Source organism: Hyperolius riggenbachi, chromosome 2 (genome assembly GCF_040937935.1).
Source record: "Hyperolius riggenbachi isolate aHypRig1 chromosome 2, aHypRig1.pri, whole genome shotgun sequence".
NCBI classification, from domain to species: domain Eukaryota; kingdom Metazoa; phylum Chordata; class Amphibia; order Anura; family Hyperoliidae; genus Hyperolius; species Hyperolius riggenbachi.
The window spans coordinates 311741128-311885306 of NC_090647.1; the positions used below are offsets into that span (position 1 = coordinate 311741128).

General features: G+C 44.5%; 1 protein-coding gene across 1 annotated transcript; it reads left to right on the plus strand.

The window, feature by feature from the left end:
• The first annotated feature begins 12665 nt into the window (after positions 1-12665).
• C2H1orf216 (chromosome 2 C1orf216 homolog) lies at positions 12666-68175 on the plus strand. Its single transcript, XM_068265451.1, has 2 exons — positions 12666-12743; positions 64410-68175. The coding sequence occupies exon 2, from the start codon at positions 64439-64441 to the stop codon at positions 65270-65272; it is 834 nt and encodes a 277-aa protein (XP_068121552.1). The 5' UTR covers positions 12666-12743; positions 64410-64438; the 3' UTR covers positions 65273-68175.
• Positions 68176-144179: the final 76004 nt, after the last annotated feature.

A 144179-nucleotide genomic window follows, 5' to 3' on the forward strand; every position in this document is an offset into this window, starting at 1 on the left:
TAGTGTGGCTGAGCGAGGTACACAGAGTGGCAGTAAACAGAATGCTGAGCGAGCGGTGTACTACTATTCCCAGCAGCGACACAATGACTGGGGGGACCCTGGCTAGCGTGGCTGGAGCGCGAACTACCCTGCCTGCCTACCCAAAGCTAAACCCACAGACAAATGGCGGAAATATGACGTGGTTCGGGTATTTATTTACCCGAACCACGTGACAGTTCGGCCAATCAGAGCGCGTTCGGGTCCGAACCACGTGACCCGTTCGGCCAATCACAGCGCTAGCCGAACGTTCGGCCGTGAATTTCGGACTTTGGCCGGCCAGAACGCGTTGTGACTTACTGCGGCCGGCCAAGTCACGAAGTTTCTCGCACCGCTCCCCCGCTAGCTGCTCTCCTCTCCCCTCCGCCAGCCAGGAAGCCCCGCTCACCGTTCCTCCCCCGCTGCAGTTATAGACCTCAGATCAGGGCGACCGGACCGGGGAAGCAGAGAGAGGCAGAGCAGCTCACACGCGACCCGCAGGACGCATACACTTCAATGCAGAAGTGACATCATTGAACACTTCCGCATTGAAGTGTACGGGTCTGGGCGAGTCGCGTGTGAGCTGCTCTGCTTCTCTCCGCCTCTCTGGTCGCCCTGATCGGAGGTCTGAATAGCGCCTCCAGAAAAGCTCCCCCAGCCCAGCAAAGCACCCCCAGCCATGCAAAGCCGCCCCTCACCATGCATATCACCCAGCAAAGACCCCCCAGCCATGCAAAGCGGCCCCCCACCCACCATGCAAAGTGCACAGCAAAGCACCCCCAGCCTAAAAGGCAACCAGCAAAGCCCACCCCCAGCCATGCAAAGCCGCCCCCCCCCCACCCACCATGCAAAGCACCCAGAAAAGACCCCCAGCCATACAAAGCCGCCCCCCACCATGCATATCACCCAGCAAAGACCCCCCAGCCATGCAAAGCGGCCCCCCACCCACCATGCAAAGTGCACAGCAAAGCACCCAGCAAAGCCCCCCCCAGCCATGCAAACCCCCCCCCTCCCCAGACCATGCAAAGTGCACAGAAAAGCACCCCCAGCCATGCAACGCACCCTGCAAAGACCCCCCCCCCCCAGCCATGCAAAGCCTCCCCCCCCCAACACCACGCAAAGTGCACAGCAAAGACCCCCCCCAGCCATGCAAAGTCCCCCCCCGACCATGCAAACTGCACACCAAAGCACCCACAGCCGTGCACAGCCCCCCTCATCTGTAACTAATCACCACTGTAATTTGATCTCTCCTTGTGTCACCTGACTGCCACAGCAGAGCAGCTAATTTAAAAGCACAGGATGTTAACAATATGTCTGCTCCCAAGAAAGCAGGATGTAGACACACTGCGGATTTATTGCAGGATTTGCATCGGCTGTAACTAAGAAATACTTTTCTTTAAAAAGATTATTATGCTGTTGTGTGTATTTTATAGCAGAGAGGAAGTTCCCAGTGCCATTCATGGTGCTGGACAGGACCAGGGATGTTCTGGGATTTGTGCGTTTTGGGCTTTGGCCGACTGACCTTGGCCGTTTCTAGAACTGGCCGGCCAATGTCAGAAATTCCCAGCATTTTGGACTTTGGACGACGTCAAATCGGCCAGTTCTAGAAACGGCCGGCCAATTCTAGAATTGGCCGATTTCTGGTTTTGGCCGTAACATATACATCAATCAGGGAGTGTAATTAGAGTACTGCTTCACACTGACACACCAAACTCACTGTGTAACGCACCGCAAACAGCTGCTTGGCTGTTGTGACGACCATGCTGGACTGGTGCGCACCATGGCTAGAGTGCAGGCGATAGCGGTTTTCAAGCCTATATGGTCGCCAGGCTGAGGTAGCTCAATGACAGAACAACAGTAACTGTCCAGCTGATCGAATTTGGTCTGTCCACAATGAAGCAACAACCTTATTATCTTTGGTGTGCCACACCCCAAGACACTCATATAGCCGTTGGTCATTGCTTCAATGTGATACGCAAGCCCCTTCACCGCGGCAAGGTAACGATCACGAAGGGGAATTGACACATGTACATGCCTTTTGTTTTGTTGTTGCAGCCAGAAAAATAAGGCAGGCATGTACACGCACCAGAAAAATTATTATAGCGGCCGCTGCTAGCAGTGGCCTTAAAAATTCAGGAATCCGTCTGGAGTCCTGGACCGTGTTGGTGGTGGCGGAGAAGGCAGTCAAGCGGCCTGCAGGCAGAGATGCTGTGTGGGAAGCAACTTAGTCATGGGGCAGGCAGTCACACGGCGTGCAGGCAGAGATGCTGTGTGCAGGGACTGACTTAGTCTTTGGGCGGGCAGTAGCCCCCCAGGATCCATGCCTCATTCATTTTGATAAAGGTGAGGTACTGAACACTTTTTTGACTTAGGCGACTTCTCTTCTCAGTGACAATATGCCTCCAGCTGCGCTGAAGGTCCTTTCTGACAGGACACTTGAGGCAGGGCAAGACAGAAGTTGGATGGCAAATTGGGACAGCCCTGGCCACAGGTCAAGCCTGCGCACCCAGTAGTCCAAGGGTTCATCGCTGCTCACAGTGTCTACATCCACACTTAAAGTGACTCCGAGCTCAGAGTAAAAATAAAATTTGAACTTACCCGGGGCCTTCTCCATCCCAGCCCTGGTCGGGACGTCCCACGCCGGCCTCCTGGCTCTTCTCCCGGCGGCTGTCCGACAGGCCGGTCCCCCGGGCGACACTGGCGAGTGTCGGGCCTTCTCCTTCCGTATACGTCACGAATGACGTCACACGCCGGCCGCCGCACGTCATGACGGCGGTCGGCGTGACAGCACGGCGCATGCGCGGTTTAATCGCACATGCGCCATGCTGTCACGCCAGCCGCCATCATGACGCGCATCGGCCGGCGTGTGACGTCATTCGTGACGTATACGGAAGGAGTAGGCCCGACACTCGCCAGTGTCGCCCGGGGGACCGGCCTGTCCGCGCTATGCGGACAGCCGCCAGGAGAAGAGCCGGCGTGGGACGTCCCGACCAGGGCTGGGATGGAGAAAGCCCCGGGTAAGTTCAAATTTTATTTTTACTCTGAGCTCGGAGTCCCTTTAAGGCCGGTCCAGGTGTTGGTGGAGGGTGGATCCGGAAGCGCTAAGAATGTCCGCATGTCCGAAATCACCATGAGATCGCTGGAGCGTCCTGTCCTTGCCTGCATGGACATGGGAGAAGGATTACTGGCAGTGGTACCTTTATTGCGTTGCTGTGACATCACCCTTAAACACATTCTAAAGCATAGTTGCCAGCTTGTTCTGCAAGTGCTGCATCCTTTCTACCTTCTGGTGATTTGGAAACATCTCCGCCACTTTGTGCTTATACCGAGGGTCTAGTAGCGTGGCCACCCAGTACAGCTCATTCCCCTTGAGTTTTTTTATACGGGGGTCCCTCAACAGGTTGGACAGCATGAAAGGTGCCCTCTGCACAAAGTTGGATGCAGACATACTATCCATCTCCTCTTGCTCTTCCTCAGTGATGTCAGCTAAGTTCTCCTCCTCCCCCCAACCACGAACAATACCACGGGAAAGTTGAGCAGCACAAGCCCCCTGCGACACCTGCTGCGGTTGTTCTTCCGCCTCCTCCTCCTCCTCCAAAACAACACCTTCCTTCCTCATCATCTGACTCCTCTTCCCCAAACGACTCTTCCTCCTCCTCCTCCTCCCCCCTCTGTGCTGCCGCAGGTGTTGAGGAGTCATCTGCTTCTGCTGAGAATTGATCCCACAACTCTTCCTCCGGTTCCTGTTCCTGTTCACGCTCCTCCACAGCTTGATCCACCACTCTACGCACGGCACACTCCAGGAAGAAGGCATATGGGATCAAGTCGCTGATGTCTCCTTCACTGCGACTCACCAGGTTTGTCACCTCCTCAAACGGCCGCATGAGCCTGGAGGCATTTCGCATGAGTGTCCAGTACTTTGGCCAGAACATCCCCATCTCCCCAGACTGTGTCCTGTGATACTGTTTGACGGCTTTCTCCTGTTGTAGCAGGCGATCGAACATCAGGAGGGTTGAATTCCAGCGAGTCGGGCTATCGCAAATCAAGCGTCTCACCGGCAAGTTGTTTCTCTGCTGAATATCGGCAAAGTGTGCCATGGCCATGTAAGACCACCTGAAATGCCCACACACCTTCCTGGACTGCTTTAGGACATCCTGTAAGCCTGGGTACTTTGACACAAATCTCTGAATTACGAACTTGAGCACATGTGCCATGCAGGGTACATGTGCCAACTTTCCCAAATTCAAAGCTGAAATGAGATTGCTGCCGTTGTCACACACCACGTTGCCAATCTCCAGTTGGTGCGAGGTCAGCTACTGATCCATCTGTTTGTTAAGAGCAGCCAGGAGAGCTGCTCCAGTGTGACTCTTCGCTTTGAGGCAAGACATGTCTAAGATGGCGTGACACTGTCGTACCTGGCATGCAGCATAGGCCCTGGGGAGCTGGGGCTGTGTAGCTGGAGAGAAGATCGCAGCACCAGTAGAGTTGCGCTGCCACTTAGCCAAGGAGGAGGAAGAGGACGATAGCGAAGAGGATGTAGCAGGAGGAAAGGAGGTGGCAGCAGGCCTGCCTGCAAGCCGTGGAGGTGTCACTAGGTCCGCTGCACAGCCACGTACTCCCTGCTTGCCAGCGGTCACCAGGTTGACCCAATGGGCTGGGTAAGTAATGTACCTGCCCTGACCGTGCATGGCAGACCAGGCATCCATGGTCAGATGGACCATTGACCTAATGCTGTGTGCCAGAGATGACACCACTTGCTTCTCAACTTCATGGTACAGTTTGGGTATCGCCTTTTTGGAGAAATAATTGCGGCCTGGTATCTTCCACTGCGGTGTCCCAATGGCCACAAATTTTCAGAAGGCCTCAGAGTTTACCAGCTGGTATGGTAACAGCTGGCGGGATAACAGTTCTGCCAAGCCAGCTGTCAGACGCCGGGCAAGGGGGGTGACTGGCAGACATTGGCTTCTTCCGCTCAAAGATTGCCCTCACAGACACCTGGCTGCTGCTGTGGGCAGAGGAGGAGGAACAGCTCAAGGTGAGAGGTGGAGTGGAGGAGGTTGGCTGTGATTGTGAAGGTGCAAGGGAGAAAGCGGCTGAAGAAGATGATGCGCCTGAAGGAGGAAGAGGAGAAGGAGGGTGGCTTTGCTTTTGTGTGCTGCTTTTGCTCAGGTGGTCTTCCCATTACAGTTTGTGCCTTTTTAGCATGTGCTTTCGTAAGGCAGTTGTCCCTACGTGGGTGTTGGCCTTTCCACGGCTCAGTTTTTGGTGGCAGAGAGTACAGATGGCATTGCTCTGATCTTTGGCATACACACTAAAAAATGTCCACACCGCTGAGCCACCCTGGGGTGTGGGCACTATGGTGGCGTCAGCAGCTGACACTGAAGGGCATGTTGGCTGGCTGTACATAGGTAGCGATACATGGCGCCGGACACTGCCACCAGCTGTTTCTGACTACGAGCTCCTCCTGCTTCTTTCAGCAACTCCTCTCCTCCTACTCCTCTCTGACTCCCCCTCTGAACTGTCCCCTTGGTCATCATGTCTCTTAGGGTCCCACGTGGCATCCATGGCAGCATCATCATCATAATCATCCTCCAAAGCTTTGCTTGTATCAGACACCTCCAAAACTGCACCAACAGCAGGTACTTCATCTTCCTCCTCCTCACACCTTACATCCATAGTGTCGCCTAACTCAGACATATGAGGTGGTGTAACTTGCTTAGCGCCTTCAGCTTGTTGTAACAATAATGGCTGTGAATCAGTGATTTCCCCACCAAATAACTCCTGCAAAGTGTCAAATGTAGCGGATGTGGTACTTGGAGTAGCGCTGGTGGCTGCAGAAGATAAGGTGTTCTGTGTTAAATAGTCAACCACGTCCTGACAATCTTGGGAGTTGATGGGAAGTGCCTTCTGCTGAGCACTGTACTTTGGACGAGGGCCGCACGAAATCACGCCAGCACGACCTCGAACAGACCTGCCGGGTGGCCTGCCTCTGGTTCTGCCTCTGCATCTACCTGTTTTGTCCATATCGGGGGGGGAGGGTATGAAGTGAAAGGCATGCACTTACTTGACTAATACAATGTGCAGTCACACAGGTGCAATGAAAGGTAGCAGTGACTGGTATTACAAAACAATGTGCAGCTGTCACACAGGTGCAGTTAACAGGTATGCACGGACTGGTATACTAAACAGCGTGCGGTCACACAGGTGCAGTGAACAGGTAGCAGTGACTGGTATTACAATACAATGTGCAGCTGTCACACAGGTGCAATGAACAGGTATGCAGGGACTGGTATTACAATACAATGTGCAGCTGTCACACAGGTGCAGTTAACAGGTATGCACGGACTGGTATACTAAACAGCGTGCTGTCACACAGGTGCAGTGAACAGGTAGTAGTGACTGGTATTACAATACAATGTGCAGCTGTCACACAGGTGCAGTTAACAGGTATGCACGGATTGGTATACTAAACAGCGTGCGGTCACACAGGTGCAGTGAACAGGTATGCAGGGATTGGTATTACAAATGTACAGCTGTCACACACAGGTACCGTGGACAGGTGCAATGACTGGTGGTATATTACACTGCTTGCGCTCACATAGGTAGGTAGGTAGGTGCACTGAACAGTGAACAGGTGCAGTGATTGGGATTACAAATGTGCAGCTGCCTGTCACACACACACAGGCAGGTACCCTGAACAGGTGCAATGACTGGTGGAATTAACAATGCGTGCGCTCACGTACATATAGGTAGGTAGGTGCACTGAATAGTGAACAGGTGCAGTGATTGGGATTACAAATGTGCAGCTGCCTGTCTCACACACACACACACACACACACAGGCAGGTACCCTGAACAGGTGCAATGACTGGTGGTATTAACAATGCGTGCGCTCACGTAGGTATAGGTAGGTATTATTATTATTTATTAGATTTATATAGCGCCAACATATTATGCAGCGCTGTACAATAAATAGGGTTACAGACAATGATAACAGGGGTGACAAAACAATACAGGTAATAGACAATAGATACAACAATGCAGGTAATAGCAAAAAGATACACAACACAATGCAGACAGTAGTACAATGCTAGATCATAAACTGGAGGTAGGTGCACTGAACAGTGAACAGGTGCAGTGATTAGGATTACAAATGTGCAGCTGCCTGTCACACACACACAGCCAGGTACCCTGAACAGGTGCAATGACTGGTGGAATTAACAATGCGTGCGCTCACGTACATATAGGTGGGTAGGTGCACTGAATAGTGAACAGGTGCAGTGATTCGAATTACAAATGTGCAGCTGCCTGTCACACACACACAGGCAAGTACCCTGAACAGGTGCAATGACTGGTGGAATTAACAATGCATGCGCTCCCGTAGGCATAGGTAGGTAGATGCACTGAACAGTGAGCAGGTGCAGTGATTGAGATTACAAATGTGCAGCTGCCTGCCACACACACACAGGCAGGTACCCTGAACAGGTGCAATGACTGGTGGTATTAACGATGCGTGCGCTCACGTACATATAGGTTGGTGCACTGAACAGTGAACAGGTGCAGTGATTGGGATTACAAATGTGAAGCTGCCTGTCACACACACAGGTAGTCACTGAATGTGCTGGGCCTGGCAGTTTCACAGGAGGAATTACCAAGGCTGACTATGCAACACAAGTGTCTGTGGGACACACAAAAAAAAAAATAGATCACAAGAGCAAGATTAGCTCTCAAAAGAGCTGTTGAGGGGTGCTTTTTTAGCAATAAGAATTAGCAAGGTACAAGCTGGCGAACGGGAACCGGCGAACTTCCGTGGTTCGCGATCGCGGAGAACTGCAAACTTTTTCGGAAGTTCGACGGTGAACAGTTAAGGTCATCTCTAATAGTAATATAATAGATCACAAGGTAACAGCATTGTGAAAAAAAATCTGTTGAATACCACTGTAAAAAAGAAATTCATAGCAGAAATTACCATTATTATTATTATTTATTGTATTTATAAAGCGCCAACATATTACGCACCGCTGGACATTAACTTAGGTTACGGACAATATTTAGGGGTGACAAACAGCAATATGACAATACAGGAATACAAGAAAACCAGATCACACAGCACAGTATGAGTACAAGGTAATGCTTAGTCAGTCACTGGAGGGGAGCATGGAGATTAGGAAAGTTAGGTTCACTCAAATGCATAGCATGGGTGCACAGTAATGGAGGTGCATGATCAGGTAGGACACAAAAGGAGGAGGACCCTGCCCAAAGGCTTACAATCTTGAGGGAGAGGTAGGGACACGAGAGGTAGGGGACCAGAGTTCAGCTGTAGGTTTAGAGCAATTGTGAGGGGTGGTAGAACAGAGTGAAAAGGTTAGTTTTGAGGGCCTGCTTGAAGGTGTTGAAGGAGGGGGCTGCACTAATGGGTGGAGGTAGGGAGTTCCATAGTGTTGGAGCGGCTCTTGAGAAGTCTTGGAGGCGTGCATGGGACTGGGTGATGCGGGGGACGGTCAGGCAAAGTTCATTGGAGGAGCGGAGTGAGCGGCTTGGTGTGTATCTCTGAGTAAGATCAGAAATGTAGGTTGGACAGGTTTTGTGGACGGATTTGTAGGTCAGACACAATATCTTGAATCTGATTCTGGACTGGATAGGAAGCCAGTGGAGGGATTCATGGAGGGGAGCCACCCTGGTGGAGCGATGGGAGGAATGGATAATTCTGGCTGCCGCATTCATGATGGACTGCAGTGGGTCTATTCGGGTCATAGGGAATAAAAACATCAACTGCTACCTAGCTAAGTACAGTCGTCTTAGTATGAAGCTATGTGCAGACAGCCAATATTTGTTCTAAACAATCATTGGTTGGCGCTCCAAGTCCGTGCTTGCAGCTTCATTACGCTGTACTATAGACCTGAAGAACCTGGCAGGTCCTACAAAACGTGTCGTCCATTCTGGTGCCAATTAAAATAAAATACATTTCTATACCTTCAGCCTGAGGAAAGACTGTTTTGTTATCCACTCAAAATTAATTGCATTCAACCTTTGGGGCGCCTCCTCCCAGTTTGTGATTGCTAACCATTCAGAATGAAAGTTTTAGAAATGATTGGTGTACAAACCTGCTGCTTAGCTACAGCAGTGCATCCCACCCTGTTTTGAGAAGAGAGGAAGGGGGAAGATGAGAAACAGAAGACATAGCAGTAGGAACAATGCATTCATACATTGCTCGTCAGACATGGAAACATATGGTAATCCATTACATGACAGCCTATACTGGCAACTCAATCATCAATAGTAGCATAACTTGTGGACCTTATGGGGAACTAAACTACTGCTTCAAAAGAAAGAAGACTGCCCACAGGCCTGGAATCCCCCCTCAAAATACATCCTCTAAGCACTATCATCCTTTAATCGGTAAGGACCAATCAGTCAATTGTTGAATCAGTACTACTGGTTCAGAGGAATGACACAGGGAATATGTATTAAACACATGAAGAAAAGGAGGTGCAAAAAGGCATGGAAAGCCAATAAACCAGCTGAAAACTGTCAGTATTTAGAAGATACTCCTGCCCCCATCACTAAGAAATAATGGCTAAGTTAATCACCTGACTTGAATCCAATTGAAAATCTATGGAAATAACCAAGGGTAGGAACACAGTAGGCAGAATGACATGCGTTTTCCATAGCACATAGTGGAAAAAACATATGTGATTCTGCCTAGTGTGTTCCTACCCTGAAGATTAGCGTTCATAGAAGAGGCCCATGAAACCTTCAAGATTTGAAGATCATTTGTGTGGAATAATGGACTAAAACTGAATGAGGGAAATGGGGGAATGATTAATGGGAGAGAAGGAAGCAAGAAGTACATATGAGTTCATAGAAGAGGCCCATGAAACCTTCAAGATTTGAAGATCATTTGTGTGGAATAATGGACTAAAACTGAATGAGGGAAATGGGGGAATGATTAATGGGAGAGAAGGAAGCAAGAAGTACATATGAGTAGGTGAATCGGAGAGGGTGCACATATAGGGACATAAATGAGAGAGGAAGCTGCTGGAAGCATGTATACTTAGAGAAATGGGAGAGGGGGCAGCAGGAAGCAAATATACAGAGATAAATGTAAGAGGAGGCAGCAAGCAGCACATATAAGGGGTGAATGGAGGAAGTAGCAGGAAACACATATGAGTAGGTGAATGGGAGAGGAAGCAGTAGGAAAAGAATATGAGGGGTGAATGGGAAAGGAAGCAGCAGGAAGCACATATAAAAAGGTGAATGGAAGAGGAAGCAGCAGGGAGTACATAAAAGATATTAATGGGAGAAGTGGAAGCACAGAGCACATACAAGGGCATGAAAGCTGATATAAGGAGGTGAATGGGAGAGGTGGCAGCAGGAAGCACATATAAAGATGTGAATGGAGGAGGCAGCAGGAAGCACATATAAGGTGGTGATTGGAGGAGGCAGCAGAAAAGCTAATATAAGGTGGAGATTGGAGGAGGCAGCAGAAAATCTGATATGAGGTGAATGGGATAGGAGGCAGCAGGAAGAACATATAAATATGTAAATGGAGGAGGCAGCAAGAAGAACATATAAAGATGTCAATGGAGGAGGCAGCAGGAAGAACATATAAAGATGTGAATGGGGGAGGCAGCAGGAAGAACATAGAAGAAAGTTAATTTGCAGAGGAGGCAGCGGAAAGCACACATGAGGTGGTGAATGGAGGAGGCAGCAGTAATCAGATATAAGCAGTTGAATGGGAGAGGAGGCAGCAGGAAACACATACAGTAGAAGGAGGTGAATGTGCAGAGGAGGCAGCTGAAAGTACACATGAGGTGGTGAATGGAGGAGGCAGCAAGAATCAGATATAAGGAGGTGAATGGGAGTGGATGCAGAAAGAAGCACATGAGGAGTTGAATGGGAGAGGAGGCAGCAGGAAGCACATACCTGCTGTGAGGGCTGGTGCACACCGAGCGGCTTTTTGGGCGTTTTCAGATCCGCTTGCGGCTGCGGATCTGCTTGGTCAATGTATCTCAATGGGGTGGTGCACACCAGAGCGGGAGGCGTTTTGCAGAAACGAAAAATGCCTGGGTGAGGCATTTTTTGGATTTCAGATGCGTTTCTGCCTCAATGTTAAGTATAGGAAAAACGCAAACCGCTCTGAAAAACGGCACTTCAGAGCGGTTTTGCCGGCGTTTTTGTTACAGAAGCTGTTCAGTAACAGCTTTACTGTAACAATATATGAAATCTACTATACTGAAAACCGCAGCAGCAATCCGCAAAACGCTAGCAAAACGCCTCATAAAAATAAAAAAAAAGCGTTTCAAAATCTGCTAGCGTTTTGCGGATCTGCTTGCAGTTTTTGGTGTGCACCAGCCCTGAGGGCTGGTGCACACCAAAACCCGCTAGCAGATCCGCAAAATGCTAGCAGATTTTAAAACGCTTTTTCTTCTTTTTCTGTAGCGTTTCAGCTAGCGTTTTGCGGTTTTGTCTAGCGGTTTTGGTGTAGTAGATTTCCTGTATTGTTACAGTAAAGCTGTTACTGAACAGCTACTGTAACAAAAACCGCCTGGCAAACCGCTCTGAAGTGCCGTTTTTCAGAGCGGTTTGCGTTTTTCCTATACTTAACATTGAGGCAGAAACGCATCCGCAATCCAAAAAATGCCTCACCCAGGCATTTTTCGTTTCTGCAAAACGCCTCCCGCTCTGGTGTGCACCACCCCATTGAGATACATTGACCAAGCAGATCCGCAGCCGCAAGCGGATCTGAAAACGCCCAAAAAGCCGCTCGGTGTGCACCAGCCCTGAATGTGCAGAGGAGGCAGCAGAAAGCACACATGAGGTGGTGAATGGAGGAGGCAGCAGTAATCAGATATAAGGAGGTGAATGGGAGAGGAGGAAGAAAGAAGCATATATGAGGAGTTGAATGGGAGAGGAGGCAGCAGGAAGCACACATAAGGAGGTTAATGAGAAGGTAGCCAGCAGGAACCACTAACAAGGAGTTGAATGGGAGAAGAGGCAGAAGAGTTGGTCAAACACACGTTGTACAAGATATTAGGGAGAAAGCAGCACATATTTTATTGAGAGTGTGAGGTTCTCTTATCAGCTAGTAGTGCCGTGTTATCATATTTAAAGCACATCATCATGTCAGGATCTGCAGTACAGAGGAAAGTGTCAACATGACCAAGTGGGGTTTGTATGCATAGCTTATATTTTAAGCAATGTCCACAAGTCCAGGTTTTCCAAAGGCCTTCAGGTATGCAATCTGTTATGCCAGTAATCTATGCTCATTCTACCATGTGTGGAGAAGTAGCAGATGCGTTTTAAGGATTAAATGGATATAAATTAAAAGTGGATATATACTGTACCACATAGAACCTCTCAGTTTCTCCACCTCAAACATAATTTAATAAAGTAACGTTTATTGCAGTGTAAAGTATTGTATAATAGTAGTATGTATACTAAGCTGAATTAAAGATGATACAGTCAATGAAGCATAACCCGAAGCACTGTCTGTCCTTGTGGCTGCAGAGAGCTGTTTTATCAAGGAAATTACCACTATTATGAAAGTGATTGCCTTCTGGCTTCCAGTGAAATATACAGGAGCTACATTGAGCTTATACTGCTACAGCAGAAAGGAAGTGTGTAACAATTGACGTTTTCCTGCTTCTGCTGAGGAAAGCTTTTCCCTTCCTGCATCAGGAGGATCAGCCTGGAGACTGAGCCGAGGTGGACTGTCAGCTAGTGTCGGTAGGTCTGTTCCTCTCTGCTGCTGGTGGGTCACACAATACATTTTCCAGGATTTTGATGCTGCTTATAACATATGATTTCTGGTTATCGTTTATTGCAACAGGAAGGTATACACTGGTAAGGGGTGGATAAACTAGATCAAGGCAGCCGCTGCAATTATGCGTCAGGAGGATTATATACTAATAACTGAGGGTCACCAGGATGACTGATAAACCTGTTCTCATTTCATACATCAGATCTCGCTTGTAACCCATAGCTGCTTGTTACGTGAGAAGAGTAGGTTTGATATAAAAAAAATGGAAAGCTAGTTCCCCAGCAGTAGGTTATCTGCCTTTCGGATTATAGGTTTGAACATCCTGTAGGATTATTGATTCTGCTCATTCTGCCAGGGCAGTATTCGGTGCAATCAGCATGTAACCGCTCGCAGTATTGTGGTGACAATTTGATTTTTTTTTCTTATTTTCTAAATCGTGTTGGAAGTAAATAAACTGTAGCCAGTGAAGATGCTAAAGGGCTCTTGTCATTTCATAAGAGGGGCAGTGTTTATGGCTCGGGCTGGGTATAAAGGCATCCCAGCAATTTCTCTTCACAAACATGTCTTTCAGTAGAAGCCTAATGTGACGTGCACTGATGGCTGGCTGATAGGAGGACGAGGAACATCAGCGTGGTTGGTGTTGGCACAGGGTAGTGTTACAGCCAGGCAGCAGCAGCAGCACTGCAGGAAGCTGGATGTCTGGCAGTCGCTGTCCTTTCAGCACCACGCAATGACTACGGGAAGGCAACTCCCCTTCTGTCTGTTCTGCACAGCCAGGCTGGAGAGCAGCACCAGTACAACCATCATTAGATAGTGACATAAGCAGGAGCAGCGTTACGGCTCATGGTATCCTCTACTAAATGTGATCACAAATCAGCACCACAGTACATCTATACTGCTATCGATTTATTTTCTCTTGAATAAATGTTAAAAGCAAAATAGTTATTCTTGTGTTATGACATATTTGCTATCAAAAGGTATTTTGAAATACTCAGCTTTACATGAGCATGAAAGAAACCTCATAATGTACTAGTTCAGCTCAGTGAGTGAATATTCAAATGATTACAATTACAATTATGCCCCTAAAAACATGTATACATCCAAACTGCTGGTATGCCTTTAGCCTATTCATTTTAAATAGCCATATACTGTAATTATTATTATGATTTATAAAGCGCCAACATATTCTGTGGCGCTGGACAAAGTAAGAAACAAACATGGGGTACATAATACAGGCAATGCTATACACCAAATATAGACACTGGAACAAAATACAGAACTGGGAGACATAGTAATTACAGTGACAAATGTAATAAGGTGAATAAATTGTATAATGGATTCCAAGACACAAAATTATTAACAATTTCCTAAACACAAAAGGGTGAGGGAGCCCTGCCCTTGCGAGTTTACAATCTAAAGGAATGGGGTGAATGAGGTGTGGTAGTAAACAATATGCATACCCAGGGCTGTGTAGTCGGTACAAAAATCCACCGACTCCGACTCCTCAGGTTAGGATTCCACCGACTCCGACTCCTCAACTCTGAGTCCTCTAATTTGCATATTACAATTTTGTTGATTGAACGTATGGAACATGAAATGCATCTCTTAACTGCCAATGCTTAGGAATTTTAAGATACAACTAAAGTGAGAGGGATATGCAGGCTGCCATATTTATTCAGTTTTAAAGAGTAACTGTCAGGCTGCAAAAGCTAATTTAAACCTCTATTCTCCTGTGTTAAACAGTTTAGAAGGAAGCCAAAAAGGCAATACTGAAGTAAAAAATCTCTCTTACTTTTGATGTGTGCTGAATAGCAAGGCTGTTAGACCCAAGCTCTTAAGAGGCCGAGAGGCCGCATACCATACTGCAAAGCATTCTGGGGCTGCTTTTTCCCACCTTTGGTCCTCCCCTCTGCTGCTAGTGAGAAGTTACAGGCTCATGTTACAACAGCGTGTAATGCAGTCCAGCTCACAGCACTGAAAAATCACAGGGCAGAGTATACTGCATGAGTCCGCTATTGTTCCTAGCCACATGGCTAATTAATATTCACTGCACAGTAGTGTTGTCTTTTTTCTGAGTTGAATCATCAGGAAGCAGGGAGGACATGACGACAGATTTGGCTTCATAGGAGACAGACAAACATGGAACCTGCCATGAGCTGTCAGGAGCATCATTCTCTGCAAATACTATATAAAAATTCTGTGAAATCCAAACGTGGATAGTGAAATGCATATGTAATGTAAGTACAGCCAATCTTTAACTACTGATATATGTGTTTTTTTTTCTCTGAGACCTTATACCTAACAGCTCCTCTTTAAACAATACTAGTTACCTGGCTAGCCGGCTGATCTTCTGCCTCTAATACTTTTAGTCATAGACTAAAACTAGTTCTTGAAGAGGAACTGTCGCAAAAATCTTAAAATTTAAAACACATACAAATAAGAAGTACATTTCTCCCAGAATAAAATGAGCCCTAAATAATTTTTCTCCTATGTTGCTGTCACTTACAGTAGGTAGTAGAAATCTGACATTACCGACAGGTTTTGGGCTAGTCCATCTCCTCATGGGGGATTCTCAGCATGGCCTTTATTCTTTATAAAGACATTCCCTGAAAATGATTAATATTATTATTATTTATTGTATTTATAAAGCGCCAACATATTACGCAGCGCTGTTAATACAAAGATGCTGGCCAGCCTCCTTGCTCGCTGCACACTATTTTGGCAGTTGGATGGGGCAACTGCCATTCAATAAGTGTTTTTAAAAATAAAGCAACCCTGAGAACCCCCCTATGAGAAGATGGGCTAGTCCAAAATCTGTCGGTAATGTCAGATTTCTACTACTTACTGTAAGTGACAGGAACATAGGAGAAAAGTCATTTATGGCTCATTTTGCTCTGGGAGAAATGTACTTCTTATCTGTATGTGTTTTAAATTTTAAGATACTTGTAGAAGGTACAGACAGGAACAAAGAACATCTATCAGGCCCTAGGCAATGTAACTGTGGGTACACGTAAAAGTGATGTGCAGGTACTCTGCAGGGGAATGAGGGGATTCTTCTTCTATTCTACATTCTTCATGCACAATCTGAACATGGATCAGGTCCTAGGCAATATAACTGTAAGAGTAAGAGTGATGTGCAGGTACTCTGCAGGAGAATGAGGCTGTTATTCTTCCTCTATTACACATTCTTCATGTACAATCTGAACCAGGTTTATAGGTGATAAACAACACCTCCGTGTTCAATGTGCACAACATTCTCAGTGGATACCCTGCAGCTCTGTGGGGAGTGCATACAGTGGGATGCGACCGTTTGGGCAACCTTGTTAATGGTCATGATTTTCCTGTATAAATCGTTGGTTGTTGCGATAAACAATGTCAGTTAAATATATCATATAGGAGACACACACAGTGTTATTTGAGAAGTGAAATTAAGTTTATTTGATTTACAGAAAGCTACAGACTAACCAGCAAGCTCATGGTGAACCAGAACTCATTGGAGTGTGTGAGGAGCTACAATGGTCCTAAAAGCCCCCTTACTAAAATACTAAGGAAAACAAAAGTTTGCTTTCTTAAAACAGAAAGAATTTGCGATAATTCAGGTTGGAGTGAGCTTGAGATGTCTCCCAGGGCATCACTGCTGAATATATGCAAATTAACCATTGTCACCCTTAGAAGCTAAACATCACTCCAGAACCGCTGGAATGCAATGATGTGTCAGCTTGTTAATTTGTACAGAGCCATAATAATCCAACATGCATATGATTTACAGAAAGTGCAATAATTGTTTAAACAAATTAGGCAGGTGCATACATTTGGGCACCACAAAAAAGAAATGAAATAAATATTTAGCAGATCCTTCTTTTGCAGAAATTACAGCCCCTAAACACTTTCTGTAGGTTCTAAAGAGAGTCTGGATTCTGGTTGAAGGTATTTTGGACCATTCCTCTTTACAAAACATCTCTAGTTCATTCAAATTTGATGGCTTCCGAGCAAGGATAGCTCTCTTTAACTCACACCACAGATTTTCAATTATATTCAGGTCTGGGGAATGAGATGGACATTCCAGAACGTTGTACTTGTTCCTCTGCATGAATGCCTTAGTGGATTTTGAGCAGTGTGTTTAGGGTCGTTGTCTTGTTGAAAGATCCAGCCACGGCGCAGCTTCAGCTTTGTCACTGATTCCTGGACATTGGTCTCCAGAATCTGCTGATACTGAGTGGAATTCATGCCTCCCTCAACTTTGACAAGATTCCCAGTCCCTGCACTGGCCACACATCCCCACAGCATGATGGAACCACCACCATATTTTACTGTAGGTAGCAGGTGTTTTTCTTGGAATGATTTGTTTTTTTTTCCTCCATGCATAATGCCCCTTGTTATGCCCAAATCACTCACTGTTAGTTTCATCAGTCCACAGCACCTTATCCAAAAATGAAGCTGGCTTGTCCAAATGTGCTTTAGCATACCTCAAGCGGCTCTGTTTGTGCTCTGCATCACTCTCACATACAGCATCTCCTTGTGTAAAGTGCACCGAATGGTTGAACAATGCACAGTGACTCCATCTGCAGCAAGATGATGTTGTAGGTCTTTGGTGCTGGTCTGTGGGTTGCCTCTGACTGTTCTCCCCATTTGTCCCTTCTGTTTATCCGAGATTTTTCTTGGTCTGCCACTTAGAGCCTTAACTTGAACTGAGCCTGTAGTCTTCCATTTCCTCAATATGTTCCTAAATGTGGAAACATACTTCTGAAATCTCTGAGACAGCTTTTTGTATCCTTCCCCTAAACCATGATACTGAACAATCTTTGTCTTCAGGTCATTTGAGAGTTGTTTTGAGACCCCCATATTGCTACTCTTCAGAGAAAATTAAAAGAGGAGGGAAACTTACAATTGACCCCCTTAAATACTCTTCTCATAATTGGATTCACTTGTGTATGTAGGTCAGGGGTCACTGAGCTTTCTAAGCCAATTTCAGTTCAAATAATTAGTTCTATAGGTTTTGGAATCAATAAAATGACAACAGTGCCCAAATGTATGCACCTGCCTAATTTTATTCAAACAATTATTGCGCACTTTCTGTAAATCCAATAAACTTCATTTCACTTCTCAAATATCACTGTGTGTGTCTCCTATATGATATATTTAACCGACATTTTTTATAGTAACAACCAACGATTTACAGGAAAATCATGACGATTAACAAGGTTGCCCAAACTTTCGCATCCCACTGTATGTAGAGTATAGTGCTACTGTGTAACAAAGTAAACCTGAGACAGATGAAATTAAAGTTTTATACATACATGGGGCTTCCTCCAGCCCCCTTCAGGCTAATCAGTCCCTCGCTGTCCTCCTCCGCCACCCAGATCTTCTACTATGGGTCCAGGTATTTGTTGCTCATGCACACACTCTGCGAGCGTACTACACCTGCACAGCACTATTGCGCAGGTGAAGAATGCTCCTGGCTGTGGGAGCGGCACGCTGCCGGACTGCGCTGACTGGCTGAATTACCGGAACTCATAGCAGAAGATCCAGGTGGCTGGAGGAAGCCCCAGGTATGTATAAAACTTTTATTTTCTTCCGTTTCATGTACCCTTTAATTTGTTGTCACCAAATCAAATTTTAACAACATATCAAATTATTTGATTTCATGAGCAAAGGGAGTGCATACATTTGCATCAACCAGCATCAACGCAGAAATATTTGCATCTCATTGACCATCTCTATTATGGACACGGCTACACATTAGGCTTTATACTTACAGCATAGATGTTATTTAGATGTTATTTAGTATATGTATAAAAGATTCCTGTGTACACATCATAATAATAATCTGAACATTTGTATAGCGCTTTTCTCCTTTCGGACTCAAATCGCTCATATATACAATCACAATCAGATATGTATATCTGAACTTTAAAAATATGGGGACTGCTTTATTGAAGCAGCACAAGTAACTATTTTTTGATTGGTTTATTTCATTTTTGTGGACTGAGCACAGCTATTACTGTATATATAAATGATTTATGATGACTATTATCTGAGAAATAGAACATTTTATCATATTTTCTATTTTAATTACAGCTTAAGTTCATTAGGAGTCGCGAGTCGGTGCATTTTTTCCCGACTCCGACTACCCAGAAATTTCTCTGACTCCTCGACTCCGACTCCATAGACCTGTGCATTCCTAGAGGCAGTATATTTTTAGGTTATCTAGTAAGGAGCATAACTTGACCAGAGGTTGGAGGGGGAATGGCCTAAATTAGAGTATATGCTTGTTGTAAAAAGTGAGTTATGATCCAGCTTGCAGGTAGCTGTTTCTTTGTAGTTTGCTATCCTCAGTTGGAAGCATGGATAAATATGGCAGTGGCACTATGGGTAAGAGTTTTACTGAGTACCCATTTGGGCATTAAAGTGTACCTGAGACAGGCGCAGACCACTCCCATCTATGAGAGTGTGACAGGGGTGCGCGAGGACAAATGAATGACTTTGTCAAAGTACCAGGCCATCCAGCATAGGACCAGAATGGCCTGGGGAGACAGCGAGCGACCAAACAGCCTGAAAGGGCTCGGATAAACCAAGGGCAAGTAGAAATCCTGAAACACTGTTTGTTTCAGGTTTCCTTTAAGTAATACTATGTATTTGGGCAGCTTACCAGAGGTAGAGGATCTGCTTTCTTCTAGCCAGAGAGCAGCAGTATTAGAATGTTTCAGTAAGCATTGTGTTGCCAGAGGTACCATATCACCCACTCCAGTGTGTTTCAAGAGGGGCAAAAAAAGACAATGTAGGAAGTGGCTGGTGCTCCCCTCTTTGACTTTATTCAAGGTGCCTTTTGTGAGTGCACATGTTGGAGATATCAAAGGCTGGCCGTGCATTTAAGTTTAGGGAGTGGTGTTAGTCATAGCAATGTTAATAGTAACACAAAAAGACTGAAACACAGTTTCCAAAAGAGTAAAAACAACTATTTCTTAAAAATTTCTTTGGTGTTCTGCTCCCGATCACAGTAGGTGCAGTGGTTGCAGCGACCTGTTTCTTGGACAACAAAATTTCTCGCAGTCCATTATTAATTGGTTCAATGGAACCTGAACCACATCAGTTGGGAATCAGTGTAAAACAAAAAAGAAAGCATACAGCATAGCTCCATATTAAACATACTTTTATCATGGAAGAAAATCAATGCCCTGACAGCCACCTGCACGATTTACTCTCTATCTTGCAGCACTGCTGCATGAACACTAAGCTGTCATGTATAATTAAAGAAAAAAATAACTCCACACTGTTCTGGACAATGGACCTCAATTCACTAAGCTTTATCAAACACTTTACCTCATGGGTAAAATCTAATTTTGAATTCACTAAGGTGTTATACAGTGGTTTGCAAAAGTATTCGGCCCCCTTGAAGTTTTCCACATTTTGTCACATTACTGCCACAAACATGAATCAATTTTATTGGAATTCCACGTGAAAGACCAATACAAAGTGGTGTACACGTGTGAAGTGGAACGAAAATCATACATGATTCCAAACATTTTTTACAAATCAATAACTGCAAAGTGGGTTGTGCGTAATTATTAAGCCCCCTATGGTCTGAGTGCAGTCAGTTGCCCATAGACATTGCCTGATGAGTGCTAATGACTAAATAGAGTGCACCTGTGTGTAATCTAATGTCAGTTCAAATACAGCTGCTCTGTGACGGCCTCGGGGGTTGTCTAAGAGAATCTTGGGAGCAACAACACCATGAAGTCCAAAGAACACACTAGAGAGGTCAAGGATACAGTTGTAGAGAAATTTAAAGCAGGCTTAGGCTACAAAAAGATTTCCAAACCCTTGAACATCCCACGGAGCACTGTTCAAGTGATCATTCAGAAATGGAAGGAGTATGGCACAACTGTAAACCTACCAAGACAAGGCCGTCCACCTAAACTCACAGGCCGAACAAGGAGAGCGCTGATCAGAAATGCAGTCAAGAGGCCCATGGTGACTCTGGATGAGTTGCAGAGATCTATAGCTCAGGTGGGGGAATCTGTCCATAGGACAACTATTAGTTGTGCACTGCACAAAGTTGGCCTTTATGGAAGAGTGGCAAAAAGAAAGCCATTGTTAACAGAAAAGCATAATAAGTCCGTTTTGCAGTTTGCCACAAGCCATGTGGGGGACACAGCAACCATGCGGAAGAAGGTGCTCTGGTCAGATGAGACAAAAATTGAACCTTTTGGCCAAAATGCAAAACGGAATGTGTGGCGGAAAACTAACACTGCACATCACTCAGAACACACCATCACCACTGTCAAATGTGGTGGTGGCAGCTTCTCTTCAGCAGGCACAGGGAAGCTGGTCAGAGATGATGGGAAGATGGATGGAGCCAAGAAAACCTCTTGAAGTCTGCAAAAGACTTGAGACTGGGGCGGAGGTTCACCTTCCAGCAGGACAACGACCCTAAACATAAAGCCAGGGCAACAATGGAATGGTTTAAAACAAAACATATCCATGTGTTAACCACCCTGGCGTTCTATTAAGATCGCCAGGGCGGCTGTGGGAGGGGTTTTTTTTAATAAAAAAAAAACTATTACATGCAGCCAACTGAACTGAAAGTTGGCTGCATGAAAGCCCACTAGAGGGCGCTCCCGATGCGTACTTCTGATCGCCTCCGGCGATTAAAAGTAACAAGAAAGGCCGCGATGAGCGGCCTGTCTTGTATCGCTTTCCTCGTCGCCATGGCGACGAGCGGAGTGACGTCATGGACGTCAGCTGACGTCAGCCGCCTCTGATCCAGCCCTTAGCGCTGGCCGGAACTGTTTGGTCCGGCTGCGCTGGGCTCGGGCGGCTGGGGGGACCCTCTGCGGCGGCGATCAGGTAGCACACGCGGCTGGCAAAGTGCCGGCTGCATGTGCAACTTTTTACTTGAAGAAAATCGGCCCAGCAGGGCCTAAGCGGCACCCTCCGGCGGTAATGGACGAGCTGAGCTCGTCCATACCGCTAAGGAGGTTAATGGCCCAGTCAAAGTCCAGATCTAAATCTAATCGAGAATCTGTGGCAAGATCTGAAAACTGCTGTTCACAAACGCTGTCCATCTAATCTGACTGAGCTGGAGCTGTTTTGCAAAGAAGAATGGGCAAGGATTTCAGTCTCTAGATGTGTAAAGCTGGTAGAGACATACCCAAAAAGACTGGCAGCTGTAATTGCAGCAAAAGGTGGGTCTACAAAGTATTGACTCAGGGGCCTGAATAATTACGCACACCCCACTTTGCAGTTATTGATTTGTAAAAAATGTTTGGAATCATGTATGATTTTCGATCCACTTCTCACGTGTACAGCACTTTGTATTGGTCTTTCACGTGGAATTCCAATAACATTGATTTATGTTTGTGGCAGTAATGTGACAAAATGTGGAAAACTTCAAGGGGGGGCAAATACTTTTGCAAACAACTGTATATTTATTGAATGTTTTATTGATAAAACATTCGATGAATCTATAACACTTTAATGAATTCAAAATGAGATTTTACCCATGAGGTAAATTATCAAACGTTCGATAAAGTGTTTGATAAGGCTTAGTGAATTGAGGCCAATGTCGGCTTTATTCAGCATTGCTACATACAGACAGCATCAGAGATACACACAAGCTGACAGCTGTTTTGCACATGCAATGGGATGTTTGTCATAATACACCATTTTTTTTTAAAGTTCCAAATGGAGAAGGCACTCAAGCCGGTTTTATAATTAAAGGAGCCAGTCCTCTTACCTAGAAGGGAACAAAACCATTTATTCTTTCATTATGCATGGCAGTTTTCTTCATCCAGTACCTGCACTTGCCCAGTAGCAGAGATTGCTGGAAGTGTGTATTGACTGGCATTGGCATGGATTGCTGCAGTGCTCAAGGAAAGAGCAGAGTGAGTGTTGGTCAGACCCACTGGCATGAAATATTGAGGTTTTTTTATGTATCCATGAAGCCCACAGCTTTATAGTTTATTTATATATTCTCCTCCTTGTGATTTGGAGTCACCAGTGTCATTTGACAGCATACCACCTACAAGTCAGCAGGCTTGGAGGGGGTAGAAGGGACATATGTACTGTTATAAACTGTTCTTATCACCTTGCTTCGACACCATCGTCTCACAGACTGTGAGATCACTTGACTCTCCACACCGCAAACAGGAAATAGACTTTCTCAGGCTTCTCCAATGTTTCCGTTATTTATTCAAGTCACAGAAAGACAGATAGATACAGTCATCATATCCTAGCTATGCCGATCTTCATGTTGCATTACAAGCTCTTGATTAGACTCCCTACCGAAGTCTATCAGGTACCTTCTTCCTACCTACGTTACACTAAACTACCTATGTACATAGCATACATTATATCAGCTTACATAAAGGAAGAACATGCTTAGAGAAATAATTGGGTTCCAGTCAGTATTGCGAGCTAGTGAGGAAGGAAGAAGCAGAAGTGAGTTCCCCATCGCTCGCTCCAGATTTAATACCGACTAGGAAAGAGTTAAATATGACATCATCTTCGCCACCCCCTAGATAAATCTATTGGTGGACCCACTTGTGGTGTCATCATACACACCTACTCGATTAATAATCAATGAGACATTTGACATACATGCAGGAATGTGAATATTTACAAAACATGACTGATGTTTATTGTTCCAGGCCCAGGTCAGGGAGACCTGCGGCCTTGTTCAGAACAGCTTCTTGGTATGTTCTAGTTCTGCTGACAGAACTGCAGATTTTCTCTCTTCAGAGAAAATCCCCTTAAAGGGCAGGTCTGCTCATCAAGCCTTTTTGACTAACTCAGTCCAAATAACTGAGGCCTACTTAAATTATAACAATCCTCCCTAAAACGGCTTGACCCGCAGATCCCAGCGTCTGAACCTCCCAGTACCTGGTTTCTTTCGTTTATGTTTAACTTTTCGATGTTCGTGCTCACACAACTTCTCTGCTCTCGGTGGTTACCCCTCGAAGAGAGAGAGCAAGACCTCTTGGTCTTCCTGTAACCAGGCTCTCTGGGGAAGCCCTACTTCTAAGTCCCTCAATACCACATGCTCAGCATTTGCGTCACTTGCGTATCACTCACAAACTTGCATGACCACAGAAAAGTGAAACTCGTTTGTTTGTTACTCGATGGAGCAGGGCCAGGTGCCTTCTAAAAGAGCGCCTTTATACAATCAGCTCCATCACAGGTACTACTAAACCTATACCCGTAACCCTGTATATCCCTTAATTTAAACTATTGGTTCCGGAGAATGTTTATGAGGCACCAATCTCTGGACCAGGTTAATTTATTTTACGTAATTTTAACCCGCAACCTCACCTGGATAATGATGCCTAAAGTTGTCATGCCCATCCAGACGACCACTGGGTGTAGAAAGAACTTTGGAACTGCAGATGCCCCGTCCGAGTGTCCCTGGAACATCACCGGAACCTTTGTCCACCAGGGCAGACTGGAACTCACCTGCTCATTTTTGTGTTCTACCTCGTTAAGATCACCTGTATCATGGTGAAATCTTACCTCTAACTTAGTGTACTGTTTGTTTAACCTTTGTAACAAAATGTGGTCGTCTTGGATCAAAACCTGTTCCCCTTTGTCCCATGTCGTGTTCTCTTTCAGGACGGGAACTACCCGTGAAGCTTTGACCTTCAGAGTTCTCTTAACAATTTGAGAAACAACGTCATCAAACCTGGATGACAGGATCCATATGGGATCTCCACTCACACAATATGTTCCCCTTGGAAACTCCCCCTTATCGGAACAATTATGAGAATATACCTTGAATGTATCACTAGACCTTATGTTAAAAAACCAAACCTTTCCTTCAGCCACCGGAACTATCGGTTGGGCTTCAGGGTGGATCTTTTGAATGGTAGCCTCGCCTTCTGCGTTATTGAGCCTGCAGGCTTCTTCCCTAAATTTGACTTGCCCCGGCCAACGCAGGTACTTCTGCAAGAATTGCCCGCATGAGGACAACTCTACTTGTTTCACCTCCCTGTCTAGCACCAAAAAAGGTTGACCTCTCAGGTCCTGGTGTAAGACACGGGTTGAGGTGGGAACTAAGGAAGTAGCGGTGCCTAAAGGAATGTTGCACCGTTTCCATTTGCTCACCCAAACATCTCGAAGCTGCCATGCAAAAGATCCTTCTCCAGAAAAATTAATATACCTCCCCTTGTCCAATCTCTCGCTGACAAAATATGTCCCCAGCTGTCCTGATTGGACCACTTCCCCCCTTATGTCCTGAGGCACACTATGTACCTGAGGTCGGGAAGACTGTACTCTCTGCAATCGTTCGATTAAGAGTACCTCTTCACTTACCCAACTCTCATGAGGATAAGTTGTTGCATATGGACTGTGTAATATCGTCCCCTGTTGTGACCCGTGTGGTGTGAATGGGGTTCCCTGTGTGGGCTTTCCCTCCCCCGGGACCGCTCTCCCCACCCTCTTTGTCACCTGGAAATGTGGCTTGATCTCGATTTTTACTTCTTGTTTCAAGAACCACCCACCCTCGGCTTTCCAGCCTTTACGTGTGTAAAGTTGTTTCAGAGGCACTCTCTGTTGGCAGCTCCAGAGTGTGATGTTGTCCCCTGCGTCTCTCTGGTAAGAGAATTGACGCCTCCTGCTTGTTCCTCTCCAATCTGGAACCATCTCACTCTGCATAACCAAGACAAGGTACCCCTGAATCACACACTCCACCTTTTGCATGTACCCATTGTACTGCAATGTACCTTTTAACAAACCTTTGGATCGGTGCATTGATTCTGGGAGTGTGGCATTCAATAGCAGATTTACACTGCCATTAAATTCCCACTGCCCGCACACTTGACCCTTCAGACCTTTCACCCACCTTGTGCCATGAAATTTGCTTTCTCCTGGCACAAGTGCTCTTTTCCTCCGTCCCTGCATGGTCCATCTGTGCCAAGCGGAGGGAGGTGTGAAAGGATCAGTACCTTTGTCACCAAACATTAACATGCTTGGGCCTTGCATTCTCATTAACCCCTTATTATACATGAGAATGTCCTCTCTTCGTTCTCCTAGGACGAAATGGCAACCTAGGATCACCATCAGCACGGTACTCCTCATTATAAAAGCACCACCTTGGGAAAGAAAAACATTAGCAATTTGCACTATGCTTTGCTCAGACAGTTCTTTTAGACGTTTTCCGATCTCAGGAACCTCGGTTTTTAGTCTCTTTCCCATTTCAGGAATCTCGTGTTTTAGTCTCTTTCCACTCTCAGGAATCTCGTGTTTTAGTCTCTTTCCAATCTCAGGAATCTCGCTGTTCTCCAAGCTTAGATTGGCATCTGGAACCTTTCGCGTATCCGACTGACATCTCCAGCTTTGCTGCCAGCACGGCATCTGTCTCAAATCCATATTGCCAAACACCTGAAATCGAAATACAAACAAATCAATTCTTATTAATGATTTGGGATTCGCCCTGCGGCTTGTACTCTTTACACTTTAAATTGATCAATATATATCGTAATTGATCTCGTTGCTTTATGGTTCTCATGAACTCTGTTTACTCTTATTGGTAGATTGGAGTTAAACTTCACCCCCCTACCTCAGTACTATCCTCAGTACTTACCTGTTTAAAATATGCTCCCGCGGACTTCACCTTTGGAAGCTCGCTTCCCCTTTGTAAGCTCTCACCCCATTGCAGCTCACTCCACATCCCCCCCTATCTGTCCATGCGCGGCCGTCGCATGCACAGATTACGGATGCCACACCTGTTGCTGCTTTGCAGGTGAGCCTGCAATGCACTTACTCATTTTCGCATTTACTTATCTAGAACTTCATTGCGATACCAGCTCTGCTAGAAGTTCTGTGTGTTGTACCCTCTGATCCATGTTTGCCGTGCCACTACCCCCAGACTTCACAAAAAAAAACGGCTGCCTCCCTGTAGGAAGGAGCACTTTACACTTAAACTACACAGGGTGCAGGGCTAAGCATACCAGCGTCACATGCCTGTATGCAGATCCCTGAATGCCCACATGGAAGGTAGTCACATGGCAAACAGCGTACTGATACACTGTCACTCTGTAAACGGCAATTTTATCATCTGTATAATTGCCCCATGAACTGTCGTCAGTCCTTGTTCTTTGTGCTACAATTGATAGGAGCTGGAAAAAACATATTTGACCAATCAGTGGACGAAAAAAAACGCACACAAAAACAGCTCCAGCCCAGCATAGACCTCTCAGTCCAGCTCTGGCCCTGTTCACGACAAAACCGGAAAAAACGTTACCGCTCTGCAGAAGCGGCGACGGAAACCCGAATTGGTCAACTCCCTTTTTTCCAACTCCGGCACCCCCCTGATGCACTGTCCCCCCCTATACTCTATTGGGAACTCATGCTGCACCACCCATTAAGGTGCCCCACTTACAGGAATAATCCCATAAGCAACCCAGTACAGACCCTTTCCTGATCTGCACTGCTACGTGTGTCCCTGCACCTAGCTGGGAAACACTTCCTATTCTGGCATTCCTGTCCATGGACCCAGGGAAAAGCTCTGGGGAAATACTTTGAGAACCGAGACACACAGGAGAATGTCTCTGTATTTCTACCCCCCTTCCTTTCAGCTGCTCTGCCCGGAGCCGCGAGCACAGCCTGACGTGACGTGGATCCCCCAGCCCCTCCTCCCCCCCTGCCATGACGTGTGGGGGCCATGACTCTCGGGGGCGGGCTCTCTCCACTGCCGCCATTTTGAGTCCTGGACTGCCAGCTAAGATGGCTGCTCCCATAGCAGCCTCTTGTTCCTATAGACCTCAGGAGAGAAAACAAAACTCAGACAGAACAAACATTTGTTATTCATAGTTACACACAGCATCTATCCACAGTGCACAAAAATCAGCCTCAGCATTCCTTCACGTCTCAGCTGTAATCCGAACTGCAATCAGACATACGGATCCCCAGAGACGTAGGAATCTTTCTCACTCTATCACAGACATAACTAAGAACCGCCCGCCCGAGCGAGCTATACGACTCCAAACCACTGTAACTGTTTTAACTGTTAACATCCCAGCTCGAACTTCAACACAATACAGACATTGAAAAAACATGTTAGCAGCAGCACCGACTGGAAATGCGAGAAACGTGCAGAACATCTCACAAACAGAAAGACACTCGCTTTCCTCCTCTCTCCCTCTATCCCCTCTCTCCACAACTCATCTGCAGCTTATCTCAGCCATAACTCAGAACTATTACAGCGCTATTACTGAGACGAACAACAGACGAGCTGGCTGAACAACATAACAGATGCAGATATTTACAAGCATGTTAGCAACTCTGACTGGAAACGCGCGGAGGAAAGACAAACAAAAACCTCACCCATTATCTCAGCTGTCCCTCTGCGAACTTCCACAGCTACCCAGAGACAAAGGCTGTCCACCCAGCTCCCCGAGAAAAACGTACTTCTAAGTTTTACAACTGTTCTCTCCTGTCTACTCTGCTACCTCTCCCCCCTGTCCACCACTAACACTGTTGGTTTCCCTCTGCCGCGGGGGACCCCCCCCCCCCTTATCTATCATCCTGCCCAGTCTCTGGACAGGGAGAGAAAAACAAAACAAAACCCAGAGAGAGATAACGCCATATAACAACGTAAAACATACTTGCCTGAGCAGAAGACTTTGTAAGCCTGCGAATTCGACCAGCTTTTGGCAACTTTCCACGACACTGAGTGGATCTCTGGAACTACTGAGCGTCAGCTCTGTGTACCCACACTGGCTCAGCGGATCAATCTCCAGCGGCAGCTGCCAGCCGGCCTCGGAGCTTCCAGACACCTGCGATCCGGTTTAGGCTAGGACTGATGTGCACTTTCAGTCTAAGTTTAACATCCACGAGTGTCGCCGCTGGTTCTCTCGAATTGCAGCCCGTGTGTGCTCGGCTCCCACACACTCACACCAGCTTATCAGTCTCAGCTTGATAAGCTTTACAGTCCGTGTCCGTCTATTCCGCTTGTTTTGCTGTGGAATATCTTGAAACCATTTTCCTTCGGCCCCGGCCCCGTCTGCCTGTATTGCTAGGCAGGGAAGGATTTCAGGCACCACTGTTATAAACTGTTCTTATCACCTTGCTTCGACACCATCGTCTCACAGACTGTGAGATCACTTGACTCTCCACACCGCAAACAGGAAATAGACTTTCTCAGGCTTCTCCAATGTTTCCGTTATTTATTCAAGTCACAGAAAGACAGATAGATACAGTCATCATATCCTAGCTATGCCGATCTTCATGTTGCATTACAAGCTCTTGATTAGACTCCCTACCGAAGTCTATCAGGTACCTTCTTCCTACCTACGTTACACTAAACTACCTATGTACATAGCATACATTATATCAGCTTACATAAAGGAAGAACATGCTTAGAGAAATAATTGGGTTCCAGTCAGTATTGCGAGCTAGTGAGGAAGGAAGAAGCAGAAGTGAGTTCCCCATCGCTCGCTCCAGATTTAATACCGACTAGGAAAGAGTTAAATATGACATCATCTTCGCCACCCCCTAGATAAATCTATTGGTGGACCCACTTGTGGTGTCATCATACACACCTACTCGATTAATAATCAATGAGACATTTGACATACATGCAGGAATGTGAATATTTACAAAACATGACTGATGTTTATTGTTCCAGGCCCAGGTCAGGGAGACCTGCGGCCTTGTTCAGAACAGCTTCTTGGTATGTTCTAGTTCTGCTGACAGAACTGCAGATTTTCTCTCTTCAGAGAAAATCCCCTTAAAGGGCAGGTCTGCTCATCAAGCCTTTTTGACTAACTCAGTCCAAATAACTGAGGCCTACTTAAAGCGGTTTAACACCCAGCATTACAACTTTGCTTTAAAAGATTGCTTACAGCTTACAAACTATTATGCCAGATTTTTTTTTAAGCAGAAATTCACTGAATGGGTTAAACATGACATTTTAGTGTTGGATTTAACTAGGAATCCGCATCCGTTCTTATCTGTAGTTACAAAATGTATCTTTATTTGTAATACAAATAGACCTTTGAAAAGCCTGCCGGGGAAGCCCTCTTTGTTCTCTCAGAGCAGTGTTTGTTTGTTACATTGTAGATAGATACATTTGTAACTAAACAAGCAAGCACGAGGAGCATTTCTAGCTAAATGCAGCACTAAAATGTCAAGTTTAATCCATTCAGTGAATTTCTGCTAAAAAAAAAATCTGGCATAATAGTTTATAAGCTGTAAGCAATCTTTTAAAGCAAAGTTGAAATGCTGGGTGTTAGACCACTTTAAATTATAACAATCCCCCCTAAAACGGCTTGACCCGCAGATCCCAGCGTCTGAACCTCCCAGTACCTGGTTTCTTTCGTTTATGTTTCACTTTTCGATGTTCGTGCTCACACAACTTCTCTGCTCTCGGTGGTTACCCCTCGAAGAGAGAGAGCAAGACCTCTTGGTCTTCCTGTAACCAGGCTCTCTGGGGAAGCCCTACTTCTAAGTCCCTCAATACCACATGCTCAGCATTTGCGTCACTTGCGTATCACTCACAAACTTGCATGACCACAGAAAAGTGAAACTCGTTTGTTTGTTACTCGATGGAGCAGGGCCAGGTGCCTTCTAAAAGAGCGCCTTTATACAATCAGCTCCATCACAGGTACTACTAAACCTATACCCGTAACCCTGTATATCCCTTAATTTAAACTATTGGTTCCGGAGAATGTTTATGAGGCACCAATCTCTGGACCAGGTTAATTTATTTTACGTAATTTTAACCCGCAACCTCACCTGGATAATGATGCCTAAAGTTGTCATGCCCATCCAGACGACCACTGGGTGTAGAAAGAACTTTGGAACTGCAGATGCCCCGTCCGAGTGTCCCTGGAACATCACCGGAACCTTTGTCCACCAGGGCAGACTGGAACTCACCTGCTCATTTTTGTGTTCTACCTCGTTAAGATCACCTGTATCATGGTGAAATCTTACCTCTAACTTAGTGTACTGTTTGTTTAACCTTTGTAACAAAATGTGGTCGTCTTGGATCAAAACCTGTTCCCCTTTGTCCCATGTCGTGTTCTCTTTCAGGACGGGAACTACCCGTGAAGCTTTGACCTTCAGAGTTCTCTTAACAATTTGAGAAACAACGTCATCAAACCTGGATGACAGGATCCATATGGGATCTCCACTCACACAATATGTTCCCCTTGGAAACTCCCCCTTATCGGAACAATTATGAGAATATACCTTGAATGTATCACTAGACCTTATGTTAAAAAACCAAACCTTTCCTTCAGCCACCGGAACTATCGGTTGGGCTTCAGGGTGGATCTTTTGAATGGTAGCCTCGCCTTCTGCGTTATTGAGCCTGCAGGCTTCTTCCCTAAATTTGACTTGCCCCGGCCAACGCAGGTACTTCTGCAAGAATTGCCCGCATGAGGACAACTCTACTTGTTTCACCTCCCTGTCTAGCACCAAAAAAGGTTGACCTCTCAGGTCCTGGTGTAAGACACGGGTTGAGGTGGGAACTAAGGAAGTAGCGGTGCCTAAAGGAATGTTGCACCGTTTCCATTTGCTCACCCAAACATCTCGAAGCTGCCATGCAAAAGATCCTTCTCCAGAAAAATTAATATACCTCCCCTTGTCCAATCTCTCGCTGACAAAATATGTCCCCAGCTGTCCTGATTGGACCACTTCCCCCCTTATGTCCTGAGACACACTATGTACCTGAGGTCGGGAAGACTGTACTCTCTGCAATCGTTCGATTAAGAGTACCTCTTCACTTACCCAACTCTCATGAGGATAAGTTGTTGCATATGGACTGTGTAATATCGTCCCCTGTTGTGACCCGTGTGGTGTGAATGGGGTTCCCTGTGTGGGCTTTCCCTCCCCCGGGACCGCTCTCCCCACCCTCTTTGTCACCTGGAAATGTGGCTTGATCTCGATTTTTACTTCTTGTTTCGAGAACCACCCACCCTCGGCTTTCCAGCCTTTACGTGTGTAAAGTTGTTTCAGAGGCACTCTCTGTTGGCAGCTCCAGAGTGTGATGTTGTCCCCTGCATCTCTCTGGTAAGAGAATTGACGCCTCCTGCTTGTTCCTCTCCAATCTGGAACCATCTCACTCTGCATAACCAAGACAAGGTACCCCTGAATCACACACTCCACCTTTTGCATGTACCCATTGCACTGCAATGTACCTTTTAACAAACCTTTGGATCGGTGCATTGATTCTGGGAGTGTGGCATTCAATAGCAGATTTACACTGCCATTAAATTCCCACTGCCCGCACACTTGACCCTTCAGACCTTTCACCCACCTTGTGCCATGAAATTTGCTTTCTCCTGGCACAAGTGCTCTTTTCCTCCGTCCCTGCATGGTCCATCTGTGCCAAGCGGAGGGAGGTGTGAAAGGATCAGTACCTTTGTCACCAAACATTAACATGCTTGGGCCTTGCATTCTCATTAACCCCTTATTATACATGAGAATGTCCTCTCTTCGTTCTCCTAGGACGAAATGGCAACCTAGGATCACCATCAGCACGGTACTCCTCATTATAAAAGCACCACCTTGGGAAAGAAAAACATTAGCAATTTGCACTATGCTTTGCTCAGACAGTTCTTTTAGACGTTTTCCGATCTCAGGAACCTCGGTTTTTAGTCTCTTTCCCATTTCAGGAATCTCGTGTTTTAGTCTCTTTCCACTCTCAGGAATCTCGTGTTTTAGTCTCTTTCCAATCTCAGGAATCTCGCTGTTCTCCAAGCTTAGATTGGCATCTGGAACCTTTCGCGTATCCGACTGACATCTCCAGCTTTGCTGCCAGCACGGCATCTGTCTCAAATCCATATTGCCAAACACCTGAAATCGAAATACAAACAAATCAATTCTTATTAATGATTTGGGATTCGCCCTGCGGCTTGTACTCTTTACACTTTAAATTGATCAATATATATCGTAATTGATCTCGTTGCTTTATGGTTCTCATGAACTCTGTTTACTCTTATTGGTAGATTGGAGTTAAACTTCACCCCCCTACCTCAGTACTATCCTCAGTACTTACCTGTTTAAAATATGCTCCCGCGGACTTCACCTTTGGAAGCTCGCTTCCCCTTTGTAAGCTCTCACCCCATTGCAGCTCACTCCACATCCCCCCCTATCTGTCCATGCGCGGCCGTCGCATGCACATATTACGGATGCCACACCTGTTGCTGCTTTGCAGGTGAGCCTGCAATGCACTTACTCATTTTCGCATTTACTTATCTAGAACTTCATTGCGATACCAGCTCTGCTAGAAGTTCTGTGTGTTGTACCCTCTGATCCATGTTTGCCGTGCCACTACCCCCAGACTTCACAAAAAAAAACGGCTGCCTCCCTGTAGGAAGGAGCACTTTACACTTAAACTACACAGGGTGCAGGGCTAAGCATACCAGCGTCACATGCCTGTATGCAGATCCCTGAATGCCCACATGGAAGGTAGTCACATGGCAAACAGCGTACTGATACACTGTCACTCTGTAAACGGCAATTTTATCATCTGTATAATTGCCCCATGAACTGTCGTCAGTCCTTGTTCTTTGTGCTACAATTGATAGGAGCTGGAAAAAACATATTTGACCAATCAGTGGACGAAAAAAAACGCACACAAAAACAGCTCCAGCCCAGCATAGACCTCTCAGTCCAGCTCTGGCCCTGTTCACGACAAAACCGGAAAAAACGTTACCGCTCTGCAGAAGCGGCGACGGAAACCCGAATTGGTCAACTCCCTTTTTTCCAACTCCGGCACCCCCCTGATGCACTGTCCCCCCCTATACTCTATTGGGAACTCATGCTGCACCACCCATTAAGGTGCCCCACTTACAGGAATAATCCCATAAGCAACCCAGTACAGACCCTTTCCTGATCTGCACTGCTACGTGTGTCCCTGCACCTAGCTGGGAAACACTTCCTATTCTGGCATTCCTGTCCATGGACCCAGGGAAAAGCTCTGGGGAAATACTTTGAGAACCGAGACACACAGGAGAATGTCTCTGTATTTCTACCCCCCTTCCTTTCAGCTGCTCTGCCCGGAGCCGCGAGCACAGCCTGACGTGACGTGGATCCCCCAGCCCCTCCTCCCCCCCTGCCATGACGTGTGGGGGCCATGACTCTCGGGGGCGGGCTCTCTCCACTGCCGCCATTTTGAGTCCTGGACTGCCAGCTAAGATGGCTGCTCCCATAGCAGCCTCTTGTTCCTATAGACCTCAGGAGAGAAAACAAAACTCAGACAGAACAAACATTTGTTATTCATAGTTACACACAGCATCTATCCACAGTGCACAAAAATCAGCCTCAGCATTCCTTCACGTCTCAGCTGTAATCCGAACTGCAATCAGACATACGGATCCCCAGAGACGTAGGAATCTTTCTCACTCTATCACAGACATAACTAAGAACCGCCCGCCCGAGCGAGCTATACGACTCCAAACCACTGTAACTGTTTTAACTGTTAACATCCCAGCTCGAGCTTCAACACAATACAGACATTGAAAAAACATGTTAGCAGCAGCACCGACTGGAAATGCGAGAAACGTGCAGAACATCTCACAAACAGAAAGACACTCGCTTTCCTCCTCTCTCCCTCTATCCCCTCTCTCCACAACTCATCTGCAGCTTATCTCAGCCATAACTCAGAACTATTACAGCGCTATTACTGAGACGAACAACAGACGAGCTGGCTGAACAACATAACAGATGCAGATATTTACAAGCATGTTAGCAACTCTGACTGGAAATGCGCGGAGGAAAGACAAACAAAAACCTCACCCATTATCTCAGCTGTCCCTCTGCGAACTTCCACAGCTACCCAGAGACAAGGGCTGTCCACCCAGCTCCCCGAGAAAAACGTACTTCTAAGTTTTGCAACTGTTCTCTCCTGTCTACTCTGCTACCTCTCCCCCCTGTCCACCACTAACACTGTTGGTTTCCCTCTGCCGCGGGGGACCCCCCCCCCTTATCTATCATCCTGCCCAGTCTCTGGACAGGGAGAGAAAAACAAAACAAAACCCAGAGAGAGATAACGCCATATAACAATGTAAAACATACTTGCCTGAGCAGAAGACTTTGTAAGCCTGCGAATTCGACCAGCTTTTGGCAACTTTCCACGACACTGAGTGGATCTCCGGAACTACTGAGCGTCAGCTCTGTGTACCCACACTGGCTCAGCGGATCAATCTCCAGCGGCAGCTGCCAGCCGGCCTCGGAGCTTCCAGACACCTGCGATCCGGTTTAGGCTAGGACTGATGTGCACTTTCAGTCTAAGTTTAACATCCACGAGTGTCGCCGCTGGTTCTCTCGAATTGCAGCCCGTGTGTGCTCGGCTCCCACACACTCACACCAGCTTATCAGTCTCAGCTTGATAAGCTTTACAGTCCGTGTCCGTCTATTCCGCTTGTTTTGCTGTGGAATATCTTGAAACCATTTTCCTTCGGCCCCGGCCCCGTCTGCCTGTATTGCTAGGCAGGGAAGGATTTCAGGCACCACTGTTATAAACTGTTCTTATCACCTTGCTTCGACACCATCGTCTCACAGACTGTGAGATCACTTGACTCTCCACACCGCAAACAGGAAATAGACTTTCTCAGGCTTCTCCAATGTTTCCGTTATTTATTCAAGTCACAGAAAGACAGATAGATACAGTCATCATATCCTAGCTATGCCGATCTTCATGTTGCATTACAAGCTCTTGATTAGACTCCCTACCGAAGTCTATCAGGTACCTTCTTCCTACCTACGTTACACTAAACTACCTATGTACATAGCATACATTATATCAGCTTACATAAAGGAAGAACATGCTTAGAGAAATAATTGGGTTCCAGTCAGTATTGCGAGCTAGTGAGGAAGGAAGAAGCAGAAGTGAGTTCCCCATCGCTCGCTCCAGATTTAATACCGACTAGGAAAGAGTTAAATATGACATCATCTTCGCCACCCCCTAGATAAATCTATTGGTGGACCCACTTGTGGTGTCATCATACACACCTACTCGATTAATAATCAATGAGACATTTGACATACATGCAGGAATGTGAATATTTACAAAACATGACTGATGTTTATTGTTCCAGGCCCAGGTCAGGGAGACCTGCGGCCTTGTTCAGAACAGCTTCTTGGTATGTTCTAGTTCTGCTGACAGAACTGCAGATTTTCTCTCTTCAGAGAAAATCCCCTTAAAGGGCAGGTCTGCTCATCAAGCCTTTTTGACTAACTCAGTCCAAATAACTGAGGCCTACTTAAATTATAACAATCCCCCCTAAAACGGCTTGACCCGCAGATCCCAGCGTCTGAACCTCCCAGTACCTGGTTTCTTTCGTTTATGTTTCACTTTTCGATGTTCGTGCTCACACAACTTCTCTGCTCTCGGTGGTTACCCCTCGAAGAGAGAGAGCAAGACCTCTTGGTCTTCCTGTAACCAGGCTCTCTGGGGAAGCCCTACTTCTAAGTCCCTCAATACCACATGCTCAGCATTTGCGTCACTTGCGTATCACTCACAAACTTGCATGACCACAGAAAAGTGAAACTCGTTTGTTTGTTACTCGATAGAGCAGGGCCAGGTGCCTTCTAAAAGAGCGCCTTTATACAATCAGCTCCATCACAGGTACTACTAAACCTATACCCGTAACCCTGTATATCCCTTAATTTAAACTATTGGTTCCGGAGATTGTTTATGAGGCACCAATCTCTGGACCAGGTTAATTTATTTTACGTAATTTTAACCCGCAACCTCACCTGGATAATGATGCCTAAAGTTGTCATGCCCATCCAGACGACCAGTGGGTGTAGAAAGAACTTTGGAACTGCAGATGCCCCGTCCGAGTGTCCCTGGAACATCACCGGAACCTTTGTCCACCAGGGCAGACTGGAACTCACCTGCTCATTTTTGTGTTCTACCTCGTTAAGATCACCTGTATCATGGTCTAAGAGAATCTTGGGAGCAACAACACCATGAAGTCCAAAGAACACACTAGAGAGGTCAAGGATACAGTTGTAGAGAAATTTAAAGCAGGCTTAGGCTACAAAAAGATTTCCAAACCCTTGAACATCCCACGGAGCACTGTTCAAGTGATCATTCAGAAATGGAAGGAGTATGGCACAACTGTAAACCTACCAAGACAAGGCCGTCCACCTAAACTCACAGGCCGAACAAGGAGAGCGCTGATCAGAAATGCAGTCAAGAGGCCCATGGTGACTGGATGAGTTGCAGAGATCTATAGCTCAGGTGGGGGAATCTGTCCATAGGACAACTATTAGTTGTGCACTGCACAAAGTTGGCCTTTATGGAAGAGTGGCAAAAAGAAAGCCATTGTTAACAGAAAAGCATAATAAGTCCCGTTTGCAGTTTGCCACAAGCCATGTGGGGGACACAGCAACCATGCGGAAGAAGGTGCTCTGGTCAGATGAGACAAAAATTTAACCTTTTGGCCAAAATGCAAAACGGAATGTGTGGCGGAAAACTAACACTGCACATCACTCAGAACACACCATCACCACTGTCAAATGTGGTGGTGGCAGCTTCTCTTCAGCAGGCACAGGGAAGCTGGTCAGAGATGATGGGAAGATGGATGGAGCCAAGAAAACCTCTTGAAGTCTGCAAAAGACTTGAGACTGGGGCGGAGGTTCACCTTCCAGCAGGACAACGACCCTAAACATAAAGCCAGGGCAACAATGGAATGGTTTAAAACAAAACATATCCATGTGTTAACCACCCTGGCGTTCTATTAAGATCGCCAGGGCGGCTGTGGGAGGGGTTTTTTTTAATAAAAAAAAAACTATTACATGCAGCCAACTGAACTGAAAGTTGGCTGCATGAAAGCCCACTAGAGGGCGCTCCCGATGCGTACTTCTGATCGCCTCCGGCGATTAAAAGTAACAAGAAAGGCCGCGATGAGCGGCCTGTCTTGTATCGCTTTCCTCGTCGCCATGGCGACGAGCGGAGTGACGTCATGGACGTCAGCTGACGTCAGCCGCCTCTGATCCAGCCCTTAGCGCTGGCCGGAACTGTTTGGTCCGGCTGCGCTGGGCTCGGGCGGCTGGGGGGACCCTCTGCGGCGGCGATCAGGTAGCACACGCGGCTGGCAAAGTGCCGGCTGCATGTGCAACTTTTTACTTGAAGAAAATCGGCCCAGCAGGGCCTAAGCGGCACCCTCCGGCGGTAATGGACGAGCTGAGCTCGTCCATACCGCTAAGGAGGTTAATGGCCCAGTCAAAGTCCAGATCTAAATCTAATCGAGAATCTGTGGCAAGATCTGAAAACTGCTGTTCACAAACGCTGTCCATCTAATCTGACTGAGCTGGAGCTGTTTTGCAAAGAAGAATGGGCAAGGATTTCAGTCTCTAGATGTGTAAAGCTGGTAGAGACATACCCAAAAAGACTGGCAGCTGTAATTGCAGCAAAAGGTGGGTCTACAAAGTATTGACTCAGGGGCCTGAATAATTACGCACACCCCACTTTGCAGTTATTGATTTGTAAAAAATGTTTGGAATCATGTATGATTTTCGATCCACTTCTCACGTGTACAGCACTTTGTATTGGTCTTTCACGTGGAATTCCAATAACATTGATTTATGTTTGTGGCAGTAATGTGACAAAATGTGGAAAACTTCAAGGGGGGGCAAATACTTTTGCAAACAACTGTATATTTATTGAATGTTTTATTGATAAAACATTCGATGAATCTATAACACTTTAATGAATTCAAAATGAGATTTTACCCATGAGGTAAATTATCAAACGTTCGATAAAGTGTTTGATAAGGCTTAGTGAATTGAGGCCAATGTCGGCTTTATTCAGCATTGCTACATACAGACAGCATCAGAGATACACACAAGCTGACAGCTGTTTTGCACATGCAATGGGATGTTTGTCATAATACACCATTTTTTTTTAAAGTTCCAAATGGAGAAGGCACTCAAGCCGGTTTTATAATTAAAGGAGCCAGTCCTCTTACCTAGAAGGGAACAAAACCATTTATTCTTTCATTATGCATGGCAGTTTTCTTCATCCAGTACCTGCACTTGCCCAGTAGCAGAGATTGCTGGAAGTGTGTATTGACTGGCATTGGCATGGATTGCTGCAGTGCTCAAGGAAAGAGCAGAGTGAGTGTTGGTCAGACCCACTGGCATGAAATATTGAGGTTTTTTTATGTATCCATGAAGCCCACAGCTTTATAGTTTATTTATATATTCTCCTCCTTGTGATTTGGAGTCACCAGTGTCATTTGACAGCATACCACCTACAAGTCAGCAGGCTTGGAGGGGGTAGAAGGGACATATGTACTGTTATAAACTGTTCTTATCACCTTGCTTCGACACCATCGTCTCACAGACTGTGAGATCACTTGACTCTCCACACCGCAAACAGGAAATAGACTTTCTCAGGCTTCTCCAATGTTTCCGTTATTTATTCAAGTCACAGAAAGACAGATAGATACAGTCATCATATCCTAGCTATGCCGATCTTCATGTTGCATTACAAGCTCTTGATTAGACTCCCTACCGAAGTCTATCAGGTACCTTCTTCCTACCTACGTTACACTAAACTACCTATGTACATAGCATACATTATATCAGCTTACATAAAGGAAGAACATGCTTAGAGAAATAATTGGGTTCCAGTCAGTATTGCGAGCTAGTGAGGAAGGAAGAAGCAGAAGTGAGTTCCCCATCGCTCGCTCCAGATTTAATACCGACTAGGAAAGAGTTAAATATGACATCATCTTCGCCACCCCCTAGATAAATCTATTGGTGGACCCACTTGTGGTGTCATCATACACACCTACTCGATTAATAATCAATGAGACATTTGACATACATGCAGGAATGTGAATATTTACAAAACATGACTGATGTTTATTGTTCCAGGCCCAGGTCAGGGAGACCTGCGGCCTTGTTCAGAACAGCTTCTTGGTATGTTCTAGTTCTGCTGACAGAACTGCAGATTTTCTCTCTTCAGAGAAAATCCCCTTAAAGGGCAGGTCTGCTCATCAAGCCTTTTTGACTAACTCAGTCCAAATAACTGAGGCCTACTTAAATTATAACAATCCTCCCTAAAACGGCTTGACCCGCAGATCCCAGCGTCTGAACCTCCCAGTACCTGGTTTCTTTCGTTTATGTTTAACTTTTCGATGTTCGTGCTCACACAACTTCTCTGCTCTCGGTGGTTACCCCTCGAAGAGAGAGAGCAAGACCTCTTGGTCTTCCTGTAACCAGGCTCTCTGGGGAAGCCCTACTTCTAAGTCCCTCAATACCACATGCTCAGCATTTGCGTCACTTGCGTATCACTCACAAACTTGCATGACCACAGAAAAGTGAAACTCGTTTGTTTGTTACTCGATGGAGCAGGGCCAGGTGCCTTCTAAAAGAGCGCCTTTATACAATCAGCTCCATCACAGGTACTACTAAACCTATACCCGTAACCCTGTATATCCCTTAATTTAAACTATTGGTTCCGGAGAATGTTTATGAGGCACCAATCTCTGGACCAGGTTAATTTATTTTACGTAATTTTAACCCGCAACCTCACCTGGATAATGATGCCTAAAGTTGTCATGCCCATCCAGACGACCACTGGGTGTAGAAAGAACTTTGGAACTGCAGATGCCCCGTCCGAGTGTCCCTGGAACATCACCGGAACCTTTGTCCACCAGGGCAGACTGGAACTCACCTGCTCATTTTTGTGTTCTACCTCGTTAAGATCACCTGTATCATGGTGAAATCTTACCTCTAACTTAGTGTACTGTTTGTTTAACCTTTGTAACAAAATGTGGTCGTCTTGGATCAAAACCTGTTCCCCTTTGTCCCATGTCGTGTTCTCTTTCAGGACGGGAACTACCCGTGAAGCTTTGACCTTCAGAGTTCTCTTAACAATTTGAGAAACAACGTCATCAAACCTGGATGACAGGATCCATATGGGATCTCCACTCACACAATATGTTCCCCTTGGAAACTCCCCCTTATCGGAACAATTATGAGAATATACCTTGAATGTATCACTAGACCTTATGTTAAAAAACCAAACCTTTCCTTCAGCCACCGGAACTATCGGTTGGGCTTCAGGGTGGATCTTTTGAATGGTAGCCTCGCCTTCTGCGTTATTGAGCCTGCAGGCTTCTTCCCTAAATTTGACTTGCCCCGGCCAACGCAGGTACTTCTGCAAGAATTGCCCGCATGAGGACAACTCTACTTGTTTCACCTCCCTGTCTAGCACCAAAAAAGGTTGACCTCTCAGGTCCTGGTGTAAGACACGGGTTGAGGTGGGAACTAAGGAAGTAGCGGTGCCTAAAGGAATGTTGCACCGTTTCCATTTGCTCACCCAAACATCTCGAAGCTGCCATGCAAAAGATCCTTCTCCAGAAAAATTAATATACCTCCCCTTGTCCAATCTCTCGCTGACAAAATATGTCCCCAGCTGTCCTGATTGGACCACTTCCCCCCTTATGTCCTGAGGCACACTATGTACCTGAGGTCGGGAAGACTGTACTCTCTGCAATCGTTCGATTAAGAGTACCTCTTCACTTACCCAACTCTCATGAGGATAAGTTGTTGCATATGGACTGTGTAATATCGTCCCCTGTTGTGACCCGTGTGGTGTGAATGGGGTTCCCTGTGTGGGCTTTCCCTCCCCCGGGACCGCTCTCCCCACCCTCTTTGTCACCTGGAAATGTGGCTTGATCTCGATTTTTACTTCTTGTTTCAAGAACCACCCACCCTCGGCTTTCCAGCCTTTACGTGTGTAAAGTTGTTTCAGAGGCACTCTCTGTTGGCAGCTCCAGAGTGTGATGTTGTCCCCTGCGTCTCTCTGGTAAGAGAATTGACGCCTCCTGCTTGTTCCTCTCCAATCTGGAACCATCTCACTCTGCATAACCAAGACAAGGTACCCCTGAATCACACACTCCACCTTTTGCATGTACCCATTGTACTGCAATGTACCTTTTAACAAACCTTTGGATCGGTGCATTGATTCTGGGAGTGTGGCATTCAATAGCAGATTTACACTGCCATTAAATTCCCACTGCCCGCACACTTGACCCTTCAGACCTTTCACCCACCTTGTGCCATGAAATTTGCTTTCTCCTGGCACAAGTGCTCTTTTCCTCCGTCCCTGCATGGTCCATCTGTGCCAAGCGGAGGGAGGTGTGAAAGGATCAGTACCTTTGTCACCAAACATTAACATGCTTGGGCCTTGCATTCTCATTAACCCCTTATTATACATGAGAATGTCCTCTCTTCGTTCTCCTAGGACGAAATGGCAACCTAGGATCACCATCAGCACGGTACTCCTCATTATAAAAGCACCACCTTGGGAAAGAAAAACATTAGCAATTTGCACTATGCTTTGCTCAGACAGTTCTTTTAGACGTTTTCCGATCTCAGGAACCTCGGTTTTTAGTCTCTTTCCCATTTCAGGAATCTCGTGTTTTAGTCTCTTTCCACTCTCAGGAATCTCGTGTTTTAGTCTCTTTCCAATCTCAGGAATCTCGCTGTTCTCCAAGCTTAGATTGGCATCTGGAACCTTTCGCGTATCCGACTGACATCTCCAGCTTTGCTGCCAGCACGGCATCTGTCTCAAATCCATATTGCCAAACACCTGAAATCGAAATACAAACAAATCAATTCTTATTAATGATTTGGGATTCGCCCTGCGGCTTGTACTCTTTACACTTTAAATTGATCAATATATATCGTAATTGATCTCGTTGCTTTATGGTTCTCATGAACTCTGTTTACTCTTATTGGTAGATTGGAGTTAAACTTCACCCCCCTACCTCAGTACTATCCTCAGTACTTACCTGTTTAAAATATGCTCCCGCGGACTTCACCTTTGGAAGCTCGCTTCCCCTTTGTAAGCTCTCACCCCATTGCAGCTCACTCCACATCCCCCCCTATCTGTCCATGCGCGGCCGTCGCATGCACAGATTACGGATGCCACACCTGTTGCTGCTTTGCAGGTGAGCCTGCAATGCACTTACTCATTTTCGCATTTACTTATCTAGAACTTCATTGCGATACCAGCTCTGCTAGAAGTTCTGTGTGTTGTACCCTCTGATCCATGTTTGCCGTGCCACTACCCCCAGACTTCACAAAAAAAAACGGCTGCCTCCCTGTAGGAAGGAGCACTTTACACTTAAACTACACAGGGTGCAGGGCTAAGCATACCAGCGTCACATGCCTGTATGCAGATCCCTGAATGCCCACATGGAAGGTAGTCACATGGCAAACAGCGTACTGATACACTGTCACTCTGTAAACGGCAATTTTATCATCTGTATAATTGCCCCATGAACTGTCGTCAGTCCTTGTTCTTTGTGCTACAATTGATAGGAGCTGGAAAAAACATATTTGACCAATCAGTGGACGAAAAAAAACGCACACAAAAACAGCTCCAGCCCAGCATAGACCTCTCAGTCCAGCTCTGGCCCTGTTCACGACAAAACCGGAAAAAACGTTACCGCTCTGCAGAAGCGGCGACGGAAACCCGAATTGGTCAACTCCCTTTTTTCCAACTCCGGCACCCCCCTGATGCACTGTCCCCCCCTATACTCTATTGGGAACTCATGCTGCACCACCCATTAAGGTGCCCCACTTACAGGAATAATCCCATAAGCAACCCAGTACAGACCCTTTCCTGATCTGCACTGCTACGTGTGTCCCTGCACCTAGCTGGGAAACACTTCCTATTCTGGCATTCCTGTCCATGGACCCAGGGAAAAGCTCTGGGGAAATACTTTGAGAACCGAGACACACAGGAGAATGTCTCTGTATTTCTACCCCCCTTCCTTTCAGCTGCTCTGCCCGGAGCCGCGAGCACAGCCTGACGTGACGTGGATCCCCCAGCCCCTCCTCCCCCCCTGCCATGACGTGTGGGGGCCATGACTCTCGGGGGCGGGCTCTCTCCACTGCCGCCATTTTGAGTCCTGGACTGCCAGCTAAGATGGCTGCTCCCATAGCAGCCTCTTGTTCCTATAGACCTCAGGAGAGAAAACAAAACTCAGACAGAACAAACATTTGTTATTCATAGTTACACACAGCATCTATCCACAGTGCACAAAAATCAGCCTCAGCATTCCTTCACGTCTCAGCTGTAATCCGAACTGCAATCAGACATACGGATCCCCAGAGACGTAGGAATCTTTCTCACTCTATCACAGACATAACTAAGAACCGCCCGCCCGAGCGAGCTATACGACTCCAAACCACTGTAACTGTTTTAACTGTTAACATCCCAGCTCGAACTTCAACACAATACAGACATTGAAAAAACATGTTAGCAGCAGCACCGACTGGAAATGCGAGAAACGTGCAGAACATCTCACAAACAGAAAGACACTCGCTTTCCTCCTCTCTCCCTCTATCCCCTCTCTCCACAACTCATCTGCAGCTTATCTCAGCCATAACTCAGAACTATTACAGCGCTATTACTGAGACGAACAACAGACGAGCTGGCTGAACAACATAACAGATGCAGATATTTACAAGCATGTTAGCAACTCTGACTGGAAACGCGCGGAGGAAAGACAAACAAAAACCTCACCCATTATCTCAGCTGTCCCTCTGCGAACTTCCACAGCTACCCAGAGACAAGGGCTGTCCACCCAGCTCCCCGAGAAAAACGTACTTCTAAGTTTTACAACTGTTCTCTCCTGTCTACTCTGCTACCTCTCCCCCCTGTCCACCACTAACACTGTTGGTTTCCCTCTGCCGCGGGGGACCCCCCCCCCCTTATCTATCATCCTGCCCAGTCTCTGGACAGGGAGAGAAAAACAAAACAAAACCCAGAGAGAGATAACGCCATATAACAACGTAAAACATACTTGCCTGAGCAGAAGACTTTGTAAGCCTGCGAATTCGACCAGCTTTTGGCAACTTTCCACGACACTGAGTGGATCTCTGGAACTACTGAGCGTCAGCTCTGTGTACCCACACTGGCTCAGCGGATCAATCTCCAGCGGCAGCTGCCAGCCGGCCTCGGAGCTTCCAGACACCTGCGATCCGGTTTAGGCTAGGACTGATGTGCACTTTCAGTCTAAGTTTAACATCCACGAGTGTCGCCGCTGGTTCTCTCGAATTGCAGCCCGTGTGTGCTCGGCTCCCACACACTCACACCAGCTTATCAGTCTCAGCTTGATAAGCTTTACAGTCCGTGTCCGTCTATTCCGCTTGTTTTGCTGTGGAATATCTTGAAACCATTTTCCTTCGGCCCCGGCCCCGTCTGCCTGTATTGCTAGGCAGGGAAGGATTTCAGGCACCACTGTTATAAACTGTTCTTATCACCTTGCTTCGACACCATCGTCTCACAGACTGTGAGATCACTTGACTCTCCACACCGCAAACAGGAAATAGACTTTCTCAGGCTTCTCCAATGTTTCCGTTATTTATTCAAGTCACAGAAAGACAGATAGATACAGTCATCATATCCTAGCTATGCCGATCTTCATGTTGCATTACAAGCTCTTGATTAGACTCCCTACCGAAGTCTATCAGGTACCTTCTTCCTACCTACGTTACACTAAACTACCTATGTACATAGCATACATTATATCAGCTTACATAAAGGAAGAACATGCTTAGAGAAATAATTGGGTTCCAGTCAGTATTGCGAGCTAGTGAGGAAGGAAGAAGCAGAAGTGAGTTCCCCATCGCTCGCTCCAGATTTAATACCGACTAGGAAAGAGTTAAATATGACATCATCTTCGCCACCCCCTAGATAAATCTATTGGTGGACCCACTTGTGGTGTCATCATACACACCTACTCGATTAATAATCAATGAGACATTTGACATACATGCAGGAATGTGAATATTTACAAAACATGACTGATGTTTATTGTTCCAGGCCCAGGTCAGGGAGACCTGCGGCCTTGTTCAGAACAGCTTCTTGGTATGTTCTAGTTCTGCTGACAGAACTGCAGATTTTCTCTCTTCAGAGAAAATCCCCTTAAAGGGCAGGTCTGCTCATCAAGCCTTTTTGACTAACTCAGTCCAAATAACTGAGGCCTACTTAAAGCGGTTTAACACCCAGCATTACAACTTTGCTTTAAAAGATTGCTTACAGCTTACAAACTATTATGCCAGATTTTTTTTTAAGCAGAAATTCACTGAATGGGTTAAACATGACATTTTAGTGTTGGATTTAACTAGGAATCCGCATCCGTTCTTATCTGTAGTTACAAAATGTATCTTTATTTGTAATACAAATAGACCTTTGAAAAGCCTGCCGGGGAAGCCCTCTTTGTTCTCTCAGAGCAGTGTTTGTTTGTTACATTGTAGATAGATACATTTGTAACTAAACAAGCAAGCACGAGGAGCATTTCTAGCTAAATGCAGCACTAAAATGTCAAGTTTAATCCATTCAGTGAATTTCTGCTAAAAAAAAAATCTGGCATAATAGTTTATAAGCTGTAAGCAATCTTTTAAAGCAAAGTTGAAATGCTGGGTGTTAGACCACTTTAAATTATAACAATCCCCCCTAAAACGGCTTGACCCGCAGATCCCAGCGTCTGAACCTCCCAGTACCTGGTTTCTTTCGTTTATGTTTCACTTTTCGATGTTCGTGCTCACACAATTCTCTGCTCTCGGTGGTTACCCCTCGAAGAGAGAGAGCAAGACCTCTTGGTCTTCCTGTAACCAGGCTCTCTGGGGAAGCCCTACTTCTAAGTCCCTCAATACCACATGCTCAGCATTTGCGTCACTTGCGTATCACTCACAAACTTGCATGACCACAGAAAAGTGAAACTCGTTTGTTTGTTACTCGATGGAGCAGGGTCAGGTGCCTTCTAAAAGAGCGCCTTTATACAATCAGCTCCATCACAGGTACTACTAAACCTATACCCGTAACCCTGTATATCCCTTAATTTAAACTATTGGTTCCGGAGAATGTTTATGAGGCACCAATCTCTGGACCAGGTTAATTTATTTTACGTAATTTTAACCCGCAACCTCACCTGGATAATGATGCCTAAAGTTGTCATGCCCATCCAGACGACCACTGGGTGTAGAAAGAACTTTGGAACTGCAGATGCCCCGTCCGAGTGTCCCTGGAACATCACCGGAACCTTTGTCCACCAGGGCAGACTGGAACTCACCTGCTCATTTTTGTGTTCTACCTCGTTAAGATCACCTGTATCATGGTGAAATCTTACCTCTAACTTAGTGTACTGTTTGTTTAACCTTTGTAACAAAATGTGGTCGTCTTGGATCAAAACCTGTTCCCCTTTGTCCCATGTCGTGTTCTCTTTCAGGACGGGAACTACCCGTGAAGCTTTGACCTTCAGAGTTCTCTTAACAATTTGAGAAACAACGTCATCAAACCTGGATGACAGGATCCATATGGGATCTCCACTCACACAATATGTTCCCCTTGGAAACTCCCCCTTATCGGAACAATTATGAGAATATACCTTGAATGTATCACTAGACCTTATGTTAAAAAACCAAACCTTTCCTTCAGCCACCGGAACTATCGGTTGGGCTTCAGGGTGGATCTTTTGAATGGTAGCCTCGCCTTCTGCGTTATTGAGCCTGCAGGCTTCTTCCCTAAATTTGACTTGCCCCGGCCAACGCAGGTACTTCTGCAAGAATTGCCCGCATGAGGACAACTCTACTTGTTTCACCTCCCTGTCTAGCACCAAAAAAGGTTGACCTCTCAGGTCCTGGTGTAAGACACGGGTTGAGGTGGGAACTAAGGAAGTAGCGGTGCCTAAAGGAATGTTGCACCGTTTCCATTTGCTCACCCAAACATCTCGAAGCTGCCATGCAAAAGATCCTTCTCCAGAAAAATTAATATACCTCCCCTTGTCCAATCTCTCGCTGACAAAATATGTCCCCAGCTGTCCTGATTGGACCACTTCCCCCCTTATGTCCTGAGACACACTATGTACCTGAGGTCGGGAAGACTGTACTCTCTGCAATCGTTCGATTAAGAGTACCTCTTCACTTACCCAACTCTCATGAGGATAAGTTGTTGCATATGGACTGTGTAATATCGTCCCCTGTTGTGACCCGTGTGGTGTGAATGGGGTTCCCTGTGTGGGCTTTCCCTCCCCCGGGACCGCTCTCCCCACCCTCTTTGTCACCTGGAAATGTGGCTTGATCTCGATTTTTACTTCTTGTTTCGAGAACCACCCACCCTCGGCTTTCCAGCCTTTACGTGTGTAAAGTTGTTTCAGAGGCACTCTCTGTTGGCAGCTCCAGAGTGTGATGTTGTCCCCTGCATCTCTCTGGTAAGAGAATTGACGCCTCCTGCTTGTTCCTCTCCAATCTGGAACCATCTCACTCTGCATAACCAAGACAAGGTACCCCTGAATCACACACTCCACCTTTTGCATGTACCCATTGTACTGCAATGTACCTTTTAACAAACCTTTGGATCGGTGCATTGATTCTGGGAGTGTGGCATTCAATAGCAGATTTACACTGCCATTAAATTCCCACTGCCCGCACACTTGACCCTTCAGACCTTTCACCCACCTTGTGCCATGAAATTTGCTTTCTCCTGGCACAAGTGCTCTTTTCCTCCGTCCCTGCATGGTCCATCTGTGCCAAGCGGAGGGAGGTGTGAAAGGATCAGTACCTTTGTCACCAAACATTAACATGCTTGGGCCTTGCATTCTCATTAACCCCTTATTATACATGAGAATGTCCTCTCTTCGTTCTCCTAGGACGAAATGGCAACCTAGGATCACCATCAGCACGGTACTCCTCATTATAAAAGCACCACCTTGGGAAAGAAAAACATTAGCAATTTGCACTATGCTTTGCTCAGACAGTTCTTTTAGACGTTTTCCGATCTCAGGAACCTCGGTTTTTAGTCTCTTTCCCATTTCAGGAATCTCGTGTTTTAGTCTCTTTCCACTCTCAGGAATCTCGTGTTTTAGTCTCTTTCCAATCTCAGGAATCTCGCTGTTCTCCAAGCTTAGATTGGCATCTGGAACCTTTCGCGTATCCGACTGACATCTCCAGCTTTGCTGCCAGCACGGCATCTGTCTCAAATCCATATTGCCAAACACCTGAAATCGAAATACAAACAAATCAATTCTTATTAATGATTTGGGATTCGCCCTGCGGCTTGTACTCTTTACACTTTAAATTGATCAATATATATCGTAATTGATCTCGTTGCTTTATGGTTCTCATGAACTCTGTTTACTCTTATTGGTAGATTGGAGTTAAACTTCACCCCCCTACCTCAGTACTATCCTCAGTACTTACCTGTTTAAAATATGCTCCCGCGGACTTCACCTTTGGAAGCTCGCTTCCCCTTTGTAAGCTCTCACCCCATTGCAGCTCACTCCACATCCCCCCCTATCTGTCCATGCGCGGCCGTCGCATGCACATATTACGGATGCCACACCTGTTGCTGCTTTGCAGGTGAGCCTGCAATGCACTTACTCATTTTCGCATTTACTTATCTAGAACTTCATTGCGATACCAGCTCTGCTAGAAGTTCTGTGTGTTGTACCCTCTGATCCATGTTTGCCGTGCCACTACCCCCAGACTTCACAAAAAAAAACGGCTGCCTCCCTGTAGGAAGGAGCACTTTACACTTAAACTACACAGGGTGCAGGGCTAAGCATACCAGCGTCACATGCCTGTATGCAGATCCCTGAATGCCCACATGGAAGGTAGTCACATGGCAAACAGCGTACTGATACACTGTCACTCTGTAAACGGCAATTTTATCATCTGTATAATTGCCCCATGAACTGTCGTCAGTCCTTGTTCTTTGTGCTACAATTGATAGGAGCTGGAAAAAACATATTTGACCAATCAGTGGACGAAAAAAAACGCACACAAAAACAGCTCCAGCCCAGCATAGACCTCTCAGTCCAGCTCTGGCCCTGTTCACGACAAAACCGGAAAAAACGTTACCGCTCTGCAGAAGCGGCGACGGAAACCCGAATTGGTCAACTCCCTTTTTTCCAACTCCGGCACCCCCCTGATGCACTGTCCCCCCCTATACTCTATTGGGAACTCATGCTGCACCACCCATTAAGGTGCCCCACTTACAGGAATAATCCCATAAGCAACCCAGTACAGACCCTTTCCTGATCTGCACTGCTACGTGTGTCCCTGCACCTAGCTGGGAAACACTTCCTATTCTGGCATTCCTGTCCATGGACCCAGGGAAAAGCTCTGGGGAAATACTTTGAGAACCGAGACACACAGGAGAATGTCTCTGTATTTCTACCCCCCTTCCTTTCAGCTGCTCTGCCCGGAGCCGCGAGCACAGCCTGACGTGACGTGGATCCCCCAGCCCCTCCTCCCCCCCTGCCATGACGTGTGGGGGCCATGACTCTCGGGGGCGGGCTCTCTCCACTGCCGCCATTTTGAGTCCTGGACTGCCAGCTAAGATGGCTGCTCCCATAGCAGCCTCTTGTTCCTATAGACCTCAGGAGAGAAAACAAAACTCAGACAGAACAAACATTTGTTATTCATAGTTACACACAGCATCTATCCACAGTGCACAAAAATCAGCCTCAGCATTCCTTCACGTCTCAGCTGTAATCCGAACTGCAATCAGACATACGGATCCCCAGAGACGTAGGAATCTTTCTCACTCTATCACAGACATAACTAAGAACCGCCCGCCCGAGCGAGCTATACGACTCCAAACCACTGTAACTGTTTTAACTGTTAACATCCCAGCTCGAGCTTCAACACAATACAGACATTGAAAAAACATGTTAGCAGCAGCACCGACTGGAAATGCGAGAAACGTGCAGAACATCTCACAAACAGAAAGACACTCGCTTTCCTCCTCTCTCCCTCTATCCCCTCTCTCCACAACTCATCTGCAGCTTATCTCAGCCATAACTCAGAACTATTACAGCGCTATTACTGAGACGAACAACAGACGAGCTGGCTGAACAACATAACAGATGCAGATATTTACAAGCATGTTAGCAACTCTGACTGGAAATGCGCGGAGGAAAGACAAACAAAAACCTCACCCATTATCTCAGCTGTCCCTCTGCGAACTTCCACAGCTACCCAGAGACAAGGGCTGTCCACCCAGCTCCCCGAGAAAAACGTACTTCTAAGTTTTGCAACTGTTCTCTCCTGTCTACTCTGCTACCTCTCCCCCCTGTCCACCACTAACACTGTTGGTTTCCCTCTGCCGCGGGGGACCCCCCCCCCTTATCTATCATCCTGCCCAGTCTCTGGACAGGGAGAGAAAAACAAAACAAAACCCAGAGAGAGATAACGCCATATAACAATGTAAAACATACTTGCCTGAGCAGAAGACTTTGTAAGCCTGCGAATTCGACCAGCTTTTGGCAACTTTCCACGACACTGAGTGGATCTCCGGAACTACTGAGCGTCAGCTCTGTGTACCCACACTGGCTCAGCGGATCAATCTCCAGCGGCAGCTGCCAGCCGGCCTCGGAGCTTCCAGACACCTGCGATCCGGTTTAGGCTAGGACTGATGTGCACTTTCAGTCTAAGTTTAACATCCACGAGTGTCGCCGCTGGTTCTCTCGAATTGCAGCCCGTGTGTGCTCGGCTCCCACACACTCACACCAGCTTATCAGTCTCAGCTTGATAAGCTTTACAGTCCGTGTCCGTCTATTCCGCTTGTTTTGCTGTGGAATATCTTGAAACCATTTTCCTTCGGCCCCGGCCCCGTCTGCCTGTATTGCTAGGCAGGGAAGGATTTCAGGCACCACTGTTATAAACTGTTCTTATCACCTTGCTTCGACACCATCGTCTCACAGACTGTGAGATCACTTGACTCTCCACACCGCAAACAGGAAATAGACTTTCTCAGGCTTCTCCAATGTTTCCGTTATTTATTCAAGTCACAGAAAGACAGATAGATACAGTCATCATATCCTAGCTATGCCGATCTTCATGTTGCATTACAAGCTCTTGATTAGACTCCCTACCGAAGTCTATCAGGTACCTTCTTCCTACCTACGTTACACTAAACTACCTATGTACATAGCATACATTATATCAGCTTACATAAAGGAAGAACATGCTTAGAGAAATAATTGGGTTCCAGTCAGTATTGCGAGCTAGTGAGGAAGGAAGAAGCAGAAGTGAGTTCCCCATCGCTCGCTCCAGATTTAATACCGACTAGGAAAGAGTTAAATATGACATCATCTTCGCCACCCCCTAGATAAATCTATTGGTGGACCCACTTGTGGTGTCATCATACACACCTACTCGATTAATAATCAATGAGACATTTGACATACATGCAGGAATGTGAATATTTACAAAACATGACTGATGTTTATTGTTCCAGGCCCAGGTCAGGGAGACCTGCGGCCTTGTTCAGAACAGCTTCTTGGTATGTTCTAGTTCTGCTGACAGAACTGCAGATTTTCTCTCTTCAGAGAAAATCCCCTTAAAGGGCAGGTCTGCTCATCAAGCCTTTTTGACTAACTCAGTCCAAATAACTGAGGCCTACTTAAATTATAACAATCCCCCCTAAAACGGCTTGACCCGCAGATCCCAGCGTCTGAACCTCCCAGTACCTGGTTTCTTTCGTTTATGTTTCACTTTTCGATGTTCGTGCTCACACAACTTCTCTGCTCTCGGTGGTTACCCCTCGAAGAGAGAGAGCAAGACCTCTTGGTCTTCCTGTAACCAGGCTCTCTGGGGAAGCCCTACTTCTAAGTCCCTCAATACCACATGCTCAGCATTTGCGTCACTTGCGTATCACTCACAAACTTGCATGACCACAGAAAAGTGAAACTCGTTTGTTTGTTACTCGATAGAGCAGGGCCAGGTGCCTTCTAAAAGAGCGCCTTTATACAATCAGCTCCATCACAGGTACTACTAAACCTATACCCGTAACCCTGTATATCTCTTAATTTAAACTATTGGTTCCGGAGATTGTTTATGAGGCACCAATCTCTGGACCAGGTTAATTTATTTTACGTAATTTTAACCCGCAACCTCACCTGGATAATGATGCCTAAAGTTGTCATGCCCATCCAGACGACCAGTGGGTGTAGAAAGAACTTTGGAACTGCAGATGCCCCGTCCGAGTGTCCCTGGAACATCACCGGAACCTTTGTCCACCAGGGCAGACTGGAACTCACCTGCTCATTTTTGTGTTCTACCTCGTTAAGATCACCTGTATCATGGTCTAAGAGAATCTTGGGAGCAACAACACCATGAAGTCCAAAGAACACACTAGAGAGGTCAAGGATACAGTTGTAGAGAAATTTAAAGCAGGCTTAGGCTACAAAAAGATTTCCAAACCCTTGAACATCCCACGGAGCACTGTTCAAGTGATCATTCAGAAATGGAAGGAGTATGGCACAACTGTAAACCTACCAAGACAAGGCCGTCCACCTAAACTCACAGGCCGAACAAGGAGAGCGCTGATCAGAAATGCAGTCAAGAGGCCCATGGTGACTGGATGAGTTGCAGAGATCTATAGCTCAGGTGGGGGAATCTGTCCATAGGACAACTATTAGTTGTGCACTGCACAAAGTTGGCCTTTATGGAAGAGTGGCAAAAAGAAAGCCATTGTTAACAGAAAAGCATAATAAGTCCCGTTTGCAGTTTGCCACAAGCCATGTGGGGGACACAGCAACCATGCGGAAGAAGGTGCTCTGGTCAGATGAGACAAAAATTGAACCTTTTGGCCAAAATGCAAAACGGAATGTGTGGCGGAAAACTAACACTGCACATCACTCAGAACACACCATCACCACTGTCAAATGTGGTGGTGGCAGCTTCTCTTCAGCAGGCACAGGGAAGCTGGTCAGAGATGATGGGAAGATGGATGGAGCCAAGAAAACCTCTTGAAGTCTGCAAAAGACTTGAGACTGGGGCGGAGGTTCACCTTCCAGCAGGACAACGACCCTAAACATAAAGCCAGGGCAACAATGGAATGGTTTAAAACAAAACATATCCATGTGTTAACCACCCTGGCGTTCTATTAAGATCGCCAGGGCGGCTGTGGGAGGGGTTTTTTTTAATAAAAAAAAAACTATTACATGCAGCCAACTGAACTGAAAGTTGGCTGCATGAAAGCCCACTAGAGGGCGCTCCCGATGCGTACTTCTGATCGCCTCCGGCGATTAAAAGTAACAAGAAAGGCCGCGATGAGCGGCCTGTCTTGTATCGCTTTCCTCGTCGCCATGGCGACGAGCGGAGTGACGTCATGGACGTCAGCTGACGTCAGCCGCCTCTGATCCAGCCCTTAGCGCTGGCCGGAACTGTTTGGTCCGGCTGCGCTGGGCTCGGGCGGCTGGGGGGACCCTCTGCGGCGGCGATCAGGTAGCACACGCGGCTGGCAAAGTGCCGGCTGCATGTGCAACTTTTTACTTGAAGAAAATCGGCCCAGCAGGGCCTAAGTGGCACCCTCCGGCGGTAATGGACGAGCTGAGCTCGTCCATACCGCTAAGGAGGTTAATGGCCCAGTCAAAGTCCAGATCTAAATCTAATCGAGAATCTGTGGCAAGATCTGAAAACTGCTGTTCACAAACGCTGTCCATCTAATCTGACTGAGCTGGAGCTGTTTTGCAAAGAAGAATGGGCAAGGATTTCAGTCTCTAGATGTGTAAAGCTGGTAGAGACATACCCAAAAAGACTGGCAGCTGTAATTGCAGCAAAAGGTGGGTCTACAAAGTATTGACTCAGGGGCCTGAATAATTACGCACACCCCACTTTGCAGTTATTGATTTGTAAAAAATGTTTGGAATCATGTATGATTTTCGATCCACTTCTCACGTGTACAGCACTTTGTATTGGTCTTTCACGTGGAATTCCAATAACATTGATTTATGTTTGTGGCAGTAATGTGACAAAATGTGGAAAACTTCAAGGGGGGGCAAATACTTTTGCAAACAACTGTATATTTATTGAATGTTTTATTGATAAAACATTCGATGAATCTATAACACTTTAATGAATTCAAAATGAGATTTTACCCATGAGGTAAATTATCAAACGTTCGATAAAGTGTTTGATAAGGCTTAGTGAATTGAGGCCAATGTCGGCTTTATTCAGCATTGCTACATACAGACAGCATCAGAGATACACACAAGCTGACAGCTGTTTTGCACATGCAATGGGATGTTTGTCATAATACACCATTTTTTTTTAAAGTTCCAAATGGAGAAGGCACTCAAGCCGGTTTTATAATTAAAGGAGCCAGTCCTCTTACCTAGAAGGGAACAAAACCATTTTTTCTTTCATTATGCATGGCAGTTTTCTTCATCCAGTACCTGCACTTGCCCAGTAGCAGAGATTGCTGGAAGTGTGTATTGACTGGCATTGGCATGGATTGCTGCAGTGCTCAAGGAAAGAGCAGAGTGAGTGTTGGTCAGACCCACTGGCATGAAATATTGAGGTTTTTTTATGTATCCATGAAGCCCACAGCTTTATAGTTTATTTATATATTCTCCTCCTTGTGATTTGGAGTCACCAGTGTCATTTGACAGCATACCACCTACAAGTCAGCAGGCTTGGAGGGGGTAGAAGGGACATATGTACCTGATACACAGTCAGAGCTGAGGTGGAGACGAGAAGAGAGTGCCACCTCTAACCAGGCTTCTCCCATGAACTGCTTCTCTGAATGGCTGACTTCTGCCCTGGATTTGGCCCCAGGACACAGTAAAGAACACACACTTACATACAGTTATCTCCCTGAGAATCAGAGCACTCACCAACAGCAGCACCCTGAACTGTCATCCTGGAGACACGACACTCGGAGCAGACTGGAAGAGTGACATCAGCCTTGCCCCTTGCCCCAAGAGCACAGAATGACCCCCCCCCCCCCCCTGAGTGCACCCCCCACTGCAACATAATAGGAGCTGCATTTATAGAGCCATGGTGCATCTTTAAATGTCCAATGCGTTGTGCGCTGTGTCCCCCCTCCTCTCCGTGTGGAGAGCGGCTTCCATGTCCCCTTCCTCTCCATGTGCAGAGCGGCTTGTAAGTTTCACTGCCCGCTGTAAATCAGAATCACTGCCCGCTAGAGCAGAATTTTGGCACACCTCTTTGTCCTCTTCCGCCTCTACCCCTCATCCTCCGGCAAATGCAGCGCGGGTGTTTCAGGTTTGTGTCGCTGGTTCCCGGTCCATTCTGATTCCTCTATAACGTGAGTTGGAGTCTTTGCTATGAAGCCTGCAGTGGCGCACGGGGGCCGCTATATGGCGTCATAGCAAAGACTGCGACTTACGTTATAGAGGAATCGGCATGGACCGAGAACCAGCGACACAAACCTAAAACACTGCGCTGCATTTTCCGGGGAACGAGGGGTAGGGGCAGAAGAGGACAAAGAGGTATGCCAAAATTCTGCTCTAGCGGGCGGGGATTTAACCATCACTCACAAACACAGCTCCTATTTTTATGTTGCAGGGGCTGGCAGTGCACTGGGGGGTTATGACTCGAATACAAGCCGAGACTCCCACTTTTGGACCACTTTTTAAGTCTCAAAATCTCGGCTTATACTCGAGTATATACGGTATATAGAAAAAAACAAAATGAAACTGAAAGCTCTGGACAGTGGGACAATCTGCTATGAATGTAACTTAATGATTAAAATATATAGAAAAAAATGGCATTTAAAGGGAGCCTGAGACGAGAAGCATCTCAGGTTCCATACTTTACCTGGGGCTTCCTTAAACCCCCTTAGGGCAGCTCGTCCCTCGCCGTCTCCCTAGGTGGCTCCAGTCCCTGGCAATTCAGCCCAAAAGCCTGGCCAAGTCGCTTTCATTACACGTGCGTGGCCCAGCCAGGCGCATTCCCACATATCGCTTCCGTCCCTGTGAGCATTCTGTGCCTGTGCAGTACTAGTGAAAGCTTGAAAAGAAATCTTGTACAGTTAGTCATTTAAGGTATTACCTAAACAAGTTTTGTTATATGTTGTCATATGTTCTTCATGTGTTTGTATGAGAGTCCAACAAAACTTGTAAATATACTTTGATATGCAAGAGAGGCCAAAACAGGGACACTGGGTCATCAGACTGGTGTAGTATTTTAGCATGAATTGATAAATAAAAATAAATAAGGACTAGATACTCACAAGTCTACGTTGCTTTCCACTATAATCGCAGGTAGCGAGGTACTATCCCATTTACCCAGCCTTTGTAGATATGGTTGCTTCTCCAAAAAAAGTTAAACTTTTATGAAAACCATACAACTTTCTAACCACTAACAGGGGTTACTAACAGTTGTTACTTGTAAATAAACTGGATTTCCCTTCAAAAGGACCATAGACTTTGGAGGGGGACATATGATTGTTAGTTAGTTATGTGAATTGTTAGATGCACTATGGAAAAAAACAACAATGACTTGCATACATCTGCTTTGGATTGGTTGTCCTGAAGTAATGCACTATGGTATTAATTTCTGGACATGAGCTGACACTGACCACCTGCAGCTACCTTCTGTCCTCTTTCTCCCTTTCCCCTGTGTTTTCCCCTGCCACACCTCTGTTCCTCTCTGATTGGCCATTATTTATCATGCTGAGACAATGCACTTTATATTGCAGAGCTGGGTGGGAGTGTCTGAAGACTGGGAGGAGGGCGGGCAATGCATGCACAATCAGGCAAGGGAGGAAATGACATCAGGATTGGCTTCAAGATAGACACAGTTAAAATGGAGAATCCTGAGAAGGATTTTCTCTTTTTTTATTATAGAAAAATCACTAAAATCAAAACGTGGACAGTGCAATACATATTTTATGTAAGTAGAGCAAGTATTCATTAGGGTTGCAACGGTATGAAATTCCACGGTATGATAACCGTCAAAAAAAAATGGTATTAAACAATTATTTGGACCTGGGCCCCACCCCCTTACATTAAATAATGTGCCCCCACCCGCCAGTAATAGGTAGCTGCAGCATAGGTAGCCATGGATAGGTGTAGCCAGGGATAGGTGGTCGCAGCATAGGTAGCCAGGGATAAGTGTAGCCAGTGGTAGGTGGGCGCAGCATAGGTAGCCAGGGATAGGTGTAGCCAGTGGTAGGTGGCCGCAAAATAGGTAGCCAGGGATAGGTGTAGCCAGTGGTAGGTGGCTGCAGCATAGGTAGCCAGGGATAGGTGTAGCCAGTGGTAGGTGGCTTCAGCATAGGTAGCCAGGGATAGGTGTAGCCAGTGGTAGGTGGCCGCAGCATAGGTAGCCAGGGATAGGTGTAGCCAGTGGTAGGTGGCCGCAGCATAGGTAGCCAGGGATAGGTGTAGCCAGTGGTAGGTGGCCGCAGCATAGGTAGCCAGGGATAGGTGTAGCCAGTGGTAGGTGGTCGCAGCATAGGTAGCCAGGGATAGGTGTAGCCAGTGGTAGGTGGCCACAGCATAGGTAGCCAGGGATAGGTGTAGCCAGTGGTAGGTGGCCGCAGCATAGGTAGCCAGGGATGGGTATAGCCAGTGGTAGGTGGTGCAGAATAGGTAGCCAGGGATAGGTGTAGCCAGTGGTAGGGGGCGCAGCATAGGTAGCCAGGGATTGGTGTAGCCAGTGGTAGGTGGCGCAGCATAGGTAACCAGGGATAGGTGTAGCTAGTGGTAGGTGGCCGCAGCATAGGGATAGGTGTAGCTAGAATTAGGTGGAGAGCCAGAGGGAGGGAGAGGGGAGTCAGGGGACAAATACTCACTTGTCAGCAGCCAAGTCCTCAGTCCTAAGTGCTTCATTAACTTAGAGTGCAGAGACGCTGGGCGGGAACAAGCGTCATTGATGACGCCAGCCCAGGACTCAGGAGAGGTGCTCTGCATAGTGCGCCGCTGGTGGGAGCCTGGGAGGCAGTCTGTGCGTGCCAGCAGCCGTGTCCTCACTGGACGCGCGTCATATCCGGCGCCTGAGAGCCGACTCGCTGAGTGGTGACGGGCGGCAACGAGCGGCGAATGCGGAAGTGGAAAAACCGGTATTTTGACAATGTGCATGGTATGATAACCATGCACATTGAAACCGCGATATATCGCGATACCGGTATATCGCGACAACCCTAGTATTCATCTACTTATATATATTTTTTTTCTGAGATAGTATGGCTGACAGCTCCTCTTTAAGAAAGCAGTAATGTACTTGGCTAGTATTATTAAAATAAGCACTTACATTGATGAAGATTTGGGACACCACTCACACCAGTCATAAAAAAGATGGAATGGTATGTTTGGTCCTATCTACATCTTTATCTCCAATCCTGAAAGAAAGATGTGAAATCTCGTGTTTTATACCAAGGTGACCTAATCATTTGGAGGTGAAAAACAAGAGTAAAAAATAATAATGAGTATTAAAAAACAAAGGTAGTTGGCAAAAATGTGTGTCTAAAATATTTATTATTTTATCCACTACTTCATTACTCTTTCATTAGTGCACAGTAGGATATTGTCTGCTAAGGAGAAACTAAAATAGCCTGAATGTGTTTGCCGGCATTCTCATGTGTCAGGAACATGTGATGAATTTTTCACCATCCTTCAACAAAATAAAAGATATTAGAAAGTAAAAGACCATTTGTAGATAACAGAAACCCTCTTGTTGTTGGACTTATTGACCTTTGTTAGCTGCTGAGCGTCAAAGACCCTTGTGGCTGTGTCCTAAACAGAAGTTCCCTTTGTTAATTTGATCAGAGATGCTATTTTGGTTTCTTACCATTCATGTGACTTTAACATTAAAGGCTAGAATGCATCTGGTAGAAAACAACTTTTTGATAACCAAAGTAAACACTTGGAGCATGCATCTTTTCAAGTGGAAGTCAGGCGGAAAAAATCCTAATAGTCAGCCCAAACCAATCCAATGCTGCAATGGCTGATTTGTTTTAACCGGGGTACACACTTCGGGCGGTTGTCAGACATCCAGATCATAACCTGACAACCATCATACAAAACCAGCATACAAAAAGACTGCATAGTATGGCCATATAGAGTGCTGCCCATAATTATTCATACCCTGGCAAATTTTGACTTAAAGTTACTTTTATTCAACCAGCAAGTCATTTTTTGACAAGAAATTACATAGGTGTCTCCCAAAAGATAATAAGACGATGTACAACAGGCATTATTGTGGGGGAAAAAAATTCTCAGCTTTTATTTATATTCGAGCAAAAAGTGTACAGTCCAAAATTATTCATACCCTTCTCAATAATCAATAGAAAAGTCTTTATTGGCCATTACAGCAACCAAATGCTTCCTATAATTGTAGACCAGCTTTTTGCATGTTTCCACAGGTATTTTTGCCCATTCAGCTTTATCAATGAGCTCCAAATTTTTCAGGTTGGAGGATCTTCTTGTCATCACCCTGATCTTTAGCTCCCTTCACAGATTCTCAATTGGATTCAAGCCAGGACTCTGGCTGGGACACACCAAAACATTAATGTTGTTGGCTGCTAACCAATTCTTCACCATTTTTGCTGTGTGTTTTGGGTCATTTTCATGCTGAAATGCCCACTGGTGCACAAGGCCAAGTTTCTCTGTAGACTGCCTGATGTTGTCATTGAGAATCCTCATGTATTGCTCTTTTTTTATGGTGCCGTTTACTGTGATTAGGTTCCCTGATTCATTGGCTGAAAAACACCCCCAAAGCATTAGGTTTCCACCACCCTGTTTGACAGTGGAGATAGTGTACTTTGTGTTGAAGGCTTCTCCTTTTTTATGCAAAATGAAGGAAACATCATTGTGACCAAACAATTCAAATTTTGTTTCATCCGACCAGAAGTCTTCTTCGTTGTCCAGATGAGCATTTGCAAAGGCCAAGCGAGCTTTTGTGTGCCTTACCTGGAGGAGAAGTGGCGTCCTCCTTGGTCTGCATCTGTGGAACCCAGCAGTGTGTAGTGTCCATTGGATTGTCTTCCTTGAGACATTGCCACTAGCAGAGCCCAGATTCACCAGAATAGCCTTAGTGGTGATCTTTGGATTCTTTTTCACCTCTCTCACTATCCTTCTGGCCAGCACAGGTGTCACTTTTGGCTTCTGACGATGTCCTCTGAGAATTTCCACAGTGTGGAACATATTGTATTTTTTAATAATACTTTGCACTGTAGCCACTGGAACTTGAAAACATTTAGAACTGGCCTTGCATACCTTTCCTGACTTGTGAGCAGCCACAATGCGCAGCTGCAGGTCCTCACTGAGTTCCTTTGTCTTAGCCATGAATGTCCACAAACCAACTGCAGAGAGCTGCTGTTTTTCACCTGTTAAGTTGATTAAAACAGCTGTTCCCAATTAACCAGGGTAATTAGGATGCTTTAGAACAGCTTGGACTATTTGGAATGGTAAAGAATTTTGGATTTTCCAACAGACTATGGCCTCAATTCACTAAGGTTATCTCCTGTCTTTAATAACTCTTCTAGAGTTGTTACCATGGTGATAAGGCATGTAGTATTCAGGAAACATTTTACCTCAGGCAAACCTAAAGTTAACTCTTCTGTCTTTAACTTAACTCTTTAATCCTTAAAATAACTCCAGAGTTAAAAACAGGCTGTTCATTAACTGCGTGTGAAAATACTACAGAGGAGGTAACTTAACTACAGAGGAGGTAAATTAAGTACAAAAGAGGTAACGTAAGGAATGAAGAGATAATATAACTCTCTTACTGTGTGGAGGTAAGTTTTCTCTTGCCTTATTATCTCCAGCATGATCTTAGTGAATTGAGGCCTATGACAGTTTGTGAAGGGTATGAATAATTTTGGACTGGACACTTTTTGCTCAAATGTAAATAAAGGCTAAGAAATGTTTTTTCCCACAATAATGCCTCTTGTACATCATTTTATTATCTTTTGGGAGACACCTACGTCTTTTCCCATAAAAAAATTACTTACTGGTTGAATAAACGTAACTTTAAGTCAAAATTTGCCAGGGGTATGAATAATAATGGGCAGCACTGTAAGGCATTTAATCACAATGCAGAGGTGAGATGACTGGTGAGAAGAGGCTGAGGCTAGTGATTGCCAGAAGGGCATCACAAGGAGTGCAGCAGTTATACTCTCCATAATAAGAAATACAGCAGTAACACCACCCCATCAGAATCAGAATCGTTTATTTCGCCAAGCATAACTGGGTCATGCCCGTACATGCACATACATAGCTACCAAGTGGTACATAGACAAAAGGCAATACAATAACAACATGACAGTACACAGTACTCACAATGAGAATAGCAGTTATATCCCCCATCAGCACACTTATAGCAGTAATGAAAATAAAAAAAAACCGAGAATCCCCCATGAGGAGATGGACTATCCAAAACCTGTTGGTTCTGTCAGATTTCTACTACCCATTGTAAGTGACAACAACATAGGAGTAAAGTAATTTACGATTCATTTTACTCTGGAAGAAACATACTTCTTATTTGTATGTGTTTACATGTCTTTTTCATTTTACAATTTTCGTGATAGTGCTCCTTTAACCCTTTCGGGAGCGCCGTAGGTAAATCCTACGCTGCACTTGTGGCTGCCCTAGGCTGATGGGGTGTAGGATTTACGCCACCCGCCGTTTCCACTCCCGACGCGATCGTGCGCACCCGAGAGGAGATTAAGCTGTCATATGATAGCTGACATCTCCCCTCAGTGTCTAGCAGCCTATATCGATTGGCTTCTGATCACGTGATCACTACGATCACTGGCAGATCGTAGTGATCGCTAACAGAGCAGCGGCGGTCTGAGGGGAAGAAAAAGATCCACTCACCTTCCTGACGTTCCCCCGGCGATCGGCGCTCCCCTCCGCTCTGACCGGCATACCCACTCGCTCTGACGTAAGTGTCAGGTCATCAAGCCGCGACCCGGAACGTAAAGTCAGTATGAGCGGGGATGCCGGCCAGAGAGAAGGAGTCCACAGCTGCTCATCGATGGAGCCTGGAAGGTGAGTAAAGCCTGCCTGCAATACGGGGGACACCTGGCCACACTGGGGACACCATAACAAGCTTAGCCCTACCAGGGATCCGGCTGCCTGACCACACCAATCGCGCCCCCCCCCCCATGCAAAAATCTCCTGGTCCTTAAGGTGGGTGAGGCAGCCGGTCCCGAAAGGGTTAATTAGATTTTTTACGCGAGATTTGCTTAGAGTTTGCTTTAAATATCTATTTATTTGGATAATTGAGGTTGAATCAGGGCATATTTCATGTCAATACAGCCAGCCCCAGATAAAGATTTTGTGGGGGATATGATCACCCAGGTTTTAAGTCCATGTCCGACTGTTATTTTGTGCATGCAGATTTGCTGTTACAGAATCCAGCAATAGTCATGAACTTGTATGTTCAACCGAAACTGATGTATACATATCTTGAGGGTAGACAATAGACGGATTCTCTGCAGGGCATTAGAATCATGCATGTGTGTCTGACTACTCTCCTACGTCCGTGAGCATATTTACTGCTTATCTGAATACAAAGCAAGATTTCATGTTAAATCTAGTCTCCCACATTTCAGCTTGCCATTATTTGCATCTTGGCAGCATCAGGGAATAAAGCCAATACAGAAAGATTCTGTTTAAGTAAGTGAGTTTACTGTCCTTTTGTCAAAGATAGCAGTCTGTTTATTCCTTATTTCTGTAGACAAGCAGAGTAGCTTTGTACAGTTGTGGTGTCAATATTCAGAGAAACTTATTCAATTCTCCTTGTAAAGCCACATACAGACATTAGATGACTGTCACCCATTCTAATTGTTTGCAACCACATTGGGAAATGCTCCTATGTCTCCATAAGCCTCCCCTATGTTTTGTGACTAAACTTATTTGATGGAACAGCATTTGACTGAAATGCACATTCCCTTCCTTCAGTGCTGTACTCCTTGTAGCTCTCTCCCATTCCCATACAGGACTATTTGACAAACACTGCTGATCTCCCATAACTCTCTCTGGACCACTTTCATTTATTTGAAGTTAACTTTACATAGGAAGAACTGCTATATGCTTTTTTCCTATTGGCTTTTATGAAATCTCTAGATCCTGAATGCTTGTGATCCAACATCTATAAAAGATATGAGTCAGTGCTATTGAGATAACTCATTAATTTAGTTTGAAGACAGCAATTTTTAGCCACACCCTGCCACAACCATGGTGCCTACATAATCTGGATTTTGACGGCAGACAAGGGCACTATAGAATTTAAGAATTTAACTTCTATGAGCCAAAATCCCTCTTAAATTTGTATTATAAGGTATTGGCTGAAATATTACATGTACAGTTGAAAAAAAATATATTATCAATGACCTGTCTCAATAACACTAACTTTATGCTAGGGAAATCAAATTTTTGTCAACACAGGAAAAACTGAACTAGGGTGTTAAGTGGCCATTCATTTGAAGAGCCTTAGCTGGGTTTAGAATTAGGCCAGAACTCTTCAGAATGAACCAGAGAGTGTATGACTCTGAATGCCATGCACACCATCCCTTCAATTGTTTGCTATCATGATTAAAGTGTTGGCAATCAAACTCTGGTTTGTCCAGGCATTAAAGGAAAATAAGTTGGTCTGCATGTAAATGTCTTAGGGTGATATGCTGATGATGTTTCATGAATTCAGAGTGGTGAAACCATGGATAACTTTGGTTCATTCTCAGGACTCATTATCATCTGGGAGAAACTGGTGATATGCTTCCAGGATGCAGATAATAATGTCCCTACTTCATCAGAATCACCCTAATCTATTCAGTTTAAGTGCAGTCCATTTAACCCTCACACACTTGTTGGTGAGATTGTATTACATTCCAATTTCATTAATTACAAGGTGTCATAATAATATAGTAATTGTAATGTATTTGATATTTACAGGGAAAGGAATAAGAACAGAGCTGGTTGAAATGTTTGTTATAAAGAAATCTGATGCCAGTCATCATCAATCTTCTTTTTATGAGGCCAAGACATTGGGGAACCTTCCACTACCCAGTGTGAAAGAAAGGAAGCAGGACACCAACTTCAATATTCTAGAGGAGACATGTGACAAAAATGAAAACTGGAGACAAGACCAAAAGGAAGAAGATGACAATGAAGAGAAACTTAAAGAAGAAGAGGACAATACAGAACTAGAAGACAATAACACCCATCTAAAGAAGATGGCAATGGCACAACTGAGGGCAGTGAGGTCTGAAGGAATTAGTTTGTCATCATCAGAGGAGGAGATTAGGAGCCCACCTGAAGGTGCAGAAATAATGCAGTTAGGAGGCGATACACCTAAAGAGACACCAGCTGCATGTAACGAATGGGCTAGTTCGCCATTAGAAGACAATGGTTACGCTAGCAGTTCACTTAGCATTGATAGTCCTGATAGTGTCACACTCAGCACATGGGAAGTTACCAATTCACCAGCAGTGGCATCTATCCAAAATGAAGATCCTGAAGTAGAAAACTCTGATGATTCAGATTCAGAATCTCTTACACAAACACTAACAGAAGCTTTCCAAAGTCTGCAGGACAAGGAAAAGCTAAAGGAATTGGAAAAGGAAAAACACCATGCCCAATTAACAATGTATAGACGCCTAGCTCTCCTGAGATGGATCCGAGGTCTCCAGCAGCGGGTTAAGGATCAGCAGAACAGGCTTCAGGAGAGCTTTGACACAATTCTCGACAACCGCAAGGAGATGCTGAGATACATCCAGCATGGCTGCAACAAATCACCTACCAAAGAGGCAGTGTGAAGTCTCTGGAAGTTAAAGCTAAACCTCTTCTTGGTGAATTAGACTACATATCTCTTATTCCAAGGTTATTCATCAGTAATCTTTAAATATACATGAAAAAGGTGGTTGACTCAATAAGAAGCAACAGTACATTGATCATTGCAAGCCTGGCAAAATATGTATGCCTACGGTGGCAGCTAAAGTGTCTAACATTTTCTGCAGCAAGAAACAGCACTGGCAGCACATTGTTGTGATCACTAATGCAAGATTGCTGCCCGTGACAAATACCATCCACAGCCGTTTATTTTGTATGGTAGAGTATATATCATTTTTAAGCATGTAGAGTGAAACTAGTTGTGGTCTTTAGGAATGGGATCCATTATCCAGAAAGCATATGATGATTTAAAAAACTAAGGGTGCAAACACACATCCAATATTGATTGGACAGTCATTGCCCAATTTTACCATTTCCAGGTATTATGAGAGCTTACCTACACCATCTGTTCATTGTTTTCACATTTTTTTTAACCCTATACTACATGGAGGTGGTAAAATTAGCAAATCATTGGCCAATCAAAATTGGATTTGTGTAGTCACCCTCAGACTTGCTACAAGTATTGTAACTAGTTAAGGCAACATGAGGTCACTACATCAGGTTGCTACACCTGCTCTGCATACTAATTCAGGATGGAAAGAGGCCAGCAATGGCAGCTCTCATAGTCTGTCAGTATGAAGGCCCATAAAGCCCTGCTAAAAGTGTCATCTGTACCTATTACAGATGCTAAATGAGATGCAAATTCTGTGCAGCTTGTAATTGGGACATTCATGGATCTGATCTCTCAAAATCTGCAGAGGGAATATCTTATATGATCAGGAAAACCCGGACTGCTTTTTTCTCTTAAAAAACCTGGCTGACAGCTTGGTAAAAATGGCAGCTCTTACCTGGGTCATATTGAAACATAGTGGAGGTAGCTGGAAGGTCATTAAACTAGCAGTTGAATAATTGCAGTGTTATCATGAAGCCTCTGAAAGGTGGGATTCAATTGGTTCATTTTTAAGCTGTGTACGTTTGCATACACAATTTGCATAATCCTGCATCAACTTGAAATTATTTGCATCTTAGTGATCGTCCATCTCTATTTATGAACATGAAGTTTAAATCTACATTAGCTGTTCTTGGGTTAAAATAGTTGAAAATAGCAGATGTCCACTGATAGTGTTGGTGAAGTTCAGGCCTCATTATTCAAGGACTTTACCTTTCTTAGCAGAGAGCTGCAGCAGACCTGAGGTTCTGTTATGGAGGACATTAAAGACTTTTAGAGTCATTGGTGAAGCTGTGGTTTTGGCAGAGCTCATATAGGATATGTTTTGAAAGGGAATCAGTTCATATCTGATGCTTTGTAACCTAAAGGTATAACACAGTCACCAAGATGAACAATTTTCTTCTTTATTACTCTTTTTTGAACAATCTAGTAAATAGAGTATTCTACGATGTTAGCCATATGCTAAAGAGTAATGTAAATTTCTGTCATAAGCTGGCCACTAACGGTCCAATTTCTAGTGAAAAATCGTTTGAGCGATCAGAAATTCTGATTGGACGAAAAATTGTTCACTACACCATTCGTCTAACCGATCATTGCTTCCTATGTATCACGACCACCAAGAAAATCCAAATTTTCGTTCAACGAAAATTCATTCGGGCGACATTTTTTTCACTCATTCATAATCGATTGTGTCCACCAATGGAGATTATTTACAACCAATCCGATCAGAATTTCTGATCGCTCGAGCGATTTTTCGCTACAAATTGGACCATTAGTGGCCAGCTTTAGAGCTGCAAGGATCGGCAGGTGTTAGCGGCAATAATTCACCCTTTTGCCTGTCATTAGAGGTCTGAACCGCCACCCACTCCATTGGCAAAACTGCTGTGATGTTTCTTTTTTCAGAAGTGTTTTGAATTCTGTGGCCACCCCACCTGTGTCACCACGGCTGCCTCTAGCTTGGCAGCCGCGGCCCAATAGGCAGCTGCTGAGCCTGGCGGTGGGCCGTGGCAATGCAGGTGGAGGTGGAAACAGAGCTTCAGAATACTCGGATAAAAATGTCTGTGGCAGTGCCAATGGAGGTAGTAGAATTTTGGACCTCTACTGATTTATAGATATGCGGGTGAGTTATTGCTGCTAATACCCACCTTGCAGCTCTAATACAGAGCTTTACATTAGGAGCTCTTTCACCCTTATTAACCTTCTGGCAGCCCCGCTCAAGTTATCTCATGTCAGATAACTCAGGGTAGACCTGCTGCAGCCAACTGTTTTCATGCTGATTGCCAGCCTAAATGGAGAGTAGTGCAGGTATCGCTTTAATATTTACCTGATCTGGGCGCAGGATAGGGTCTACTCTTCCACCACGGAGCTGCGATGTATGCTGACATCATCCTCCTGCTCCCCATCACATTATATGACATGTGATCGGGACCCAAAGCAGGATGTCAGCATACAGTGCAGCTCCATGGTGGAAGAGGAGAACCAATCCTGCATCCGGATCAGGTAAATATCAACATGCTCCCTGCGCTACTCTGCATCTAGGCTGATAGGCTGGGGGAGGCAAAAAAAAGTATTGGGTGCCACAGTGCGCAGAAAAAGGGCCAGGGAAATGGTTAATGGGCAAGCTTCTTCCTCTTTAATTAAAGCAGAGTGTTTAGAATAAGGATGATACCATTTATTGGGTAACTGAAATGATTAAAGGAGTAAGCGTTTAATATAAGTTTTTTTCATCCCACTCTCAACCTCATCTGTGGAAGATATTACAATATATGTATTGCTTACTAATCTAATATTTTTAGTTAGCTAATAAATAAACCATACCTGTATATTATCTTTACCGTCAAGTAAATCACAGGTTTCTGTAATCAGATGTCATTAGTTTGTTAAAGGAAAAACAAAATCTTTCTGAATACTGTATTAATGTGTAACATATTACATTGTGTTAAGATTCCTGTATAGTTTGTAATTGCAGTAAAAATAAACAAATAATGAAAATGTTTTTTTTTCTTAAAACAAAGATTGTTTTGCAAATGAAAACGCTAGTTTAGCTTCCAATTTTCAAACACGTGCAATAAGAAATTTGCATACATTAGCAATTCATGACGTTTTGTGTAACAGACTTGTATGCAGTAAATTAATTGAAAGTAAGTGTACATGGCTAGCTGGTTTCTTTTCCTGTTGGGATAACAGTGCACATTTCTTGGATGGAGTTGATTTTTGGTTGCTATCTGGACTTTTCACACATCCCATCATAGCCCACATGTGTTAAGGTCCGTACACACGCCGGACTGCAGGAAATGACGGGTCCTTCGTTACCTCCTGCTGGGCGTGTTTTCAGCAGACAGTCCGGCGTGTGTACAGTCTGTCGGCAGACTGATACGGCTGCTTCTGACTGAGCGATCCGCCGGGCGGATCGCTCAGAAACAGCCGTATCAGTCTGCAGACAGACTGTACACACGCCGGACTGTCGCTGGAACGCCCGCCCAGCGGGAGGTGACGACGGACCCGTCATTTCCTGCAGTCCGGCGTGTGTACGGACCTTTAGTCAGGAAAGAAATGGGAGGAAGGTACCCCAGCTAGTCTCTCCCAATTTGAAAAGATCACCTCAGGGCACCCACCATCTCTCCTGGTGAAAAAGAAACAATAAAACAGCTCAAGAGAGTTTTATCTCTGTCCCTGGTCAGATTGTAAAAATAGGGGGTAAAAATAGGGGGAATCTAACCATTCCCGGTGTTTTATAAAAGATCTAAATAAAATAAATGGTTTCTTACTGCAGGTAGGGCAGGATCATGTAGGTACATGTTGTATTTAAAAACATATTGGGGAGGCATGGATAGGATGCATTGCTTTATTACCCACTGAGGAGGCAGGGGCTGGACAAGAAAATGATGAGATTGTGCAGAACTGTGATTGTAGTTCTGGATACAAAGAACAAATCTCTCTCAGCAGAGCAAGTAGGTGGGTAAGGTAAGGTGATCTGCTGTGTGCTGAGGAGTGTGATTTGCTACTAGCTGGGGAAAGCAAACTCTCCTTGCAACTTTTATTTTTTTCCAATTTACAGGCATAAGTATGGTCCCATGTGGTGGGGCAGCTGCTCACACTTCTACTGAAATCTTGAGCCCTTCAAAAGACCATATGAATACCTGTGACCCACAGGGGTTGTAATGAAGTTTCTAGTAGGTAAGTTTTGGTAATGGCAAAGCCAGGACACTTCTTTGTGACTATCTTTTTCTTTAAATCCACCAATAAGGAGCCTTAAAATGAAGCAGTTGTACATTTGTGTTACTCTCTACAGGAACACCAACCAAAAATTGTTGTCCACTTTTTGACTGAATCAAACTTCCAACCATGGTCCCCATGCTCTACAAAGAAAAAATATTACTGTGCTCACTTTCTCTTCAAATATTTGACCAGGTTTAGCAGAATTTGAAGAAAACTGAATTTTTTTAAAAAGAGGCAAGGATTTTTGTAAAAAGAGGCAAGGTTAAAAAAAGAGCCCTTTTTATAGCATCAGGACCCCATGAGTCTCATCCTCAAAAATACTCAATGTGTCTGATGGCAACTTTGAGAGAGCAAGACTCAGTTTTTTCATTCAGATGTGACAACGTGCACATCCTTACTATAAAATGCGTATAGAAAATATCCAGCAAATTTCTGCTGCAAATACGTTTCTGTAATGAGTGAGAGAAAGAGGGCACCCATATTCAAATCACTATCATTAATAGAGAGATTTGCAGCTGGTTGTTACTTCCTACAGATAAGTATCTGCCTCAAAACATTGTTGGGAATAAGCATTTTTGTAGCTGTTATTTATCTCTGGTGTTGTGTTGCTCATATGACATCAGAGCCAAAGCAAAACCATGAAAAATACTTTAAAATATTTAATTATACTTGTCTATTTTTTTTTGATGTTTAACTCTGTATGACAATTAGATTAGAGTACATATAGTGGCTCTGCCTGGACTTGGGGCCAAGTGATGCCAATAGTGAAAATAATCAGTAACATATGCATACTGATATTCTCCTATTCATTTACTTGGCACCCTATTTTCATACTAACCCTCCCTCCTAAGACCTAACACTAACACTACCTCCTAATACCTAACACTATTACACCCCTCCTAGTTCCTAGCACTAACCCCCTCCTAAATTCTAACACTAACCCTTCTTACTCCCCCACACGTTCGGTTTCTAATTGCCGATTGGCTACAATCAGACACACAAATCACCATTTTGGCACTGTATAGCCTCGCTTTTTTTTTCATATTTCATTGCAGTGTATTATGCGACCACCGAGGTGGGTGCTAAAATGAAATAGTTATTTTTAACCTTGTGTCATTGGCTGTTTGCTCACCTATCATTTAGAGAGTGAAGAGACTTTCACATGGGCAGCAGAATGCATTGAATTCACTATCAGCTGCTTCAGCCTGCCCACCGGGCGCTGTAAAGTGCTTGGTAGGGGTATTTGGTAGGGACCCTTAGTCCATATCATGCAGGCACATCTGAGTGCTCTCAGCCATGACATGGTGCAGTTCTTTGCTGCTATGTAACTGTACTGCATTTCAGATACTGACATGCCTGAAGTTACAAACACTGCCATTTAGCTGCATGATGCTGCTCAGTGGCCATCAGATCGGAGGATGAACCCTAAGATAAGGTTCAGTGCAAAATAGAAGGTGGTTGTTCACCACCTTCTTCCTGTAAACTAAAGGTCACACCTTTTCATGGTTTGTACTGTGATGCTGGATACTGAAATGCTGGGAAATTAAGCCTGTCATTTACAGTTCTATCTTCTTTGTGTGTTATGCACTGTTGCCATTCACTTATTGCCTTGATTACTATTAGATTTTGTCTTGCTTGCTCATTTCGGGGTTTCTTTAAGTTATAAGCTAGGAAGGGGGGGGGGGGGTCTGCAGATTACTGCAGATTATCGCAGTTTGCACTATCTTATTGTTTAAAGGCACACACTTTACATTCACATCTCTTTTGTATTTGGCTGCCTGTAGCCTGCCCATTCTCATCTCAGAGCATCTATGAACACTAAAGGGTTAAAGCAGAGTCCAGTTTATTGGCAGATGAGATATGGGTAAACACTGGAGCATTTGTTAAAATAATTCCTATCCACAATAAGTGTTTAATCTGTGCTGCATTGATTGCAATACAGCAATAAGATTTAGCAGCCATATTGATAGCCATAGGGCTAATATGTAGTCTCCCAGCTCAGAAGCTCGGAGGGGCTGAGGCTGCAGTGATAACCTTCTTCAGGCACGGGAGAGGAATGGGTCTGCTGAAAGAGGACTAGCAGTAGACGAGAGCAGGGCTTGCTGATGCTGCCCTAGGCTCTATGCCTGCATTTTATCCCATTGATAAGGAACACTGAGGGGCTGATGGCCTAGGGCAGAAAAGCTTAAACCCCTCTTTATATGTATGGCTGTGGGAATAGGAAAACAGGGATTGTGGTGGAAGGAATGCCTCAGGTAATTTGGAAGGTAGCCTTTCTTTCACTTTTTTGTTCCCTTTCACACAGGGAAACATTTTTTTTACAATTATCTATTCAACCCATATGCTGTATTATGAATGACGTATGTTTATAAGAATTACACAATAGGACTTACACATAATAGACTTCTATATACAGTCAAGAAATAGGGCCTGAAGCAATATTAGCGATTAAGTCCCAAGACTAACAAAAAGAACATTCTCCTCTACCAAACACTACTCTGAGATAAATGAGGGGAAACTTTAGTTCATGGATAATGAACACTACATAAAAGCAAATCATATTTAAAAACTGTTTTATTTGCTGCTGTTACAGTGACGCACTAATCTTCCTTATTGAGTGAACACAGTTCAGAACAGTTCATTTTGTCACAGTGGGTTTGGGGGCCAGTGATCAGCTACAACATAGCTGATGCCTCTACCCAGGGGGCTATTGCTAAAACAGCTGTTTCAGCCACGAGGGATTCATTTGGGTGCCAGAGTTTGTCTGTTATATATCCCTGAGTGCTTGGAATCAGCAGCTGGGTTGAGAACTATTAAAGTTGAGGATTTGTTAATGCTAGGCTTCATGTAGGAGGGTAGTGTTAGGTGATAGGGTAGGAAAGGTAAAATGCATCAGTTAAGGCAGTGTTTCTCAAACCTGTCTCTGTGACTCTCCAATAGTGCATGTTTTGCAGGCAACCTCACATATGCACAGGTGGGGTAATTAGTGTCTCATCTACATGGAACCCACCTAGCTGAGACACTAATTAACCCACCTGTGCATAGGTGAGGTTGCCTGCAAAACATACACCGTTGGGGAGTCACGAGGACAGGTTTGACAAACACTGAGTTAAGGTTAAGCTTCAAAAAAGGTAGTTTTGTCAGGAAAGGGTTAGCATCAAGGAGGGGATGTTAGGGTTTGGTGTTAGGAAAAGGTTAACATTAAAGTAAGGGAGGATAGGGGTGGGCATCAAGAAGCATTAGTGCCAGTAGGAGAAGGTTAGCATTATGCATCAGGAAATGGTTACTCTGATGTAACTACAAATCCCAACACATGGAGTAGGATTTGGGAAATTGTATATCTACACAGGCTGGAATTAGGAATCCTACCCCTTCGTGTTCCCCATATAACTAGTACAGATACCATTACGCTCATATAACAAGTCTCTATTAATGTGCATATACTGTATGTGGATGCAATGCCACCATGTCCACCAATCTGGCCCTGTATACTTTTACATGTTAAACGATCATAACATCAGACAAGGGTGTTCTGCAAAGGAGTGGGAGACTTTTCCCTCTATCCCTCCTGTTTGCATTCTGCCTCCCACTCTTATGGATAATATGTTTTGGTATATATCAAGTCAGAATGTAATGTAATGTAAACAGTAACACAAGTCAGACAGTTGCCCTGAATCTTTAGGAAGCATGTCCAATCTGGTACAAGTCTAAGGCTTGGTACACACCATGCAATGCTCACTTTAGATCCCACTTCCAATGGGGAAAAGGACCATATGGGGCAAAATAAATATACAGCCTGTTGATTGCCAGTGGCTGATCCCAAGCTCAAAATGTATCCCTTTCTCGATCATAAGCAGATCGGACATGCTGGAAAATATCAAGATACCGGCCATCAAACCATGTGTACGTCCTTTCGATTTATTTTCGATCGATTACTAATCAGAAAAATTATCAGAAATGTGATCGGAATTTGAAATAATTGCACATGTGCGTCTTTCCACTTGGTAAAAAGGTGCTGCGGAAATGTGGGTCCCAGAAAACTACTAGTAGAATATAGGTAAAATTACAGATATTCTACTATTGGGAAGTGGGTAATTCCAATAGTAAAATATTAGTAATTTCTACAGATATTCCACTATCATTTAACCTAACCCTCTTCCGATGCCTAACCGTAACTGACCCCTCCCTCACTGGAGATACATGCACCGCCTGTACCGCTATTTATTGTACACAGGCAGTGCCCAAATTGCACAGTGGGCAACACTATAGCAGCAATTAACATTGCACTCTATGTGGTGCCCATTTTACTGAACCGCCGCTGGTGCCAAAATTACCTGCTTTGTATAAAAGTGTCTTTTCCACAGATTCTTCACATAGGTTCCCCACAGTACGATCAGTACATGCGCCTCACTAGTCAGTGCACTGGCAAACCCAGCTTCACATACAACACTTGTACAGTCAAAATCTACACATAGCGTAATATTGCTGTAAAGTATCACTATCCGCCTTGTGGTATACAGTGGTAAAGTGGTCTGTAAGGTGGATGATGACAGCGTACATGTAAGCTGTAATATGCAGATGGTAAAGTCAGTATAATATATGAGTATATATTGAGTAAATAAGTATAATATGCAACCATGAGCACTTGTTTGCAAAAACTGTACTGTTAGGTTAACTGGCCCTTGAATGTAGTATGGAAATGAAATTCCTGCTGAGGAACAATTACAGTAGTTACATGAATTTTAATTGTTCACTGTACGCGCTAAAAGCAAATCTGAGTGCAATATAAATACATAATAATGATGATCAGCTAGTATTAGTGTTGGTGTTCAAATCACAACCACATTATTCGGAACCCGGACACATGAGTTCAGCAGCACAATACCAAGCTGGAAGGAAGAAGTGTCAGGGTTAAAGGAAATGCACCTCATCCTGCTGCTTGGTGCTGAAATGGTGCTGCATGCGTGTGTTAGGGTTTCGAACCAAATGGTCCTTAATTCGCACACCAACACTAATCAGGATTATAAAGCTGCACAACCAATACAGTATTTGAGGGCAATAACTCTTTGTCAGGTATGATAACATTGTTATTTAATAGTTATATAGCGCCGACATCTTTCAGCGCTGTACAGAGAATATTGTCTCATCACTTAACTGTCCCTCAGAGGGGCTCACAATCTAATCCCATCATATGTCTATGTATATTGTGTAGTATATGTATCCCAGTCTGAAGCCAATTTAGGGGGAAGCAAATTAATTTATCTGTAAGTTTTTGGGATGTGGGAAGAAACCCAGAGGAACCCCATGCAGACACTGGGAGGACATACAAATTCTGTGCAGATAGTGCCCTGGCTGGGATTCAAACCAAGAAACATTATGAGATGTTTAAGAGATTAAACATTCGATTTGATTCAACAGAGTGAGGAACCTATGGAAGTTATAATCTGTGTAATTATTAACGTTTCCTTGTATTTCAGCTCTAGCAAATTGTTCACAGATATGCCTGCCGAGAGTGTTGCAGTCTATGCACATCTAATTCTTTTATGATGTAATGACTATAAATAAGCGACATTGTGGTTACTCGGACATCCTTCTCACTGAAATCCTGTTCTCTGTGTAATGAAATCACTGGGAGACGGAACATCCACCCTCCATAAAGTCTGCTCAGTAGGCCACATGCTGGTTACAATACCTTTTTGCCTTTGTAACTATTTGCATGGTATATAAATATATCTTGGTTATACATTGTCCACTCACAGTCTATTGATGGAGAGAAGTAATTCACTAGCCCACATGAAATCTTGGAAGCATATGTGACACACTCTTCTTGGGCTATTCAATACACTAAAGAGAACTGTTAATGACTGTGACAAATGATGGGGATTGTGTAACTGCATTTTTTGAAAGGGAATGTCTCCCGTTGATGTCACTGAACAAAGTGTCACACTTCCTTTGTCCATAACATTCCTACTGGCATATAGTTCGATGTTATAACTGTCATTTAAAATAGTTATACGCAGAAGATATTTGTTAAATCTAAAGAAAAAAAATTGTGAAAGCATGAGAAAGAGATGTTAGGAAATATGTTTTTCCATAATACCAAATATTACAGTGCAGAATACCTTTTCATGAAGAACTGCAGACAGAGATTTCTTGGAAGCTTTCAATGGATGCATCATCTGCACAGGGGTGCTGAAAACCTGCATGGGCAGATGATCCTTCTAGGCCTTTTTTACCTTTCAAACCTTGAGACTCTCCAGTCATGCCTCATGGTCCATCCATGTGAAATCCAAGCCCCATACCTAAAACATCACTTAAAGCATGAGGGTCAGCCATACTATACCGGGAAAAAAAACCACATACATAAGTAGATTAATACTTGTTCTACTTACATAATATATGTATTGTACTGTCCACATTTTGATTTCAGTGAATATTATGTAGTTAATAAAGTGCAAACTGTTCCAGGCATTTTCCATCTTTACTGCCTCTGAGTGAAGCCAACCCTGATGTAATGTATTCCCCTATTTTTTCTCCTGTGCCTGAAATGGTCTATGCAGAATTGCACTGTCATATCTAATTTGCTTTGTAAACACATTGCTTTGTAAACAGATCGATCGGATTTCAGCAGCTTCTGCAGAGTTATGAGGCGATTTAGCTTACATTTCCCTTCTCAGCCTCTTGTCACACTGAACTGCCCTCAGTCAATCAGCAAGGAGCAGGAATGTGGGAGGGGAAGAAGGGAAGATAACAATGCTTTTTTTTTAAGCTCCCCTCTCTCGAGAAACAAGAAAATAGCCAGGGTGACTGAGATGAGATTCATTACAGCAGACACATTTATGATTGTATTGGAATGCTTGCAATGCAGGCTCAAGATGTAGATTACATAATAAACACAGAGCATTGGGTAATAGGAATTTGATTTTATGGCTGTCGATCTTTTTTTAGGATGAGTGCACATATAGCAGAGACGCTAGCGTAGCGGGAAATGCTGCGTTTTATGCAGCAATGTTAGTCTATGGGACGCAGAAGAAGCTGCATTTCACTGCATTTGTACAGTATGCGTTTTGCAAACACTGGTAGTGTTGCATAATATGCAGGCTGGCTGCCAAAACACACGTAATAAAAGTCTGTTAACGCATATGCATTGCGTTTTTCATGCGTTTTTTAAAGCTTTTTTAATTAAAAAATAAAGATCTCTGATGTGTTTAGCTTCCTGTTGTCTTCCTAGGGATTTGCATACAAAAAAAAATGCATACAAAACACATATGCATTTTCCATTAGCGAACCGCAAACGCATTAAAACACATGCAAAACGTATGAAAAACGCATCTGCGTAAAAAAACTCAGATGCAAAATGCACCAAATACGTGGTAAAAATGCAATAGCAAATCGCAAATTCACCATCCTAAAATGCTACTTTTTCATGCTATGTCATATGTGAACCCAGCCTTAACCACTTAAGGACCAGGGTATTTTTCACTGATCTGTGCTGCGTGGGCTCTCCAGCCCGCAGCATAGATCAGCTTTGAGGCAGGGCGATCAGACTTCCCCCCTTTTTTCCCCACTAGGGGGATGTCCTGCTGGGGGGGTCTGATCGCCGCCGCTCTGTGTGGCCGAGCTGGGGGTGCTCCTCAAAGCCCCCCTCCACAGCGCTATTCCTCCCTCCCTCTCCTTCCCTCCATCCCCTTTGCTCCATGGGCGGCACAGGACGGCAATCCGTCCTGTACCACCTCTGATAGGCTTCAGCCTATCAGATGCCAGCGATCCCCTGCCAATCAGAGGCCGGGGATCACCGATCTCCTTTACGGTGCTACTGCACCGTATGATGTAAACACAGGGGATTTCTTCTCCATGTGTTTACATTTCGCCTGCGAGCCGCGATCGGAGGCTTGCAGGCTATGCACGGAGACACCCTCCGTGAACTGACATGGAACGTTCCATGGAAACACCACTTCGACCTGCCGATGCCTATCGGCGTTAGGCGGTCGTTAAGTGGTTAAAGATGCTTTGAATTAAGAGAAATATATTGGCTGCTATATTTCTTCGCTTTTAAAGAAATGCCAGTTGCTTTGCTGTCATGGTGATATTTTGGCTTAAGTGGAGTTGCTTACATACAACAAGCATACATGAAGAGGAGTGAAGTTGGGTCAGAGCAGATCATTTGTCCCTGAACTGCTACCCGAGTGCTGATCCCTGCAGCTGATAGTAATAGTACTGTGCAAATGTACGTGCCATTATGGTGACCATACTAATGGCAATTTAATGGGCATTTACAGAAAAATCTTACCAATATGTATGTACTATGAGGTTAACAGCTTTCCATCACTTTCAGTCACAGGTTACAGGTTCAAACATATGGAATGTCATTATGCTTATGATAAAAATGTAGATCCCTTAGTGATCAAATATTGATTGGACTAGCCCATACTTTACCAAATCAATGGTGGCAGAAATAGGTGGAGCAGGGGAAGGGGATAAGGGACATAGGCAGGATAATGCTGGGCATACACGGTGCAATTCTGCGCCGGGATCGAGCCGCTAGCTCGATGCCGGCGCGTCCCCGCTCGTCCACGCGGGCGCGTGGATCAATTCCTGCTCATTCCCTTATCAGCCGCTCATTTCTTCCATTGTCCGCCCGTGGGGATCGAGTGCGGAGTCGATCCGCCGCGGTGATCGGACAGGTTGAATATTATCAATCGAGCCATCAGCGCTTTGATTGATAACAACTATCGCGCCGTGTATGCCCAGCATTAGAATGTTTTGAGAGCTTTCTGCTGCATTAGGTAGTACAAAACAAACAGCTACAGCAGCCAGCAGTGCAACTCATAGTAGACAAGATTTCTGACGAAAAAAAAATCGATTGTTTACCTGATAACACAATTTATATAGTGTATACCTAGCACAAAAGAAAGTCAACAAAAAAGCATATAACGTCCTCTTACTTCAGGGTTCATTTAATTGTGAACAAGTATTGCCTAGTTATTTTCATTTGCTGTGATAAGGAAGATTCATTTTACTCCCAGCTATACAGTAGTCATTTTATAGGTGATAGGATAGATAGATAGACAGACAGACAGACAGACAGACAGACAGACAGACAGACAGACAGACAGACAGACAGACAGACAGACAGATAGATAGATAGATAGATAGATAGATAGATAGATAGATAGATAGATAGATAGATAGATAGATATAGAGATAATATATTTGTGCGGTGTGTAGCTCATGCTCAAGGGAGTGAGTGATTGTCATTGATTCCAGCTGAAAGCAGAACTAGAAAGCCACATAAAGGAAGCATCTCAGAGTATAGGAAAGTAATCCTCTATAATAAAATCCCTGTGTCCCTGCGTCACGCTGTCTCTGTGTAGCTGGGTCCGTGCTTTTTGCTACTGCGCATGTGCACTGGACGGACCGAGCCTCACAGAGACAGGAGGTAGGGGCCAGGGAGCTAAGCGGGCGGCATGTGAGCGGGTGGCCGGGTGTGCGGCGTGTGAAGGGGTGAGCGTGCGGCGGGTGCACGCGCGGCAGCGGGTGGCGGGTGCGCGTGCGGCGAGAAAAACAGACCTAGAGCCTGTTTTTAAATGGCCTTAGGTTTGCTAGTAGTAATAATAATAATAATAATAATAATAGTTAATATTCCATCATTATTTAGGTATTGTAATTAAAGGGACTCAATGTATCCGACGTTCCCTCTTATATATGACAATCACAGAGAAGCATGTGATTGATGTGATCATTGTATGTTTCTGATTGACTGGTCTAGATGATGAAATAATGTGTCACTCTTTTAATCGTTTTGGTTTACACAGGAAGCCTAATGACACACAACCAGATAATTTGAGACTTACAAACTGATCACATGACAAGACTGATGACATGCTTGCCAATGAAATTCTATTGAATAAATTATGTTGAATACGTCTTTTAAATGTATTTTTATTTATTTAGTATTTATATAGTCAGAGATCTTCCACATGATTTATTCAGAACTGCTATGAGGTAACGAAGTCTCATATAGGGATTTCTTGCTGCCCAACACATAGAAGTTTAGTAGGATTGGCTACCTGGGGAGACATATCCCCACAGCAAGCCACTGATCAATCTATAGATAAATTAGTGTTGCATATTTAATTTGTTTGATTGTTCTGTATACTGCATATATGATTATATTTACGCTATTTCTCTTTTAAAGGGAATCTGAAGTGAAAATAATAATGATTTGTAAGTGTAGTACAGCTAAGAAATAGAACATTAGTAGCAAATACATTGTATATATTCCAGTACAGAAAGAGTTAAGAAACGTCACTTGTTATCTATGCAAAAGAGCTTCTCTGAGCTCCACGACCCAACTTGGGTTGGCTACAGTTCTCTTTTCTGAAGCAGTTATCTTAGCCTGTCTCTCACTGTCTCTTGTTTGTTTAACCTCCCTAGCGTTCTGGACGAGCTAGGCTCGTCCAGAGACAACGGAGGTCGCCGCTCAGGCCCCGCTGGGCCGATTTGAATATTTTTTTTTTAAACACGCAGCAAGCACTTTGCTTTTTGCGTGGCCTACCTGATCGCTGCCAATCCGCCGCTACCCACCGCGATACAGGGCCCCCCCAGCCGAGACCCCGTGCGCTGCCTGGCCAATCAGTGCCAGGCAGCGCTGAGGGGTGGATCGGGTCTCCCTGTGATGTCACGACGTCGATGGCATCACGACGTTCGTCGCCATGGTGACGGGGGAAGCCCTCAAGGAAATCCCGTTCAGAACGGGATTTCCGGACGGGTCATTGCGCCGGCGGCAATCGGAGGGCAGGGAAGGACGCTAGGCTAGCTACATGGAAAAAAAAACTGCAAAAAACGTTCCCGCGGCCGCAGGGCCGTGAGAATCAGAACGCCAGGCAGGTTTATTAAAGGGAACCTCAAGTGAGTAAAATTATTTAAAATAAACACATGACATAGCTGCAAATGAATATTACATACTTACCTCGCCATCAGTTCCTCTCAGAGGCTCACCATTTTCTTCTTACAGTGATCCCTTTCAGTTCTGACAATATTTTGTCAGAACTGAAATATGCCAGTTGCGGTCAGTTATATATCAGCAGCTGTCAGTAACAACTGAATGTGCAAGGTAATGTCCATGTTTTCCTATGGCTCAAGTGGGCGATATTACAGTTTAACAGTATGCTGACCAGGAAGCTGTTATAGGGTAATGGCCATTTTTAAAATGGAGGACAGAGAATTCCATTGATCACAGTGGATAAACAGGACGCAGGAGAGGAGAAAGAGATTGAGAAGTACATTACACAGGATGTAAGTATGACCTGTGTACGGTTATTTTGACTTTTTATTTTCAGTTCAGGTTCTCTTTAAGGTAGGAAGTTCAAAGGGTCATTAGCTCTGCTCTGTTTTCACACGGTGTAATTTGCAAACTGCAAAAATTAGAGAATGATGCAATGTTATTTAAAAAAAAAGCTATATAACTGAAAATAAAAATACGAGACTCTTTTAGTTGTTACTAATGTTTCATTAATTATCCGTACTACACATACAATTCATTATATCATATGCTTTTTTCCGCTTCAGTGTAACTTTAAGAACATGCAGCTTACAATGTGATTTGCTATCAATAATTGGCAGAACATTTTATGCCGCAATACTGGAGAACAGAACACTTTACTATGCCTTACAATGGTACCTCATTATTAAAGGAACAACTGGAAGATTTATCAGAGGTTTGTATTAATCCCAATCAGTAACATAAAAAAATGTCACAAAAGGAGCATATCAAACAGAAACTGTCATATTGTGTTCCAATGTGTAATTATACTGTATGTGGTTCACATCATGTTGTCTGTATAATGTTTATATACTTGAAAAAAGTATGAATGAATGGAGGGATTAGTCTACAAAGAGAGTTCATAGAGGCTTACAGAGCCCTGATATTCACTTGGAGGATTCAGAGGCATCTGCTTTGTGCAGTGTTTTCTGCCACTGCTGAACCTGCATGGATTTCTGTCCCCTCCAACTCCGCCAGTACTGAAAGGGCTACTGAGCAGAAGCCATAATAGATGTGGATGAATCTGTCACTTCATGCTGGAAGCATAACAGAAGCTGACAGCATGACCTGCTACACACACTGTCAGACTAATGTCTTCTCCTGAAAACAGAATCAGCTTAGGGTGGGCAGGCATCAGTCATACAATATGCAGTTTTCTACAAGTTATACAATCTGACAGGCTTAAGAGTACAAAGAGCAAAGTGCAGCATCCATACCAAGCAACCAAGCTTCAGAATCACACCAGTGTGACTTTGATAAAGTTAGCAAGTTTCCCTTTCTTCGGTTGTTGTGCAAACATGGGTGCCTGGAGGTCAAAGCATGGGTGGCACCTCCCCCCCCCCCCCCCCCTTTTCAATAAAGCTAACTACCTCCTGCTACAATTAGTAGACTTGTCATTAATAATCTTCCAGTGTCCTCTGTGCCTGGCATGTGGCCTCCATCCACTCGGCACCTGTCAGCAATGTTTTCTGAAGGATGCTCAAAAGAAAGTTTTAATAGAAACAAAATCACAAATAATATCGAATTTCTTGTTATAGTGTTGCTATAGTGTGCAAAGCTTAGATACAGTGGCCACTGAAAGGTTCTGCCCAATGTCCTGAATTCCCAGCCGCCCCAGGCTTCTAGCGGGCCCGCTGATGATAGCAGGCTAAGCATACGGTGGCTGGAGCTACAGCGTGTGGGAATTCAGGACATTGGGCAGGACCTTCCAGTGGCCACTGAAATGATGCAGAGCCCATATCTAACACTCTGAGCCCCTTTTTTTTTTACCAGTGATGTAAGTAAGTGCAATAAATGTTAACATTTGCTAAAGTCATACAGAGTCACACTATGTGTGCTCTTTTGCCTTGAGGTATTTGTGAGCCAAGCCTAACTGCTTGGGAGATTGCATTGGTTACTGATGAGGAGTGATCACTGGTCACGTCATTGACTAACAGATATTGGCAACATATTGAAAGGTTGCGGGTGACCTGGGAATATACCCAATGCACTACAAGACCCGTGTGGTGGTCTAGTCATATGGTGAGTTCTGTGTGATTGGGTGATGTGACAGATTTTCTATCATAGACCAAAGGAGCTTGCACTTGAGGGAATTGGTTGCTTGACTGATGGTCCACAACTTTATATGGACATCGGGAGAATATCATGATCTTTATGTGACATATTGAGTTGCACCTGGACTGATCATTGGACTGGATTAACTGCATATAAATATCAGGAGGCCCACCAGGTATATTACATTTGTTAATAGTTGCATATTTTCCAGTGTGTTTTGTATCAGTTTGTTGTGGTTACATACAAATTTATGTAAATTAACTTCATTGGTATGCATGGAAAAAATCAGAATGAAAAATTTGCATAAAACTTGAGCCAAAAGACTAATTGGATATAAAAAAATCGCAAAATAGTGAATACAAAAAAAATTGAAAACATGTGACTGGAAATCGCAGGAATAAGTGTGAAGGCACCCTGAAACAAATTGTGATTTCTGTTTTTCTTTGTTAAATAGGGAATAAACAATGTTGGATGCCTATTACTTTTGTCAGTTTCTGGTTCCACATTTTTCATGGAGTGGTACAAACAGTATTGTCCATGTCAGTACCTGCCAGTGTTTGATCAGATCTCAGTGTGCATGCTTTGCAAAAGGACCATGCTTGTTTGTAGTAGGGAGTGAATATTGACTGAAAAATCTCAAAAACTTGGGAAAATACCTGCAGAAATGGGAATTTCAATGATCACGCTAAGACACTATAAGGCCTCTTGCACACTACATGAAATTCCGATTTTTTTTTTATACGTTCCTGTTTTCATATTTTCATGCTGCTACGTTTTTTAATTGGAATCAATAATCAGATTGTATAAAAAATTAGGATTTGCATGTAGTGTGCAAGAGGTCTTAGGGCTGGTTCAGACGGACGTCTGCATGGCGTCACGTTTGGGGGTGTTGCGGCGGCTGCGCGGTCAGGCGTTTAGTAGCCTTCGTGTCGCGTTCCGATGCGGTCACGTTTTTTGTTCCCCTAGGGGGACATTAGCCGTTGCGGTTGGCCGCCCCCTGGAAGCTACATGTCGCTTCCAGGGGCAGCTCAAACGCTCGCGAAAATTGGGACCCGAACGCCGCAAACGCAAAAAGCTCGGTGTAAACACTCCCATTCACTTGAGTGGGAGCGTTTACCGTGACGTTCCGAACGCTTGCGGTAAACGCTCCGCAAGCGTCCGTCTGAACCAGCCCTTACAATTACCAACTGCTTTCAGACATGGCCACTAGTCCGTCAAGGAAGGTTGAATGGCATTGCCAGAGAAGGCAAGTATTTGAAAGTACAGAAAGATCAACTGGTGAAGGAGACCAGAGGGTGAAGCTGAATCATCTTGTTGGCCATTTCCCGTTTAAAATGGTAGACTTTAACATTCTGACGTGTCTACCGGGAATCAGCGGGTCCATCCTGACGATATGGTCAGAAAGTTATCATGAGTAAAACTGATCAGATATATAAATCATAAATGTACCCGCAGGTAACATTGCTGGCTTTTATAAGTTACTAGGACCATCCATAGACTCAGTCTGGAGCCAATGTGTCATGTCTAATTCCTTGTCTCAAACAAGTGTTCTGCAGACTTGGGTAAACAGGGATATCATTTTCCACAAAGTCAATGTTTTAATAAGGGAGCAGTGTGTTAAATAACAAGCGGCGAGCAGACGTGTTAGTCCATGTGAAGAAATAACAAGAGAGATGTACAGACACTGTCAATACTCTGTGTAATTAGATTAGCACACTTAGCACTTGGTAGAGCATTTGCAAAGGGAGGTGAGAGAGGGGGGCAAGAATTCTGCTTTTAGCTCCTTCATTCACTAACATGAAGAGAAGTTTGAAGACTTCAGCCTCGGATCTCTCACAAAAGGCCAGCTTTGTTCACCAGAGAGAGTCTCTGTACGTTGTAATGCTGGTTGTAATCTAAAGGCTAAGCTGTATTCTGTGGCATCTCTAGCTCTCCGATGGATAAAAGCAAAGGAGAGCTCATCTCTCTTCTGATCTGCCAATAAAAATCGCTAGGACAAAGACCTGCACTTAATTCAGACCCCTGCAGATAAACTGTGCGGTTCTGAGCAGTTTATCTTCACAATTTGTTAAATCTCTAATCTTGATAGCCATGAAACTAAACGTTAACTGTTAAGCAGGTGTATAGTAGAAGTTGCAATAAGCACATGTTCTGTCTTTTATAATTTTGGTGCCCGTAAGGCAGACTTGGAAGAAGGGAGGGCTGCCAGCTGCACAAATGAATAGACTCACCCCCCCCCCCCTTTTATTTGAATTCACTTGACTCCCCTTTTTAATTCAGTCAGCAGCTAAATGGTACATGAGTTTCAGCAGAGTCTAGAAAAGGGTTTAAGGAAAATGAAACTGATTAGTGGGTTGCTGATGCTGTTTTTGGAATTAACCTTACAGGATTTGGCCTTGGTTATGGTGGCAGAAGTGGGATAAAGTAGCATGGTGGATTTCAGGTTCCAAGAATGCCCAAGGCAAAGTAAAGTCTATACCATATCTAAAGAAGCATCACACTCAACGTTCTGTGCCCCTTATGGGACATAATCATGAATATAAAGCCAGAAGATTAAAAAAAGACTTTACATAATAAGGATTCCCCATTTGTGGCTGGGGTGCATCTGTACATTTAAAATATTGATTACTATGATGTGTTGTAATTGTAAATGCATACTTGAGTTTTGCTTTTTTCTATAAATTTGGTTGAAAGTAGTATAAAAAGCCACATATAATTGAAGATTTAGGGTCTTTCAATGCTGTGCATGTTGTGTTGCAGTAAGATAGTAATGATGCTGAAAAGTCGCATTGGGCATTAGACGTGCAGTGTGACCACACGGTGAAGCATACAGTGCAATGAAAGTATGCTTCGCTGCCACTGTAAATGTGCACATTACCTGGTAATCACACAGCAAGCTCTGCGTTACTCTGTCCGAATCAGCCGAACAGCACTCAATGTGGAAGCACCATAGGAATATCATTGCATTGCGTTGCAATGCGATCATATTGTCCATTGCGTCAGAACGCAACAGACGCAGTGTGAAAGGACCCTTAAAAACAAAGTTGTTTATTTATTTATTGTTAGAGCATTGGCAACCAGAAGATATTACCTCAATCTTAGTTTAGCATATGGGCTTTGCTACAGCAGAGAACAGTTTAAGTAGTGTAAGAAATATGTTTAAGCTGTGAAAGTATTATTTTACTGGACCTTGGTAAGTTAATTTTTCAGAGGCCTGGAAGATTATGGAAGAATAGGGCGAGGCAATATTAAGGGGCCCATACACTGGTCGATTTCAGCCATCAATCGATCGATCAATTCTATGGAATCGTTCAGAAATTGATTCTATCGAATCAGCTGATCGATCGATTTGCGGATCTTTCTGACAGGATGGAAAATCTAGGTCGATCTGTTGCTGGCAGCAGATTGATGGCCCATAGAGTTGCTTTGGGTTTAATGGTCCAATAATGCATTTAGATCGATTTCCAATAGACTTCATTTTGAAATCTATTGTAAATCTGTTCCTAGTGTGTGGCACACATCAGATTGATTCCTGCCAGATTTGATTTGACAGGCATCTGTCAGAAATCTATCTGATGGTAGAATCTGCTGCAAATCTATGTGTATGGCCTCCTTTAGTTTGTAGCTTTTGGAGACGGGTGAGGTTACAGTTCTGATGGGTTTTAGCAAGCAGCCCCACCACCCCCAGTCATAGCCTGTTAAAATAAGACAGTATACATAACCTGCCCTGCAGTCTATGGCTGGGCAACGACCCAATTACCTGTATTTATTTAGTTCTATGGAAAGTGTGTTCATCAATAAACTCCTTCCATGGGCCAGGTCAATGCACATAGCTATTTGTGAACAGATACAGCACTTGGGAGCATGATATAATGATATCAGGTGTACTACCAATACAGACAGCGTTTTTGAATCGGTCAAGTGGGATGATGGGTGGCTCGTCTCAAAGTAGGCTGGGCAGTAGGCACTGCTCTGTCAGGAAACAGAACAGATGCTGTATGCTACCCTACACTTCAGGGGCTGGTGCAGAGGGACATTTTCATGTAGGGTGGAGCATAAGGTTAGTCAAAAGGGACAGAGAAAGTTTCACCACAAAGAATGGTAGGTGTAATCAAGGGGGTTACCCCTTTATTTTTTCTGGAGTGGCCTATCCCACTATTAGTTCTGTTTATTATAAAAAACATCCAAACATGCAATGGAATGTAGTGCTGTAAGGCAAGACTGGTATTCAGCATTCATGCAAAAACGGAAATATGGGCACAGGGTGAAGCCGAAAAACAGCTCAGGCCACTATTCCCGCTCAAGGTCACTATGGACTCAGGAGGTAAGACATATTGCTGGCGGCCCAATTACGCTGTTTTAAAGTGATTTGGGCTGCGCCTTTTGACGGTGTCTAAATTACTGTCTGAGCGCTGATATAGCAGTAATTCACATTACAGCCTTTGGCAGTGCACGGTGTGCCCAGATTTCCCTGCGCTGTTTTGCAGTTTCATGGTATTCAAACACCATGCCGCCTCTACATTATCCTTATTGTTGTTTGTAAATATAATATGAAACTTTAATACTCCATGCAACAGAGAGTGTTTTACAAGTAACCATCACTCATTGAGCCTGTGATTGCACAGGTCAAAAGGCCGCATACCTTCATCACTTTATTTGTCACCTTTTGCTGACAACACATAACCTTAGCCAGTTGCACAGCTTCTCACTGTGCCTGGGCCACTCCTGCCCTGCAGGAATATTACACTCTGCTTCATTACACACGCTGATGTGAAGAAAGCTCACAGGAATAATCAGAGGTAGCATTAAGCTCCATTTTCAGCTGAAACAAGGAGGTAGTTTAAGACCCAAATGCAAATCTATACAAACATTCTCTTCTGGCTTTGAGTGAGAATTCACTGGTTAAATGTAAGCTTGTGTTTTACAATATTATTATTAGTATTTATATAACGCTGGCATCTTCGGGAGCGCTGTACAAAGTATAGTCTTGTCACTTACCTGTCCCTCAGAGGAGCACAAAATCTAATCCCAACCATTGTCATATGTCCATCATAGTCTAGGGCCAATTTTAGAGGAAAGCCAATTAACGTATCTGTGTGTTTTTAGGATGTGGGAGGAAACCAGATTCTCGGAGAGAACATACACACCCAGATAGAGACCAGCACTGCAAGGCAAGAGAACTATCCACTGTGCCACCGTACTGCCCAAGAATATTGTATAGAACTGATTTAACAGAGTGTTCAGTAAGGGAACAACTAAAACAATATGTTTTAGTAGAGCCAAGTTTAAATTGCATAGAACGGAATTCACTAATCACTATGGCCTCTTTCACATGGGAGGCTAAAGGTGGTAAATTCACCGCCTGTTAGCTGCTCCTGTGCACCGGCCGGGCACTTGCTAGGGCTCAGCACAGGTGATGGAGAGGCTGCCCCCTCGCAATGGGAGAGCTTAATGCAACACTTACCTAGTGGATGCTTATTCTTTCTGCAGTGTGGGCGCTCCAGGACTCTACATCAAGAGGTTAGCTCCCCTCCCGCTTGTCCTGCTCCTTCAGGCAGCCACCTGGCCCAGATACGACATTGCGGTGCCAGCGCAATGGTGTAGTAGACCAGGGCGGGGGAACATGCGTTGCCTATCTGGGACTTAATTTTGTCTCCTCCATCCAGCATGACACCGCAACCAGTTTCCATGACTCCTAGGCATCATTCTGGATGGAGGACCCAAAACCGTGCGCTGAATGGGTAATGCATGTTCCCTTGCCCTGTCCCACCACATTGCGCTGATGCCCCAACTCCATGCCGGTCGGGCAGACACCAGAAGAAGGAGCAGGATATGTGGGAGCAGAACCAGAATCTTGTAAAAAACTCGAAAATGGCAAACTCATTCTTAATAAATATTGTAGTAAGTACATCCCTGATAAGGACAAACATTTTAGGTATAAAAAAGTCGGCTGTGGATAAATGAAAGGAGGCATTTAGGGCTTTAAACCATAGGAGGACTGTATTTGCATTTAAGATATGGAAGGTGTGTGATAAAAACAAAATCTGGCTTGCAGGCAAATTCTATGTAAATTGTATGACACTTGGAATCGGGCCAATCAAAGACGTTCATTGGACTAGTCCAATTCCAATCTGCATACAATTTTCATGCAAGCCATAATGATTTGCATATTATTGAGCATTTCTAATAGTGAATGATACTTCCCAAATTGTCCTTTGTATAGTCTCAGAACAGGTGATTAATTAGCCTACCAGCCTCAGAAAGGATGTTTTTTTTCCATTGCACAAAGGACTAGGTTTCCTTGGAGGCAGGAGTTACACTTGCAACTTTGCAATCGCATTTTTCCGGCCACAATTTTCTGTGTTTATTTGTAATTTTTGTGGCAATATAAAGTGTAATTGCAAACACAAACATTGTGTGGAAAAAAAAATAGAAAGCTGACTGATTTAAAATAAAACATGAAAAATGTGCAAATGGATCACGAACTAACACAAAAATGTTGAGTTTCCCTGAGTGGGCCATTAACTTCAATTACAATTGCGGTGGTGAGGGGTCACACTTATGAATCTAGCAAGTGGGACCCCTGCCTAAAGCAGAATAAAAGATTACTATTATTATTAAGTATTTAATTATTTTTACAGAAGCTTCCTTAGAAGTACCCACATTACTCTGCTAAGTAAGGCCCAGTGCACACCAAAACCTCTAGCAGATCTGCAAAACGCTAGAGGTTTTTGAAGTAGATTTCAGAGCGATTCTAGGCATGTTTAGAGACGTTTTCTAAACATGTCTAGCATCTTTGGAGCGTTTTTGTGTAGCAGATTACAAATATTGTTACAGTAAAGCTGTTACTGAACAGCTTCTGTAACAAAAACGCCTGGAAAACCGCTCTGATCTAGCGTTTTTCAGAGCGGTTTTCCACTTTCCTATACTTTACATTGAGGCAGAAACGCCTCAGAAATCTAAAAAATGCTGCAGCCCCCGAGTTTGCGTTTGTGGAAAAAACGACCCGCTCTGGTGTGCACCAGCCCATTCACGTTTATTAGCCAAGCAGTTTTCCCCTGCAAACGTTTAAAAAAAATGCTCCAGAACCGCTCCGGTGTGCACCAGCCCTAACAGGGGAAATAGAATGCAGCTTGTTCAATAAATACAATGGATTATAGTGCAGAAAAAAATGAGGTAAGCATTAACTCAAAGCAGATTCCCCTCCCTTCTGAAGATTCCTGTGCACACACTTCCATTTCTTCTCCTCCAAAACAGACTGTTCACAAGGAGCAAGGTCAAAACAGGTCTTTTTGGCTAGTGGTGAAAAAGTATTTAAAGTTATGTTTTTAAAGATAGAAGTATTTGTTTAAAACATACTTGTTACTGCATAAAAAAGTTAGATACTCACCTAAAGTCAGGATAGCTCATACACTGATGGGACCAAGTCAAGGATGATTTGGGAAGACATTTTCTTTTGTGATATGCGCTGTTGCTGTGTTTGTTCAGCAATTCCATGGTGCTACATATATTCAGCTCTGTGGAAAAAAAACAAAAAAAAAACAAAAAGTCCTCAGCAAGACCCCTCCCCCCCCCCCCCCCCTCATCACTATAGGAGCTGGCAATGAGCAGAGGGAATTCCAGAAAATATAGGAGTTATACACAACCCATGTGCCAACTATAGCCACAAGCAGTGGGTACCACTACCGTGCCAGAAGCTATAGCCACAATCAGTGTGTAGCACTACCTTGCCAGAAGCTATAGCCACAAGCAGTGGGTAGCACCACCTTGCCAAAAGCTACAGCTACAAGCAGTGGGTAGCACCACCTTGCCAGAAGCTACAGCCACAAGCAGTGTGTAGCACTACCTTGCCAGAAGCTATAGCCACAAGCAGTGTGTAGCACTACCTTGCCTTTAACCGCCTGTGGGAAAGCGCATAATTAGGGACAGTGGGTTATGGTGCTGTCCTATTGCCCTCAAACCAGATAATGTTCAGATAAGCAGATTCACTCTAGCTAATGTGTACAAAGTTGTCCAGAGTGAGTCTGTTTTTTAAAGTATTGCTTAGAATTGGTGCAGGATAATGGATATTAAATAATCAAAACACAATACTTGGATATAAGTGTTGAGTTGCTGCTACTGGATAGCCAGAAGTACTGTGCAAGGCTATCAATACTAGGAAAGCAATTTTGGTGTGCTGTTATGTCTACTCTGTATTCAAAACATGGCGTACCTTACATTAAAAAGGACAAAAGTCGAGTAACAGTAAGGGTTATTTATTAGGGTTTTGCAGTTAGGGGGATCAATTAAGGTTATTAGGAGGTTTAGTTCTAGGGGCATAGGGTAGGAGGAGAATAGTTCTTAGTCATGATGATTAGGAGGTTAGGTCTAAAGAAGTGCACAGACCTTCTATAACCACTCATCAAGCAACATAGAAGACTGAAAGCTACATGTTTAGACTGCAAGAAACAAGACATGAGCCCAGGGCCCATATGCAATTACATTTTTCACCTGAGCTTTCTCCTAGGTGATATTTTCATAACTTATAAATAAAATGTCTTTTAAATCACCAGCAAGCAAAAAAATACAAAAATGTTTTTGATAGTACCTTTTCACTTACTTTTTGGTACTTTCTTAATTGCAAAGTGCAGAAAAATTATTTTAAATAGAAGATGAAAAATTATCTCCTAGGAGAAATCACAGGTGAAAAAGTGAATTGCATATGGGCCCAGCTGCAATCAACACAGAGAATATCTTCCAATTAAAAAGAAGGAGAAGTAAAAAGGCGCTACTCTGTCTCCCTATCCTCCCAATCAATCAGCTGCTTAATTCTCAAGGTGTGGGTATCCCTTTAATCCCCACCAAACATAAAAATAGACAAAAAACAGAGAATAGCGCTCGTATCCAAGTTTGTAATTGATAGTTTATTTATCTATACATAAAAAATATCTAGCCTTTGGAGTTAAAACCATATAAGCATAAAGGGTTTCATATACAAGATCACTTCAAAAGTTCTCCACTATATCCCCTCCTGCATATGTCTTCTAAAAAAATAATAATAATAATAAGTGGAACAATATAACTTCATTCATGCCATACACACTGTCATGCATACCATGGAGCCACCTGAATCTCTAATAAAAATTCCCCATAAAAAATTCTCCAGTAAAATCCGGATACGAGCGCTATTCTCTGTTTTTTGTCAATATCTTCCAATTAACAAGAAAGGAGACAGACTGCAATCAAAGCAGTGGGAAAAGAAGAGAATCCTAAAGAAAAACTAAGAAGATTTCAGTCAAGCTAGAAATAATAAAATGCTACAAATTTTTGTGTATGTTTTATTGACGCTAACTTTCACAAGTTGGGCAAATGTGCAAGGGATACACATTAGTCAAGATGGAGTGTATGCCTGTCTACTTTCATTTGGGGGCAAATGGATAGCAACATAAATTACCAGGCACCACACCAGGTCAGTGGGTTTTTGAAAAGTTTGCATGTCCACCAGCAGAAAAAACAGTACAATGCACTGGGCAAACGTCTTATGGCTACAGAAAGGTCTGCTACAATTGTTATATGCAACACACACAATTGCTCACTCCCAGCTCTAGCAATTTCCTACCTTTATCTGGTCAGCAGGCGCCTGTCAGCCAATCAGGTGCACAGTTATACACCCTTTGCCTGCCGTACCAAATCTGGCAGGAATTGCATAAATTAGGCAGCCTTCAAGTGGGAGGCTTCGGTTGGATGTCATCGTAGATTACATCGCTAGCAGGACCGCCCCGTGCAGGCATGTCTCCCACAGGGGTCTCACGTGTCACCCACATCCTGGAAGCTGCAAAAAAAGAATTTAAAACCACAAACACTGGTTCACACAACAGCTGGGGGCCCCGGACTCTCTCACTGACCGGGGGCCCCCAAACCACCATGAGATACCTAGAGGGAAGTGCGGGTGGGTCCTGGACCTCTCACCACCAGGGAATTCACCCCCACTGCCTCTATACTGAATGCTGACTGCAACACAAACAGTTGCTCACTCCCAGCTCTAGCAATTTCCTACCTTTATCTGGTCAGCAGGCGCCTGTCAGCCAATCAGGTGCACAGTTATACACCCTTTGCCTGCAGTACCAAATCTAAGAGGAATTGCATAAATTAGGCAGCATTCAGGTGGGAGACTTCGGTTGGCTGCACTTGCTATATAAGAGTAATGATAGATATATTTCATATGTGGAGGTAGTGATTGCTACACTTGTTCAGTGGGGATAATGATGGTTATGTGAGGATAGCGGTGGCTGCACTGGTTATGTGGTGTTGATGATGGTTTCAGTGGTAAAATTGGGATAATGATTGCTGAATTTGTTTAGTGGGTGTAACGATGGCTGTACTGGTTATGTGGCAGAAATAATGGTTGGACATGTTAGGAGAGGTAATGATGTTTGAACTTGTTATGTGGCGTAATGATGGTCAAACTTGTTGTAAAGATTGGTAAAGAGGGCTGCACTTGTTACGTGGGGTTAATAATAGTTGCAAGTGTTACATGTGAGGTGGTTTCAGCTGCACTTGTTTTGTGGGGGTATTGATCGTTGCACTTGCTATAAGTACGTGGGGGTAAGGATCGCTGTACTTGTTATTGGTACACTGTTGTATTTGCTATGTGGGGTAATGACGGCAGTTGTTATGTGGGGGTAATAATGGTTGCACTTTTTACATAGGGGTAATTATGGTTGCACTTGTTATATGGTGGTAATGATGGTTAAACGTGTTTTGTGGGAGTAACGGTGATTGAACATGTTATGAGGGAATAATGATCCTTGCACTTATTACAGGGATACAGTATATAGTGGTGCATGTACTTGTTATAAGGGGCCAGTTATTAGTGGATCATTATATCTATAACATACGTTTAAATATAATGCAGTTCCCTGAGCACCAATTTTTTTGAAGGGTTCCTCTGAGCTAAAAAGGTTGCAGAAAGGTACTTTAAGGGACAAGTGAACGTCTTAAATTGGCTAATAAAGTATTGTTAATATACTATTGGATCTCAAATAAAATATGCAAGGATTGTAAAAAAATATTCCCTGCAGGCTGTGCAGTGTTACCTTCTCACCTGTGCACGTTAATCTGACAAAGGTTTATTCAGGGCACACATGTTCCCTGTATGTGCCGACCACCAGAAACTGATTAACCTTTTTAATGTTCTCCTGAAAGACTCAAATGAGGTGTGGAAAGTAGAGAAGAGGGTTTTTCCCATGTTATGTCTAAGTTTAGTTAAACTGAGTACTTGTTTCACAGTAAGATGTTAAAATATATAACAGGAAGTTTATGGGAACAATGTCTGTGCCTTTAAAATTGTCCTTTATCTTTAAAAAGCTCTCCAACCAAGATGTTTCTGCAACTGCAATATAGGCACAGATACTTACATATTTGTTTGCTCTGTTAAAAGTCTAGTAGCTAAAATAATGCCTTGCAAATCTGTGGGAATGAGAAAAGAGGACTTGACGCAGTGGTGTAGCAATAGGGGATGCAGAGGTTGCATCTGGAGCAGGGCCCTATAACCCCAGTGTTAGCTCTCTATTGGTCCTGTGGTGGTAATAATCACTTCTATAAATACATTGAATAGTAGTAGTTATTAACAAACTCTTCCCCATAACCTTCTTGCACCTCTGACACAGTGGTTGTCCTTGGCAGGTGTTGGTGCGCAGTATCAATTGTAGCGCCACGGAATATGTTGGGGATTTATAAATCAATAATATTAATAATGTATATAGTGCTTGGGGGGCCCAAGGTAAAACTTGCACTGATGCCAATAGCTCCTTAGCTACACCACTGACTTGACATGCTCACATCTTCCCCTGGCCAAATCTTCTGCCTCCGCCTTCTGGGCATGTGTACATACTACTCTAATCCAAACACTCCCACCCGCCACACTACAAGTAAGGCTATGTTCACAAGCCTATGTTGTGTAATTTGTGTTTTCACAATGCATCCTTGCTTATTCATATGCTCAAAAATGTACTCCTCTGCAGGCACATACAATACTCTAAAAAGGAAAATGTGCACAGCATCTGCAGAGATGCAGCAGGGTGTCAGATTTTTTTTATATGAACACAAAGACACATTAGATGTGAAGGAGCCCAATAATTAACATGAGCTGTCCATGCTAATGCTTTTCCGCATTGAGGAAAAGCACACACACAATAAAATAATTGCGTGGAATATAAACAAGGCCTTATGGAATCAAGAAATCATTATATAATGCGTCTTCTCTGCTGCATTAGACTAAGGTACAACAACAAACCCAGGAACAGATTCCCACAATATAACATAATCAGAATACAAAAAACTCCCATAAAATAAGTAGAGGCGTATTGCTCACACATGACCAAGCTAGGGATTTCTATATGAAGTTGGTCACAAACTCCTCTGTGCACATAACACACACACACACACACACACACACACACACACTTCTAACCACAACCATCCCCCTTTCCATCATAAAGGCATTTAACATATGTCCAGAGGATATCTGCCAGTCTGAAAAATGATGGCTGCATTCTCCATTTCTGGCAAACCTTCCTTGCGGCCTTCTCTCATCTGCTCAGGTGATCCGCAGGCAAGAACATTAAATCTTCTCTGTCTGAGACACCTCAACGCATCTTCTGCTTCTGGCTCTCTCTCTCCAGCCTGCTGGATCAGCACAGGAAACAAAACACACTTCCAAGATTCTCCACACATTAACCCTCTAAACCAACACATCCTATGCTTTACAACTAAATGGTATTCATTGTCATGCTTATCTGTCTAGAATAATGAATAGTGGCATTCATGTTAAAGCGGACCCAAACCAAACATTTTTTTAATTCAAAATATTTAGTTGCACCACTCTAACACATACAAAGATAAATAAACACTCCTTCAAGCCTATGAGCATTTCAGTGCATGCTTTTCACCCTTCTCTTTTCATAACTAGGGTTATACAGGTGGCAGCCATTACTTCTGAGCTTAGTAGGAGGTTTTAGATCATGAGTGTGTTTGTCATCAGCTACCCTCCCTCACAGGGGCGTCGTCTATGTGAAATCTCACACAAGCTGAGATCACCTCCCCTCTGACATCATCAGTAGCAACCTGTGTTTTGTTTTTTATCCCCTCCACCAGTCTGCCGGATTCTGTCCCGGCAATATGAAAGGAAGGGAGGGGTTACACCAATAAATGTAAAATATTTTATGTTTGTCATCATGCAGCTGAAAAAACGCTGCTTTTTATTATTATAATTTAGAAAATAGATTTTATTTCTGAAATCTTGTATTTTTAATTTGGGTCCACTTTAAGGAGTGCTATTTTCTTCATGGAAAATTCTTACCCTTTTAATAGAAGAGGTGTTGTTGCATATCTGCTAACGCTTGTATTTTCCCTCAGAAATTGCTTAAGGACTGCATTTCCTGTTCTGGGATGAGTTACCAGGCTTACTCCTTCCATTGTCACCCAATGGCAAGCAGAACTACAAATAGCTTATTCTGCTGCCTGTTTTTTTTCCCTATCTTAGTGGTAATGTCAGCACTATGAGTAGAGCAGGTAGAATTGTGTTTAGAAGTCTTCTGTGCACAGATACCTTGACTTTCTATCTAATACAATTTTTTTTGTCAAAAGAAGCAGTTTCTGATTATCTATTTACAGAGGCTTCAGTCTAGCCATGGCAGATTTAGAGTGAAAAGAATGTGATGATAATAATAATAATAATTATATTAATAATCTAATTGCATCTACACAGTGCCATGACTAATGTTGATCTAGCCTCTGTGTACAAGAAGGCTTCTATGTTATTTGAGAAGTTTTTTTTTCCAGTAGCAAGGTATACTTTGCAGTCAAAAGCATTTTTCTATCCCTTTTGTTTAACTTATGGCACCTAAAACGCACTCTCTTCACTCCCATTCATCTCAGTGCTCACCTTAGAACTGTTCTTCGTGTACAGTACACTAGGAAGCAAAATTATATCCATGGGGAGAAGCTAAATGAAAAATAATACAAGGTCATTGCCTTCACTGATTGCATTTTTGAAATCCCCATTCTTTATGCATATCTTTATTTTGATTTATTAGGCAAATTATCAGATCTAAAGATCAATTATTCAAAATCAACCACCCATAATCTTTCTATCCCAGAACATATTATGAATTAAGTCTTCTCTTTCACGTCAATGGCAACCCTCAGCTTGGCATGTTTATCACATCCAAATTACAGCTTCAGTTTTCTATTAACATATTTGCACTATTAAACTATTGTTAATACTGTTAATAGTATTAGCAGCATAATGGATTTGTTGCACTGTGACTTGTACTAACACAGTAAACCCGGTCAGGAGGCTAACAATTTTCTTCAATGCCACAGTGGTGATTACCATGAATACTAACAATTTTAATTAATATTATGATGAATTAAATCCAAGAAATCTGATAACATGTGAAATGTATAGTTAGACGCTTCTGATAAAACTATACCTCATATAAATGTATCTATCTCAAACTTACAGTTGTAAATATACTATTGTTGGTTATTATTCCTCAGTTGCCTATAACCTTGCTCAGTATATGCATTACTATTACTAGAATAGTTGAATCCTCTGTATAGTGCAGCCTATGAATACCTTTAAGTATCACATTACTATCAGTATACACCTGCCTGGATTGATGCTATGTTGGTTCTTTTTTGCCATGTCTTTATTTTGTTTGGCATTTTTGTTGCTCGCTACTATTGAGCAGCAATTTTGTTAAAACTCAATAAAAATTATCTTCTAAAAAAATATTATGACTCATACTAACTAGGGCACATGTTGTGGTCGCCCAGTAGTTGTCGTACCCTTGTGCAATTATCTAATTGGAAATTGAACAATAGGCTTTCATTGGTAATCAGATAAGCACAGCACAAAACAACTGCAATTTTCATGATATCCTGTGATATTTATATAAACGTGGTTAGCTCAGATATAATATTGCAGACTCTTTTCTATGGAAGAGTGAGCGATGAGCAAGACACCTCACAATGTGCAGAAAAAAATGGCAACCAACCATACAAAAAACATATCATGTCACAGCCACAAGCTGTCTGCCACTTGATCTATCACTATCTACGTATGACTAAAATCCACTGATAACTAACTCACTGTTAACAGAAACTACCTATCACAGACAATCTTCTTCTCATTGGTAACATCTACCTATTATAATCTACAGATCACCAGAATCTGCAGATCACTACCTACATGGCACTAGAATCTATTGATTACCACGTGTCTGCTAGTAGAATGAACCTACCTGTTTGCCAATAGAATCTAATTATTACTATCTGCCTTTGGGCTGGAACCCACTAGAGTGTTGGTTTTTTTTAGCATTTAGGGAGTACGCTCCCTAAATGCTCTGCCAATGTAAATGGATGGGATAAATTCCACTAGAGCAATTGCGATTAGGGAAATCGCAAATGCAGGACATGCAGCATTTTGGCAGCATTTCCATTCCAATGAATTGTATAGGAGCAGGGAAATCACTCCCAAAATCGCTTGTAAAGCGCTATCACAAATCGCCAGTGATTGCGATGCACTTTGCGCTTTCTAGTGTGTCCAAAGTCTTTCTCTAGAAACTGCCTTACACCTTTTACTACCTGTCTGTCACTAAAATGTATCCATCACTATCTGCATATCATTAGAATCTACCTACCACTGTCTCACTCTCACCGTTCATTGATATTATTTGCATGTTATAGATATCTGCTTACTGCTATTATTAACTTCTTGTAATTGCTGATATTTGCATGCCATTGATATCAGCCTGCTTCGGTAATATATGCATATCATTAATTTCTGACTATAGTTGACTATATTTTTTGCATGTCATTATTACCTTTCTGTTATTGGCAATGTCATCATGTCATCATTGGTAAAATCTACGTTATTTATCTTGGTCTTTTGTTGGTAAACTCTGACTCTCATTAATATCTGTCTATCACTAGTAATATCTGCATGTCATTGATATGTCTATTGTTAAAAAAGTTTTAGATTAGGATGATACATTGTTTTAGCCTATGATTAGCTTGTCAATGTTTTGTCTATTGTAAAATCTTACTGTAACGGTAGGGTGTAGCAACTCAGATGTCTGATCATATGGTGATCTGCAGAATCACCAACAATGCAGACGCTATACCTGATTATGTGGTGATCTGCAGAATCACCAATAATACCAGTATAGCTTCAAGGATGATATGAGTGTAGTGCTTGGTGCAACCGTAACTTTAATCGTTTACAAGACCTTACCAGAGGGGCTGGTAAGATACAATCAGTACACTGACTGTACAGCTTTGAACAGACCTTCCCAGAGGACTGGAGAAGGTACTAACAGAGAGAATACAGAAAATAGTAATGCTGGTCTATGCCAGGGGAGCTGGCGAGAGACCAAAGATAACTCAGACAACTAACAGACCTTTTCCAGAGGGGCTGGAAAGGTCAGAGGAAGAGGATACAGAAAATAGGCTAACTAGTCCTTACCAAAGGAGCTGGCTAGGGACTACTGACGAATAAATAACGAGTGCTCATCAGTGGAGCTGATGAGCCTCAGAACCAATAAGGCTAGGCCTCTCCAGAGGTGCTGGTGGGCACTAGCTGCGAGAGCACTGATAAGTACGGCCAACCCTTCCAGAGGGGATGGCTACGTACTATAAGATACGGTAACTGTATAACTTGGCTAGACCTTCCCAGAGGAGCTGGCTAGGTACTATCAGTTACAGAAACCGTAATAGAGAACAGTAACTAATAGTTTGGCGAGACCTCACCAGAGGGGCTGGTGAGGTCCTATCAGTACGTACAAGAGTACAAGCCCCAGCAAGCTGGAGATGCAGATACTGTGGAGATTGAATCTCCCGAGGAGCGGGTGATTCAGACTGTACTGCAACCTAGAGATCACCTGAGGAGCAGGTGATTAAGACTGTACTGCAGCCTAGAGGACACCTGAGGAGCAGGTGTTACAAACAATACTGCAACTAATGATCACCTGAGGAGCAGGTGATTAAGACTGTACTGCAGCCTAGAGGACACCTGAGGAGCAGGTGTTACAAACAATACTGCAACTAATGATCACCTGAGGAGCAGGTGATTAAGACTGTACTGCAGCCTAGAGGACACCTGAGGAGCAGGTGTTACAAACAATACTGCAACTAATGATCACCTGATGAGCAGGTGATTAAGACTGTACTGCAGCCTAGTGGACACCTGAGGAGCGGGTGTTTCTATACTAAGAAGCCCTCACCAGAGGCTAGGCCCACTGGTGAGGACAGAGCAGTCAGACAGGCAAAGTTTGGCAACAGAGAGGACAGTATCAGTACAGAATCGTGAGGCAGGAGGATAACGGGTAATCAGGCAGAGGTTCAGCAACTAGTCAGATAAGCAGAAGTACAGAATCAGTGAGCAGATGCAAGGTCAGAGTTTAGCCAGAATCATACACAGAACATCAATAACAATATACAGTTTCCTAGTCTAGGTGTGAAGTCCTTGGTTTCAACACCTGGGGTCTGAACGCTAACACGCAATGTATTCATGACAGCAGACAGCGCCAGACTGAAGCCCGGAGGCTTAAGAAGCAGAGGAGACCTCACTGGCACGCTCCCTGCAGTCAGCCAATCCGGGGCGCCTTGAGGCTCCTCTGACGTCAGCCGACCAGCCGGTCAGCTGATGAGCCTCCTCCTAGCATAAAGGTCCTGTCTGTGCGCGTGCCCGCGTGACACAGCGACCTTATGGAGAAAAGACAGTCCCGTCCTCGGTGTCCTAGACGCCGGAGGGACAGACAGGGGCACGGAGGCAGCTGCGGCGGCGGTGCAGTCCGCCGCAGCTGCACTCGTTACACTTACCTCTTCCTTTACATTGTTAAATTATCAGAGATGTCAGCATTTCACTGCTGGCAAAGTCAATTACTCTGCAATGATTTTTTTTCTTTTTCTTTTTCTGTGAAAAGTGAGTAGGAACATCACCTGATCTTCTATTGTGGTCTGTGGCAGAAGGCTGCATGACAACATAAGCATCACTAGGAGGGCGGGGTTACATTTCACTATACAGCAATATACAGATATAAGAAGCATTTTTGATGCTGAAACCAGGATAATTAAGGCAAAAATTGGTATCCTGAATAATACATTCTACTATATGTCATTATGGTTGGAGTGAGTTACACTATAGGTAAGCACTGGTATCATGTAAAACATATAAGGATTTGTTCTTCTTCCATGCACACTTAACTGATTTACAATCAATTTTTGAGGGCTCATTCACAATACAAGAGCTTTTCTAAAGGCTGCCATACACTGGTCGATTGCCACCAGATCCACCAACAGATAGATCCCTCTCTGATTGAATCTGATCAGAAAGCGATCTATTGGCTGCCCATACACTGCACACAGATTTTGAATCAATTTCAGCATGAAATCGATTCACAACCTGTGGAGCTGCCAGTGGTCAACGGAAATGCAATAGACAGATGGAACAGAGCCTCACATTATTTCTATTGATTTACTGTATATAGTGCCAACATCTTCCGTGGCGCTGACATGGAACCTTTTACATGTCTGTTGTGGTTCTGTGTCCTGCAGTACAGTACAACCTGGCACATTTTTCCAGACAGCAGTTGCATTGATTTTTATTTCACTAAACTACAAGATAAAATGCAAAATAGCACATGTATTATGCCTATCCCCAAATTCTATCTCCTTGGTTAGGCTGATTAATTAGAATTAATTAGAATAATGATTTGCTTATCAATACCCAGTCAGTACACTATAAAACAAGCACGCACTTCTTAGTCTTTCATACGTACACCGTCTCTGGTCCTTAGCACCCAAGGTTTTAAAGGGTTAATACGAATACTGTATGTACACATAGCAGTGCTGTTTTTCATGGTTCGGAGCGCTGTGTTTTTATGTGCATTCCATAAAGAGATTTAACCATTCAATTTGCTAAACATGAGATGGATTATAGATGACATGAAATCAGCTTTCACAGCTCCTCCCTCGTGACAAAGAGTTGATCGGTCCCCATTATAAAGTGACCTGAGGTTAGGATGCATAGAGATTACATGGAAGCTTCCCAAGAGGTATGAGTGACAGACAGAGGCATCATCCTGATAACAATTCCTTGCTTTGCGCCTCATTATTTGAGGAATAATAACGCCTCTTTTTTATAATGGCATTGCTGCTGTGTTTTAATAGGTTTCCTGGGGCTTTTACCGCCTTAAACTAAAATAAAAACTTTCTGAAACTAAAAATTAAGTCCTATGATTAGGTTCTGTCAGTGTATAACAACATCAAACATTCTCTGCAGCTCGGGGAGTTACTGGAGAATTACTGTGCTTATGATTATCTATCAGAATATGTTTGGAATCAAATTATTTATTTTATTTTTAATAATATAATTGTGATGTATTTATTTATTAAGGCATGTCTTGAAACTGCACATAAACATTTATTCTTAAGCATGCAAGGACTTTTTATTTACATAAATGTACTGAGACATGTGGGTACAGTTCAACATGGGATGTTAAGCAGTATTCCTGCTTGGAAATATTGTTTTCTTTTGCAGAGTATTTATGACTTTGTTTATTTAAAATCAGTACAGTTAAAGAGAAACCGTAACCAAGAATTGAACTTCATCCCAGTCAGTAGCTGATACCCCCTTTCCCACAAGAAATCTTTTCCTTTTCACAAATGGATCATCCGGGGGCTCTGTATAGCTGATAATGTGGTGAAACCCCTCCCACAGTGTGATGTCAGGACCATGGTTCTGACATCACACTGTGGGAGCCTTGTTGCATTGAGGGAAATAACAGCTGTTTATAATTGCCAAAAAAGCAAGCAGCCTCGCCTTCCACTGACATCACCTGCCAGCAGTTAAAATGTCACCATGTGATAAATGCCAGAATGTAAATCAGGGAGAGGAAAGATTTTACAATGGGCAAACACTGTCTAAATCATTTATACATAATTATTGTAAAAATGAAGCACTTTTTTATTACATTATTTTCACTGGAGTTCCTCTTTAAATTCACCATGTTGATGACTGTACAGCACATTTTCAGCAAATACTGGGATTATTACATCACATTGATTTAATGTTCTTACAGTATTAGTATTATTAATAGTGATTCTGTCCTCCCTTCATCATAAGGCCCATCATCATATGAGGCCAGCCTCACACCGTTAACCTGCGGTTGCGGTGCAGTGCGATCGGCTGATTGCACCGCACCACAACGCAAAAAAAAAGCCTTTGAAGATTACTGTGGCAGTATATGGTAAACTCCATCCTGGCTGCTGGCCACAGGGGCAAACCCAGAATTTTCAAGAGGGATATTCCTGAAAGGTCTCCCTCAGTCATGCATCATACAGTATAATAATATGGTAGGATATCATACTGGGTACACATATAGCAATTTACCATCCAATCGACACGATCTGACAATTATTTCCCAAATGTCCGATCTGCTCCTGATTGGGATCAATCAGGAGCAGTTGGGATATGGATAATTATGAGGAAGTAAGGCTAGCACTACCTTCCTGTGGCCAAAATGTGAAAAACGCAGAAGTGTATTGAAAAAATAAACTTCCGCGCTTGCGCGGTGCAACGCAAACGCGATTATTTTTTTTTTTTTAAAAGCTGCATAGACTTGCATGACTTTCAGTTCGCCGCACAAGTTGCCCGACAACGTGCTGTTTCTCTCGCGTTGAATCAGGCACTTCTGGCAGAATCCCTTATACAGCACTAGGTATTAAATGCCCCATAGACCTTCACTGGCGTAGCATTGGCCTTCTGCCAAATTGGCCAATGCAACGCGGCAGTGTGAAAGGGCCTCTGAAAATTAGTACTGAAAGCAATGCAATTTCAATGGAATGGTTTCCATTGAATGCATTTTTTGTAGTCCGTTCCGATCCAAAAGCTTGCTGCAGATTTGTGCACCATGCATCTGTTTCCCATGTAATGATTATCAAATACAAAAGTTTGCACATCGCCGTTACAGGAAGCCGTGCTCTTTCCTGCCCCCTGCATCGTCACAGCAGCAGCGCCAGGTGCGCTGCTGTGATCACTTATACGGAACATGAGACGGGAACCCGGATTAGAGGAAGCCGCTGCCTAAAGCAGGTAATAGCAGCGGCGGCCGCGGGGGGAGCGGGGAGGGGAGGACTACCGACCACTACTGGGCACTATACTAGCTATACTGGACACTACCTACCTATACTGGGCACTATACTGGCTATACTAGGCACTATACTAGCTGAACTGGGCACTTTACTAGCTATACTGGGCACTATACTAGCTATACTGAGCACTATGCTAGTTATACTGGGGCACTATACTAGCTATACTGGGGCACTATACTAGCTATACTGGGCACTATACTATCTATACTGGGCACTATGCTAGCTATACTGGGCACTATGCTAGCTATACTGGGCACTATACTAGCTATACTGGGCACTATACTAGCTATACTGGACACTATACTAGCTATACTGGGCACTATACTAGCTGAACTGGGCACTTTACTAGCTATACTGGGCACTATACTAGCTATACTGAGCACTATGCTAGTTATACTGGGGCACTATACTAGCTATACTGGGGCACTATGCTAGCTATACTGGGGCACTATACTAGCTATACTGGGCACTATACTATCTATACTGGGCACTATGCTAGCTATACTGGGCACTATGCTAGCTATACTGGGCACTATACTAGCTATACTGGGCACTATACTAGCTATACTGGACACTACCTACCTATACTGGGCACTATACTAGCTATACTGGGCACTTTACTAGCTAAACTGGGCACTATACTAGCTAAACTGGGCACTATATTAGCTATACTGGGACACACTGGGGGGATCACGCGGCCTGCACCAATCCAGCGTTTCCTACCCCCGGCTTATATGGGGGTCAATCATTTTTCCCTGTTTTTTCAGGGAAAAGTTGGGGGGTCGGCTTATATGCGGGTCGGCTTATATGCGAGTATATACGGTATGTGTGCATCCCTGCTCATGCCTGCATGCGCCCAACTAGCCACACATTCACGTGAAGGGCACCAATCAGGTACTCAAGCACTTGCACCATCTTGTGCCCAGCACCTAACCATCCTTTACTTACAATTGTACCTGCTGGTGCAGTGGTAGTAGACAAGTGGTGTAAGAAGAGGGGGGTGGGAGTGGAGATGGGCATACAATATGCTAATTAACCCAACTATGAAGCCAGATGTTATACTAATAATTAACTAGAACTAGGGAACTGGAGCTGGACTTAATGGAACCCCTACACAAATATTTCAAGTCAGACATTTTCCTTTCCAGGGGTAGAGAAGGAATCTGGGCATAGCTTATATGTAAACTTTGCACTCATTCCAGCTTGGATATATACAGTAATATTCTAAACGAAGCATGTTTATCTTAGACGCTTGTTCATAGTCTGGTCCAAGAGCAAGGGGCAAGCTGGAGGCTATTCCTTACGGCCAGTTCCCATGCCTGTGCTACAATAATAAGTAGAAAGCAGGCCGGCACCGTCTCAGTTGCTCTTAAACTTTGTAGCTACATAAGTCACAGCAAGGTTACAATGTTTTGGAGCATGCTGTTTCTTTATAGAGTCTTACTGCAACTCAAATGACTAACAGGTGCACAGTCCCTTATATTCTCCATATACTTCCGGGCTGGGGGACGATCCGTTGAACACTGAGCAGTGAACTCCGCCACCTCTTTATATACGTGTGGTACAATAACAGGCAGGAATCTGATTTTTTAGTATAGGCTTGAGCTTTGCTGGCCAGAGCATATTCAAACAGAACCTTTGATCTAGCCTTGGACTAGGCCCTACATAGTGGTCATGGGTCCCTACTTAATGCCTAAATGCTCAGGTTGGTTCCAGTACTTCAGTCTCTGAGGGATTTTGTGACTTGTCTTTGTACCTTTATGGTCTATGCTATAATATGTTCATGCAATTTTTATTATACAGTGTTATAAAAAAACATGTGACAGTTATACTGTAGTTGAGGGTTTAGGAGCATTTCTAACCAGAACTGCGCATTATTTTGCATAAGTGAAAAAGGAACATTGGTTGCATCAGATTGATAAACCATATTGACCAGACGTAGAAAAGGCGTAGTGGATAGCACTTTAGCTTTGCATGCAGAGCTGGGTTCCTAGTTCAAATCCCAGCCAGGGCACCGTCTGTATGGAATTTGTATGTTCTCAATGTGTCTGTGTGGGTTTCCTCTGGGCACTAAGGTTTCCTTTCGCATCCCAAAAACATACAAATAAGTTAATTTGTTTCTCCCTTAAAAATGGTCCTAGACTATGATGGACATTTTACTATGGTAGGGATTAGATTATGAGCCCCTCTGAGGGGCAGTTAGCGATTTTATATTATATATAGAAGACTATGTATACTATGTAAAGTGCTGGAGAAGATGTCAGCACTATATGAATACTAATTAATAATATTTGTTTAGGATAATGTGCAAATGGTTTAGAACCTCTTTGGATATGTATTATGTTTTGTGCCTCTGTGAGGGAGTAATTCCACTTCCGTTCCTGACAGGAAACAGATAAATGTTTCTAACATGGGCAGAGATGGCAACAAACCTGTCAAGTTTCATCGATGTCCTTGTTCCTCATTCCCAGGACCACCAGAATTCATATTAAAGCCACAGAAGTTCACAGAGGCTCCAGAGACAGAAATCAAGGAAATCTCTCCTCACTAGTAACACAGACAGGAGGATAAAACCCAGAAAAGGTTCTAACCTCTTTATTCACTATTCATTACTGTAATATACTTTCTGATGAGCTAGAAATTGAAATTTTAATAAAACGTTATTACTCAAAAAATAAAAATACGTATTGAAATGCAACCTAAGATATATGTATTATCAGTTCTTATTTTATTGAACTGCTTGGTGCAAAGAAGTATTTGACATTCCATGGAAGAGTTGTAGCCCAAAGCATGTGCTTATGTCTAATAGACTAATGTGAGTCATCCACATTGTTTGTGTCCAGGGATCTTAACATGAAGTTTATATGATAACATTTAACAGTGCATGTGTTTCCTAATAAACTGGGGCCATATGGAATTCACTATACAAATCCCACTAAGTGGGAATAATATCTGAATGCTGGAAGCGCCAGCCACAGGAACTGGATTTCATTTGCTATTTGACATAGAGACATCCACCTACTGCCATGGATAATACCTCTATTTTTCGTTAGAACCAAGTTTACATATGAGCATCTCATAGTATTGTGTTCACAAGAGACTTTGGGCCCGATTCAATTTACAATTTCTCTGAAGTTTTCTCATAGTAGATAATTTTACATCTTCTGTTTTTGTTGTATTCTGTAGTTAAAAAACATTGTGAAAATGTACTACTAAAATTATTCTGAGTATTTTCTTGCTTGCTGGTGGCTTTAATGCAAGCTGCACATGCACGGCTCTGTGTTTAGAGAACTGCGCATAAGCAGGACGCTTACAGTGACTGGCATGAGGACGCGCAGGGTGCGTGCACGGGCCACACATGCACAACTTCAGCTAAAGTCGCCTGATTTCCATAGCCGCCAGCAGGACCATGGAAGGGACCCAGAGGATGCCAGGCGACCTCGCGGGTTACAGGGGGCTAGAGGAAGCACCAGGTAAGTCCAGATGTTAATGTATGCCTCTGCTCAGGGTCCCTTTAAAGGCATTGCATTTCTTTTCTAAAGAAACATTTTCTCAGGAGAAAACTTGGGAGAAAAAGTGAATTGGATCAGACCCTTTATCTGTAGCATTCATAAGGATGCAAAGTCAATAAGGGTATGTTCAAATGTATAGGTGAGCACCTACTCAGATCAAACCATTCAAATCCAAGCAGGTAAGCAGCAATACAACCACCCAAAAACGCAACTTCTTATGGAACATCAATGCTGTAAAAATATTTTATTCATAAATAACCAATTATTGACCAGCCAGCTTGTTTAGACTTGCAGACGTTTCTTTTTTAAATCTTGGGTCAATGGAAATTTGCATGGTAGATTTGTTTTTTGTCAGCATTACTCATCAATCACTTACAGAGTCGGACTGGGCCACAGTAGTACAGTTTTTTCCCTCGGTGGGCCCCGCCTCCTGGTCTCTGGTGGGCCCCCCTCCTTGTCTGACAGAGCTCCAATTGCTGCCTGCAGCACAAAAATTTTCTTCTCAGTGCTGTAATCACTCATGCTGAGAGCAGTGGTGTAGCTAAGGAGCTGTAGGCCTCGATCCAAATTTTACAATAGGGCCCCCCAAGCACGCTATACATAACAATTGATACAACGCTCCAAAACCTGCCAATGGCAACTACAGTGTCCGAGGTGCAAGAAGGGGATGGGAAATAGCTTGTTAATGATTACCACTGTTCAAAGTATCTATAGAAGTGATTATTATGAGCACAGGACCAACAGAGAGGTAATACTGTAGTTGAAGGAGGGCCCTTCGGGGCCCCTTTGGCCTAAGGGCCCTGAAGTTGTCGCAACCTGTGCAAAGTAGGACATTACTTTATATTGAAGGAGGGGACTCAATGCAAAGTTTTGCTGGGCAGCAGTGTCTCTGAATTACAATGCTGCTAAGATCATGTACGTTTGTCCCTGTCCATAATACATCATGACCACGCCCACCTTCCAGTGCATGGTCACGGCCCTTTTTTCACTGCAATCATGGGACGTGTGGGCCTCAGGTTGAAATTTCTTTGGTGGGCCCCCAGTGTCCCAGTTCGACCCTGTTCACTTATACACAATTTTTGGGTTGGGTAAGGTTATCCAAAAGATGGTTGCATACAGCTTATTCTACAAACACACGTGATAAGGTCAGAATTTCATTTAATTGATCAGTCACCTGATTTAGTAGTAGTTTATAATTTCACAAACCACCCTATATACTCACAGCTAAAAAGTACATAATTAGGTTATTTATATATAAAAAAAATTCTGCTGTGGATTGTATAGCTTTAAGATGTGTAATAAAAAAGAAACTGAATTGATGAGTTCAATAACATCTGATTTTGGAAACCTGTATGGAAGGTTTACAGTATCCAGAATTGCGCATTATTTTGCATAAGAAAATAAAACGTAAATATCATGTAAAGCAAAGTATTAAAATTCACTCACACAGACTAAGAACTTAATATCTGTAGAGGGTTAACACACTAGGATATATGCATCTTACCCCAGGAAAATAAGAGAAAAAAAAGAAAACAGCATAATAATTAAAAGATGCCTCGAAACTGTCTTGCAAAAGCATAAATTGTGAAGATGAAAGAAAATGATTAAAATAATTAAATACTTGGAGTTGACATGCAGAGGCAGGCTCTCGCCAACGGACATTTGTCGGTAATTAGTTAATTAATCCTAACACAAATTATGAGCCATGGTGAACCAGTGAGGCTGAACGGAGCCGGCTGTTCAGAATTAAAACTTAGAGGAAGGGAATGGAGCAAGAACCAAGCGAATCTTGTCTTGGCAAGAGGCTCAGCCAAACTCCACGGTGGATGCAAAGGAGAATATTACTAGTCTGATATGTTCAACCGGTAGTAAGTATGGAGCAGGATCACTCTACAGATGAAACTACAGTCCATAACTATAGAATAACCTGAAAAAAATAAAAGTAATTAGATGGTAAACCACAGGAAAGAATGCCAACAATGTACAATATTTTTGGTACTAGAACTCATTTAGGGATTACATTTCATCACTGCATCTTCTCTTTATGGTACAAATGATTACATACTGATATTTGCTTGGGTTTTCTTCAGGTGCTCTGGTTTTCTTCTACATTCCAAAAAGTTACTGGTAGTTCAAGTTCAGTTACCTTTAAAAGGGAACCTGAGATAGCCATCAGGGGTGTGTATACTTACCTGGGACTTCCTCCAGCCCCATGAAGTTCGTGGGCTCATTCGCTGTCCTCTCCAGCCGCTCGGTTTACTTGCTGCCCCCCCCCCCCCAGTAATCTGGCCAGCCACACGCTTCAGCGCTATGTGATTCTCCCGCAGCTGGGAGCGTTCTGCGCCTGTGTAGTAGTAGTAATGGGCAGGTGCAGAAGCTTGTTGGGGAGATAGCAAGTGAACTGAGTGGCTGGAGAGGTCGGCGAGGGAGCCCACGAACCTCAAGGGGCTGGAGGAAGCCCCAGGTAAGTATAAATACACCCCTGATGGCCATCTCAGGTTCCCTGTAAAGGTAACTGAACTACTATTAATTTCAGTGTTCAGTGACACTTCACTGCCTTATCTTGCTAGGGCTGTGCCTGCACTGGTGCATCAATATCAGCAAGGTTTTCAGTGAAAGTGACTGACAGCTCTAGTGATATTCCAGTTACAGCAATAGAGGCCAAGGGGTCTTATTCACTAATGGCCGTTACATTTTACCAGGAGTTGAGCAAACTGTATAAGGCTCATTACCTAGTTTGTGTAAGTTGTGTTACACAGGCATTTCTTGTATTACACACGTTACGCTATTTGTGCAACAAGGTACATATTAGAGTGTATAACACAGGTAATATTTGCATAATGCCTGATAAAATTTGACTGTGCGTGTGGATTTTACTAACCACCAATGAACAGATCCCCAAGGGTGGGAATGGAGTGCAGGTGGAGCCAAAGTTGAAGTCTCTTATGAAATGTTTTAACTTTGCTAATGGACCATGTCAAAATAACTGCACAGGATTGTGGAAAACGGGTAAATTCTTACCCATGGGTACAAGCCCTTATTCTGTAAAGCCCGGGCACAATCAAAAGATTCTTAATACAATCTCTTACTGTCTCTGAAGGACGAATAGACCGTTATGTTGATTACTGTAAACTGTCTATAAATAACATTAGTGGATAGTACTTAAAACTGGAGATCTGCAGAGACCAGTTACATGTATTTCCTAAAATAATATTCATACCTGTGGAGACATCTTTACACATGTACATTTCTGCGTAAAGGAGCCCAAATGGAAATTTACATGGGGAAAAGCTCAAATCAGGACATCGCTGTGTGAATTAATCTATATATAAATTCACACCTAAAAGTATTGGCACTCTGGTATTTATGTCAGAAAATGCACCACTTCTCACAGAAAATTAATGCATTTACAAATGCTTTGGTATTGTCATGCTTATATTGTTTGTTCTTTTGTTGGAAGAGCTCAAAGGAGCAGAGAAAAACAAAAAATTCCCAGAAACATCAGAAATGGTCTGGGCAAAATGAGTGGCACCTTATCAGTAGGGCCAGATTTCTGGTAAGGCCACAAAGGCCATGGCCTTGGGCTGTAAAAGAAGAAGGTAACAGGACTTGGAGCAACAAGAGATCACATGTAAAAATAAATCATCTCTCATAGTCCACAGCTGCACTGCTTTGCTCTGCTGCCTGAGTGAAAGCATTAGTGGTCCAGTACTGCTGCGCTTGTAGTTCTCATATATATCCAATAGTGTCACATGTGGGGAAAAAATAAAACAGAGAAGCAAACATAGGGTGTAACATAAATGTTAAGTTCACCCTCAGTGCCAGTTCACACACTTCCAGAAATAGTGAATAAGCCCCAAGTAGCAGGAGGCAAGTGGTGAATGGCTTGTTTTAGGAGGTGAGAGCCCTGGAGCAGGCTATTTGCGCCTGTCCTCCCCTTATGTGTCGCGCCCAGGTCATGCGCATATAGCAGAACGCAATGGACGTTAGGGTAAGTGCCTGTTTTTAATCTTGGGAGGTGTGTGCGGGCGGCTCTTCCCGGCGCTGGCCACGCTGGGGAGATCGCCTGCACCCCCCAGCCTCCCTCTCCGGGGTGCCGCTGTGTGGGTTCCAGGCGGTGAGAGAGCCTGGGACCCCCGCGGCCCCCGGTTGTATGGGGGCAATGGGAAGCCTCCTCGTGGCGCCCCTGGATAGTGATATGTAGCATGAACTAATTCCCGCAGGGCGATTGTTTTGCGGTTTTTGGTTTTTGACCCTGCATATTTAGGCATGCGAAAGCAAATGCATATTTGCATGAGCAATGTCTCGTGATTAGCCAATAGGCCAAATTTGCAAAGCCCGATTTGTCAGGTTCACTTGGTTGATGCACACATTTTCTCTCTGTTGTAATTAGTATATCCAATAGTGTCACATGTGGGGAAAAAATAAAACAGAGAAGCAAACATAGGGTGTAACATAAATGTTAAGTTCACCCTCAGTGCCAGTTCACACACTTCCAGAAATAGTGAATAAGCCCCAAGTAGCAGGGATAGCCACCACCGCTCCCTATAGAGTGGCCGCTCACCCGCAGTACTCTTGTTTTCACAATCCCTGGCAGCCATTGCCTTCAGAATAAACCACCTAGAGCCAGTATAAAAGTGAACATAGCGTTATCCTGTTTATTGCGACAATAAAAGCCTGCTAAAAAAAACTGCTTACAATGTACAGAAAGCATATCACAGTAAAATACTGCACCACAACATCAGCGCGTCCGCCGTGTAGTCAGCTGTCCTCGCTTCCTGAGCGTCTGTGCGTGCGTGCGTCTAAGCCCCGGCTGCTTCAGGCATTGGTGCATGGTATTAGAGGTGTAGAGCAGGAGAATGACCTAAAATATACTCCAGAAAGCACTCATAAATGGTTTAAGACAAAGTGCTGGAAAGAAGGAACCATTCAAATCCAAGACACCTGGAGCTTCTGGCAAAGGAAGATTGGTCTGAAATTTTAGTAGACAAATGTAAAAGACTCACTGGCCCTTCTTCAATTCACTTTTTCTCCTATGGTTTCTTAGGAGATAGTTTTCATCGTCTGTTTAAAATAACGTTTAGGCACTCTGCATCTGAAAAAGTACCAAAAAGGAGGTGAAAAGTACTGTAAAAATTATTAGATTATTTTTTGGCTTTCTGGTGGCTTAAAAGGCATTTTATTGATAAGTATTTACATCAGTTGTTTCTTCCAAAGGGTTTGTAACCACATATTAAGTTGAGGGTACCATAATGTTGTCATCTTTGGTGTTTTGTGTGTAATGTCTCTAATTTAGTGTCTTGTTTTGTTTTGTTTTCCAGTGCTATCAAAAGAAATAAACATGACAATACCAAAGCATTTGTAATTGCGATGATTTTGTGGGAGAAGTGGTGCGTTTTCTGACATGAATGCACGGGTGCCAATATTTTACAGTTGTGTGTGCGTGCGTGCGTGTGCGTGCGTGCGTGTGTGTGTGAAAAACACATAAATCCAGGCACATCGCCTCTAGTTAGGACATTTAAATAAGTCATTTAAGGAGAGGGAGGTGCTAAAGGGGGTGTGGCCAGAAAAATAGCAAAATCTCAGTAACCCTTTGCACACTCGCATGCAAATGTTCAAACAAATGCATTCACAGATTCACTCATCCAGGCACCATTGTTACCCCTACAACTAAGTAAAAGGCCAGGGTCTTAGTTCACAAAGGAATGCATTCTCTTGCTTAGTCACGTACACTGTGCAGAAGTACCCAGGTAAATGTAGGTGTCCTAACTCTGGCCCTGTAACATGCATAGTGCAGACGCACAGTACACGCAGATCTATACAAATTCCTCTGTACTTCCTCAATAAAGCCAGCCTTAGGCCCGGTTCACATTAGCGGCTGCTATCCGGAATCGCCGTGCCGGAGCCGTGCCGGAGCCGGACCGCATGCGGACCGGACGAAACGGACGCACGGCATAGCAATGAAAGTCTATGCGACCGTTCACATGCGTCCGTTTCGTCCGGACCGGAGCCGGACCGGATCCGGACTCCGGCGTCCGTTCCAACATGCGCTATTTTTTGGTCCGGCTGGTCCGGCTGACGTATCCGGACCGGAGCCGGAATGTTGCATCCGGCCAATGGAAACCAATGAGAACCGGAGAGCGCACAACACACTGGCTATAAAAAACGGATGTTGTACCACACTTCCTATGCAGACTCTATGGTATGGTGGCCATTTTGGATGGGGACCACATGGCACCAGCGTTCACAGAGTGGAGCAGCAGTGACTTCATGCTGGAGCTCTTTGGCAGCAATATGGAGCAGGATCTGTCTGATAGCGAGGGGGTGAGGCCCTACACATCAGAAGACCTCATCCTACAGGTGCAGCAGGTACCAGCCCTGTGGGACAAGGGGGATGCGGACCACAGCAACATCAAAAAATGCAGAGGCCTGTGGAAAAAAATTGCCAAGCTGTATGTGGAGGACTTTGAGAACTTGAGCAAGAGACAGCAAGGCACAGAGGGTATGTTGACTAGAAGTTTTTTGGGGGGGGCTTGCGGTTTAAGCTTGTGATGTATTCAACTTTTGCTATGGATTTGTGTCACCCACGTGTTGCCCACCCACCTGTTCCCCACCCACCTGTACCCCACCTGTGCTGTATCCCACCCACCTGTGATGTATCCCACCCACCTGTACCCCACCTGTGCTGTATCCCACCCACCTGTGCTGTATCCCACCCACCTGTGCTGTATCCCACCCACCTGTGATGTATCCCACCCACCTGTGCTGTATCCCACCCACCTGTGATGTATCACACCCACCTGTACCCCACCTGTGATGTATCCCACCTGTGATGTATCCCACCCACCTGTACCCCACCTGTGCTGTATCCCACCCACCTGTGATGTATCCCACCCACCTCTACCCCACCTGTGATGTATCCCACCCACCTCTACCCCACCTGTGATGTATCCCACCCACCTGTACCCCACCTCTGCTGTATCCCACCCACCTGTGATGTATCACACCCACCTGTACCCCACCTGTGATGTATCCCACCTGTGATGTATCCCACCTGTGATGTATCCCACCCACCAGTACCCCACCTGTGATGTATCCCACCCACCTCTACCCCACCTGTGATGTATCCCACCCACCTGTACCCCACCTGTGCTGTATCCCACCCACCAGTACCCCACCTGTGATGTATCCCACCCACCTCTACCCCACCTGTGATGTATCCCACCCACCTGTACCCCACCTGTGCTGTATCCCACCCACCTGTGATGTATCACACCCACCTGTACCCCACCTGTGATGTATCCCACCTGTGATGTATCCCACCTGTGATGTATCCCACCCACCAGTACCCCACCTGTGATGTATCCCACCTGTGATGTATCCCACCTGTGATGTATCCCACCCACCTGTGCTGTATCCCACCCACCTGTGATGTATCCCACCCACCTGTGATGTATCCCACCCACCTCTACCCCACCTGTGATGTATCCCACCCACCTCTACCCCACCTGTGATGTATCCCACCCACCTGTACCCCACCTGTGCTGTATCCCACCCACCTGTGCTGTATCCCACCCACCTGTGCTGTATCCCACCCACCTGTGCTGTATCCCACCCACCTGTGATGTATCCCACCCACCTGCGATGTACCCCACCTGTGCACATATAACATACACAATGACCAATTATTATACATCAATTTATTGTAAAAAATTAATACATTTAAATTCACTCAAACTTGAAACTCCAAAATAAACACATTTCAACAAAACATATTAAAAACCAAACATTCACCCTCGTCCAGGTGGTGTGGTAAAATAAAGTCTCAGTTGGTCCCTGTTCCGCAGTGACACTACCCTTGGCCTGGTTGCATACCTCCGCAGGGGCATTAGTGGAAGCACATTCGGGGGTTCCGGAGTCTCTCTTTCCTCCTGCCGCACAAAGTTGTGGAGGATGCATGCTGCCTTCACCACGACAACTGCGTTGCCCGGTTTCAGCAGCATGGGCGTGTGGAACACCCTCCACTTTGACACCAGGATCCCAAATGTGCACTCCACCATTCTCCTTGCACGGCTCAACCGAGCATTGAAGTGTAGCTGGCTGGCATCAAGTCCCCTGTCTGGGTACGGACGCATTACATGGTCGGACAGGGCGAAGGCCTCGTCCCCCACAAACACATAGGGGTAGGCCGGTGCCCTTGTCCCAGGCCAGGGTCTGTCACGGGGGAGACGCAGTCTGCCTTCCTCCATCAGCCGGCAAAGGGTCGTACGCTGGAAAATTCCAGAGTCATTGGAACTACCGTACGACCCCACGTCCACGTACACAAACTTGTAGTCCGCATCTGCCACTGCCATTAGAACAATGCTGAAGTATTTTTTATAGTTGAAATAATGGCTGCCACTCCCCACGGGTTTCTGAATCCGGATGTGTTTCCCATCCAGTGCGCCAACACAATTAGGAAACTTGCACTCGGTCCAGAAGCCCTGGGCGATCTCCTCCCATTTCGTGGTGTCCGGCACAGGCATGTATCTGGCCCTCAGTCGCGTCCAAAGGATCCTCGAAGTCCTCACGACGATGCCTGCCACCGTGCTCTTCCCAATACGAAATGTGACATGTAGCGATGTATATGTTTGTCCAGTTGCGATGTACCTACAAGAGAAATAATCGAAATCAAATTTTCATGTCGTTACAGGAGAAAGGTACAAGACAAGGTGGCGGAATATACGGGATGCATATGTGAAATGGCTACGGAAGAAAAAACTTGCCGAACGAAGTGGCAGTGGCGGGGGAAGGCGACAAAAAGACTACCAATTTGCCAAGCAATTGTCTTTCATCAATGCAAGCCTGGAACCTAGACTGTAAGTACCACTACTGTGGGCAGGAACTGAGAGCTCATTTACCATGACTTCGGCCATGTATTGCTATGGCCTCAATTCCCATGGCTAGCGAACTTTTCTCACAAGCTTTATCAAATGTTGGGTAGAAACGGGTGATAAAGTGATTGCTAGTGTTTGCTAGCTCTGTGAATTGACGCCACATGCTGTTTGGCACACCAATAAATATTTTTTTTATCTACAGGACTGAAGACAATTTGGAGCAAGAGGAACCGACCCAGGAGGCACGGTTCAGCAGTGAGGAGAGCTTGGTGGATGATGACGTCGCCGATGTAACCTATTGCCCCGAGGCGAGGAGTAGGAGAAGGGAGTCCTTAATCACAACTCCGTCCTTTGATGATGACTTGGCAGAAGAGAGCTTGGATGTTGAGGTTGCAGGACCGAGTGTGGAAGAAGCTGAACCTCCACAATCGACCGCTATGGAAGCTCCAGGGGAACAAGAACAAAGTGAGGAGCACCGAGAGACTGCAGCACAACCAGCGCGCAGGGCAACCCCGACACAGGCCAGAGGACGGGAAGATGCTGCCACACCACCAGTGAGGACCACCACACCAGTGAGGCGTCGAGGTACCCTCCCCCCAACAAGGAGAGAGACAGAGTCCGAGATGTCCGGGGCTGTCTCCGGACTTCTCGGGATTCTTCAGAGCCACCAAACTCTCATAACCCGGCAGTTGCAAGATGAGGACAGGGGCCATATCATGGAGCAGTACAAGTCCCACATCACTACACTGCAATGTGAGCTCGACGCTGTACATGGGCACTACAGGGACGAGCTTAAAATGATGCATGAGATGCACAGAGGAGAAATCGACCAACTGCGTGCGCAGCATCATCAGTCGGTGGGCCAGCTGCAGAACATGATGCAGCAAATGCATCAACAAAGCAAGGAACTACTGAAATTGCAGGCACACCCGTGTTTTCACACTGTGATGTCTCTAATACCATATCTAGAAAAGGTGCCTTCACAAAACCTGATGGCGTGCCATTCCAATTTGCTGGAGGTGATTAAACAGCACATGGACACGCCATTATTGCAACCACCAATTTTTAGACCCCCACAACCAACAGCGGTGCCCACCTGGCAATCATCACAGATGTACACCGGCTACAGAGGCAGTCAATATGGGCCACCGCTGTCAGGGTCCAGCTCATCCACGACCAGCACCCAAGAGAGTCCAGATTTCCAGGCAGCAACTCCCACCTTTTCTAGTAGTGGTGCCGATACAATTTGAAAAAAAAAGTCAAATTGTTCCTGGACATGCTCCTCTGAATACCTCTGATCCTCGGAGGAAGGATACCATCACAGGGCTTTTTAACTTTTGGTTTTGCTGGACTTGAACTTTAGGGCCTGGTGTCCCCGAAAGACACTACCTGGGTCACAACCTTGTGCCTGTTGCACAGCACCTGTAGTCCTGCACCTGTGCCTTTGATTCCTCTTGTTCCTTACTTTGTTGATCCTAATCACTTGCACAAGACCCTTGGAGCCATGGGTGAAGGACACCTTCACTGGTCGGTGAGAGGCCTAGCCTTTTCACTGACCTGTGTCCTTTATCCATGGCTCAGAGGGTCCTGTGCCAGTCGTTAGGTTTTAGAAGCACTAATAATTTAGGGCCTGGTGTCCCCGAAAGACACTACCTGGGTCACAAGCTTGTGCCTGTTGCACTGCACCTGTAGTCATGCACCTCTGCCATCGGTTCCTCTTGCTCCTCACTTTGTTCTTGTTCCTAACCACTTGCACAAGACCCTTGGAGCCATGGATGAAGGACACCTTGACTGGTCGGTGAGAGGCCTAGCCTTTTCACTGCCCTGTGTCCTTCATCCATGGCTCAGAGGGTCATGTGCCAGTGGTTAGGTTTTTGAAGCACTTCAATTTTAGGGCCTGGTGTCCCCGAAAGACACTACCTGGGTCACAAGCTTGTGCCTGTTGCACTGCACCTGTAGTCATGCACCTCTGCCATCGGTTCCTCTTGCTCCTCACTTTGTTCTTGTTCCTAACCACTTGCACAAGACCCTTGGAGCCATGGATGAAGGACACCTTGACTGGTCGGTGAGAGGCCTAGCCTTTTCACTGCCCTGTGTCCTTCATCCATGGCTCAGAGGGTCATGTGCCAGTGGTTAGGTTTTTGAAGCACTTCAACTTTAGGGCCTGGTGTCCCCGAAAGACACTACCTGGGTCACAACCTTGTGCCTGTTGCACTGCACCTGTAGTCATGCACCTCTGCCATCGGTTCCTCTTGCTCCTCACTTTGTTCTTGTTCCTAACCACTTGCACAAGACCCTTGGAGCCATGGATGAAGGACACCTTGACTGGTCGGTGAGAGGCCTAGCCTTTTCACTGCCCTGTGTCCTTCATCCATGGCTCAGAGGGTCATGTGCCAGTGGTTAGGTTTTTGAAGCACTTCAATTTTAGGGCCTGGTGTCCCCGAAAGACACTACCTGGGTCACAAGCTTGTGCCTGTTGCACTGCACCTGTAGTCATGCACCTCTGCCATCGGTTCCTCTTGCTCCTCACTTTGTTCTTGTTCCTAACCACTTGCACAAGACCCTTGGAGCCATGGATGAAGGACACCTTGACTGGTCGGTGAGAGGCCTAGCCTTTTCACTGCCCTGTGTCCTTCATCCATGGCTCAGAGGGTCATGTGCCAGTGGTTAGGTTTTTGAAGCACTTCAACTTTAGGGCCTGGTGTCCCCGAAAGACACTACCTGGGTCACAACCTTGTGCCTGTTGCACTGCACCTGTAGTCATGCACCTCTGCCATCGGTTCCTCTTGCTCCTCACTTTGTTCTTGTTCCTAACCACTTGCACAAGACCCTTGGAGCCATGGATGAAGGACACCTTGACTGGTCGGTGAGAGGCCTAGCCTTTTCACTGCCCTGTGTCCTTCATCCATGGCTCAGAGGGTCATGTGCCAGTGGTTAGGTTTTTGAAGCACTTCAACTTTAGGGCCTGGTGTCCCCGAAAGACACTACCTGGGTCACAACCTTGTGCCTGTTGCACTGCACCTGTAGTCATGCACCTCTGCCATCGGTTCCTCTTGCTCCTCACTTTGTTCTTGTTCCTAACCACTTGCACAAGACCCTTGGAGCCATGGATGAAGGACACCTTGACTGGTCGGTGAGAGGCCTAGCCTTTTCACTGCCCTGTGTCCTTCATCCATGGCTCAGAGGGTCATGTGCCAGTGGTTAGGTTTTTGAAGCACTTCAATTTTAGGGCCTGGTGTCCCCGAAAGACACTTGGGCAGCTATGCCCTACAACTCTTCCAGCACAAAGTTGGTGTTCCTTAAAACTGACCGGGCTATACCATAGATATGTTATTTTTTTGTCTTCCATGTTGGAAGAATGTTTCCATGTTGGAAAGTGGTTGTTTTTGCAATAAAAAAATTTGTTTTTACATACCTCAGTGTGATGAGTAGTTGTTCTTGTGGTGTGACTGCTCTCCTGAACGTGGTATCCTTCTTCCTAAGGTCATCCTTCACCATCTCCAAAAGGGTATCAAACCTGTCAGGAGATGGAAAGGAAGAAGCTGTAAAGTATGTTGTGGGACAAGGTGTTGGGTGGAGGATGGGGGAGGTGTGTTTACAGAGGTTTGGGAGTGTTGTGGAGGGTGGGGGTGTAGTGTATAGCTAGGTATACAGGGGTGTGGGGGTCAGGGTGGTGTGTTTAGCTAGGTATACAGGGATGAGGTGTTGTGGGGGTGAGGGTGGGGTGTTTAGGGATGGTGGGGGTTGGTGTATTTAGGCCTAGATACTTACAGGGGAATAGACATCCGAGTGTAGCTGTAGAACTTCTGTGGGTGTCGTCTGAGGTCCCGGTAGAGGGCCTGGAACTCTCCCTTCCTCTGCCTCCTGGCTAGTAGAGGGTGCACCCACCATCTCCTGCGAGGAGCACGCCTTCTCCCCACATAGTAGTAGGTAAACAACAGGAAGGAGAGAATTCCCAGGTAATAAGCGTAAAAAATGACTGGTTCCATGGTCCCAACTGCTGTCTCTGTATCCAAGGATGGTCTCCACACGTCCAGCTGTCTCCAACAATGACCCCAGAGCTTCTGCTGACCTCCCAGAACCCCAGGTATTTATACAGGTTGTTATCTCTTTAAGAATCCGGATCCGGACCGCAACCGTGTTCATACCGCACGGAAACCGTATGCAACCGGACCGGATCCGTACCGGATCCGGACAGGAACCGTACGGTTCAGGTCCGATCCGGATCCGGTGCGGTCCGGACATCCGGTGCGGTTTTTGCAAAACCGCAAGTGTGAACGGGGCCTTATTCAACTATAACAAATCTTAATTCATGGGCTCTATATTCAAGAAGACTGAAAAGACTAAAAGCAGAATTTACAAAGCATCCGCTTCCCACGGCCACGTCACCCCACAACATGTATAAATATACGCACGGCTGTAGGGATTACATCAGTTGAATAGGGGTTAAGAATAATGGTTACTGCATGCAGCATCTCTTCAAAGAACATGGACGATGACTTTTTTTAAGTACATAAGTTAGAAATATGCAAGCAGTAGTTGAGGGCCCTCAAATTACTTACAGTACTTACAGAAAATAACAAAAAAAAAGACTAAAATAACCAATAGCACAGAACATAAAATCAAAAGTATTCAAAATTAAAAAATATTTAAGTATTAAACCATTAGTGCCACACCTGCCATGCACAAAAGAGACAAGGGGCTGATTACTACATCTAATGCCCAGGAACAGGTAAGAGCAAATATCCCATGCCTGTGAAGATAGCCATTGGGGGAGTGACTTATGATGCAATATGAAAGCCTCCTTTAACATGTCGATTCCTGGGTATCACCCCCTGCCCCACCCAACTAGTTTGGAATGGGTATAAGGGTATCAATATCAAATTTATGGCTTGCGTGTTTCCTAAAATCTTGATTGTTGAACCCCAATGACTATCTGCAATGCTGCACTCTGCATGAATGGAGCCTTGGCTAAGTCATCTTACCATCTACAGACATGTCCCTCTAATGGTGCATGCTTTGGATCAGTGAGAACCTTTACTGCTTCTCATTGGTCAAACCAATGGGGAGCCATGGCATCCTGGCATCAGAAGGTTTTGATGCTGCTCACATTCACTACTATTGCAGACTCCACCTTATGACACTCCCTGTGGACTATTTCTGCTATACAGTGCAACCTTGGTTTGCCAGCATAATTAGTTCTGGAAATATGCTTGTAATCCAAAGCGCTCTTACAGCAAAGCGAATTTCCCCATAAGAATTAATGCAAACCCAGTTGATTTGTTCCACAATCCAAAAAGCAGTTATAGTAAAATAGTATAAAAGAAAAATGTAAACAATACTTTCACTATAACTAACAGAAGCATTGCCACCTGTTGGCTTGCCCCAACCTTTTTTTGTGTGTGGCTTTAACAAGGAACTTATCTAATGACAGTTACCTTTGAGGATTTCATGAAAATATGACATTGCACAGTCTCGTGACACATGTATACATTTTTTTGCTTGTATATCAAGGCTTTGCTTCTATATCAAGTCATAATTTCAGAAGAATTTTTGCTTGTATTGCGAAGCACTCTTAAACCAAGTTACTCTCAATCCAAGATTTTACTGTACATGGGATAATGATCCCCACCTCCTTCTGATCGTTGAAGGTGGGAATTAAAAAGTCCTTATGAAAAAGGCGCTTTTTTGTGGAGGGGGGGGGGGGGGGCTGCTGCTTTATCCCTAATAAAATGTATAAATCGTAAAAACTGTTAAAATCTCTTTGGTGCAAAATGTTTTTTAATTGGGGTAATACAAGTGATGATCTCAGGGCTCATTTTTATGTAAACAACACCTCACACTGACAGCATTAATTGGATAAAATCACTGACAGTGCTATTGGTAGCGAAGCTCTTTATCACTCAACCATGCAACCCGGGCTGCTCATCCAGATTCCAGATATCCGGGTAGCCCGGATATCCGAACTTTTTTCAGCTATCTGACCAGATTCGGATTCCGGATACCTGGGCCCGAATCCGGATAGCAAACCGCGGATATTTGGTCGCATACCTGGATATCCGCGGATATCCAGATCCGGATACTGTAACTAAGGAGATGACGTCCCTGACGTCATTGAGCCAATCAGAGGGCTCCCAGCAGAAGCCCTAGCAACCAATCACAGAAGGGAACCCTGGCCAGCCCCACCTGACCTCATTGAGCCAATCAGAGGGCTCCCAGCCCAACACAACATGCACGATTGTACGCAATGTGCGTTACACAGCTGATCACATAGCATTGTGCTTTGCTGTAAAATGCGTTCAGCAGCACAATTGCGCATTGCACTGCTACACAGTGCATGCAGTGTGAACATCAGACAGTGCACTTCTGATGCTCTTGCATGTTGTACACAATACGCTTTGCCGAAATGCACACACACAGCAATGCGTATAGTGTGAACGAAGCCTAATTCTAAGGATGGGGTAGAAAACATGATCACTTTCGGTCAGGTGAGTGAACAAATCTAATTGAAACCGCACTGCTGCTGGTGGTAAGAACCACAGTCAAAAGTATCCTATTAAGCTTATTTTTCTATTGACCATTGAATGATGGCCTTGAAACTAAACCATTCATGTCCACCTTTAGTAAATAAGACCCCCATCTGTGTGTAAAAAAAAAAGAAAGAAAGAAGAAGAAGAAGAAATCGTATTCCCTTCTGCCTCAGTAATGCTGCAAGGGTATGTGTATCTGGCCCTTTGAATTTAATTTGCATTTTAATATGAACTTTATTTGTATTTTATCTGAATAGTGTTTGGTCTCTGCCACCCATTAAATTCAAATCACTCGAGAAAAAAACTACAAACTCCTAAAAATTGGACAAATAACCTTAATTAAAAAATAAAACAAAACCATGCAAAACAAATTTAAGCTGTGCCGAATTTAAAGGCAGCTTAACACTACTTCATAAAATATAGTTAAAATTTAAAGTTTCTGATAAAGAAATGCAGGCCGAACACACACAAACACACACAAAAACTCCTATAAACAAAACTTTATGCAAATCTTTTACAATGTAGTTCACCGGAACAAAATGTCTGCTTCCGGTTCTTAAGTGGACCTGAACTCAGAACTTCCTCTCTTCTCTAAAAAGTACGCAACAGCATAATAACCTTTAAAGAAAAACATTTCTTTGTTACAGTTGATACAAATCCTGCAATACATCTGCAGTGTGTCTGCTTCCTGCTTTCATGGAAGCAGACATATTTTAACATCCTGTGGTTACCAATTAGCTCTCTGCCATGGCAGTCAGCTTACACAGCTGAGGAGTCAAATTACAACTTGTGATTATTCACAGATGAATGGGACTTAGACAGGCTAAACTCTGTAAATACATACATGGTGCATTTCTGTACATTTTCCTTATGTCCTGTGCAAGAGTTCAGGTCCTTTTTAAGTTGCAGCAAGAAGAATGAACCCTCCATTTTATCTGTGTTTGCAGTTAGTAACCCCATAAAGGAAGATAAAATCTTTAAAAAGATTAATCTACACTACAGCATTCATAGTGTCAGAGTTCTAAAATAAATGTTCACTGCAAGAGGAAAGAAAGGAGATTAACACAGCCAATGCTAGCATGATCGCAAAAAGAACTATCCAATATGCCATCCCTATAACAATGAAAAATACATTTACTATAATACATTGTAGTGAAATGGAAATACTAGCGCTTTTAATACTGGAAAAATGTGCTAATACTGTAAAAATGATAACAGTGTATAAGAAGGTTTACATCACTTTGAGCGGGGCTTCCACATGTTGGCCAACAGTATGCACTGTACATAAGTGTGTTGCATATACCATGTGCTGTGACCTTCACAATACTAGAGGAGGAGATCTTCAGCTCCAGGGCCAGTGCTGTCATGGAAATGTCTCTCTGTCTCAATCATTTTAGGCTTAGTGACAGTGACCAGAGAATTGTGCTGGAAAGGGATGCTCTGGTAAGAAATAATCTGTCATAAGGAATCTGCTTCAAGTCTGCAAAGGGTGCCCATACTGGGTCATTTGAACCACCTGGCACCCATACGCTGGGTAGAGGATTCAACAGCAAGGCATACACACTTTCTGCAGGCTCAAAAAGACAAATATTGAAAGTTGTGCCCATGCAGGTACATGGGAAAAGCATAGTGTAAAATGTTCTATATAAAGGTAACACACTCTCTAAAAAGTTTTACTGCAAGAGTTAGGGCTTGTTCACACCTAGAGCGTTTTCTGCCTTTTTTAAGCACAGGCGATTTTTAAAATCGCCCTAAAAGCGATTGTGCAATGATTCCCTATGAGAGTGTTCACATATGAGTGATTCGATTCCGAACTGCTCACCAAAGCGCTGCCTGTATAATTTTTGGGGTGATTTGCCTCAATAGAAGGTATAGGGAAATTTCAAAATGCTTTGTATAGCGATTTCCCCAGCGCTTTCATGAATAAATACATTGTATTTATTCATTTCCGGGTGAAAGAGTTCACTTCCTGGCTGATGTCAGGAAGTGAAAAAAAATGATTTGCTCTGCAAAAACGCTTAGAAAAGAGATTTGCAAAAGATCCCGGATGCGTAGGAGGCGCTTAAAAAAATTGCGCACAAAAACACAAAACGCAAGCACAAAAGGTAAGCGCGATTTATGATGTGAACAAGGCCTTCTTGTTTTGGAAACCTTTTTTTTTTTCTTTTTTTTTTGTAACACTAATTTTATCTGCATTGTCAAAGGTTTTGAATAGAAAGAAATATTGTTGCTACATTTCAAATAAAAACATACAATGTAGGCGGCAGAGTTTAACATTATAGCAATAACTAAGTTCAGAGTATTGAGGACCTAATGGTATATATCAATTATGGGGCCAACACTATAAGCAGTCTTTACAATTGACACTCTCTGGCTTTATCACAACTCAATAAAGTCCATGTGACCCATCCTTGATAATTAAATGATTAAACATGTTCATGTAGAAGAGATAGAAAAAAAAAATAGGCCTCCATGGATATTTTAAAAAAGGATATACCAAACATCCTTGTTGACTAAGCCTGGGCATAAGGTCCAAGAAAGACAAAAGCAAACAAGAAACACAAAACAGAAAGAGGAAAATCTGAAGAAATAATGAACATAGAGCAAATGAATCAGAATGTGTGGGTCATGTTGGTTCCAAGCTCAACCAGAGATAAGGAAAGGGGGAGATCAGGTCTCCAAGCAGTGACGGTCAGCCAGAAGGATTGGGAGAGCTATAACTCCCTATGTTACAAACACCCACAATTTTTCATACCTGGCCTCTGCATCCCGTAAAGAAGCCAGGAGCTTTTCCATCTGATTAGTCCAGTTTACCTTTACCAGGACTGCTGAGATATCTGGAAGGGCTATGGTGAATCTTGATGCAGTTAAGATGTGTTCAGTTATCGTTTTAAACAACCATGCAACAGGCTTAACAAGGGCCAGTTCCTACTCTGATTATTGTTTACTAACGTTAGAGGGAAATTGTAGTTAGAGGAGTTTGCAGATTTACATCTTTGTTCCTTTTAAAAATACCAGTTGTCTGGCTGATGTTTAGAACTTTTGCCTTCAGTAGTTTCCAGGTCACAGACCATGAAGCAGCATGCAGCCAGAAGAATGAGGATATTTGAATTCTGTATTGGTTCTGGAGCAATGATTCAGAAGGAACTTGACATACAGATCTAGCATAGTAGCCAGGAAAGTAGTGATTTTCTACATGGAAATCAGCAATTGCACTGCTCATATTCCTTTCAATTTAGGTTTTTGTTTTTATGATTTTATGCTCTCCTTTTGGCTCACAGTTTAAGGATGATAAAAGTGGATACTGGGAGCTCAGACTCTGAGAAGAAAGACTGCCAATAAAGTAACAATCTAGGCCAACAACATGGAGGAAGTAGATATTCTTCAGTAGTCAGAAGGCAAAGCTGAGATCGGGCAAGGGATGGCAACAGATTGACAGACAAGGGAAAGAATCAGCAGGCAAAAGCAAATCAGTTACAAGCAACATGAAGGTCAAGAAAGCAGGATGTCAGCATCAGAAAATCAGTAGCACAGTGGGAACAGGTCCAGGTATCAGGTAAGCACAGACACATTCTATCTTTAAAGAAAACCTGAAGTGAAAATTAAAAGTCAAAATAACCATACACAGGTCATACTTACCTCCTGTGTAGTCTACTCATCAATCTCTTTCTCCTCTCCTGCGTCCTGTTTGTCCACTGTGATCAATGGAATTCTCCTTCCTCCATTTTGAAAATGGCCATTACTCCATAACAGCTTCATGGTCAGCACACAGTTAAACAGTAATATTGCCCATTTGAGCCATAGGGAAACATGGACACATCAGTTCTCCTCTCAGCTGTAACTGACAGCAACTGATATATAACTGAGAGCAACTGATATATTTCAGTTCTGACAAAATGTTGTCAGAACTGTAAGGGATCATTGTCAGAAGAAAATGGTGAGCTTCTGAGAGGAACTGATGGCAAGGTAACTATGTAATGTTCATTTGAAGTTACCTCATGTGTTTATTTTAAATAATTTTACTCAGTACAGGTTCCCTTTAAGGCACAGGTCAATCTTTTTTTTTTTTTTTTAAGCAGCTCTAGATAGTACACCATGGCAAGCTTAAAGTAACCTTATAGCAAAAATAAAAACACAGAATCCAGGTTCATCTTCTCAAGTTAGGACATTGAAATAAGTTATGCTTTCCATGAGAAAATTTATGCGTGCTCAAACACCAAGTTTAACCCTAGCTAATCTGGCTTTGCAAATCTGGCGCTCTCACTGCCTGGGAACCACAGCGGCCCCCCCGGAGGGGGAGGTTGGGTGGCGCAGGCGACCCCCCCAAGTGTGGCCAGCGCCGGGGAGAGCCGTCCGCACCCACCTCCCAACATTAAAAACAGGCACTTACCTTAACGTCCATTGCGTTCTGCTACATGCGCATTAACTTGGGGGCACCACATGAGAAAGGCGTGAAGCATGGGTCACCCCAAGCTTTGGAGCTCAGGGCTGGCTCACATACAACACTCCAGAGGGGGGGGAGGACAGGCGCAGACAACTCACTCCAGGGCTCACACCACCAGAGCAAGCCATCAGCCACCTGCCTCCAAAGGATACAACTACAACAAATGCTTTCCATGAGAAAATGTATGCGTGCTCAAACACCAAGTTTAACCCTAGCAAGTCTGGCTTTGCAAATCTGGCCTAATTGGCTATTCATGAGGCAATGCTCATGCAAATATGCATTTGCTTTCGCATGCCAAACTATGCAGGGTCAAAAAACAAATACCCCAAAGCGGTCACCCTGTGGGAATTAGTTCATGCTACATTAGCACTATCCAGGAGCACCATGGGGAGGCTTCCCAATGCCCCCATACAACCGGGGGACCACGGGGTCCCAGGCGTTCTCACTGCCTGGGAACCACAGCGGCACCCCGGAGGGGGAGGCTGGGTGGCGCAGGCGACCCCTCCAAGCGTGGCCAGCGCCGGGGAGAGCCGTCTGCACCCACCTCCCAATATTAAAAAACAGGCACTTACCTTAACATCCATTGCGTTCTGCTACATGCGTATTAACTTGGGGGCACCACATGAGACGCATACATTTTCTCATGGAAAGCATTTTTTGAAATAAGTTATAAAGGGAGTCATACTACATTAGCTGCATGCTTGCTTCAGACACGAGTGACACCCAAAAAACTCATTAAGAAATCTAGGCAATTGGCAAATTAAATCTTAAGTTAATAGAAAGCAGTTTACCTAACCTAGGGCTTCTTGTAGCTTCCTGCAGTCATCCTATGCCTGCGTCATCCTCCCCCAACCCTCCAGCCAGCAACAACGACCCCCTCAAAGCTGGCCAGCCATTCGCCTCCTCATTGCATCCCCATGCACAGCAGCATTCTATGCATGTGTAGTAGTGGTTTTCCCATACTGTGCATGCGCAGAATGCTGTCCCGTCAATAAGAGCACAATCACTAACCTACCCCTACCTACTCCTAATGCTACCCCCCACCTTTGGCTAACACTTGCACCAGGTAACTTACCCATACTGCCACTATCTGTGCGGCAGTCGCCACCACTATTGGTCTCTCTACCCCTCCGACGCTTAAGCTGTATCTCACGCCTCTTGCACCCAAATTGTCCAATGGGCACCGCTATAGTCACAATTAATATTGTGGTCTGTGCAGCGTCCAAGTTTCCTAACGGCTGCGGGCACCCACATTTCCCACTTCCGTCCTGAGAGTGCATTGCAGTAGTCTAGGGGCAATACAATGACAGCATGCATCAATACTTCTGAGGTCTCCAGAGTAAGAAAGGGCATATTTAGGAGCCGTTATGCAGGTGCGAGGGACATGTTGCCAAATGGGCACCCTTTTGCTAGTAAGCAATAAAGAAGAGGTATGAGTCAAGCATAACTGTAATACAATGAACTTGTGAGGTAGAGAGAATGACAGTACAATTTACTGAAGACATGTCAGAGAGTAACAAGTAGAACTGGGAAGGGTGGTTATTTCAGTTTTATTCAACACTAGCTGATGACCCGGCATTGCCTAGGTATGTATTTGGTTGTTGTTGGTTCAGCTTACTTTTTCTAACCTTGACACACAGTCACTCATTGACCAAGTTTGTGAGTTTTGAGGTCCTTGCCATCAATGATGTAAATTTTCCCATTGAAATTAAACCAATCTGATTGGCCATCTGTGGCTCTGCCCTTTTTTCTGAATTTGAACCCCAGTCACCAAATAACCGACTGTACCAGGTATAAAGAGACACTGAAGCGGAAAAAAATATATGGTATAATGAATTGGTTGTGTACTATGAATAATTACTAGAAGATTAGCAGCAAAGAAAATATTCTCATATTTTTATTTTCAGGTATATAGTGTTTTTTCTAACATTGCATCATTCTCTAATACAGGGGTCAGGAACCTTTTTGGTTGAGAGAGCCATAAACGCCACATATTTCAAAATGTAATTGCGTGAGAGCCGTACAATATGTTTCAAATAAGTTCAGTGCGCATGCGCAGCAGAGGGCTCATGTCTCTTTTGCTATGGTGATGTGTATACAGTTGATCCACCAGGCAGTGGAAGTATCAGACACGTCTTCTCTTGGGTTTCAGCAACATCAGCAATTTCCCAGAGAGCCAAACAGGATAAATACCAACTAACAGCTTTTACAATTAGCTAGCTGACTTGGGGGTTGATTCACTTTGTAGGACGAGATCCCCGCACTTTGGCCCAATAGGTTGCCTGTCATGAGACAGGCAGCCTAATGGGCCAATCAAAGTGCGGGGATCTCCTCCTACAAAGTCACTTGACTTGATAGGGTGCAGAGTGGGACAATTGGAGCAGCTGTTTGTTTTGGGATAGTGCGAGTATGTTAGTAGTGCATGCTACAGCAGTAGCGTGCCTACTTTGAAAATTTTACTTGCACTGCCACACTTAGCTGCGCTGCTTGAGCAGTGTAGCTTAGTGAATCAACCCCTACTGATTTGTCTGTGAGCCAGATGCAGCCATCAAAAGAGCCACATCTGGCTCCCGAGCCATAGGTTCCCTATCCCTACTCTAATATGTGCAGATTACACAACACTCGGCATTCAAAATGATTCTTTCAGAGTAGTCTGTGAACTAATGACCTCTCCTCTAGCAGAGCAAAAGAAAACACTTGAGATAATAAAAGTCAGAAGACAGCCCTCTCCACGACTTTGAAAGTCGTACAGCTTAATGGCTTTTTTGCATAGAGATAACAACTGGAGTTTCTTAACTCTTCCTGTACTGGAAACAATTCGACTGATGTATCTGATCTTAATGTTTTATTTCTTAGCTGTACTACACATACAAATCATAATATCATAATTTTTTTTTCGCTTCAGTGTCTCTTTAAGGGCTCTGCCATTAACAGTGTAAGAATGGCAGCAAATTAAATATTCCCCTTTAAATTCAATAGGTGATTTTTGTTTGGCTGTTGTAGGCTCCACCCACTTTCTTGAATATTAATCCCAGTCACCCAGTGACCAACTGTGTGAAGTTTGAGAACCCTGCCATTAACAGTGTAAGAATGGCAGCAGTTTACATTGAGAAATGTTTTTGGCACCACCCACTTTTTTTTAACCTTGACACACAGTCACTCAATGATCAAGTTTGTGAGTTTTGGGGTTCCTGACATCAATAATGTGAAAATGGAAGCAGTTTATCAAACAGAGAAAGCGGGCTGTTTGTGGCTATGCTCCCCGTAGTGAATTTGAATCCCAGTCACCCGATGAACGACTACCAGGTTTGAGACCTCTGCCATTGTTAACAGTGTAAGAATGGCAGCAATTTAAAATTTCTTCTTGAAAATCAATAGGTACATCTTGATTGGCGGTTGTAGGCTCCACGAACTTTCCTAAAAATTAATCCCTGTCACCCAGTGACCAACTGTGCCAAGTTTGAAAACCCTACCATAAACAGTGTAAGAATTTTTTTCCATTGACGTGAATGGGTGAAATCTGATTGGCTGTTTGTGGTTCTGCCCACGTGTGTGTGTGTGTGTGGGGGGGGGGGGGTGGACTAAGACCCCCAGATCTTCCCAGGTAGTAAGGAATCTGTATACCAAGTTTTGCTGAAATAGGTCAAGGCGTTTTCGAGTGATCACGGCACATACATACACACATACACACATACAAACGTCCAATTTTATATATACAGTAAAAGCAAGAAGTTTGAATCAGGATGATACCATTTATTTGCTAACTGAAAAAAAGCAATATATATATATATCCTGCACAATAAGCAGGTGAGAATAACACAGCATAGAAATAAAGCTATCCAATATACACCAAAATAATACCCGTTACCTGCTGCCCTGTTCACAACAGGTGATGGAGGGTCAAGCTGTGTTCCTATGAGCTGCCACAAATGTTTAAATGTGAGGATATTTTCATTGTTGCTCTGTGCCAATGAAATGTCCTGCTGCTCATCAGGTATCTGAACAGTGAAGCGCATCAGGTCCTATAAATTCCATATAAACCAGTTGCTATACAAAATGATCATTAACAACTGTGAAATGAGAACTCCTCATACCATTTTTCACCTTGGGATACATATTGATCTGTTAACACCTCATTATATTGGACTCCAGTTGCCCAGTTTAGAAATCCAGAATTATTCTTGAAGACAATATTACAGATTAGTGCATAAAGGTGTGTTTAAAGCATGAACTGAACATCACACTCGACGAAAACTGATGAACTGCTGTAGTCTTTCACACCTTTCATGGGTGACAACTGCAACCTTTTTTAAATTGCCCAAAGAATAGCTATCACCTTCCTAAAATGCATATTTGATATAATATCTCCATTCCCTGGCTTCCCCTTGCTGACCCTGGTCATATTTCACGTTTCTACATTCCCCACTTTGACAAAAAGATAAATGTGAAAGATAATTTTGTGTTTTATTATCTAGCATGTATAGTTTTTAAAGGCAATGATTTTGTATTGCAAAAGAGCCTGAAAGACAACCAAGGCTCTTGCTATTAGGTTTTAATAGGTTTTGCCAGTGCAACATATTAACCAATACCATATTTACAAATGACCTTGTAAAGTACACACAGATGTAATTTTCCAACTCCAACCTTTGTCCGAGCCATATTACAAAATTACAGAAGATTTTCATACTGAGTTTACTGGATGGAACAGCAATCCCAGAGTGGACTGATTGTTCATACACTGAATCCTTTGTTACCTGAAGAAAATGACTTTTCTTTGGCAGTGCTGAGGTCTGTCTATTGGCATAGGTAAAAAAAACAAAAACAAAACAGATGTCCCATCTCAATAGGACGGGAACCACATTTAAAGTAAACTTGTCAAGGGGGAAATAGTTCTATTTTACTTCCCTTGGGTTTCTCTTCCAGCCCCCCAAAGCCTTACAGGTCCCTTGGTTTTCTCCCATCGTGCTCCGTTGATCAGCTGTTACCCTCTGATTGCCTTTGTGGACTACTTTGCATGCACAGCCCAGGCCACTGGCCTTCTCGCTCACTCTCGAGAGGCCAGAAGTATTTTATGAGGAACGCATGTGACTGGAAGTGCGCCTGCGCAGTAGTCCCCAACAGGTGAGTCAGCAAACTTTTAGAGGGGCTCAGTTACTCAAATGAGCACAATGGGACAAAACCGAGGGACCTGTCAGGCTCAGGGACCTGGAAGAAGCCCCAGGTAAATAAAATAGAACTTTTCCCTCTTGACAGGTACACTTTAGAAATGCCATGTACTCATGTTATTTTGCTTTAAAGCTTCATAGTACCATTGTTTACTTAAGAAAATAAGCCATCACCAGTCTGTACTTTTGTATTCAGTGCTTGCAGGTGTTAGTAGCAATAATGAGAGAACAGGGAAAATTGCAATTTACAATAGAAGATGTGGAAAGAGTTTTAGGCCTCTTGCACACTACATGCGATTCCGATTTTTTATACATCCGATTTTTTTATTCCGATTAAAAAACGTAGAGCATGCAGTACCTTTTTTTTATTGGAATCAAAAATCGGACTGTATAAAAAATCAGAATCGCATGTAGTGTGCAAGAGGCAGGGGTGTAGCAATAGGGGGTGCAGAGGTAACGACCGCATCCGGGCCCTTGGGCCCCAAAGGGCCCTCCCTCAACTACAGTATTAGCTTTTTATTGGTCCTGTGCTCATAATAATCACTTCTATAGATACTTTGAACAGTGGTAATCATTAACAAACTGTTCCGCATCCCCTTCTTGCTCCTCTGACACTGTAGTTGCCATTGGCAGGTTTTGGGGCGCTGTATTGTTATGTATAGAGTGCTTGTGGGGCCCCATTGTAAAACTTGCATTGGGGCCCACAGCTCCTTAGCTACGCCACTGGCAAGAGGCTTTAAAGGGACACTGAAGAGTGCCCAAATTTAAAAGAATACACTTACCTGTGGCTTCTTTCAGCTCACAGTAGGCGGCGAGGTCCCTCGGCGTCCTCCTGGCTCCTCTCCCTCAGCCTTCGCCGGTCCCCGTTACCGGTGTCACCAGGGCCGGCTCTTCCTGGTTAATGACGCATGGCACAGGTCTGCGCATGTGTGGGTGACACTGGTAACGGGGGCCGGCGGAGGCTGAGGGAGAGGAGCCAGGAGGACGCCGAGGGACCTCACCACCTACGGTGAGCTGGAAGAAGCAATAGGTAACTGTATTCTTTTAAATTTGGGCACTCCTCAGTTTCCATTTAAACAGTTTTAAAACCCTTTTTTTAAGCTAGGATCAGCACACACTCAGGGGAGGACTGGCCCAGGGGGACGGGGGGCAATTGCCCCCCGGGCTGCCCGAATCTTAAGTAATTAGGGCTGGCCGCTGCTATACGCAGCGGCCGCAGACATACCACAGGTGACAGGTTCGCAGTGGGGATCGCAACCTCGCGCGATATTTCCCGGCAAGTTGAAGTATCCAATCAAAGAAGGGGCTGAGGCGGCCGGCCGTGGTGTGCCCTTGTGCGTGGCTGCGCCTGCGGTGGATGTGAGCGGCACAAGGACACAAATAGCTTAGGTCCTCTCCGGCCAGGTGGGTTGAAACTGCTTGACTCCGCACCCCCCCTGGAGCCATTGCCGCCCGCAACGTGCTGCTGTGCCTGCGGTGTCATCGGAGTGAGCTGTCTCACTCTTCAGCTTTCTGTGCTGGGGGGGCTGGGGGCCTGGAGCTGTGGCTACGAGTGGCTGGCTGGAGGAGTCGGACACAGTCCTCCCCTGTGCTGCTGTGCCTGAGGTGTCGTCGGAGTGAGCTGTCTCACTCTTCAGCTTTCTGTGCTGGGGGGGCTGGGGGCCTGGAGCTGTGGCTACGAGTGGCTGGCTGGAGGAGTCGGACACAGTCCTCCCCTGTGCTGCTGTGCCTGAGGTGTCGTCGGAGTGAGCTGTCTCACTCTTCAGCTTTCTGTGCTGGGGGGGCTGGGGGCCTGGAGCTGTGGCTACGAGTGGCTGGCTGGCTGGAGGAGTCGGACACAGTCCTCCCCTGTGCTGCTGTGCCTGAGGTGTCGTGGGAGTGAGCTGTCTCACTCTTCAGCTTTCTGTGCTGGGGGGGCTGGGGGCCTGGAGCTGCGGCTACGAGTGGCTGGCTGGCTGTCCTGGCTGGAGGAGTCGGACACTCTTGGGGCTGGGAGTTGGAGATGCCACCTATAGCTGCTTGCTGCTGTGGAGGAGGAGGAGGTGTAGGACTGAGGAGACAGGAGGATAGAGGAGGTCGGGTCCAGGTTGCCAGAGGAGAAGGTGTTTTTTATAAATTTTGTTTCTGTACTTCTTCTCCCTTCTTGTCACTGAGTTACTCACACTTTGCTGCCTGCCTGCTACTGCTGTCAAATTCAATTCTCTGCCCAGGCCAGTGCCCTCTGAGTTTTTTTTTGTGTGATAATCATCCCCATTCTGACCCTGGCCTGAGGGGAAATGTTTTTTCTTCTTGTGGTGTGATTGACGGCAGGGGAGGGGGGAGGCAGGCAGTTAGGCACTGTCAAACAGGTAGTTGGAGGGGGGGGGGAGTAGGTGTCAGACAAGTAGTTTGTATGGTGGGTGGGCAGGAGTGGGGTTAGGCATCACCAGGTAGGTAGGTTTGTGTGTGTGTGTGTGTGTGGGGGGGGGGGGGGGTTGTTTAAAGGAGTTATCAGGCATTTTTAATGAAATAAATGCTACTTACCCGGGGCTTCCTCCAGCCCCACGCTCCCAGCATGTCCCTCGCCGCAGCTCTGCAGTCAGCCATTCGCTGCCGCTGCCTCCCAGTCCTTGGCGATAGCACCAGTCCCACCTGGATGTCGGCCTGTACTGCGCCTGTGCGAGCAGCACTGTCAATCACCGCCACTTGGACCGGAGTGTACTGCGCAGGCGCAGTAGTTCTGCGTCTGCAGATTACGCTCTGGTCCATGTGGCGGTGATTGACAGCGCCGCTTGCACAGGCGCAGTTGGCCTGACGTCATCGCCGGGGGCTGGGAGGCAGCGGCAGTGAACAGCTGACTGCAGAGCTGCGGCAAGGGACATGCTGGGAGCTTGGGGCTGGACGAGCCCTGGGTAAGTAGCACTTATTTTCATTAAAAAAAAAAGCCTGATAACTCCTTTAAGGTTAGGCATCAGACACAGACAGGTAGATTGTGCGGAGAAATGGGGTTAGGCATCAGGTACATAGTGTGTGTGTGTGTGTGTGGCTGGGGCTGTTAGTCATCACAATTTGAAGATTTGCACACAAGAAAGATATGGCTTTGGGCTGGGGATGCCGTGAAACGGGCCTCTAGTTTGTGTTGTCCCCCCAGGCCAAAAGGTCCCAGTCCTCCCCTGCACACACTGCAGAGAGTTCACAAGCAGTATAAGTACAATGTAACATTATGCTGTCCATACTTTTAGACTGATTTATATATTAACCTCCCTGGCGATGATTATTTCTTTATTTTAGAGTATGAAAGCAGTACAATTTTTTCATATGCTTTTAGACCCTAAAAATCATACCGCTAGATAGATCTGCGGCAGCCCTGCGCATTACACACCTCTCACAGATCCCGCTTGGGAATACCGCTCGAAACTGAGGATTTCCATCCCGAGCCTGACTTGGCTAAGGAGGTTAAAAAGGGGTTAAAATTAGGGAAGAGCAGGCAAATATGTTAAAGTGATTCTTAAAGAGAACCTGTACTGAGTAAAAAATATTTAAAATAAACACATGAGGTAACTTCAAATGAACATTGCATAGTCACCTTGCCATCAGTTCCTCTCAGAAGCTCACCATTTTCTTCTGACAATAATCCCTTCCAGTTCTGACAATATTTTGTCAAATCTGAAATATATCAGTTGCTGTCAGTAAAATATCAGTTGCTGTCATTTATAGCTGAGAGGAAAACTGATGTACCAGGTAATGTCCATGTTTCCCTATGGCTCAAGTGAGCGATGTTACAGTTTAACTGTGTGCTGACCAGAAAGCTGTTATGGGTAATGGCCATTTTCAAAATGGAGGACGGAAAATTCCCTTGATCACAGTGAACAAACAGGACGCGGGACATGAGGACACTGAGGAGTAGACTACATGGAAGGTAAGTATGACTTCTGTATGCTTATTTTGATTTTTGATTTTCAGTTCAGGTTTTCTTTAAGGCTGGTTTCACAGTGGGACGTTAAAGTCCCACATTACAGCAGCCAGTAACGCAGCCTAACTCACAGCATTGTAAAATCAATTGTGCTGTTCACAGTGCCCACGTTGCGTTACATAGTAACGCAGCGCGTTTTAACAAAGTGCTGCATGCTGTACGTTATACTGGGCTAAGCAGCATTAGACTGCTTGCACATGCTCAGTAATGTTGGAGGAGGAGGTCTCCCTTCCTCCTCCGCGGCCAGCCACATGGCTAATTAATATTCACGTAAGCGAACAAGGAAAGGGCACTATGATGTAAATAACCTATATTGTGTGTTGGTGTCTCAACACCAACACTGATTGCTTACTTTAGATAAAATTAATCCTAATCCATAATCTAACATGCACCATGTCAGCAAAGATATATAGCAAAAACATGTAAAGAACAGCTGACTCTTGGGTGCATGCTAGAATACTTTTAATGTGAAAAATTGCTGTACAAAAATTACTTTACAAAAACACACATATACATGTACAAATACTAAGGACATATACCACATAAATTGTTAAAACAGGGACAATGGAGCCCTGAAAGAAGCCAAAAACCCAACACCCCAGAGCTTGATCTCTTAGACGCTGCAGTCCTCCAAGAGAATATATTACGGGGTACATCCGGAGCTACTCGTATATGGAACTTAGTTCTGTCAGCTTCACAATTTTGGAAAAGAGCACCTCAGGTTAAACGCCACTTTTAGATTGTAGATGTATTAGCTGAGGTAATTATATATCCAGAAGATACATGTATTCAGTTCCTCATATCTCAAATGGATTCCAAAACCATCCCAACCATGTCTGTAATTATGGATAGCAAAGATTATTTTTCAATTAGACTCAATCGCAGTCGTGTAAGAAAGTCTGTGCCTATTGACTCTGTAGGAGGTATGGACTCAATCGCAGTCCCCAATGACACATAGACAAGTCTCCAAGTGATACTTTATAAAGGCATCAAAATCACAGTGGGTGATATGGAGTGATGAATCGATTCAAACAGGCATGGCAAAGCATAGATATGAACTGCACAGGTATGATGGAAACTGGCAGCAAGTGTCCTCAGCGAAGCAATCATAAGTGGCGATCAATACTGTTAGTGCGAAGCTCATGCACAGTAATCAACTGATATCCACATGCACACTGATTGACTGTAGTTAGTAGCGGGATGCAGCGTTCACAGTTCACAGTTCATAGTTACCATACCGCTGGTGTACAGAGTAGAGTTGGAGGTATGTTCCGGATGATCCAATTGGATGGTTAAGGGGTGTGGGGTGAGGCGTCAGACGCTATTATATCTGACATGTTTCGCCGTCTGACATAACGGCCTCTTCGGAGATTTGCGTCTACATATTGAAAGCGCCGAACCGCGAGTGTTCAAGGCGTCTCGCCGGGGCCCGCCCACCTCCTTCCTGGAAGCCTCGGCCAATGAATCTTGGCCAGGCATGAGCGCCGGTCTCCGCCCACCACACACCGCACGTAGCGGCGCATATGGGTGTGCGTGCCATGCGCTCCACAGTGGGACGCAAATAGGAAGCGTCCCACTGACTGCAAGGAGAGGAGCGTCACCGCGAGAGACCCAACGGCCAGAAGTCGGCGCTTATGTTTACAATTTATAATGCTTACCAAACATAGTTAACCTCACAAACTAACAAAAACTCACAATTTAACGGAAACATTTTTCTATACTAGACACTTCCTCAAATTACTTTCATAAATGAACAGAATCCTATTAGTTGAGACAGAAATGTTAATAATAGCAGAGTGGACATGAACCACACTAGACCTCTATATATATATCTATTGCACACATAATAGGGCCCTCCAAAGAGATATTATAGGCTATTCTATACTTCCATATGTGTTTGCAAATGTCATGTACATAAGCACAACATATATACAGAGGGAAAGTGGATGAGACCACGAACGGTCAAATTGTTTCCCATAGGATTTGAATTTGAGTGAGGAAAGTCAGGGACTTGGGCCCAAGAGAGGGAGAGTCAGTGAAAAGAAAGAAAGAAAGAACTGGATAGAGGTATGAGGGAAGGGGGAAGGGGGGGGGGAAAAGGGGGGGAGGGGAAGGAAGGGATAGAGGGTGGGTGGGTTCATGCCCACACGGGAAGAAAGGCACCATAGTGGACCGCATCATTGAGGCCCTTTCCTCTGGTCGCATCGAGGGTGAAGATCCACCTCAACTCCATCTGTAAAAGAACCTTATCTACATTACCTCCTCTTTCGTGTGGATGTGCTCTATCCAAACCTACAAAGCGGACAAAACTGGAGTCCCCTCTATGTGTCAAGTTGATGTGTCTCGAGATGGGGGACCTAAAGTTGCACCCCCCAATGTCGCCAACATGTTCTTTGATGCGTTCTTTGAACGCCCTATTAGTCTTACCTACATAGAAGCATCCACATCTGCATGTCATTAAGTAGATTACGCAGGTAGTGTTGCAATTTACAAAATGGCGCAGCCTCCAAGTACGTCCATTGGGGAGTGCAACCTCACCCCCCACCTGCAAGTATCTACAGTACACACAACCACCACAACTATAAGTTCCGAGCACTGTGCAGTGTTTTGAGGCTGTCCTCGAACGGAAATGGCTATTTGTCAAGGAATCTCGTAGAGTGTTTGAACGTTTAAAAGTCACCAGCGGTCTGAGAGATACAAATTCCCGGACCGAAGGGTCAGTGTAGAGTAGGTTCCAGTGACGACTTAAAATCTTATGTATTTGGTCTTCCTGATCACAATATCTGGTGATCAGGCGTACTTTGTTATCATCACTATTTATAGTCTGCCTCCTATCTGATTGACCTAGCAACATGTATCTATCGGTTGCTTTGGCGCGCTTATACGCTTTTTTCAGCCATCTGTCTTTGTATCCTCTCTCGAGGAACCGTGCACGTAGGGCTTTGGCCTCCTTTTCGAAATCTGCGTCTTTAGAGCAGTTTCTGCGAATTCGCAGATACTGCCCAATGGGAATTCCACGTATTGTATGCCTGGGGTGCAGGCTTTCTGCTCTCAAGAAAGAATTAGTTGCCGTCTCTTTGCGGAACAGCTGTGTAAAGATACAACCGTCCGTATCCACACTGACCCTTAGGTCCAAAAAAGGTACAGATGTTGCATCACAATTCATGGTAAACCTCAAGTTCAACGCATTCCTGTTAAGCCTTGATATAAATTCATCAAGGAGGTCCCTGCCCCCCGTCCAGAACATCAAAATATCGTCTATGTACCTGTGCCATGAGACAATATGGCACAGGTACATGACCAAACTGTCACTCCCAAAAAGGGCTCGCTCCCAATCCCCCAGGTACAGGTTGGCGAAAGACGGAGCACACGTGGTGCCCATCGCCGCCCCCTGCACCTGGAGGTAGTAGGAGCCATCAAAAAGAAAAACATTGTTGCTCAGAATAAATGACAACAGCTCCAAGATGAAGCAATTGTGTTGATACTCAGAAACGTCCAATTCAGATAGAAATTTTCCCACTGCAGCGACCCCCTTCTCCTGTGGTATGCTCGAATAGAGAGCCTCCACATCCAAGGTGACCAAAAGAGAACCAGGGGGCAACTGCAAGCCCTCTAAAATAGTAAGGAGATGGGAGGTGTCCTTGACATATGACGGGAGACTCAGGACGTGTGGCTGCAGATGCTGATCTACGTAAATGCTGGCCTTCTCTGTTAAAGCTCCGCACCCCGACACAATGGGACGTCCAGGGGGCCTGGATAGGTTCTTATGTACTTTAGGTAGAGCATAGAAAGTGGGGGTAACTGGGTTTTTGACTTTGAGGAAATCTGCTGTATGTAGGCTAATGACACCATTTTCTACAGCTAAATCAATAATCTCTTCTAATGCCACCTGGTTCTCTGTCACCCTGGACGGGGAGACCCTACGATAGCACTCCTTCTGGCTCAAAATCCTGTGACACATGTACATGTATTGTTCAGTTGACATAATTACAACATTCCCCCCCCTTGTCCGAGGGTTTGACCACCAAATTAGTCATGGTCTCATAATTGCGTAAGGCATTAGCCTCCTGAGGATTTAGGTTCGGGGCAGGGTTAGGTTCCAGCCATAATTGGCGAATATCCCTCTCAACTAAATTAATAAAGGTTTGGACCCCCGGACAAAGGGAGAAAGGTGGGAAGGAGGAGGATCGCTTTTTGAACTTATTCCTATCCACCACGGCTGTGGTGGGGACTGTCGGGTCTTCGGCTGGAATCCATCCAGCCTCATCACCCAGTTCAATAAGGGTCATCAGTGTCCTATAGTCTTTATTCATAGACTCCTTCCACTCCCTGATTGCGCCACCCAAGGGAGCCTCCGCCTTCTTTTTGTGCAGACTTTTCAGCACTAAATTTCGGCAAAACATATTTATGTCTTTGAAAAGTTCAAAACGGTCTAAAGTGCGATTGGGGCAGAAACCGAGGCCTTTATTGAGAAGTGTCTCCAACCCAGCCTCCAAAGGAACCCCTGATAGGTTAATAATTTGCATACATTGACGGGTGTCTCCCGAGGGGGGGGGAGGGTGGAAGATAGGGAAGGGGAGAGACGGGGTGTGTATTGCCTAGGTGTTCCCTGTCATCAAGATGTTGTTGGCTAAAAAAGAAGCTGACACTGATGAGGGTCCTGATCCACCCGATGCCCCCTCCACCTCCTCGCAAGTGTCCTCTGAGGTGCATCCTGATAGATATTTGTTAATAGGGCCTTCTTTCTTAGAGTGCTTTTTCTTCTCTTTATTCTGTCTGTTCACTATCTTGTTATCAATCTTAGTTGATCTTGTATGAGGGCGATTATTAGGTAGCACTTTGTTAGATATGGGTTTTGGTATGGAGTTTATACTACTTATCGAGGAATCAGAGTCTTCAGGTGTGCTGGAAACAGGGGTATCTGTGGGCAATGATCCAACCGGAGCCTCACCGGATGGTTTAGTGGGTCTAGGTTTGGGTTTTTTATCTTCAATGGGGTTCTTATATTTGTTCCACCTATAGGCGTAACCCAGTCGATAAGCTGTCCTGTCTTTTTCAAACTTATTGTCCCTTCTAGTTACTATGTCACGATTGTATTTTTCTATATGTTTTTTAAGGGCTTCACTTCTGCTTTTAAATAGGGGGTGGTCCTTAACCAGATCCAGAGAATTTAAAGTTTCTATGATCTCTTTATCAATTTTCTTCAAATCCTCCTCCTCCAAGTCCTGCATGAGAGTCAGGCAGACCTTAGAACAGGCTTCAAAATTCTCCTCCCATTTTTTCTTAAAGCTTTCGGTTAGATCACGTCTATAGGGGAAAATTTGTACCCGAATCCACTGTGGGGCCTTCGAGTCGTTTAAATAGTCTCGATTGTATTTTATGTTCCACCAAACTCTTGATTTGTGTTCATACAATTTCTCTAGTCTTCTAAATCCCGAATTAATGGCTCTGATCTCACCTCTCGTCTCCCGTTCTTTGGTACAAATCTCCCCCACCTGCTGGACTATCTCCTCCCATTGAAACATAGTAAGGGGAAAAAGGGGAAGGGAGAGAGGGGAGGGGGGGAAAGGGGGGGGGGGAAAGGGGGAAGGAGGGATCGACAGCAGGAGAAGATAAAGGAAGAAAAAGAAAGAACAGAAGAAAAAGGACTGGACTCAAAATTCCCGTGACTCAAATCCACACAATTATATGTATATATATATATTTATAAGGTATTAGAGAATATTATGTGGACAGGGCCACTCTGCTTGAAAAGGTCTTGCATCTATAGTGTCCAAGGGCTGAAACCCTAAGATATATGTAAGCGAACAAGGAAAGGGCACTATGATGTAAATAACCTATATTGTGTGTTGGTGTCTCAACACCAACACTGATTGCTTACTTTAGATAAAATTAATCCTAATCCATAATCTAACATGCACCATGTCAGCAAAGATATATAGCAAAAACATGTAAAGAACAGCTGACTCTTGGGTGCATGCTAGAATACTTTTAATGTGAAAAATTGCTGTACAAAAATTACTTTACAAAAACACACATATACATGTACAAATACTAAGGACATATACCACATAAATTGTTAAAACAGGGACAATGGAGCCCTGAAAGAAGCCAAAAACCCAACACCCCAGAGCTTGATCTCTTAGAGGCTGCAGTCCTCCAAGAGAATATATTACAGGGTACATCCGGAGCTACTCGTATATGGAACTTAGTTCTGTCAGCTTCACAATTTTGGAAAAGAGCACCTCAGGTTAAACGCCACTTTTAGATTGTAGATGTATTAGCTGAGGTAATTATATATCCAGAAGATACATGTATTCAGTTCCTCATATCTCAAATGGATTCCAAAACCATCCCAACCATGTCTGTAATTATGGATAGCAAGGATTATTTTTCAATTAGACTCAATCGCAGTCGTGTAAGAAAGTCTGTGCCTATTGACTCTGTAGGAGGTATGGACTCAATCGCAGTCCCCAATGACACATAGACAAGTCTCCAAGTGATACTTCATAAAGGCATCAAAATCACAGTGGGTGATATGGAGTGATTAATCGATTCAAACAGGCATGGCAAAGCATAGATATGAACTGCACAGGTATGATGGAAACTGGCAGCAAGTGTCCTCAGCGAAGCAATCATAAGTGGCGATCAATACTGTTAGTGCGAAGCTCATGCACAGTAATCAACTGATATCCACATGCACACTGATTGACTGTAGTTAGTAGCGGGATGCAGCGTTCACAGTTCACAGTTCATAGTTACCATACCGCTGGTGTACAGAGTAGAGTTGGAGGTATGTTCCGGATGATCCAATTGGATGGTTAAGGGGTGTGGGGTGAGGCGTCAGACGCTATTATATCTGACATGTTTCGCCGTCTGACATAACGGCCTCTTCGGAGATTTGCGTCTACATATTGAAAGCGCCGAACCGCGAGTGTTCAAGGCGTCTCGCCGGGGCCCGCCCACCTCCTTCCTGGAAGCCTCGGCCAATGAATCTTGGCCAGGCATGAGCGCCGGTCTCCGCCCACCACACACCGCACGTAGCGGCGCATATGGGTGTGCGTGCCATGCGCTCCACAGTGGGACGCAAATAGGAAGCGTCCCACTGACTGCAAGGAGAGGAGCGTCACCGCGAGAGACCCAACGGCCAGAAGTCGGCGCTTATGTTTACAATTTATAATGCTTACCAAACATAGTTAACCTCACAAACTAACAAATGATGAATTTATATCAAGGCTTAACAGGAATGCGTTGAACTTGAGGTTTACCATGAATTGTGATGCAACATCTGTACCTTTTTTGGACCTAAGGGTCAGTGTGGATACGGACGGTTGTATCTTTACACAGCTGTTCCGCAAAGAGACGGCAACTAATTCTTTCTTGAGAGCAGAAAGCCTGCACCCCAGGCATACAATACGTGGAATTCCCATTGGGCAGTATCTGCGAATTCGCAGAAACTGCTCTAAAGACGCAGATTTCGAAAAGGAGGCCAAAGCCCTACGTGCACGGTTCCTCGAGAGAGGATACAAAGACAGATGGCTGAAAAAAGCGTATAAGCGCGCCAAAGCAACCGATAGATACATGTTGCTAGGTCAATCAGATAGGAGGCAGACTATAAATAGTGATGATAACAAAGTACGCCTGATCACCAGATATTGTGATCAGGAAGACCAAATACATAAGATTTTAAGTCGTCACTGGAACCTACTCTACACTGACCCTTCAGTCCGGGAATTTGTATCTCCCAGACCGCTGGTGACTTTTAAACGTTCAAACACTCTACGAGATTCCTTGACAAATAGCCATTTCCGTTCGAGGACAGCCTCAAAACACTGCACAGTGCTCGGAACTTATAGTTGTGGTGGTTGTGTGTACTGTAGATACTTGCAG

Bases quoted from the DNA above. Each gene is read 5' to 3' on its own strand.
- C2H1orf216 (XM_068265451.1), top strand. From the start codon at position 64,439: ATGTTTGTTATAAAGAAATCTGATGCCAGTCATCATCAATCTTCTTTT.